The sequence below is a fragment of the Glandiceps talaboti genome, chromosome 22 (assembly GCF_964340395.1).
Source record: "Glandiceps talaboti chromosome 22, keGlaTala1.1, whole genome shotgun sequence".
Classification (NCBI taxonomy): Eukaryota; Metazoa; Hemichordata; class Enteropneusta; family Spengelidae; genus Glandiceps; species Glandiceps talaboti.
The window spans coordinates 5192124-5336302 of NC_135570.1; the positions used below are offsets into that span (position 1 = coordinate 5192124).

The 144179-nt window shown below is 35.5% G+C and overlaps 7 protein-coding genes across 23 annotated transcripts in view; 6 read left to right on the forward strand and 1 right to left on the reverse strand.

Annotated features, from left to right (window-relative positions):
* Nucleotides 1-20147: 20147 nt before the first annotated feature.
* LOC144452443 (uncharacterized) lies at nt 20148-29894 on the forward strand. Its single transcript, XM_078143535.1, has 5 exons — nt 20148-20165; nt 21631-21681; nt 22066-22245; nt 22476-24642; nt 25512-29894. The coding sequence occupies exons 1-5, from the start codon at nt 20148-20150 to the stop codon at nt 26021-26023; spliced, it is 2928 nt and encodes a 975-aa protein (XP_077999661.1). The 3' UTR covers nt 26024-29894.
* Nucleotides 29895-30795: 901 nt separating this feature from the next.
* LOC144452444 (uncharacterized) lies at nt 30796-35963 on the forward strand. Its single transcript, XM_078143537.1, has 7 exons — nt 30796-30857; nt 31450-31843; nt 32391-32666; nt 33318-33362; nt 33754-33856; nt 34432-34547; nt 34872-35963. Exons 2-7 carry the CDS (start codon nt 31475-31477, stop codon nt 35319-35321), a joined length of 1359 nt encoding a protein of 452 aa, XP_077999663.1. The 5' UTR covers nt 30796-30857; nt 31450-31474; the 3' UTR covers nt 35322-35963.
* A 1047-nt stretch (nt 35964-37010) lies between these two features.
* Nucleotides 37011-47217, forward strand: LOC144452110 (zinc finger CCHC domain-containing protein 7-like). The gene is made up of 11 exons (XM_078143127.1): nt 37011-37105; nt 38071-38935; nt 39616-39747; nt 40560-40724; nt 41079-41114; nt 41444-41533; nt 42739-42958; nt 43417-43568; nt 44061-44264; nt 44760-44853; nt 45227-47217. The coding sequence occupies exons 2-11, from the start codon at nt 38222-38224 to the stop codon at nt 45310-45312; spliced, it is 1893 nt and encodes a 630-aa protein (XP_077999253.1). The 5' UTR covers nt 37011-37105; nt 38071-38221; the 3' UTR covers nt 45313-47217.
* A 4708-nt stretch (nt 47218-51925) lies between these two features.
* On the forward strand, nt 51926-103591 carry LOC144451910 (uncharacterized). Of its 2 annotated transcripts, XM_078142812.1 has the most exons (7): nt 51926-52369; nt 52455-52500; nt 81729-81962; nt 84055-84261; nt 84789-84905; nt 88030-89817; nt 96594-103591. In XM_078142812.1, the coding sequence occupies exons 1-7, from the start codon at nt 52310-52312 to the stop codon at nt 97859-97861; spliced, it is 3720 nt and encodes a 1239-aa protein (XP_077998938.1). In that variant the 5' UTR covers nt 51926-52309; the 3' UTR covers nt 97862-103591. The 2 variants fall into 2 exon arrangements, with proteins under 2 accessions (XP_077998938.1, XP_077998939.1); XM_078142813.1 differs by lacking the exon at nt 52455-52500 and having other exon boundaries at nt 52288-52369.
* A 1987-nt stretch (nt 103592-105578) lies between these two features.
* Nucleotides 105579-112473, reverse strand: LOC144452445 (sulfotransferase 1B1-like). The gene is made up of 7 exons (XM_078143538.1): nt 112293-112473; nt 110914-111152; nt 110192-110315; nt 109335-109432; nt 108781-108967; nt 108462-108602; nt 105579-105736 (listed from the first exon to the last, which is right to left on the reverse strand). The coding sequence occupies exons 1-7, from the start codon at nt 112471-112473 to the stop codon at nt 105579-105581; spliced, it is 1128 nt and encodes a 375-aa protein (XP_077999664.1).
* A 2757-nt stretch (nt 112474-115230) lies between these two features.
* Nucleotides 115231-118351, forward strand: LOC144452446 (uncharacterized). Its single transcript, XM_078143539.1, has 3 exons — nt 115231-115243; nt 116261-116400; nt 117486-118351. Exons 2-3 carry the CDS (start codon nt 116283-116285, stop codon nt 118349-118351), a joined length of 984 nt encoding a protein of 327 aa, XP_077999665.1. The 5' UTR covers nt 115231-115243; nt 116261-116282.
* Nucleotides 118352-121736: 3385 nt separating this feature from the next.
* The window catches only part of LOC144451989 (uncharacterized), a 148205-nt gene continuing 125762 nt past the window's right edge, over nt 121737-144179 (forward strand). For 8 of the 16 annotated variants that reach the window (XM_078142935.1, XM_078142937.1, XM_078142938.1 and 5 more), the window contains exon 1: nt 121738-121877. In XM_078142935.1, the coding sequence (XP_077999061.1) occupies nt 121782-121877 (96 nt within the window). In that variant the 5' untranslated portion in view covers nt 121738-121781. Of the gene's footprint in view, nt 121878-142418; nt 142534-144179 lie in introns of those variants that run through there. The other 8 variants (XM_078142949.1, XM_078142950.1, XM_078142951.1 and 5 more) reach the window with 4 other exon arrangements.

Sequence of the window (144179 nt, forward strand, 5' to 3'; positions counted from 1 at the left end):
ACTGCTGTATATCATCATCTGATGAAGACTTGAATCATCCCAAAGGACTGACAGTCTTGTCTTAGAAGAGGATGAAGACAGAGATACATCAGTCAATTCAAAGATAAAGCAAGAACAACGCGGCATACAAAGAAGGACACTTTGAAATGTAGGACACCGAGGCATGACTTGTTTTGAAATAGCTGTAGTAGGTGTCAGAATAAGACTATCTATTGTGCAATAACTTAATTTAAACTGTACGATATGTGGTGTTGCTCCACCCTCACTGAAAGGTGTTCCATCATGGTGGTAAACTTCCATTTTATAATTGTTTATCATAACCATAATTACATGTATATACATGTACATGTATCAGAACAGCATACAAGTACATTGTACATGTAGGTTAGAGAAACTAAACCAGTTTGTTTTATGTTGCAACCTCTGCAAAAGGCTGCACACAGGACTAAAACATTCACATTGCAAACTCTATCCTACCAAGTTCCCAATTACGCTGGGTTGACTCGGGCACAATCATGGTTCAAATCTTACACATCGACGAACTTACTTTAAGCCATTCAGAAACAAACAGCAATAGCAATGCTCGTGCAAAACAACTTGCAGATTCCACGCTTAGCCAGCTATGTAAATGTAATCATTCACCCATCATGACGCCACATTTTATTATGGAAGTCATAATTTCAATAATGAATTTTTTAAAAATTCAATTACAAAAATTAGTTGGGCTGTACATATGTACATGTACAGCATATAAATACATATATAATGCTGCTAGACAAATATTACAGTTTTTATGAGGGATATGCCATTTACATGTAGATTGTTCGGCCATACTAATCAAGCTTGCTCACAGTGGGATAGAAACATAGAAACATGAATGTTTACTTTTATTCAACCAAGCTGAACAGGGAAAAATGAACAAGTTATCAAGTTACAAATTACATTGTAATAAGTATAAATATATCCTATGTAGTCTACTGTACCAGTTAGTTTGATATACAAGTACACGTTATAATTTCACTGCACTCTTGGATTATGACAGTAACTAGATTTTACAGTTCCAGCAGTAGTGTAAAAAGACAACACCAACTCATCAATATTTACATAATGTGAGGACATGAGAACTGATGTCATCTTTTGCAATAAAATGTACATCTGTTGACACAGCACTGAGCAGATAGATCCAGTAAGAATTTATGACCATTTTCTGGCTAACACTTCATCTGAAGTAAAATGTTGCTTGTGTTTTCCTCGGAAGTATATGTTGAAAGAACTCTATTAAAGCTAGTACAGGTACATGTAGTACTCAGACGTTTTGGCACTATACATGTACATGTTATGATGAAGCATAATTGCATGGCCTGGCTGCTATTAGGTCTGGTGATGTGTATGATGTGAAAAAGCTTACATCCTTGTATTGCTGTTTATATAGAAGGTGATACCAAATCATCAATGGTTTATGGTACAACAAGACTGGGAATCAGAACATTCTTGTTGTGTGAGATTAACAAGAAATTTCATTAAAACCAACCAAGCTCTATAGCTGCCCACACAGGTCAACATACCTATCAGTATCACTTTAATAACACTTGCCTTTCAGCACAAAGCGATAACATAAATATCAGGAAAAGTTGATTTAGTAATACAAATGTAACACAACAGGAGACTAGGAGAGTGGATGTGTAAACAAAGAAAAATAACATAATGACAGTATGTCATTCAATAAAAGTATCCAAACCACACACAGTTAAGTAAGATAACTGATAACTGAGTACAAATTTAAAATTTGTACGTTTGGTGGTCAGATTTGGGCTAGCCTCAGTTTTCTGTTGATTTCCATCACTGGTGCAATGTATACTACATTGTGTACACCCTATAAAGTTGATAGTCTATAGGTACAACGTTTATAAAATGTATATACATGTACATGTAACCTGGGCTATTGCTAACAGTTATACTGGACATGTACAGTATACGGAATGACTTATTTCTTGTGATTGTGTAAAGAAATATTTTTCAATAATCGATATGAAGGGGAATGCCATACCAGGAAATACTGTAAAGGTACATACATTTTCATAAATTTGGGTTCTGGAAATATGATTTCACACATTTTATATACTAGTAGATTCCATTATATGATTTAGTGCCAAAATGAACGCGAATCAATATTAACCAATATTACATAAACTATATCATCCTTTTCTTTGGCAAACATCACTGTAAACAGGAAATGTGGAGATTTGGCTATTGATAGTTTATAGCTTTGTGAAAGAATACAGTTGGCAGTTGGTATGCAGTTGGTATGTTGGTACATAACATGTTTATTCCGAACTTGATTGTGAAGGATACATCTGTAGCTTTTACAAGGTGCATTGAATTATACAATGTGCATGTGATTGAGATTAGAGAGATACATAAACATCATTAGTGGCATGATGTTAATGTACTACTGTACAGTAGAACTCGGACCACTATAGAGAAACCATATCAAATACTACAATTAATGCAGCTACTCTGGCCCAAATATCACGTTACTTTACGTGATCAAGCGTAAGTGGTGACTTCGTTCATAAACAACGGCCACTAAATACATGTAGGATCAAAGATTATCACTAAAGTAAATAAGTGACATCTTCACACCAAAGGAAAAGCCGTATTTCTAGTCTGTCCTCTGTTGATTCTCTATACATGTAGTTGTCTGAGAGTAGAAGAAAGCAACTCATTACAAGTTAATCCTAAATTAAAGTAATGAGATACAATTATGAACAGATCACTTGTTTCTTAATCAACTATAGAGAAACATGGGATCACACTAACAAAACACACACTGTACAAACTGCAATTAGATGTTATTGCCCAATATTTTTCTTCGTTCAGCCAAAGAAATTTGTACAAACTAGATATTTCTCTGTGAATTGTAAACTGAAGCTCACACATTTGTATTTTAATATATAAGTGCCACTGAACATACAGACTCGGTCAGTATAGAATGACAAGCAACATTTTTTTCATTTTGTTTCAAAATGTAAGAAATTTCATTATCGGTTTTAAAGAGGTGAAAGCTGTTCTTTGTTTGTGTTCACAACTCAACTTGTGTGCCGGAATACTCATTAAAAGTGTGCCCTCTAGATAATAAAACACACAAAAATGTTGCTGCGTTTTAAAATAATTTCAATGGATTTGGAATGTATTTTCTAGTAAGTCTCCACTTACCACATACCCTACACATGTACCTAGGAGATAAAGAAATACCAAATTTTGATGCATTAGTGCCACAGTGGTGTGTAGAATTGACTTACATGTAGAGGATACTGTTACTGATCACCACATAATGAGATACATGAGATAGGGAACACAGATTTTCAGAGATCAGTATGTCTCAAGATAAACATGTATCAACAGCTCATCAATTGGCTTAGAGGGCATACATGTAGAAATAATCACATAGTAAGATATAGGGGAGCACTGACTTTCATTGCGTCTTATTATAAGATATATCAGTGAGTGGCTCATCAAATTGGCTTAGAAGTTTGAGGGCATAGCCATCATCACATCCGACTTTCAGTGCGTCTCAGGATACATTTGTATCAGCTAGTGGCTCATCAAATTGGCTCTAATAGAGGGCACACTGGTCACCACATACATGTCATATGGGACAGAGTGTGTGTCAAATCAGTTTCATACAAGGACAAACTGCTAACTACATGTACATGTAGTATATTTACTGTTCCTCAGAGTTTTACAGCATGTTGTAGGTTAATGTTCACTCTCTCTGTTTGTACAATGACAAAGAAACCAAAAGAAACTGCACATTCTACACTTTAAGATACATAAGATCACACTTTCTAACTATATTTAGTCTGAATGAAATCAACCAAGCAAACATACTGCATCTAGATGCAGACATGCAGGCACGATGTTTTGACGTCTTCATTTGATGTTTATGGTTGCATTTCACTAAAGACAAAAGGTACATGGTATGTACTATGTAGCAAGAAACTATTCATTCAATCTTGCTACATTGTATCTTAAACATAAAGTGTAGCATGCACACTTTATTATTGGTTTCTGTGTAATTATACACATGTACTATGAAGCAGACAGTGAACAGTAACATGCAACGTGCTGTATGTATGTATCAGTCAATGTGTTAAAAGATCTAGAAAAGGTTTATGAAGCTAAAAAATCTAAATTCATTAAAAGTGAGAAAGCGTCAATATTTGACAACACTGTCAGAAAAGAAGTTAGTTACACAGATCCTTAACACATTTTAAATGCTCAATTTATATACATGTACCCAGTAAATGTACATGAACAATACATAACACGTAAAGGTATTGGAATTGAATGAACATTAAATGCTGTTCTCATTTCACTGAATTACACACACACACACACTGTCTCATCAGTAAGAATTTGAAAGTAAATATACATGTACATGTACTTAATGGTTCAACTTCAAGACTCTACGAAAACTGTTGCACAGATAAGGAATTATTTGGTATATCAGTATGTTACAGTGTTGATTTCTGAGCCAAAACATGCGACAAAAAGTGTGCCTATGACACCTGACCATGAACAGCGAAATTAATGAACAGTGAAATTGTGAATACAAATGAGGTACATACATGTACAATGTACATTGTGTTACATTGAGAACTTTAACCATGACGCAAAACATATGCTCACTTGTAGAAAACATTAGTGACCACATGACTCTAAGACTGCTCACGAACTCACTTAATTCTTTAAAATGATAAAGAAATTCCTCCTATTCAATTAGTACTTACTTTCTTTTCTTCTTCCTCATTAAATCTAAGAATTTGTCCAGTGAGCTGACAATTTGTTCCATATTGTATTCCCCTCAGCTAAGAAAGCTAAAACAGATATACTGTGTGCGGGCAGAATGTAACTGTTGCACTGAAGTCCACGACTTAAATGTAAAGTATGTCAGTGTATAGCAAACAGAGCATTTCCTGGCCTGTAATTAGATACAGCTTCATTTCCACAACCAATAGATCAAATCACACATATGTTCTTTCTCCTCCCTGACACATACGTAGATCCAAAGTGATATCAACATGAACGACGGGAATAATTTGATGTGGGAGGTTCATTCTAAACTTGTTATGACGCCAGACTACTGAATACTATTTTGTGTTATAGCATTATTTTTAAAAGTATTATGTATATTTCGTTTCCTTTATGTGCCAATTAAATTCTTTCCTGCTATGCAGATCAAAAATGACAACACGAACATCGCAAGTAATTTAATGTAGTAAATTGTTTCTAAACTGCTATTACTATTTTGTGTTGCTGCATTATTACTTCAAAAATATTATGCACAATTTTTTTCTTCAAAAGTCAATCAAATTATTTCCTGTTTATATGCAGATCCAAAGTATCATCAACATGAATTTCATGAGATTTAGGAGGCTGTATGTACAGTATCTAAATTTCTAACTACATATATACTATTTTCGTAGCAGGATTTCCATTCTTGAAATACATTGTACATGTATGTAATTTTCTTTTTAAAAAATCAATTACATTTGTAAATTCTTTCCTGTTCTGCACATCAACAATTACGTTGACACGTACATCATGAATAAAATAATATAGGGGTTATTTCTAAAGTTGTTATGACTATTATTTTGTGTAGCTGGATTAAAAGTGATTAAATTCCTTTTCGTTGTGAAGACTAGACTTGTAAATGTAGACAATACATCAATACCTGTATGTTCCATCTCACGCATTTTATGGAGTGTCAGACTATGATGGATTAAACCTTGTTGATTAACTGACACAGCCAGCACAAAACACTCCATAGAGAATGTTTACCTAATCTCCCTGATAATAAAGTATGTCCTTACTGACTTGCAAACCTAAATTATTTCCCAAATGAGATTTCTGAATCACCAATTGTCAGTTACTTTCTGACTGACTCAAAATATAAATTATCTTTTGAAATGAGATTTCTGAATTGGCTATTATTGGCGATAGTGTCTTATCGACTTTCATTTATAATCCAATATTAAATTCCTAAATGGCATGTTTTCAGCTACTTTGATTGAAGTTAGAGGATGACAAACATTACAGCAACATACAACCCATGAAAAAACACTGGTGCATTTACTTGCTTGAGGTAAACAGAAAGCATTCTGGGAATTAAACCATGTTGGGAGCTTTTCCATTGTTCTCATGGCATTGTGTGCCCACTGTTAAAGAGGTGAGAGGTGAGAAGCCCATAATATTATTTCCCAAAATGCCTCCCCCAAACCTTTTCTCAGCTGGACAAACATACACACAAAAAGACCAATGTGAGGGTATTTAAGTGATGTGCGCTTTTTTTTCAGCCTAATGATCACATCAATTTGCTAAGTACAACTATTATTTCAAGATTTAGAATGATGTCATCCCTAGGAAGATATCCTATAAAACATCACTGAAATCTGCCAAGCAATTCCCAAGTTTCAATTTCAGATACTGTCAAACACATTTATTTTCAAGGGAATTACATATAATTGTCACTGAAAAGAGAAATTGTCTACATTTATATTGTCTGGACCACATTTTCACTGATTTAGAAAGGTATGCATGGTATGTATGAATAGAAAGTATTTTCAAGGCATTTTATTTTAGTGGAAAATAATATAGTGAAAACAGCAAAATAGGGTTAGTTACTGGATTCGAATTAGAAGTATAAACGATGATGTGAAATGGGTCACTTCCATGTATGTCAGATTGTATTACCATTTCACAATAAAGTCAATACTAGCTAAGTAATAAAGTGGGTTATTTATTTCAATTCTGAGTGAGTTAAATTTTGTATAAACCAGATTCTAGTTGATAAGCACACAGGTACTATGTACATACATCAAATTGGATATGTACAGCATTTATATCAAGTTGAATGTGTTCAAACAAACAAAAACTGAAATTTATACCCCGGTCAGCTTGTCATGACAACACACTTAGAGCACACATCTACACTCAACGTTGTCATTATCCTTCTAAATTTTTCATAAATCATGGTTATGCAGGTAGTTATAGTATTCAAAAATATTTTCCTTTATTCAGCCGGAAAATACCTGTGGTAATTTACCTCATTTCTCATCTTTAACTCGTAGTGACAAGACCCCTTATGTCACTTGAATTTTCTTTGGCTGAATGAAGAAAGATACTGTGAAATAATATCTAAACTTAACATTTTAGAAAAAAAAAAAACATTCAATATAAGTTCAGTAGAAAGTAGGTAGCTAGTAATTATTTTAAATTCAACATTGCACATGTAAGTGGCTTAAATTTAATACATTGTTAGTATAAAAACTATACTGTATGTGTTGGCTTATTTTCTACAATCTCTCTCTCCACTGTATAGTCAAATGGCTTTCTGTAGCACAACATTCCATTCTTATCACCGACAGTGGTATTTTAATGCTATTGAAGCATTGACTTAAACATGATGACGTTAATGCATTCTCATGACTTACTCTAAGCCTTGAGGTTGAGTTTGTAGTAAAGTGAACAAAGTAATAGATAAATTACTACTGACAGGCACTTATCATCCCTTCCCCGGCAAGAGATTTAGCCACATTGTAGATTTTTGACAGAATTTGTCCATTTGACTACATGGAGAGAGAGAGAGAGAGAGAGAGAGAGAGAGAGAGAGAGAGAGAGAGAGAGAGAGAGAGAGAGAGAGAGAGAGAGAGACAGAGAGAGAGACAGAGAGACAGAGAGAGAGAGAGACAGAGAGAGAGAGAGAGAGAGAGAGAGAGAGAGAGAGAGAGAGAGAGAGAGAGAGAGAGAGAGAGAGAGAGAGAGAGAGAGAGAGAGAGAGAAATATCAAAGAATGTGAGCCCACACATCTAGTTTCTAGACTAGTACATTGTGTAAATGATATTCTAGATATGTATACTCTATGGATAAAATCGACTTCTGATTACATTGTAACATGTACAGTCTAATTATTGGTATTTTAACAATTTTCAGTGAATATATTGCTGGCTGTCTGAAAAATAAATTACACTCCAGTTACAGTTAGTGCAGTTTTTTAACACTTTCTAGCCTAGAGACTAATATCCAAGATTTTGACACTTTGAATAGAAATTTTCATGACTGAATTTAGATTTGAAATGGAACAACTTCAAGTGACAGGGTTTCCGATCACACTGGAACACTGATATTAAACACTACAGTTGGCACCATATACGTTTTGTATGTACATCATTACTGATAATGATATACCTGTACATGTAGGTTAAGACACAGATTCCCCATGAGATTGCTTTGTAGTATCCATCAAAATGAAATGAAATGGCAAATCAGAGAAAGATTGATGGTTGAATTTATATATAACCTTTACAGGACATTGACTATTTGTCATTGTAACACCTAAGCAACAATAGGTAGGTCAAAGTGGCACATACTGAGTTTATAAGATTTTTCACTCCAGACCTGTGAAAATACTTATTACTTATATACAACAAAAATAACCCCCCTCCCCCCATAAAATTATAATCTAACTTTCCTTAAAAGATAGCAAAAAGTGTCTGTCTGTCACATGTGTGTGTGTCTGTGTATGTCTGTTTATATTTATGTGAATGTGCGTGTGTGTGTGTGTGTGTATATGTGAATGTGTGTGTGTGCATGTGCGTGTGCATGTGTGTTGATGCTTTCTATTCACAATGATTCCTCTTTCTCCCTCGGGGTTATTTGTTTGTACACAACTACATGTAAGTACAAGTTGAGAGAAAGACAATTTTAATCTTTGCCTTAGAAAATGACAATCAAGTTCAGATGGATATTATTTTTAGTTTTTTCTTGAATCTAAACACTTAGCCATCATCGTAAACCAAAGCCTCTTTTATGGCACCATCCAAAATACACTGTCAATAGGTGTCGCGGAAGAAATACATCTAACAGCTCTGGTGTACGAGAATGACATTTAACTTGTACAAGTTGAAATGATGCCCAGGTTCTCAAAGTCTTCACAAAGTTTAGAAGAAGGTTTTATCCTATGATTCTTGAAAAATAACACTTATTTAACATCAAAATAAGTATGATAATTCTGTCATGCTAATTTTCCATAACTGCTGAGAACCTTTCCAAGGAATTCACATTGAACCAAAAAACACTGCTGGTTGTCCACTGAAGTCTTAAGTTTAAGTGATGATATTTAATGCAACTTTATCTCCATCCAAGTTTCAAATTGCTATATGATACATTTTATCTCCCTAAAAACAATGATCAAATGTCAGTCACAGTATATGCAATTGTAGGTTATATGCTTTGCAATTCAATATCAAACCAGCACACATGGTTGTCAGCCAGTGAGTACATGTAATTTTGTGTGGTGAATGTTGACATAAATATTTGTTGCTGTTGCAAGAGCAATAAAAGCAATAAATGTACCCACACTCCTCAGGATTACTCGCACCCCCCCCCCCCCCCCTTGAAAAAAACAAAACAGGATGTATAAAAAATGAGAAAGTAGATTTTACCAAATTTCCCCCTTCATACAAATGTACATGTACATGTAGGTTTTGAACTTTAGCAACAACACACACACAAAAAAACATGTTTACACAGCAAATAACTCATACAATAACATATCATGTGGTATGTGAGGCTAAACTTGATTATTCCTTTCTCACATTACTAATAGCTATAGCAATATTGTAAGACTCTGATATTTTATTGCACTGTTGACTGATCTAATTACATTTAAGCTTTGTTGAGAATTCTACATAGTGAATGAAACTATCTGAACATATGATTATTATTACATGTATTATCATTATCAATTTTTGAATACCATATTTAAATTCCTATGAAATCAGCTGTTGTTTTCTTCATCACACAAACTAAGGAAGCTATTTATAAGTGATCTCACTGTCCTACAAGATTTCTTAGTTTAAAAGCCATCTGGATGACCTTTCAGTTAAGTTTAGGTTGTCTACCATATGTTATATACCTTACTCATTATCATTCTTTCTATCATCATGAGATTTCTGGAATTCTTTCACAATGTTTAATAACATAATACAGTTAAAACATTCTCATTTCTATCTCAATACAACTGCATTTATTACCAACTGATAGGTTTGGAAACCTTTATTTATTAATAATTCAAAAATCTAATTAGTATTAAAAAATTGATATTCAGTGTCTGGCACAATATTGTACTAGCATGTGTCAACATGTCAAGACAGACAACAATGTTAGTACTCTAATAGTAAGACATTTGTCGATGACAGATGGTACTAAAACTGTAAAAGAAACAGTGCAAGATTTTGGTAAGACATTTGTCGATGACAGATAATGAAAAGAAACAGTGCAAGATTTTGGAAAGACATTTGTCATTGACAGATGGTAGAAAGAAGCAGTGCAAGATTTTGGTAAGACATTTGTCATTGACAGATGGTAAAAAGAAGTAGTGTAAGATTTCTGTCATGCCAGACAACTATAGCACACAGACATTGTATAACAATGAATATTTTTGTAAGGACAAATGACATTCTCTTGGTTAATTAACTGCTTTCTATTGTAAACTTATTTAAAATTTGTTTTATGAATTACACTTATTATATAGTAAATACCATGATGCCTAAATTTCAAACTGACTTACTAATACAGATTTACTCCACTTTAAATGTTTGTAACTTGTTACATGTGTAGGTAGCATTGTCTTTTTTGAAATCTGCTAGTTAAAAAATTCTATTTTTTAGTACATATTTATTCCTTTTCTTGTTTTCTGTCCATTTACATGTGTAAGTTATGGGATATTGTATCACAGGTCTTGGATCTAAGATCAGGATGTATTGAGTATTGTTGTGTTCTTTCATTTTTTTCCCCAAAAGAATTTTACTGGTAATGAAATCTATTTTAATCAAAATCAGAGTCAATACAGTGTATTGCTCCATTTCCATTTCCCCTGTAAGCAACAAATACTTCAAATGACAAATGGATTGTACGTGTACAATGTATGCCAATACCCTAAATGCAAACAATATACATATAGGCTTTTAGGCCAAGTTATTTAAAGCCATGCAGTACATACAACCTGATGATAAATGGAACAGAGATAACAACTGTAAATGGGAAATAAATAGAATACTGTCTATTTAATATTGGAACTTAGTCATGATTTGTACAAACTGTCACAGTTTAAAGAGAACTTTCAGAGCACTTGGCTATTGATGTTTATGTCTGCATCAGCATTAGAAAAGGACAAACCAAACAGTTTGTCTAATTTTAGATGCTCTAATTGAAATAATGTCCTTGGATAAAAGGATGGCTATTAAAAAGTGCTATCCAAAAACCAATTTTTCATCCATTTTAACAAAAACAAAGCTATAAATGTGTATTTGGTATGCAGATTGATACTTTACTGTAGTTTATTCAGGTAGAGGTGACAGAGTTCCTACTGTTTATATGATTGTTTACATGTATTCAATATCAAGTCATGATTGAAACATGGTTTGAGTAACTGATGTGTGTGTGTATCATGTATATCTGAGGGATGTACAATGACAATGTTGGCTCAGGCCGTGCCACTGGTGTTTGTTTCTGAATGACGAAAGTCATTGAGATTTGAACCATGGTTGTGCCCCAGCCAAGCTGTACATTTAGAGACTTGGTAGCTTGCTATGCCAAGGATTGAATCCTATATGTGTTTAGAGTGGCAGCAGGGATAGTATGCTTTCAAGCAACTTGAATTTGAAGTCAGGCTGCCCGGGCTTGTGTAGCTATAGGTCCATGCCTGGAGTTATTGTAATAATCATAAAGCTCTTTGAGCAGTGTGGGTACACAGCTACTCAAAAACAGAATTTACAAATTAATACATTTTTTAGTAATAAATTACATAACATTATTAGGACTAGTACAGTCTAATAATATAATTTGTATTTCACTATTCCTAGGGGGTGAGTGTGTTGAGTTTACCAGGTTTTTTTTAGCAGTACATGATGTTCAGATCACAGTTTGTCATGGTTTGATACACATCACAACTTTGCTGCTCTGAGGGACCAATATGTGGATGTCAGTGAAAGAGGTCAAATGCAAGAAAAGTTCCAAAACAACTTGTACTTACAAACTGTTCCTGGCTGTCATATTCTCAAACAGTAACAGTGTATGATCGCCTCTTTAAAGACAGTTTTCCCATTCAATGGAATGTCACAATAATAACAATCTCAATGAATATCCTGACCATCTGCCCAATAAAATCATCATTACCTCCATAAGAAGTTGGCACACTCAAGTGTTTATACACGAGGCTTTTTAACTAAAACAGGGTGCTGCTTAAAATCAACAAGCCAGCAGCCATACTGATGGTCCTAAATTGATGAAGTCAATGACTGCAAAAAACGTCAACAAACATTGATCTCAGTAAAAGAACGTCTACTCCAACTCCAGCATATTAGGAAATCGGATGACAGACAAAGTTATAGTTAAGATGTCATGGAGTGTATCCATGAAAAATCAACAGCTGTGGACTGATGGAATCCTTGTCACACACACACAGGTACTAAAAAACTCATACCGGCTCTCTAAGTTGCTGCACCACCACCAGGGGTTTTTAAGTATATAACGATCCCATATAAGTTCTAGAAATTAAACAGCCATGTGTCCCTGATCATATACATAAAACACCAGCATTGGATATCAGACCGGCAACAAGTCTTTACAAGTACACTGAATCAATTGACATAATACGTAACAGAGTTCAGAGACTGCTATGGTAGGAATCCAACCTCAATCTCCAACAGCTATATAAGAGCACAATCATCCTGCTACAAACTATGCGCTAGGCCTTGAAACAAACCAATCAAATTGGTCATTATCATTACCATGGTGATGACCTTTGAAGACTATAAAAACGATATTGTATTTGCCCAGAAGCCTTTTTTGTTGATAATCATTATTTTTTTCCAATTTCCCTTTTGCATTTTTCACAATCAGTCATAACAATGGTGTACTAAAAATAACTATCAGGAGAGTTGTTGCGACAGTCGGCCTATATTTCAGCTGGCCTAACCACTATTTAGTTTATGGTGTTATTTACGATATTGTTGTACGATAATTTTGTACGTGTGCATAGCAATATTACGGTTACCCTAGAATTCATTGTTTACTAGGTGTGTTTCATTTCTTTTCTTGATAGTAGAGGACAATATTATGGGCGCCACATTTACAGAAGGTAAAAAACATACACATGAAACTAAAGATGCAGTTTCAAATTTCATATACTGGTAATTTGGTACATACTGCAAACCTACATATATTTGCTACGAGAAAATTAATTTTGTTATAGTCTTCAGCTAGTTCTTAAAGATTATTTTTTTACTAAATACTAGATTGGTACATTGTGCTCATGTACAAGAAGGCATTTTAGTCACTACTAATTTTCATAATTTTGTTTTCAAGAAGTATGTTAAAATAATCTTTAGTGAAAATTTCCAGGTTTACATGTAAAATGTACCAATTGATCGATACAGAGTATACTTGTCATATTATTTTATCAATAAAGGGTTTTAAAATTCATGACTCATTTCCATAATAAATGATTTTTGGAAATTAGGCACTAAGTTAAAAATGCAAGCTTTAAAATAAATTGGTATATACATTGATGATAACAAAGTGTATAAGTTCTTTACATCTTGTAAATGAAGATGTTTTTGCAAATTTAATGATTCATTTCAATAATTGATGATTTTTGGAAATAAAATGTAAGCGTTATATTATAAATGCAAGACTCAAATTTCATATAATTTGATACACACAGTGATGATAACACATTAAGTATAAGTGTCTTCTATATAACTGGTTGATGAAGTTTTATAAATTTTAATTTGTTATTTGCATATTTAATGGGATGAACAAATTAACTGATATACCATGCATGGTAGCAAAGAATATCAAGGGACTAATTGAAAGGCCTTACAGAAGTCATTATGTGTAAGCTTATATCTGGTTGTTACTTTGTCTCTCATTGTAATACCTCAGAAATGATGGGGTTATTGATTGGTTGGTTGATTGGTTGATTGGTTGGTTGGTTGGTTGGTTGGTTGGTTGGTTGGTTGGTTGGTTGGTTGGTTAAAAATAAGAAAAAAAATAAAGCGTGACACTGTGTCGTTGTCATTTGTTTCTGAATGGCTAAAGTCCCTGGGCAAGATTTGAACCATGATTGTGCCTCAGTCAACCCAGCTGTATAAGTGGGGACCTGGTAGGATAGAGGTTGCAATGTGAATGCTTTAATCATATGCATTTATAGAGGCTGAGAGGCTGCAATGGATTGTATGCTCCCCAGGTTGTTAAGGAAGTATAAAGGGTCGTTGCACTGCTATTGATCCATGCCAGGGGTAATAAATGTGAGCGCCTTGAGCTCTCAGGAGGAAAGGCACGTTATAAATTCACATTATTATTATTATTATTACTATTTATATCATATGTTTCTGTTTGTTGGTGAAATTGCAATCTGAAAGTTCATTCTCCAATTATGCAACCACTCACTGAGTTGGAGCATATAAGTGGAAACCATGACGGGATCTTTTAGGCTACAGAAATTGTCATTAACAAATTTGTATCTGGATGCCTTGGAAATGACAATTGAAGTCAGAAATTTACTATGGACCTTTGATTCATGAAATGTCTTAATTTCAACAGAATTTTTTTTTTCAATCAGATGGTCACGAATTTCAGCAATAAAACATTTTTTTGTCCAGATACTTGCTTTTGATGTCACCATCTTAACATCAGTGATGTCTCTTATTCAACCATAGAGGGCGTCATTTGATCAAATCTATAATAGGTCAGTCAGGTCATGAGAAATAGAGAAATAAATAGGAAATCTGACGGATTTGACGGATTTGTTATGTTAATCATGAAACTAACAACTTCAAATAAAAACAAGAAACAATATAATGAAGGGGGGGGGGTATTACACCCTGACAATGCAGATGAGGCATCATGGGAAAAAAAACATTCCTCTATGAAGAAAAAATGTAATTTAAGAATATTAATTAAGTGATACAAACTAAATTCAAAAGAGACTTTACAATACACAAAACTGAATACCTTACATGTAAATTTGACAAATACAGATTATATGTAACATCCACTGAGCTTTTTTTAAAAAAACAGTGCTTATCCTTAATTTTCTAATTTTCTGCATTGCATGAGATAACACATTTCACATTTAGGATTATTTTGTCTTTATTACAATAGAAATAACATTTTCATTATGAAATGATGAAAAGACATGTTGACCTCTTTAATTATAAGTGATTTTATAGAACAAAGACTAAATGCCATCAATGGCAGAAAGGGATTTTACTGTCAGGAAACAAACCAAAATCCCACAAGACTTGACTCTAGGCATTGACAGTTTCTTCTCCACTGCCTATGCTCTAGTGTACTAAAATCATGGATCAGTTCAATGGCATTGAAAGGGTCCATCCATACTGCTTGATTGAACAAATGCATCTTCACTTTGCTCTTGAAAATGTCTTACCCAGTGATTTGAAAGTTTAAGAGTACAGTTTGAAAAAGTGCAGCCACCATATGCCTTGTTTCTTAATTTTTACAGCTTTTTTGTAATTACTGTAGGAACTACCATTAGTTCAAGTTCTTAAAAAATGTTTTAAAAGTTAATTGCAATTGCTGAGGTGCAGAGATAACTTGCAGTGATTCTTATTTCGAATCATATGCAATAGTTTACAGTAAAATCATATGCAATAGTTTACTGTACGAGTCATGATGTTTAGACATATTGTATATATGCCCTAAAAACATCTCCCTGTGACTCACGTTTTCTTATAGGTCATATGTCTTAGTAAATAATCAAAGCTTGCTTTGTTGTTTTCACTGGTATTTGTCAAATGTCAGGTCACATTGTTAAAGGTCGGTACTTGACATGATCAAAGAAACCAGTGTATAATGATATTAAAGTGCCTGCTTAAAATGGACTGAGAAAGCTTTGTTGTCAAGTGCTTTAAAAGTTGTGTACCAAACTCAGTATATTTCACATATTTCTGCCAGACCTATGAGAATGTGACATGGAATTGATGACCAAACAATCTTTGCTATTGTTTACACATTACATGTGTAAAGTGACTTTATCATTTATGGACTGGGTTCAGTGTTGAAAGACCCTTGAATGCAACAAATTTTGTCACATGCATTTGACAATTAAAAAATAATCATGACATGTTTTGCTTTGTAATCCATGACTGGATAACAAACATGTATCTGGTAGTGACAGATACGATGACATAAGTCAAGAGATTTACACAAAACAAGTCCTGTCTGGACACAATAACACATAACACAATAGAGATAGTAATCACTCCATTGCATAATTGTAAATCTATTGTTATTGTTAGTTATTTACTGTGTTCTCCTTGAACAATGTAATTTACATGTAACAAGGACACAAGTCCTCTAGTGAAAATTATTCTCAAACTCCTCATTTTATACACAAATGACCTCAAAATTGCCACCATACACACTATTGTCTACCCGATCTCCAACCACAGGAGTTACTGGTCTCTTAGTCTTCTAGTGAAAAACTTACAAGTAGACGGAAACACTGTATACAAATTACAAACACACTGTTTGTGCAGTCTTTGCTGAATAATGTACATGTATACAGTTAAAATAGTATGTGTCTCTGATATTGCACAAAAAATAAAAAAATTATTGTGTTAATGTCATTGTACAAATCAAGTTACCTGACTTGTACACTAAATTATGTGTAAATCACTCGTCATTCCTCATTGTATAAGCTACAATAAGAGAGCTTGACCAGTGTAACTACAATTTAATCTATCATCATCATTATTATTATTATTATTATAATACATAAGTCATAACCCTATGTTGCAGTAAACTATGCTATTCACAAGAATACTCACTGCATTATGGTAAACATACACTGCACACAAAAGGTCCTTCAAGATCTGACAATCATGACCTTTCTTCTACTAAGTTCTAGAGTCTAGCCAAACACAATGGGTTATTGTTGTTATGGTTCCTCATTGTGTATGTATACAATGTCTGAAGTCACTCATCCAAAGCTAGACTTTTACATAATTTTGCCACTGTCTATTTGATTGTCTGCTGATTAAAGAATAAAAGCCAGGGTTTCAATCCCAGGTTCTCATATTAGTATATATAAGTATTACGATCATTCTTTTGTTCAGGCACAACTTTTCCTGTAAACTCTGTAAACTGTTTTTCTTATTACCTATTCCCCACCACCACCCCACCCCACTGGTTATTTGAAGGGTGTGCTAATCAAGTAACCCATGTAGAATATTCATTTACTGACAAACAGTGTGGTTTAGACTGTCTATTGGAATGTTTGTATTGTTTAGTTGTTTGTTTGTACTGTTTATACATGGACATCAAACCAATACACATCCAGTTAGTAGAATGTGCCATGTAATACAAATAGTAGCCTCCATAGTAGGCTAGATAGTAATCCTGGCAAGCATTCTCTCTATCATCCAGCCTCATATGGAGCCTAGCTAAGAATAGAACTGTTTCCATGCAAGGTTTGGTACATTTTTCAACAGGAAAAAATCAATGAAATTATACAAGGGTTATGTACAAAATTGTACATATAATATACTGATCAACAGAAAGAGTATGCATCTAGGTAGTCTAGTTCCTATATCATGGTATCATTACGATTTACACCTGCACCTACTGGTTTACTTAGCGACCACGTTGGCATCCAGACTCAGACTAGCATCTAGGTGGATTTTAGCACATCCCTGATATATTTACATTAGTTGGAAATTTTTCATCTGAAACTGACTAGCTGGTGTCAACTTTTCTCCAAACTTTTCAGGAATGGGAGATTTAAAATTCTTACACATAATTCAAGTTTTAGAAATCAGGTAAAGGTTTAGGAAATTCATTATCATTCCCTTCCTGTGAGCAGAAACAATGAAAGGCAGTCTACAAGTGACTGCTCAAAAGGGATTATCAACTGTCATACAAGTTTTTAAAGAAAAATTCATGTGGGCAGCTGTGGTGGGGTGTCACACATTGTAATGTGATCACCAAGGGGGTTTCCCATAAACCCTTGCAGGAAATCTCCAAAATGTCTGAACACATGTCAAGTACGATAGGGCTTCTGTATAAAGTTAATCTTGCTTTTCCCCAATTTAAAGGACAAATACAACCCCCACCCTGGTAGAAAGAGGATGTAAATATAGTGACTGAGGTGCTATTTTATCACCCAAATTCACCTTGTGTTCAAGGTACATAGAGTCATATTGCATTTCAGGTTCTGTGTTTTGTTTCACTTTTATAACAATATGCACAACAGTATGAATGACAATTCATTTTTATAGTTTGTTCCTCTCTTCATTTATGCTGCTAACTTCCTTCTAAGTTCTAAGATATGCAACCCCATGTATATGTCTATCCACTGCTGTGTATGTATACAGGTATGTTAAAGGTAATCAGAAGAGTTGGTATATTTTGTAATTAAGTAAATTTAGGTAAGTGTAATTTCATTCATGAGTGTTTGCTAAATCATGGAGGGATAAGGCACCAATACTTCATGTACTTCATAGTAGAAATGACTAGAATGGCATATGAGTTAAATTCTGCCTTTCCACCTTTGTAATTAAATCAAGAAAATATGCAATATCACTGTGTTACTCTTAGAGTCTTACTGTGACCAGCAATTCACAAAGTACTGTCGAACACTACGGTAGTTACGCTGTACTATTTCTGTAATGTGTGATAAACCCTATTACAGTAATTGTAGATTTCAGTGTCTATATTTCAAAGGAAAATTACACTATGATATATTACACTACTCCGAGTACTCGACCAGCGAGAGGAAATGGGGCATTGTGTAGAGTTCCGAGTAACCAGTCTCAGTGCAAGCAGCCATGTCTATTTCCACCAAGTACTTTGTATTCATATACAGGACACACGAGATAACATTTCTGATACAAAATTGACGAGGCCTTGAGTTCATTTCTACCAGTCTCAACATAGGTGAGCAATAAACAAACACTCCAAGGTTCAAATCTGTGAAGAGCCTTGATTCGATCGTAAACACTGAACGAAAAGCACGACCTGTGTGCACTCTTACATCAAGTTAAAATACACGACTGGTCAAACAATCACCACAAACTTACATTTGTAAATTCAAACTGACCGAGCCTAACAGACAACAAGTTATCTGTCAAGCACTACTGCACTAGTACGGTAAATTTTCTGAGTCAGACTCACAGGCATTTGTTTCCCGAGTTATGGCTCAGAATATTTGTATCAGAATATAATAAAATGACGATAATATCGTTAATATTGACGTATTAAACCAACACTATATGAAAGGGGTAAAATTACACATGTTTCTGTGATCGCGCAGTTTCACTAAATGCGAAGGGTGTCTTCCTTCGCATTTAGTGAAACTGCGCGATCACAGAAACATGTGTAATTTTACCCCTTTCATATAGTGTTGGTTTAATACGTCAATATTAACGATATTATCGTCATTTTATTATATTCTGATACAAATATTCTGAGCCATAACTCGGGAAACAAATGCCTGTGGTCAGACTGGTCGACTACATGTACATGTACTACATTCATGATTCAAACTTTTTGTAAAGTTTACATTCAATAATATTTTCTAACTGGGTTATTAGAATGTAAATTGCAGTCCTGTATATCTTCTGAATTCATCTAAGATGGAAATCTGGTGATTGGCATCTAGTGTTTATAATAAATTTTAAAGTAATTCACTTACCCACCGACAACACTGTCTGTACAGATAGCAAGTTTTTCAAAAAATTTCTTGTGGTAATCATGCAACCAATCAACAAAGAGACTCTCTTCATAGAAAATGGATTATTCGTAGGGGTGGTCGCCTATATTTGTGATGTCAATGCTCATTGGATAAAGTAGATGCAGTTAGGTTGACATCAATTTATTTATTTCCTGATCACTATGCAGTAAATATTATTAAATATATATATTCTGCAAAAGGAAAATACAAGCTGTAACTCAGATAGCTCCGTATGCATCTCCATGTGTTTGTGTCAGCCATCCCTACTAATGAGTGGGATCATACTTCCTCCAAACGGGACTATGGGTAGGCTGAAAAATACAACATGGCGTCTGACGAGGAGGTATGTGTTGTGTTTTTGTAAATGTGTCAAGTAGTTTTTCGTCGTTACTTGAAATGTTGTTGTGAGATATACGTGTCTAGATGTAGTTACATTATTTACGTATTAATTTGGCCCCACATTTTCACCTGAAACCCTCCAACTGACTGACAGAAGTAATCTGAGTGAGTTACGCACATCACATTCAGTTCACAAGCAGTCACTCCATTCTGCATTTTGACAAAAGAAGGGGGGTAATAAGTGTGTTTGGACAGCACATGCAAAGAAAGTGACTGCGTACAAGGGGATAAAAATAAACATGTAAATTCGTTTGAAAGTGTAATGGAGGTTGTGGCTTAGAAACATTTAAGTTGGGCTGAATAGCAACGGAGACTTACGCAGCACTTTTGTCAGAATTGTTGTGTTGCGTGAGTAGTTTAGTTACTCTTCGGATTTGACGTGCAACCAAGATGTTTGTGATGGCGGTAGAATCCCCTCCCATGGTTTGTATAAGCATGGACCATTGGATGTATTAGTGAACTCTCATTAATACAGCCATGGTATAAGCAAATTGATAGTTAACATCAAAATGATTGTGTTCGAAGAAAAAGTCTAACAAAACAAACTTTCAAATTATCAATGTTTTGAAATTTTACTCTTGTCTGAAGGCTTTGGCTTATATATGTGTACTTGTATGGTCTTTGCCATGTCCACATCAAGACATGTCAAATTCACACCACTATAACCAGTGCTATCAGTATGTGTGCAGAGCATGAAAATTGAATATTCTTGTGATGTATGATGTAACATAGTCTGGTTATTGGATATATACAAGATTGCATGGTTCAGCCACTACAATGTAGGTGTGTTTTACAGAAATAGCATTTGTAGGAGACTGGTATTTACATGTATTTGAAAAGTGCAGTAGTTATATTCTAAATAAGTTTCGAATAGTTCTTCTCATTTACTTTCTGGTGACATTTTTAGGACCACATGAAATTGTTTTAGACACATTTAAGGTTCATGACTAGTTTTGTTTACCTTAAGTTAAATTGTGGATGTTTCTGTGTGACACATCCAATACTGACTAGGTGACCTTGAGCTGTAGGGGATATTCCATCTTGGTGTATTTGGTAAGGGTGCTAAGTAGGTAAAATATTTCTGAGTTGCCCAGTCACATTACCAAGGATCCTTGCCACAATAATATTACAAGTTGAAGACATGAAAGTCAATATGTGTTAAGTAGATTGTCACCTTTACCTGACTTTACCTCTGTTACCATGGCAACTTTAATGCTGTTACCACAGTGCTTAACTTCATGTTGTACATGTACTCTTTTGCAAGTAGGGATGATAATAAACAATCAAATTTCATTTGGTATCAGTTTTCTGCTATGTTCATGAAAAAGAGAAAGGAAATAGTAGTCTACCATTTCTTTTCATGTTTTTACATATTCACCTATACTATGTTTTCTTGTGTTGCTACCAAGGATGAAGAGTTGAAGAATTTGAGGTCAGCTGTGCTTGCATCTCTAAAAACAGTAAGTATGAAATGTAGAAAAGTAACTATCGACCTGACAAAGTTCACCTTCCTTCCATGTTTGACTAGTGAACTTTTCCCAGGATTCCCGAATGTACCAATCAAGAAGTTAAAGTCAATTGCAAGACATAGAACCCCCAGGACAAGCAAGTGACAGCTTGGTGTGGAGACTCGGGTATTTTCACAGGTGCTAACACTACCGTGAAAGTGCAACAGAAAACTCTGCAAGCACAAGTGCAAATACACCTTTGTGGTCACCATTTTGTGTGCATAGAACAATCACAAGTTCAGTTACATACAGGTATGCAGTAGTGTTCTCTGAAGAGATTTTAGCAACACTTTAATATTTTAGGATGTAACATCATTATGTGTTTCTATTTCATAGAATACAAACTCCAAATCAGGATGTTCTAATGATGAACAAGAAAGTGGAGATGATGCTGATGACGAAGACTTGGAAGCCCTAAGATTAGCGGCATTAAAAACAAAGAAGAAACAGGCCAGACTAGAGAGACTTCAGGCATCAGAACCTCATAGAAATCGATTCAGGAAGGGTCCACACCAAGTGAGTACACATTGCATGCAGAGTTTCTGCCAATGAAGTAATGATAGAGTTTTAGTAAATTTAGAATTGCTGTGTATCAGTGGTACATCAAATTGGAACACTGATACAAAACAACTTAAACATGTGTATTTTATATTTCATCAAAAATGAGTTTATGATTCTACTCCGGTGTTAGTAAGGACTGTCGTATCTTTACTGCTCTTTAAAGAGGCCTCATTTGTCTTTTTCAGAGAAACCAAAACATTAACCAGAGGCAGAGCAACTCACCTGTGGCGTTTCCAAAAAGAAGCAATTTGATCACCATACCCTTGCAAGACTTTGGTTCTTCAGAAAAAAGGGAACACGAGCAATTGACTTTTGATGGCAAATTTCAATCAACAGCACCACCAAGAAAACAAAATATCATTGTACCACAGAAGGACCTTAATAAAGAACAACGGAATGACAAATTCAGTCGATTTGAATCTGAATCTGATTCCGATTTAGAAGATTGGCTGAATAGTAGTAACAGTGATCAAAGTGACAATGAAAGCAATCATTCTGATATAGCCTTGGATTCAGATGAGGATTTGTCTGGAAAGGAAAATGAAGAATCCGTAGAAGACATTGAGCAAATTGAGGAAGATATATCAGAAGATGATGGTAGTAAAGATGACAATGAAGATGGGGAAATGTCTGATCCCAACGAAGATGAATCCCTGGATAAAGCTCAATCAGGAAGCGATGATGGAAAAGATGAGGCTGACGAGGAAGTAGAACCACTAGAAGAGAAGGACGAGGAAGGAGATGGAAATGATGATGATGAAGTAGAAGAAGAAGAAGAAGAAGGAGTAGAAGAAGAAGACGAAGGAGAAGTAATAGAAGATAATGATGGGGATGATGTTGATGGTGGTGATGGTGGTGGTGATAGTGATGAAGAAAACCAGTCCAGTAAGTCATCAGAAATAGGGGAAATAGAAGAAAAAAGTGATGCCTTGGAAACTGAAGATGATGAAAAGGACAGTGAAACAAATGAACAGTCTTGCAATGAATCATCTGGGGATGAAATTGAAGTAGTTACTTCAGACAGTGATTCTGACCTCATTTCAAGTCCAAGGAAAGTTGAAAGTGATAGTGATGAAAAGGAATATTCTACTGATAACAAAAACATTCTCCCAAATAAGGAATATGAGGATCCAAAACCTTCATATAGAAGACGATTGTCAAGAAGTCATTCCCCCAAACGAGACAGAACATCAAAGACACGTATTGTCAACCAGGATAGGTCACGGTATGCATCAGATACGAGGCTTGTGATGCAAGATGATTTGCTCGTAGACCAAAAAGTTTTAGAAGCACGTCGGCAAAAATTTGAACAGAAGACAACTGTGAATGTTCAGAATGCAAAACGGAGGACGATATCTTTAAAAAACATTTCAACTGCCAAAAGGAATCCGAATAGGGATGAACAAAATACAAGGACGAGTAATGAATCCAGGATAAATATTGAATCAAAAACTTTTGAAAATGAGAGATCTAACTCGCCTTCAGATTCCAACTCAAGTTCAGAAGGAAGCTCTTCTGAGAGTAGTTGCAGTGACTCATATGAAAGTGATAGCGACTCTGAGAAAGATTCAACACATCCTTTAGAAGACAGTGATAGTGAATCTGAGTCGGAAGCATCTAGGTTCCGCCAGACAGGAACAACAGAAAGGAAAGACATTTTCAGGACAAAAATTACTATTGAGAATAGAGACATGAGGCGTGATCGCCGAGGCGCACGTAGACCTAATCTCAGGAATGATCAGGATTTGCGAAGAGAAGTGTTTTATAGAAACCGAGAAAGAGACAGATATAGGCCGAGAAGTCGGAGCCTGGAGAGGAGACGAAATAGTAGTCATAGTCCAAGGAGGGAACGATACCGAAGCAGAAGTCCAGGAAAAGATCGGTATAGGCATCGAGATTCAAGAAAAGTACGAAGGAGTTTGAGTCCAAGGAGACCAAGAGAACGGAGTGTAAGCCCTAAAAGGGAAAGAAGGAGAACTCCACAAAGTGATAGCCACAATAGCCTACAAAAGATTGAATATTCTTCAAGAAAGAAAGATATTATTTCAAATTCAAGGACGCCAAGCCCACCTTTGAGATCCATGGCAAGTAGTATAGTTAAGGTGAATTCCAGGAATAATAGTCCGAGTAAACATACCAAGTCTGAACACTTGCCAGTCACAGACAGGACTCATCAACTAACTACCAATATTGTGGTTAAAAAGAAAATAGACAGTTTTGATTCTGATCAGAGAAAGATTATCAAGTCCTCTGAAAAGGTGAGAGATTCTAAGAGTAAGGTGCATAGGAGCAAAGAGAGGGATGGTTCTAGTGAAAGACACAGTCCTCAGGTACAAGTAACATTTGATGAAGGTGAGTTAATACTGTTTATATTTTACAATTCATTTCAAGGGAGTAACAAGCAAAAATATATACATTATATTGCTAGATTACTAGTATTGGTTTCCAAGTTTGTCTCGAAGTTTGCCTCACTTATTGAAGTGTAGTGGAAACTCGTAGATTGATTTTCTATTATCTATTTCAGCGGGGTACTGATAAACTAACTGTGACCAGAATGTGGGTGGGGAGGGCTTGCAAAGATTTTGATTTGCACCTCAGTAACGAAGTCAAAATCTGGTAAAATGAACAAAAAGTTACATAGATTTCCACACCTTGTTGAACCTAAAGTGTGTTTAACTTAGGGCCTGTATTAGGAATAGGGGAACAGACTCAAACTCAGGTAAAGTTTACCTACCTGCCACCCTGCACTGCGCTAGCATGTGGTCTTGCCATGTACATTGTTATAATGGAGGGAATGTGATAACATCAATGAAAAGTTCACTTACAGTTTTAGTTTACCTTCCTACACCATGTTGTTGCCACAGTTGTTGATTTGGCAGATACATAGCAACAGTTTTTGATTTGGCAGATACATAGCAACTGTTTTTCTGAAGCTATTTGTACACAGACTACACTAAGAACAAGTTCCAGATACAGTCAACCCAAAACAAACATTTACAACTTTGATGACAACTTGGTATTTATTTTGGATTTTTCAGTTATAAAATAACTGTACTACGTTTATCTACTTGAAAAAACAATGAAAAAGCATCAACCAAGTCCCAGTTTGTGCATAAATAAATTGCAGAAAACTAGAAAATGTCTGAAAAGTTTGTTCTCACACTTGGTTACTACATAACTACAAAGTACAAAGTATCATTGGTCAATGTTTTTTTTTTCAGAACTAGAACTTGAAGGTTCATCAAAGCGAGTCTCCGTTTATGATCGCCTTGGAATACCTGGCAAAGAACCGCAAAGAAATAACAATAATTCAAACATTGCATGTTCTGTCAAATTGAGACTTGGGCCAAAAGTTAGCGACAAGAGAACTGTGATGGTTGACACTGACAAACCAGAAAGTACAAGTGGAAGTACAAGTTCAAGTTCAAAGGACAATAGCACAAGTGTAACAGTGAAGAGAACTACCGTCGAGTCTGAACCTGAGGAGGCACCAGAGAATAAAAAGAAAAAAGTACACCGCCCAAATGTGTGGTCTCGCCGAGAACAGGATGTAAGCGTACCTCCAGTCAGAGAAGAGAAAAAAGCCAAGAAAGTGGTGGTAGTGGAAGAGAATGTCGTAAAACCATCAAAAGAAGACGAGCTTGAAGCAAGGATTAAGAAGATTAAAGAGAAAAATGCTGCCATTTTAAAGAGACAGAAAGAAATTGAAGCTGACAAGCAAAAATATGGATGATATTGCAGGGATTTTATTGTTACGTGATACAATTTTTGCTCTGTTATGAAATTGATTCACTGTGTTTAACATCTATGGATATCATTGAGATCGAGAGCAAACTTCTCCCAAGTCAACTCAAACTAGATGTTAGTTCAAACTCTTAGAGAGCAAGATGTGTGTCTACCTCTAGTTCAGTCTAACAATGTGATAGTGAAGTACATGTCTTCAGTGAATATCCAGGAAGTGTGACAAACAAATAATACCATTATCAGTACAACAAGGCTACACATTTGTGTTTGCTAGCGCCCTCTATCATCCCGTTTAAGTCAGTCTCCTTTTGTCATAAATCACCTGCTTCCATATTCCAATAGTCAGCTGGTTGGTGATGTAGGACTCGGAGTTTGTTTATCTCTATTCGTCTGTTCAGTTTAGTGTCTTTGAAAGATAATGTGTAATGATATACCAACTTAGAGGTGATTTGAATCCGTCTAAACTTGATATTCTGTGGTAAATTTCACCTGATATCAACTGTTGTGAGATAGCAGCAATACATTCTTGTACCAAGAAAGTACTAGGTATATCCAGTCTACTTTGCCATCTTTGACTGTACAGTGTTGATAGAGTAACAGCTTCAAATTCAGTGTTTTTGTTGATTTGTTTCAGCAGAGTTCCGTATACAAATTATACAAAGGAAAAGTAAAACAGCAGATCTTTTCTATGAATAACTGTTTTGTTAGTTCACTTTGACAGTCAAAACAATTGTTATCACACCTTGCAGACCAACACTTTAAAATCACTGAAATAATCAATGATAGCTGACTTGCTAGACTTGTACTAGGATGTTTGTTTTGTATATATAACGACAACAAGCTGAGTTGAATTGTATGGTTTAGGAATCTAGAAAATGATCTTATGAGAGGATTTCAATAGACTTGGTATAACGGTAAAGATTACCCTGTGAATTCACTATAAAAAAGTGGATGTAAACAAGATAAAATGTGTTGGTATCACTCACTTTCACTTCTCAGTACAGAGCTGGCATTGATTAGAATCTAGGCAGAAGTGGTGGCTAGGCCTTGATAGGCAACATTCGTTAAACATATCAACTATTTCCATCATTATTGTATAACATTACCAGTAGCCAACAATATGTTTAATGAAATCGAGTTCCCTTGCTAGCAAAACTTGTACACCACTTTCTCCTAAGTTCTCATCAATGCCAACTGTGTACTGATGATAGAAGTGAATAAAACCAACACATTTCATCTTTACTAAAACCCTTTTCAGGTCAATTTCATGTAAAAGACAATGGCTGTGGCAGCATTAGGGACTCGGGCACAAGCTGAGTTTGTACAAATTTCGGTGTAGTTATTGCAGCATATTTCAAAGATACTCGCAGTATTGTACTTACTGAAGCACACTTGAGCACCACTCCCAATTAACTGAACTCAAACAAGGTATTCAGATCCGATGATGAAATTTATCATACGTATCAAAAAATGTTCAGGAAATCCCTTTTTTTCAATCAGCTGTTCTAACAATGGCAGAAGACAATCTTAATGCTATACAAGACATACACTAACATTAACATCATTTAAGTATTTCACTCAAGTAAAAAGAATAATATAAATTCAGCTTGTGCCAATTTAAAATCCAAGTTTTTATCAAAACATAGTGAATTCACAAGGTATCCTGCTTTTCAGTCAAACAGTAGGATGACTACAAGGTAAGCTTTGTCTAACAAATCAATATCAGCTTTATTTCAAAATAATCCATAAAGCCTGACAAATGTCAATGCATGGCTCGAAATTAACAGTAGTCTCGTGTCCACAGACTACTAATTCTTGTCATGGGGCTACCATAATTTGCAGCTGGTAGCCCACTCAGGCTACCACTCATTATGCAAAGATAAAAAAGATGGAAGATTTACTGACAAAGAAGTACTTTAGGAACACACATATTTCCTATAGAAGAACTCATTCATTTCAGGAATATAGGACTATTGGTCACCATTCTTGGGCTACCAATTTCTGAAATTGGTAGCCCACTAGAACTAGCAAAGAAAAAGTTAATTTCAAGCCCTGCTATGGGATGTGAGTTCCAAAGTTGTGGAGCAATATTTGTGAATGAACAACCTCTATATCTCATTTGTATTTGTAAGTTGTTGTTTCAAACAGATTCTTGTTTGTAGTAATTAGAGTTTGATCTGATGTAAATGGCTGAAGAAGATCACAAATTGAATGTATATTGGAGTCAAGTGATGAAAATAATTGTACAGTTTGGTCTTTAATCCTGAAGTGAACCAATGTAGATTTATGAAGACTAAGAGACATTGATACAAATTCAACCCTTTATCAGTGGTCTATCAATGTCCTATACATCACAACTCATATAACTGTTTATGGAGTACTTTGATCTAGAAAGACAACGCACTGAATGAATTGACTTTAATGAGGCAATAAGAAGGATGGAAGTGGAAAGTACTTTAATTTTGGCTATGAGTAGAGGTACATCTCCATTTGTCTAAACCATGTAGATGTTGTTAAAATTGTCTGCCATTGCGAACATAACTGAAATAGACCCTCTAAGGCCTAAAAAAAAAATTGTTTGGTTCCGGTTTACCCGACCCCCACCTAGTTTTGCACTGCCGACCCTGACATCAACTTAAAAAGACAATATAAAACTATTCTTCCAATCTGTAATGGCTGTACATCTGATGAGAAGAAACCAACAACACAGGCCAATTGGAAAACCATGAAAAACCAGAACTGGACACTCGCATAGAAAAAAAATATAATAAAATAAAAAATCTACCTCCCCCACCTAATCAAAAATTGAGCATAATCGGAACCACACAATTTTTTTTTATTAGTCCTAATCCTATAATTATAACAGCAATACTCTGTATATTGTTAGAGATAGTTACAAGTGTTTGAGAACTGTGGTAACATGTTGAACATTTTGTAAGGGAAAGCCCCATCCTCACTACACTGTAATATCCATCCATGGTGAAATTGTTGAAAGGGAGGGGGGGCTCTCACCGAGAAAAGGGTTAGTGAGATGGGGGACCCCAGCCAAGATAAATTGTATTTATCCTAATTATTTGGGGGTGAGGATGGGGGTGGGGCTGTCACCAAGAAATGTACTGTGGTAAGGATGCTTGAAAAAATGTAAATTGTTGTAGAGGGTTATCCAATGTGAGATTAGGATTCCGTTAATCCATGCTTGAACCCTGATGATCAAATTATAGTCACTACATTGTTCAACAACACTCATTTTTGTTGAGTCTGTACTGAACTGCAATTGTAAATAAGATGACATTTATATTGCATATTTTGATAAGTATTTAGTTGTAATTTGCCACTTCTAGTAGCTCTCTGCAGTCATGGAGGAGTGTAATAATATATCGGTAATCCACCTTTATGTAGTAAGACTCCCACCCCCCACCACCCCCCTCAATTGGTCATTGGCTGGTAATAGATGAAACATTGGGCAGCCTATTGAAAAGTTGTGTATGAATTTGGTTGCTGGTATTTCAACTGTGGAAGTTGAGTTTATCTCATGAAACCAGCGGACATAACAACAATGCATGTCAAAGGTGAATGTTCATATACATGCCAGAGGTCAAATGCAGTCTATGTCAAAGATTAATGTGAGTGAGCCATGTCAAAGGTCAAAAATAAGACACTTGTTAACTTACAGACTGCAAAGCTATGAGAAGCAAGAATTCAATATGCAATAGTTAGACTGCAATTTATTTGTAAAGTTTATTGACGTCGTTAGTGATCAGATATTTGTTTTCTTGCAGGCATTTATAATACACTTCATTGTCTACAATATGAGACACTTTATTTATGTCATGGTGTTCTCCAAATTAGTGTTTCAGTTTTTTCCCCTCATTAATAAACAATTTTCAAACCACTTTTGCATTGATGTTGTCATTGTCGGTGTGTGTGTGTGTGTGTGTAAATATTTTAATATTAATGATAAAGAAGTGAAATCACAAAGCCCCAAAATGGTGGGTGTGTATTTGAGTAATGTTTAATATGAACGACCTAAGAGACATGCCATGATTGGAGGGGGAGGGGGGGGGGGGGGGTTGGCTTGAAAGATATCCTAAATCTTTCCATAAATGTGTGTTTAAAGAAATATGGTCAAACTAGAATTATTTTGAATGAAATTAGAATAATGTTGACATTTACAGTGAAAACTGGGTCACCTTGGCATTTCAATTATGAGGCATTACATTTTTAACACAGACAACTTCGTATTCAACATAAACCATTAGTGATATACCATGAACAGGTGGGAATGTAGAAGCAGACATAATATCTGTTGTGTGTCAGTATGTTGTCAACACAGTATGGTAATATGTATGTTTGATTATTTTTGTTCTGTGCTCCCTTTATTAAAGTTAACCATACCGATCAAACAGGCAAAATACTTGATAAGCCCAATGCTCAGCCAGGTGGTTAGTTTATAATTAAAAACAACCTCTATGTTGAAAACAAACTTTTTCATATACGCGTGTTGGGCCAAATACCGCCCTCAAGTGGTGGGTTGATGATAACTGACAGAGAAACACATCAGAAATAAATTACTGCAAGCCGTGAATACTATAATGAATATATTAGGGTAGACACGTCCAATTGCAACTATTGTCACTTCATTTCATTTGGTTTGGTTTGGAAGTGCTCTCAAATCAAGCAGTTTTCCCTTTTTAAAGCCGCCGTGTCAGTTTTGAGGACATTAACAACGAACACACGTACAGGTCAGAGGTTAATCTGCAGTGAAGACGCCAGTGACTGTGGACAGAATCATAAACTGAAAGTTTATCGTGAATATTGTAGAGGTATGTACTCTTGCACTGATTATTTATGAATGCTTAGAGTGGAAACTATTATCTTTTGAGTCAACTCTTCCAAGGCATTTTGGCACAGAGGCTACGGGTAGATCACAGAGGCATGTGTCATAATGAGCTTTGTTTAATGTTGTATCAACAACTATCATGGAAGTATCACCAAGTTGGTGATTGAATTGAAAATTGTCAATGTGGACATTTTAACTTTTAATTTACTATTATTATTACTTGTCCTGCTTGTTGAGTGTATGTGACATTGCAATGTGTATTAATAAAATAAATGTGTGGCAAGTGATTTATACTGAAAATATAACAAATGCAAAGGTTCTGAGAAGAAGGTAGGGTGCTTGGTGAAGGGCACAGCCTACTGTATGTACATCAATTGAAAGGGTCTCTGGCTCTAAACAGCACAAGTACAGGGTGCGCATGTGTGTGTGTGTTGGACATTTATAGCTGGTCACACAGCTGTTATAGCCGGGCGTTGTGACCGGTAACCGGCTTTTATCTACATCACTGAACAAATTATTATTAACACTAAGCACTACCCAACGTTCATTTCATCAATACTGTTTATATTCTATAGGTAAGACCACGTCCTGAAATATAATATGGATCGAGGGTTTTCACACCTTGTACATCAAGACCCTGTCAGTCTGCGTCAACAGTTGTTGGCTAATGAGGCTGACATTCGGATGTTACAAGCTCTGAAACAGGAGGTTGAAACAAGAGAATTGAACCAGCTCATGCATCAAATAGATAGCACACTTGGACATGAAAGAGGTCGGTATGGTGGTCGAGACTATGAGTTAGATGACCCATACTTTGAACCTAGAAGTGCTGCAGCTTTTCACCGAGACAGATCACCACATGACAGATGGTCCAGACATCGGGAAGATGAAATCTATCAGGGCTATGAAGATTACTATAGAGATGATGAGTATTCCAGAAACAGATGGCATCCAAGAGATGATTATCCTGTAAGAGAAAATACTGAACTTTGTTCAAAGTATAATGATAATACCAGAAAACATATAGAAACTTGTTGAATGGGGAGGAATCATGTTCAACACTTGGGGGGGGGGGTCAAATTTGTGAGGGGGAAAGGAAGGGGCGCACATGTAATAAACAAAAGTCACACTGGACACCCATAGCCCATGCTACTACTGATGGTAATTTGTGTGATTCTTAGGAACCATCACCTTCTAAGATAGGGTATTTTCGCCATATCATTATGTAGAGTGTTTATGCAAGTGCTAGTGTTTAGGAACCTTGTAACAGAGGAAGGAAGTCTGGTAAAACTAGACGTATTTGTACTAAGATTTTGGTGGGGACCCCAGTAACAGGGTGAAATCTGGAAAAGTTACATAGATTTGCAGACATTGTACTATTATAGTTTTGGTCTGGTATGGGATTCAGTTAACATTCCTGTGGAACTCTGGTAGATTGTATTTACTTACCTGACCCTTGCTTTCAAAGAGAATAAATAAAGATATCTGAATTGAACATTTGCATTATGTTTGACAGTATGACAGACAGCCAGGATTTTCACCTAGAGGTCGATCCGGGAGAGGGCGAGGTCAAGAAGGTAGGAGATCATTACCAGGCAACCAGAGAGACCGTGGCAGGGGTAGAGATAAAAGATTTAGTGGTAGACCAGATAGCACAGTCACAAGAAGACCTCAGCAAACCAGAGGAGGAGGAAGTGGAGGTGGTGGTGGTGGTGGTGGTGGTGGTGGTGGGGGAGCAGCTAAGGAAGGAGGAGGAGGTGCAAGTGACAGACAACAACGTGATAGTAAGAGGGTAAGTCTGATTAGCATTGCAATAAATCCCCTCTAATACATTTACAGCTGATTATGCACAACCTAAGTTATTGTCTTTAAACAGAAAATATGGATTTTATACCCGAATCATTCTACATCTACACAACATGTGTCCACATCACTGGTTCTGTAGTGCTTGAAGTATGAAAGCATTCCAAACGGACATTATTTTATCCAATTGTTCATAAATTATGTATGAGGAGATATAATTGTGTTATTCTCCAAATTCATCCATTCCTGTCATTCAGATTTTCCTTAGCTGAATAAAGGAAAATATTTGGGAATAATATATAATTATAATTATTATATTATGATTTGATTATAATGTATGTGTAAATAAGTGCACCAAGTTCATATCGGCATATACATAAATCACTGTCATATATGTATGTTAACACACATATGTATGTACATAAGTATCTATCTACCTACAAACCTACATGTACCTACACACATGCATGCATACATACATACATACATACATACATACATACATACATACACACATACATACATACATACATACATACATACATACATACATACATACATACATACATACATACATACATACATACATACATTGTCATTCACATACCTTTTATTGTATGTTTTCACCTTGTTTTTGTAGATGTTTTATTGTAAACCTTGTGACATAGAAAAGATGGGAACACAGGTAAGTTCTTTATTTACATAAAATGCAGCAGACAGATGCACTACCCTAGAAGTAGACAGAGTGGTGCTTGAAGTATGAACAGAAACAATTTACAAGAGGGTTCAGTACCCCTGTTAGCTTGTTCATGGAGAACATAGAAATTGCAAGAGGACCACTATTAACTTCTTCAGGGAGAGCACTGATGGATCAGTGTTGCTGTTACCTTGTTCAGAGAAAACACAGAAATTACAAGTGGGCTCAGTGACCACCATGTTCAGGAAGAACTGGAGCATTATTTCAAAATATTTCTCTCTGTTCAGGCGAGAACAGAGAACTCCACAAATTTTGGTTCAAAGTTCCTAATTTTCTGTGCATGTCTAACGGACAAAAATTACTTTCTTTCTTTTCCTAGTCCTACTTCAGTCATATTCTAACCAGCAGACACAAAAATAAAGTGAAGCTCTTACCCAAACACAAAGAGGAGGACAAGAAGGTCATATCAGAGTACCCAAAAGGTAAATACATATTTGTTTCATGACTGTTTAGCAGGGACGTAGCCAAGTTTAACAGTAGCTGGTAAATTGTAAAAGTAGATGGTAATGTTATAGTTTGAGAGGTCCATCACAGTACTGTCAACTTATGTGTGATTTTCATTCATAGTACATTGTTACATACTAATAAACTACCAAGTCAGCTCCCAATAAGGGATTTTACATGTTGTTTATACAGATCTTGTGAGATATGCAAATATGCCTTGCAACAATGGTTGTCAAACGTGATCATGGTCAAGCTTTTGCCGTGACTATGTGTGATGATGATGAGAACAATAGTGTTGCTAAGCGTTTGACACTTTCTGCTTTCACGTGGTTGCTATGAATGCAATGGCTCACCCGGGATCTTGTGAGATCTGCCGTGAGACGAAAAATGATTTATTATACAGCTGGGTTGACTGGTGTACAATCACAGTTCAAATCTTGCCCATAAAGAAATGGTAGTGATGTGGCTCAAACTGGCAGATTCCGAGTTTTATCACTTTAACAGTCTGACCATAATAACTTTACTAAGTAAGTTGTTATTTGTGTACTTGCAGGACAAGACTACTTGGTGCAGGCCTTCCAGTGTTCAGTCTGTAATTGGGTTGGATACAATCCACACCGGGCATTGAATAGCCATTGTAAATCAAGATCACACTACATAGCAGTCAAGGTAAGACAGAGCCTTGACCTTCATATTTATAATCGATTAGCAATTTACTCCACATTTTGAATTTCTACACATCGTACTCGACTGTGTTAGTGCCCTCACTTGGTCAAGCACCCACTCCCTTTGTTTACAGCAGACTGTTTTGTTCAGCATTACATTCTGGTAATTACAAGTAATTCAACAGTTTTTTACATATGAGCATGCTCAGTGATACCAAAAACAAAGTTGTTAAAACAAAAGTACTGGTCCCTTGCTTGAGTGAGGGCGCTAATAGTATGGTATAAGTTGGCTGTTGCAAACTACATGTTCTTTTGTATAATTTTCCAGAGACATCTTTACAATATGGAGAAAGACAAGAGGGAGAAAAAAGATGACGGTGATGTAGTCATGGATACCGAGAACAATGATAAAAAGGATGAAGAAACAAAAGACAATGATGGAGAAGTGGAAACTGTTGAAATAAAGGAGGAAGATAAAAGTGAAGACATAGAGAAAAGTGAAGACATAGAGAAAAGTGAAGACATAGAGAAAGAAGAGAGTGAGACTGCCGAAGGTGAAAAGACTACTGATGCAGAAACTGAGAAAGATAAAAGTGAAGACATAGTAGATAAATGTGAAGACATAGAGAAACAAGAGAGTGAGACTGTCGAAGGTGAAAAAACTACTGACGCAGAAACTGAGAAAGATGATGAAGAGAAAAAACAAAGTGATGAAAACCAAGCAACAGAAACGGAAGCAGTGACAAAAACGGAACTAATGGAAGCAATGGAAAACTGAAATTAGTACAGAGTACTTTTCACCCAGACTTATTGTGTATTTTGATACAAGTAAATAGCTAAGTACAATGAAATCCCATAAAAAAATGTAGAACTGGTTTCTCAATATTATATGACAATGTGAAACCTGGTCAACAAATGCAGAATGGGATGTGGAAACAGTAGTATTCAGTGAATTCTAGTAATGACAATATACATGTACATTGCATAACATTCTTCTCATTGACACACTCGTGGAAGACAAAAAATACTTTTGTGTACATGCCATAATAACTTCAAAGCACTTGTAATTACAATAAGAATAACCCAAACCAATGGTCTCTGTGTCCAATGTGTATTTGTATCGTAATTTGGACAAGATAATAAGTTATTTCAGCAACGGACCACATTTTGTGTTGGAGCCAAGGACTGCCATGTTTATATAGCGCCCTCTATAGTAGTTTCTTTTGTTTATACCTTATCTTTTTGTCCCTACATGTAAAACCCATTGAGGAAGGTGAGACGATCAGAATGTTTTGTAGAGGATCTCTTCTGTGGTGAATGATGTATGGTAGAGGTTATTCACTGAAATGCCACAATAGTTACAGACTTATTTTGTGTAATTTCTAGTTTAGTTCATTACGAAGCAAGAAATGTTGATGTTCTTTCTGTATCCATTTTAATAAACATTTGATAAAACATTTCCATTTCAAGTGTTTGACTATTGAATTTTAATTGTGTGTCTGGGAGATTGTCAAACTGAATATACACTCAACCATGCACAGACTATATACACTCAACCATGCACAGACTATATACACTCAACCATGCACAGACTATACACTCAACCATGCACAGACTATACACTCAACCATGCACAGACTATACACTCAACCATGCACAGACTATATACTCAACCATGCACAGACTATATACACTCAACCATGCACAGACTATATACACTCAACCATGCACAGACTATATACTCAACCATGCACAGACTATATACACTCAACCATGCACAGACTATATATACTCAACCATGCACAGACTATATACACTCAACCATGCACAGACTATACACTCAACCATGCACAGACTAGTATATAGTCTTACTGTGCATGGTTGAGTGTTTATTCAGTTTGATAATCTCCCAGATAAGAGTTAAAGCAAACTGTTCATGTAATCGATCCCCTGGTAATTACAAGATTAGGGATGGAGAAGAATGGACAATGTGTCTTTATTTACTCAATAAATAGTGTGAATTATATACAGCTGGAAAAGAGAAACCTACCCAGGGAGAGAAGAAATTTTTTTTATATCACCACAAAACAGTCAATTCTTGGTACCAGAAATAGAATATTACTGCCTAGGTGCATCATAAAAATAAAAAATATTCATCTTCTTGGTTGACACTCTTCACATGCACTCCATAACTATCTTTGTTGTGCTGAAGATGTACAGACACCGGTGACCATATTTTCTGAATATTCGTAAATACATAATAACGTGAATGTCTTGTACTAGCTCTGGATATAGTAGTACACGCTGCAGGGTTCCGACTCACTAGGACCATCTTTGAATAGGGTATTGGCCCACAATTTAGCACAAGTGACTGATTGAACAGAGTTATTGAATGTAGTGGTCGGGCAACATTTCTGACATTGGGGGCGCACACATTTGAGGAAATTCCCCTCGAACAAACTGTACCCGGTATTTCACCACGCTTCCGTATTGTGATTGTGAAAGCCTCGTGTGCTCCGTTTTCAGTCCTTCCAGTCAAATCCTATCAACTACACACTACAGGTAAGTAACATTAGATGTACATTTATACAGCAGTAAATTTGATTTGCGATTTGTAAAGTTAAAAGTACAGTTAGAAACTGTACATCACCAACAACAGTCACCTGGTGTTTTCACGCCTGATCATAGCTCCTACACAGTACACGAACGGGTCTGGTTAGATAATATAGCTATTACATTGTCTTGACACGCGTCACCTGGTCTCCAGACCATTTTGAAGCTACTAATTTGTTTAGATTTAATATGCCGGATGACATATTGTTGTTATATGATAACAACAGTATGCATTTAGCCACACACACGCAAAGGACATGTGATGTAATAAAAATCACTTTTGATGAAGTGTATAACAATCTGTTTACAACATACATATAGCCTGTACAAACATGTACTCTAGCGGGTTCCCTATCCCCAGTGTTACTTGTCTTCTTCGTTTTGTTTTGGTTTCAAAGTTTGAAAACAGGCTAGGATAAATAATACATTAGCCCAGAGACTTAGTTATCTGTCAAACCTAGTCAGAATATGAGTCAGATAACCCAGTCTCTGTGCTAACACTGTATAGGGTCGTGATAACTGCTGTCAGTCCAACTACAAATTAGGAGACTTGGACTGAGATTGGTAAAATTTAATTTTGATGAAAGAGGTTGACAAGTCCTTTAGGGGCCTAAGTGGCCTTGTTACTACAAGTTACTAGACGAGTAGTGACAAAATCTCAGGTCATGACAAGTATTTTTCAGCTGAATGAGGACAAATATCGGGGAACAATTATGGATTATACCTCCTCGACATTAATTCATGAAAAATCAGGAAAATAACGACAATTTGGAACATTCTGAACACCACAGAAGCAGTGATGTAGAAAAAGGTTGTTGTGATGTAGAATAACCAGGGTATAAAATTCATATTTTCTGTTTGATGACAATAACTTGGCTTGTTCATGATATCATAATCTTTATTCTATCTTGCAGGTAGTTCCCGTGACTTGGTCTGTTAACGATGAATAAACATCTTGTGTTCTTCTCTTTGTTCATTTGTGCCTGTTTCCCTAAAACTTAACACCTGTGAAGTGTGTAAGAAACAGTGCAAGTGTCACCTTGAGTAAGACAAATAACCAGCATCATGTATGCAGGCTACGACGCAGTTGAAGACTACGAACTGGACATTTACGGTCTGGGCAGTGAAAGTGGAAGTGAATCAGATGACAACATTGAAAATGAACTCTATCAACAAATACATTATGCTCAGGAAGGGCAGACCAGTCAAGATCAAAGCCAAGATCAAGATCATGTAAGAACAGAGTACACTTTCAGTGAGTCAACAACGAAAACAGAAAAGGATTGTAAAGACTTGGCCTTGAAAACTACACAGAATAAAGAGACAAAAGATAGAGAAGACAGCATTGTTGCCTCCAAAACTGCCCCTAAAAAGAGAATTTTGGAGACTATTTCTTTAATTACATCAGATTCAGACTCTGTTACATGTATAGCAGATTTTCCAGCAAAGAAAGTGAAATTAGACAGCCCTCAAGAAGACAAGTCTAAAACAGATGGAATGAAAATTAACACTACGAGTTCAAAAAAGAGGAAGACAGTCGAGGTTACAGAGAACCAATCAGAGGAGGAAACTGACGACATGTCGGTGATATGGCTATCAGATTCCAGCAATGAGAGTGAGCCAGAATGGACGTTGATTGACACCTTGGATAATACTGATGATAAAGATCTACTCACTAATCTTGTTGGTGTACGAAGTCAGAGAGAAAGCCAGGAACATGACACAGAAACTGGAACACCATCGAATGAAGTGTGGAACATCAGTTCTGAAGATTTAGTGGTATGTAGACATTGTAATGTTAGTATTGTTGGGTAGAGTCCTTGGAAGTAGTACAGTGATGACAAGAAATGTGTTGCCATTTGATTGTTATACTACATGTACAGTTTTGTGAGGGTAGAGTCCCTCGACATTCAAGTTGTTGTCCTCTCTTCTGCCAGGTTGCATTTATACAGCTGTGTGTGTGGGGTTACCTATTTACAGTGGTGTGCCCACCGTACAACAAACATTTTGTCTGAGATGTGTATGCAATCAATACTATAACAGAACCCATGCAGCATGAGTGCAAGTTTGGCATACTCAGGGTATTTGCATGAGTGCTTGCAATGTTTTCTACAGCTGTACTTGAAGTTGTACATGAGCATAGTGAATGAAAGTGTAGCAGAAAATATCGCAAGCGTGAGTGCAAATACTCCTGATTACACCACACTTGCACTCGCAAGGTTCAGTTATCAATACATATATTTATCAAAAAAAGCAAATTTCTGCAGATATCATACTGTGTGATCACATTCCTGGTGTGCATACATGTATACATGCAACGATATTTCTGGTATACACTGCAATGGCTTGATGCAAATACCACTAGTATGTGCAATGCAAGTAATCCCTATGTAATCATAGTATATCACGTGTATTATGGAATGACACCTAACACTGATTGTACACTTTTATTATTTCAGAATGACATACAAAACAGTGAAGGCAGAAGTAGACCTATCAGACCAAGACGATACTATGCATCTAAATCATCCATAAGGTGTTTTAATTGTGGCAATAATGGTCACATGTCCAGTAATTGTCCAAACCCAAAGGTAATCCAAATTTTAAAAATTAAAAGATTTCTGTAAAAAGGAATGATAAACATAAAAACCAGCAATTTTATACGTCATTCGTGCCCATTCTTCTGAGACATTTTATTGGTGTTTTTTTCTGTTTTCATAGCTGCTGTATTATTTTTCATTTTTAGCTGTTAGTTTGTTGTACAATGCAGTGAGACATAGTGTAGTGTGTTTCGTTAAGAATTAAAATAGTAATAAATAATAATTAACCATAAACTGAAATTGGATTTTATCCAGTGATATATCAACATCAGTTTTTTTCAGCCACAATGTACTTAAGTTGTTAATATGTTCAATTCAGTTTTCTTTTCTCTGGATGTAACTTTGGATACTTTTGTGTTAATACTGAAGATAAAAATGTGGATAATTATACTAATGAGTCAATTTCAATGAATGAAAAATAATATTTTTATCACATGAAATATTTCCAAAAATATTCAGAACAATCTGTATCGTGTATCGCATGTTTAAGACCATTAATACTATGTTGCCGTTGACAACTGATATCACCTTGCAAGCATAACACCCAAGATGGTTTAAAATAACTCACAACAATAACACTTGTCAGCCACTAATACACCTAATGGACGAAGGCTGTCTGCTATCACAAAAAAACTAGTCTATCTTAAAGGCTGTCATCATCAGCTGTTGTGTTATTAGTACCCAGCATGAATGATCTTGTTCGCAGCACTCACATGCCTCGCTGTTTATCCTTTACTTACGCTCTCCAATTATCACATCAAATATTTCATGTATTTTCAACTGCCATCGATAATTTATTACAGAAAGCTGATATCTGTTATCTGTGTGCAGAGAAGGGTCATCGCGGTACAAGATGTCCAAAACAAGTTTGTTGGCAATGTAGGGAAATAGGTCATCCCAGGAGATTTTGTTGGCAGAAAGGTTCTGTCCGGTGTACGCGGTGTCAACGAGATGGTCACCTGACTAAAGTATGTATTAATATGTAGATTATGCATTCCTTGTTTTACTAACTAAGGTCTAGAAATCCTGGTAACAGAAAGGATGATATCTAGTAAAACTGTCCTCATTTTCATACTAGAATATTGCACCATAATTTTATAAAACCAGCAATTTTATCAGTCATCTGTGTCCTTACTTCTGAGACATTTTATTGGTGGTATTTTCTGTTTTCGCAGCTGTTGTATTATTTTTCACTTTTTAGTAAATTTTTGAAAAAATGAAGACAGAATCATGATATAGTGTTGAGCATTGTAAGTTATAAATTAAAGAGGGGCATTTAAGTAGTTGTTGATTTTATATTTTTTATATTTGTCTCTACACAGGACTGTCCAGATAGATGGAGACAGTTTCATGCCACAGTGAGTATCATAGTGATATTTAGAAAGAAAAAATGTTACACATTCAATAATGACCTTACAGTCCAACCATATTTTAACCTTTTCATTTTTGACCTTTTGACTGAAATTGACATAAAATTAATACGATTAAACTTCTGAATCACATAATTATCTTCATTTACTTCTTTTACACCTCATCAACTGTTACAGAAGTATTGTGACCAACGATTATCTTGTCTTTGGGTCAACAGAATTATAAAAGAATAAAAATTAAAGTAATATAAAATCCTGACCTACCTACCCAATTTTCTGAAGTCATGTTAAACTTTTTTTTTTAAATTTTTTTCCAGACAAATGCCAACATGATCAAAAGTATACTGCTGCCTACTAATAAAAGGGTGTTTTGTTATAATTGTGCTAAAAAGGGACATTTTGGACATGTAAGTATAAATGTGCTAAAAGGGACATTTTGAATATTTGTTTTGAGAAAAATTGTAAAATTTGCACATTTTTGATGTGTAAATGTAATTGTGCTAAAAAGGACATTTTAGACATATAAGGGACGATGATGGTACACAAGCTCAATAAACCAACTTTGTTCTTTTCAGGGGGAGAGTGGGTCTTGAATCAGTGCAGAAAGCAAAGAAATCATAATTATAAAAAGCCCTGAGTACACATACAGACTCTGTGTCATGGGGTTCTGTGGTACTGTGTATTATTACTTATATGTTTATCCAAAACAGCTCATTTTAGGATAAAAAATACTATTATGCAATTGGCCATTGCAGACTGCAAACAGGAAATTGAGAATACAGCGCCCTCGCTCAAATTGGGTGTATCATCACCATTATAATAGTACCATTTCTTAAGAGCTTTGTCCCTTGGTATTCTGTAGAAGTGTAAATCAGGGATGTTTTTCGTATTGTTCAGACAATGAGGAGTGCTCTGAAAGCAGCAGTGCTCTGATTAACTAAGTAACCTATACCATGTATACCCCCAAGGTACACATAGACAGGAAGTAGAGCGCCACCATGGCAAATTTTGGAAAGGCCTATTGCATGATTTCATGTGCATGGGCCAAACACATACTTATTTGCATATCGCAGTACAAATACCATTCATGTGTGTGCACGCACTGATGCAAGGTATCACTGGTAGATATTTAATGATAAATTAGAATGTGTGGACACAACCCAACCTACTTGATGTCATGAACTCTTCAACCACCATCACTCAACAGAATGACAGACACAAAACAGTTATTTGAATTTTAGATACATGTGTGAATATTAGGAGTGAAACAGTAGAATAATTGAAGTATACCACATTACTGTCATTAAGTGAAGCTTTATGACATTAGTTGAACTAACAACATTAGCCGAAAAATTTATGAAAATTTGCAGAGCAAGCTGAAACTTAAAAGGTTGGCTGAAATTTACGACATAGCTGAAACTCGGAGCAGTAGCCAAAATTTACAATATTAGCTGAAATGTACGATATTAGTTAGAAATTACAACTTTAGCTAAAATTTACCACGTTAGCTGAAATTTACAGCATTGGCTGAAACTTACGACATTATCAAAAACTTATAAGATTAGTTGAAATTAATCTGAAATTTTTCATGGAATACATTTATGGATTTCAGGAATGTGTGAAGAACAGAATGGAAAAACAGTTAGTCCCTACCATTCCATTTGTCATTAAATATGATGCCTGGAGAGACATTGAAAATAGATTTGATCAACTCAGGAAACATATGAACTTGGAAAAAAACCAGGAAAGAGATCGACGACGGAATACTCATATTATGTTTCAAGATGATGTAGAAGAGGAAGAAACATACAGAAAGAAAAGGAAAAAAAGTGGTCAGTAATTTTGTTATTGTTACATCGGTCATCTCAGATTATATGTTAGGCATAGAGAAGAGTATTCTTTCATTTTGAACTAGTCTAGAGGTTATCCGTGGCTTCCAATCTCTTCTCACGTCTAGCTCAATGAGGAGCTTGGATGGAAGTTAAAGCAACTTTCATGTGATGTTTCCATGTATGTCTGTCAGTGATTTTATGTTAGTTTGATAAGACCTACAAAGTCAGTTTTAATGGCCCAACATTGATAAAACAATGTTCTGATCACAGTCATATCTAAATGATGGCTGCAGTGGTTGTAATCCTGTATGCTAAGTGGCAAGAAAGAATTGTATGTTTCCCAGAGTGTTTATAGTACAAATTGTATTGTTATAGGCTATACCAGATGTAATAATTTTACATTTATTGATTATTACAAACACAAAATATACAAGTGTATTATTATTTGTGTAATTCAGATTCTGAATTTTATAAGAAAGACAAGAAGAGAAGCAAGTATGACAAAAAATCTCAACTGAAAACAGAGAAAGTCAAGAACAAGGAGAAGAAAAAGAACAGAGATACTCCAACTCCAAAGAAGAACAAGAAGAAGAAGAATAAAAACAATTATGTAAGTTGGTCAGTCAGCATTTCAGATAAATATGTAATAATAAGTGAACCCCATGACCTCCGAGTGTCAGAGTAGGTACTTGTATTTGTGGTGTTTTCTTGAAAAGTATAGTCACAGACAGGAAAGGTTCCTTGTCTGTGGACTGGTATAGCCTACCTGTAGACGTGTAGGACTAACACTACAATATTATTTCTGTTATCCTAACTGACATTTTAACTTTTTCAATTTTCGCTCTGTCCATCCAACAAGTCTACTTTAACTCTTCACTCATACTGGTCTTGAATGGCATTTCATCATATGCCGTGATTGGTTGAATACATAATTAGACATATTTAAATCATGATCACATGATGAATCCATAATTAGGTGTTTTCATGAGTGGTTACATGGGAAACAGATTCTCTTCTATTCTAATTTATGTTAATTTTTTGCACATTTTATGTGTGGCAGGCGTGGCCTAATATCAGTGTAAATGTCTAATTTCCTCTACAGGAACTTCAGAACTATTCAGACAATGATGATGGTACCTACAAGAAGTCATATCGAAAAAAGGGCAGGCAAAAGAACAATTTCCATGACAACAAATTCAAGCATAATCAGATGTCAAAAGAGAAGTTTACAGCACCTCACAAGATAACTGTTCACGTTAAGAATAATTTCTATAACAAAAAACACCACAGTAATGTTAGTTATGAGGTGAGTGTGTGTTCAACTAATATGGAAATATTATTTTCATCCTAGAACAGGTTTTGTACAGCAGAGATTATAATTGTGTTCAATTTCAATAATCAAACATATTTGACAAAGAGCCAGTCAGCAAAAACTTTGATAAATGACCTCTATCTGATAGATTTAGGTGATAAACCACAGTTGGTGGGTACAACCAGAGTCGAGAAAAGCAGTTATTTGAATTAAATTGGAAAGCTATCGATATTTTGATGTAATGTTGGGAAAGAGTTATTATAAAAAGAATGCTGCAGTAATGAATAATTCTGGTGCGCATTTCCAGCCCCCCCCCCCCCAAAAAAAATGAAGAGCGCCCTCACTGGCCAAACTGTGTCACCATTTGTCTTTATAAGTTAACCTATTGAGAGAAGTTTTAGCTGTAAAGTTAAAGTGCATTGAGAGGTTTTTAATAGTTCCAAAGAAGTCTCATTTAAATCGAGAACACTTTTGTTGTACTTTTTTCAGGATGACTATTTTCCACGGAGTAAAATCTCAAAAGTAAATAATTCCCATGGATGGAGAAAGGGTCATGAAAAGGAAGAATATCAGAAATCAAAAGGTGAGAGATTCAAGATGGAGTGAGTGTAGAAAATTACTACCCAGGTATAACAGGACAGTTAGTGGGATAGACTTAGGCAATCTGAATTAAATTAGTATCACCTCTCTCATTCTCTCACATTCTAGAATCTCTTATATATGTACCCCCCTCTCTCTCTCTCTCTCTCCCTCTCTCTCTCTCTCTCTCTCTCTCTCTCTCTCTCTCTCTCTCTCTCTCTCTCTCTCTCTCTCTCTCTCTCTCTCTCTCTCTCTCTCTCTCTCTCTCTCTCTCTCTCTCTCTCTCTCTCTCTCTCTTACTGTACTTATGTTTGCAATAGTTGAAAATAGCAATTAAATTTAAAATTAATCGTTGTCAAATTTTGTATTTGTTCTAGCCAAAAAGATGAAGAAGTGGAAAGGTGGAAATGACACTAAAGTATTTGTGTCCAAGAGAGGCTTCCATAAAAGTGGTTATTACTAAACAAAAGTAATCAATTAGAATGACCAAATGGGGGCGCTGTATATTTTGAATTTTATCACTCTGACACTTGACACCAAAATTCTTAAACCACCCCACATCTACAAAATCCCAGCAGAATTTTATGGATTTGGGAAATCAAGACAATAGTCAGATTATTTTTATTACAGTAAATGAGTGTGAGTTGGTTTGAAACCATAAAAGATTTTAATGCAATCATCACAACTATAGAAATGAAACACAGTGTAAGTCGACAACAAACAGAAACTCCTATAGTGGGCACTAGCATGTATTATCAAAAAAAACATTTCCTAGCTTTGACATAGAGGGCACTAGTTATGTCATCCTCAATACAGCATAAAAAGTTACTTCAGAGGGTGCCAGGAGATATTGCAATATGGCATCAAACCATGAAATTTTTTTCTTGTAATGGTCATTTCTCTTGTCAGTGTTTCTTTCCTGTTTTTGCTGCCTGTAATACTTTAAGATGACTTCACCATTTGCCTGACTCGAGTCCAAGTACAATATGGTCATTGCATGACTTGTCAAATGCTCTCTTTATATTCAAGATCAATTTTCAGCACTTCAAATATATCTTAAATTTGCATATATTATTAGCTCTCTGAAGTCAAATACCTACCTAATATTGGAAATTTGAGCATACATAATTAGTTTTCTAAGTCAAACACACACCTTATATGGGAAATTTTGCATGCATAATTAGCCCTTCGAAGTCAAACACCCACCTCATATGGGAAATTTGTGCACGCATAATTAACTTTTTGAAGTGAAACACCCACCTTATATGGGGAATTTGTGCATACATAATTAGCTCTGAATTCCAGCACCCACCTTATAGGGGAAATTTGTGCATACATAATTAGCTCTGAATTCCAGCACCCGCCTTATATGGGAAATTTGTGCATACATAATTAGCTCTGAATTCCTGCACCCACCTTATAGGGGAAATTTGTGCATACATAATTAGCTCTGAATTCCAGCACCTGCCTTATATGGGAAATGTGTGCATACATAATTAGCTCTGAATTCCAGCACCCACCTTATATGGGAAATGTGTGCATACATAATTAGCTCTGAATTCCAGCACCCGCCTTATATGGGAAATGTGTGCATACATAATTAGCTCTGAATTCCAGCACCCACCTTATATGGGAAATGTGTGCATACATATTAAACACTTGAAACCTCATATTCGCATTGCCAAATGCCTAATTTATTTATAAACTGTCTTTCAAAATTTGGGATTCCACACTTGACGTACCAAACCATGTAAATAGAGTAAAGTCATTGCATAATTTGAATATGATAATATCAAACTGAATACTAATTATTTAATTTGCATAATTTAAATACTGAAAAGTGTTATTTGAGCTAAATTGTACCAATTACCAATCAGAAAGTGCAGTCTTTAGTTTTAACAGTTCAGTGAGAATGGTTGTAAGGTCTATTATTGAGAAGCAGTATACAATTATAGAATCCGTCTATCTGTAAAACTCTATTGCCACAGTTTTTACAGATTATTTAAGGAAGCTGTTATGAGTCATGAATATTCAGTGTGCATCTAATGAATATTAATAATCTCTGCTAAGGCCATATGACCCATGATGCAATGGTGTTTATCTGAAAGAACAATAGAGTTGGAAAAGAGTTTCAATTTGGCGTTTCTTGGTAACTGAGCAAAAATTATGTAATGTGAAATCATGAAATGAAGTTTATGAAAATACCTATATTTCCTTTATTTTCCCCTTAATAAACATCTTTGTAATTCAAATAATGGCCAATGTAGCTGGTACAAAGAGACATTTTCCCATACTTTAAGTTATTTCACATTTGCAATCTACATTGTTATTTTCTTGTATTGAGTTAATGAAATCTTAAACATTAAATGAGAAATACGATATTGCAGTAATTTGTGATGTCTGTTTGTATGTTGATGGAATAACGGATCATGCAGTCAAATCTGAAATATTATCATTTAAAAGGAAAAGAAAGTGTTCAAAAAAAAACAAGAAAAATGTATATTATTGTGTTTGTGCCATATTTTTATGTTTTGTTATTGATATTCAGTTGAAGTCATAATTTGTTCAATGTTATCATCTATTTCAACTGAAATCTCAAAATATGATGTTAATAGTTTGCGTCCTTGTATTTGCCTTGTGATCTTTTCAATATGCTGAAAGCTGGGTACCTACCAAATTTTAGACGCTGTCGTTTTTTGCTTATTTGTTACAGTATCCGACACGAGAGGGCGCACTTCATTATGCGTATGCGATATGCCGTATGGCCTCATTTGAGCGTTTGTACCAGGATCCATAAATTTCTATGTGAATGCTCTGCTCATTTTAATCTTTCTATCACCATGTATATAAATCATTTACTTATTTTTTTCCGTTTCTTCGTATTTTTTTAAGCATTAAAGAAATCAGTCAGAAAAAAAGTCACATACTTGACAAAGGTAGAACTCGCAACCCGTCTTACTGGAGCCAATGATTCATATCCCGGATCGATTCTCGCATTAGTGTTATCTTATCAATGAAGCCATAATGATTACATGAGGTCATTCTTTTGTTAACGACTATACTTTCCTATAGCTCAGCCAGACAACTGTCTTTCACACATTTTTTTTTATAACTGAGCTTTTTCCAAATAAAATCATTTGTAAGACGAAGTTTGCTTCAGGACGATTGTGCTGAAACGATGGTAAACTTTTCAGCATCAGTATCACCATAACAGTTTTACGATGCTATCAGAGTTTTAACATCAGTTGTGTTCTCAGAACAGAATGATTGCCATCAAGGTGTGAAAGAGACTGACCCGCATCTACAAGACATGATAAAAAATAGGTCAGGGTCAAATCCTGGACCTTCGAGGGGGACATCCAGTAAGATTCCCACACTACATCTATACGATCCATACATGCATGGCTGTTTTGTGAAATCACTCAACGTGGCAAAGGTGTAAACAAATGCATTTTTAAAAGGGTGAGGGCGTGTCAGGGAGGAGGGTTGATCTGACAGTTTCTTGTTGTGTATGGTAATACCTTTGGGAAACCATCCCAGCATAAAGACACGTGTCTGTGATGTCTACGTTTTACATTTCATCACAACAATACCGTTATCTATAGTCTAGTCCTTATACGTTATCTATTGAGAAATCACTTGTTTATTTTTTACGATATCTGTTTAATTTGGCAGTCTATGTCACGGTACAGCACGATCATTGTCATTCTACCTTACCGAATGATATATAGCAGTATAGAGGGATCACGCGTTCGACTCCAAAATACGGCGGTCCGTGAGCTCGGGGTCATCGAAGTTAGAATCCCCAGGATTGCCATGCCGTGGGCTGGGTCGAATATACAGAAGGTTGATTGTATAAAAAAGATAAGCGTAAAACGATTGACTAGTTTACACACAAATGGATTTTTCGTTGCACGATGTAGTCGTGTTACTATGTAGTTATACGCCTTTATGATTGTTTGATAGTGTGTCTTGTAAAATTGCTTCACCGGACAGTTATTTTGACGACAACGTTAACGATGTCACCCACAGAGATAAGAGAGCGGTTAACGAAAACAAACCGGTAGAATTTGAGAATGGTAAACTTATGAGCAAAACAAGTTGACAGTGTTACGTAATAACGACTTGTTATCTTGTTGAGAAATATTATTTTGTATTTGAACGCCAAGTATTACATATATTAAGATTGGGCTAACTTTCGGCGCATTTATACTATCAGTGCAGGCTGACGCAAAACGATGCCCCAAGAATCCTTCCAAGGACCTCGCACGCGCTAATAGAAGTGTGTTATAACTTTAAATGCATAAATAAACAATCTTACAGCAAGTAAAGAATATTGGTATTAAAACTAAAGTGTTTTTCTTTATACATAAAGTTTTGCGTCCTTCGCTAGTACGCCCGGGGAGACGATGGAATTTATCTATGCTGGTCCGCCCACTATAAATTACACCCTGCTTTCCCACGGTTGCTGATGAGTCTATTTACCTGGATACAAAAACACATTCCCCGCAATCGCTTGCGGTATGCCAGCATAGTTTGTGCGTGACGACATCCCCTGAGCAACGATGTGGGAAATACTTTTTTTAGAAGAGGAGGGGGGCTGGAGGTTTAGAAAATTAATACAAAATGGAACCCTACAACCACCTGTTGATACGGACGCTCAACCATGTTCATATTTGAATTGTTCGTTCCATTAGGAGATAACGGGTATTCAAAGGGGGATATGATTTTTTTCTCAAATAAACAGTATTTTTCAATAATTGCCTTTTCATTCAAACATTTCAAAAAAATACGAGCTTCTTGGCAACGCTATGATCTATCAGCCATAGCCACCCGGTCGATCTCGTGTAATTCTCGCCTAACCCTGACGAGATCTCGTTTGTTCCGTTCTATTCATGAATGTCAACACAAGATTTTAAGTACGAGATTTCGAATTGTAGGACCGTCCTAATATGTCGATATAGCAACTTCAACGACATTTTGACAACTCTATTAAATTTTCTCCTTGCCAAACGAGCATTTTTGTGTCCAAATATCTTTAGACATAACATACATAAACCTGTCAACTTTCTACATAAGCCTCGGTGGATCCGGATTACGTGACCTTAGTCTTAGCTCGCCATTTGTAGCACTGATTTTTTCGCAATAAAAGCTTACTTAGTTTTCATTTTTTTTACGATGTACTTTTGCTCTTTTTAAATAATTGTTCTTTTTTCTTAATGGCGAAAAATTAAAACTGGGGTCTATCAATTTAGTAGAAAACGGAGCGAAACCCGGTATAATTACTGTCGCAGATTTGAACACGTACACGTGAATCACCAAAGCTTTACATGAATCACCAAAGCTTTATAAAGTGTTTGATTTATTCCATTTGAATACATATACGGTTTATTTCGTTTGTTTTGCCCATTTTTGAAAGTTGATGGTATTTTTCTTAGTCATCATATTGTTGTTCATTGTTTGCAACCCAACTCTCTCTTCTTCATGCTCACGTTCTGTTTACGTACAATGGAAGTCTTTAGAATGGATATACGCTGTGAAAACTTGCACTAGAAATGAAAATTTGATACCATTAATACAACGTCGTTAGCTACACCAATAATCGGCGATGTCTGACACTGCCTCATTGTTTACACCAAGGTGTGAAAATCACAGTCGTCAGTCGTACCTAACTCGCCCTGCAGGTACAAGACATGGCGACAACAAGGAATACACGGCGTAACACTCTGTCTGTTTTTTGACAGCTACCGTGAAATGGCGGGATGGTCATAGTTGATTTTTTATTTGAAAGTCCATGCTAACAATGTGTGTTGTGGGGGGAGGGAGAGAGAGAGAGAGAGAGAGAGAGAGAGAGAGAGAGAGAGAGAGAGAGAGAGAGAGAGAGAGAGAGAGAGAGAGAGAGAGAGAGAGAGAGAGAGAGAGAGAGAGAGAGAGAGAGAGAGAGAGAGAGAGAGAGAGAGAGAGAGAGAGAGAGAGAGAGAGAGAGACTCTTGTACAGCTAATGGCACTCTCCAGTTGCAGATTGATTTGAGCCGCCATGTCGTATTTTAATGCGCACAAAACGGCGGAAAATAGAAACACAACAACTTTGAGAGGGTTGCGAGTCAGTATTCGAGTCTTTTCAAAAGTGTAGAGTGTGTGTGTGTGTGTGTGTGTGTGTGTGTGTGTGTGTGTGTGTGTGCGCGCGCGCGCGCGCGCGAAGGAGAGAAAGGGAGACGGAGATTCAAGACAAAAAATGCGATTAATATTGTCGATGGTGATCTTTGTATTTCAGCAACGTGCATGTTACGACCCCTTGATCGGGTTGTAAGTATTTGCACGACCAATTGACTTTATCAATATACCCGCAATATCCTTTCTAGCAGAACAAAATGGTTGAAGGAGATTGTTGTGACGTCAAGAAAATTGACGGCGGTGACGTCAAAAATAATTTGAACAATGATTCACAGGGATGAAAGTTTTTCTTTATGTCTTTTACATTATTAAAAAAGCCTTGAAGGATTTAGATAAATGTGTCATGTCTTGCAGTCCATCATTTCAGTCCTTTGTTTTTTGTTGAGCTCTCCAATTTCATTGACGTTCTGTTTTGCACGTTTCACTTTCCACAGTTCGTAACGAACAAAGAGAATTGTTGGTCGAAAATGAACGAATGCAAAAGCTTTGTAGTTGATATAGGCATTTCCACGTTTCTTTTTCGAATTGTCTGGTTTCTCAAAAGATATACCTAAGCACGGATCTCTTTGACAGAAAAAAAATGTGAGATTGCTATCTCGTGAAATTTACCCGATGAAAAAAACGCGAGGAAATAAAATGAAAATACCTTCAAGGTCACGACGATAGAGTTCAAGCCGTGTCATCATGTCGTCAAATTTGGAAACGTGCGCTTTAACATTTGTTTATTTGCGGCATGTCGCCAACCTCATCAGTTTTCAACTTTCGAAAAACCTTTTTCGTTGTTGTCAGGATTTTCCCCATCGATCGTTCCGCCCACTGTAGACTTCGCTGTTTCTCCTCCCACTGACTTTCGTTTGAAACAGTTCAGATTGGTCGCGAGGAAAAATTTGAAACGACTAATATTCAACGACACATATTCAAAACAGTCGCCAAGTCTTCATAAACAAGGCTGCATGTCTTTGTTCATCAGTTTGTCGCACCGCACTAAAAACGGCGGGTTTGTTTACCCCATGACGTCATGTGGTTGCTACAAACTCGTTTCTCCGTAAAGGTTAATTTCTCTTCTCGTTCAGTAATCGCAGAGCTTTCATTTATATTCATTATAAACCGACATTTGTCTTCCTTGTTGGCACGCAGTTGCGAAACGGGAAATGAATTTAACGAAATGCGAGCCAACTTTTTGGGAAAAACAACTCAATTACGTCGATGAGAGCGCCCTCTCGGCGCCGACCTGTCTGGAAAAGTTCGCTCAATCCATGAATGATGGGAAACTTTGAAGTGACAAAATGGCGGACCATCCAAATATACTCATGCAAGGTTTCGTCAAATATCGCGATGGCAAGAAGGTAGGATACGTTAAAAATCTTCATTTATTTGCTAATTTGAAAAACGGGAAGTACTTTTGCTGACTGTATCGTTCTTTTTCCACAGTGGAAAACGAGATGGTGCGTTTTGGAGAAGTCAAGTCCCGTCGCAGGTAAAGTGCACTGTAGTGTAGTATGCGGCACGGTGTGTGTGGGTCGAGTGTGTGTGAGTTTTCATTCACATGCATTCTTGGCTTTGTTGTGCTTTTGTGTCATGGTATTCACACGCTCACATTTTCGTTTGAGTACTATTGTCTCAGAATTACACTCAGACAGCGCTTGTTTTCTTGATTTTCTCTCGACTTCGATAATCCGTAAGGACTTCTTACAAATTCAAGTCGCCAAAATTAGACAGATTGACCAGGTGTGCTATACGTTGTTTACTTAAAATACCTGACCGATTATGAACGAATGTAACTGACATCCGGTCGGTCTCTGCGTACCAAAATTTGTAGTAAACACCGCATTCGAGGAAGAGGCGTGTGCCAGACACGTTAATCACCTCCAACGTGAAAGCCGTGCCCTATTTACCAACGAATACTTGTTCAGTTTTACCCTGAAGTCTCCACCCCGAAAGAGTAGCAATACTAAATAATGTTTAATGTTAGCTACATTTTGTTATTCTGTGACTGACGGTTATCGCAAGTGTAGAAAGGCCACGCTCGGCATTGAAAATTGACAATGTTAACTTGTTTTGATGTCTGGGGATGTGTTTTTAGGAAGATTTACTGGCATCAGCACCCATGTTTACATATGTAAACATTGAGCAACATATAAATTTGTGAAAAACAGATTGCCGTCAAATTTTACGACTGATGTTTCATTCTAGTGCCCATGCAAAATGCGGAAAAAAAACCTGAATATTTCTTAATGTATGCATACAACTGGTTGATTATATGCTGCTGTCAGGAGCTTCCATGCTTCTATTCAGTAATAACACTGCACCTCTTTTCAATCACAGTAAACAACATTGTGATTGTGTACGCTTAGCATGGCTGGCCTGCTACCATGTAAATTACACACACTTCCAATCTATCACAGGATAAAGGCCGCCTCAGATTAACACACCCCATTCCAGTAACGGCCAGATATCAGGACCTCGAACTTGATGTTTTCAAAGCGAAAGTAAACACTTGAGAAAAATGCACAAATAGTGGCAACGAACTGCACACAATAGCCATTAACTTAAGACAGCCAAGGTGTGTTGAAACTAAAAACTTCTTGAATTTTAATGTGCTTGTCAAAGGCATTGAGATAGTGGCTAACCACATCCTGCTGCAAATGCTCAGGGAAGAATAATGCTGTTGTTTTTTATTTTTCCTGATGCAGGAAAAAATAAAACGATAAGAGTAGATAAATTGTCACTGTCAAAACATTTACTCACTCAGAAGGAAATGTAATTAAGATCCATCTGATTAAAAAAATGACAACAGAAATGAAAAATGAGCAGGAACTCAAATTTCGTGTTCATATTTAGACAACATAGTATGAACAAAGGAAAAATTGGCTAGGGACAGCTGAAAGTGGTAGATTCACAATCACCTGCTTAGAAACACGATATTCATAAGTTTGAAAGTTCAGCTTTTCTTGTAGGTTGTAAAATCTGTAACATTTTTTTTTATTAAAAAAAGAAATGTCATCAAGGTACTCCTTAAGCAAAATTAGTTTTTTTTTCTCCAAGATTGATAAGAGCATTCATCACATGACGGACAATGTCATTTATTAGCCCTCTTGTCAGTTTATCCCAGGACAATACAATTCACAATGTTTGATTTATAGCAACAGCATTGAAATTTAATGTTTCTCAGCAAGATTAATTTTGTAGATTTGGCAGGAAAGCTTTGCTAGTGTCTGTTCTCTTGTAACACATCTCCCTGTTGTGCTGACCTCAAGTACTTAATTTTTAGGGTTATTTTGAAATAAATTAGTCTTTGTTGATATAAAAAGAAACAAAAACACTACAAAATGTTAAATCCAGTTCCTGTCATTGTAATAACCAATTATCCCCCAAAAGGCAAGGTACATTTAATGCATTCAAAAATGAGATGAGAAAGAACACAACCAAATAAAAACCTGAAATGTATGAGAGAATTAGATATTATTCCCTGATATTTTTTGCTTGTCAGGACTATGAAATATGAGTGACTTAAGGAGTCTTATTGCTACAAGTCGAAGAGTAGTGATAAAACTGTGATGTCACCCACTAAATTAAGAGCAATTTTGGAAAAACGATTCAATCATGTATGAAAAATCAGAAAAAATAATGATTCTGTTGAATGATTTAATTCATATTTTGAGTATGGCAGAACTGATGACGTAGATATGCATTGTCGTCAGTTAACCCAGAGATTTGGCTTTAAAATGTTATTCACCAGAACATATGCTGTCAAGCCAGTATGTCAAGTTAGGTAGCCAAATCTCTGAGCTATCATAACGCATAAAGACAGTGCATAAATTGTGTATTATTTGTTCAAATACGTTCATGTTGTCTTGCACATTGTGATCCTGAATGGAATTGTAGAACTAGTAGATTGCTTTAACTACATTGATAAAGAGATATGATATTAGAGTACTGTAGTGGAAGTATAAATGGTGAAAAGATATTACTATGTCAAAATAAAAAAACCTTGGTAGAAAATCAAGGCTAAATATATTGAAGTTACTGTATCACTTTTTCTCCAGTTATAAAAGTACAACACCTGAAAAGAAAAGATAGACACATTGAGTTATATTAAACCTATAATAGTACGCCCAGACACTTCATACATTCAATATTTTCTTGGGGAAGTTGCAGAGCTATAAGAGTGTAAAAAATGTTATCAACTTAATATCTTTGGATGGTGCCTACTGTGACAATGTGTGTATATGTTTGTTAGTTGATCAAAGGCGGCTTGAACTCATACAGATTAAGTGAGGACACCAAGGGGGAATAAAAAAGCCACCCTGTGAGATCCAATAACAATGAAGACATCGAGGTTATAGAGTAAGAATTGATTTATCTGTAAACTCAAGCCTTTGTCGGAGCCTTTTCATTGGGAGATGAAATCCCGAAACAATAGGTATTAACACAAGTAGTATCTGTAGTAATGTTGCTACAAGAATGATATGGTTCAAGCTGTATGCCACTTTCATCTAATTTGACCGTAACAGAGTAATCTGGCTCTTCTGTCTGTCTGTCTGTCTGTTTGTCTGTCTGTCTGACTGACTATGTTGGTATGTAAGCACTTGGTTCAAAGCCAATAACCAAACACTTCGTTGTAGCATGCATGCCTGCACACCTTGTCTCATGGTGTGTCTTCATCTACATAAATAAGGCAGTGACAGGAACAACTCTCACCTTTGTAAACAACCTGACTAACCAAGGTTACACCCTCATCATGCTGCTACACCTATCCCTAAAATTTCAAAATATGATTTTAATATGACAGGGTGTGATGAAAGCAAAGTGATTACTTCTCAGAGGTTAAAGTCCTAAAGATGTAAACATGCAAATTACCTGCATTATGGATCCAGTGACCTTTAATACAAAACCAGTAAACAAGTTACTCCCCGGCCCACCTTATACCAGGTATTCCCCTATCACAGAATTGCCATTGATTAAGGAAGTTGGGGCTAAAATTTTGGAAATTTTAGTTGTCAAGTTTATAATGATAAAGGAATAGGGATATTTCTATCGGGTAGAGAGAGAGGTCAGTTCAGTCTGAAGTACAGAGAGAGAGAGCTGTTTTTTGTGCCATTTAAATTTTACTGTAGGAGTAATTTCCATAAAATATCATAGTAATATTGTTGAATGTTTTTTTTTTCTAGTAATAATATTGTTAATCCAACGTACCAGTACCTGCTTTGACCACACGTATTCTAATGATTTGAATTTGCATAACTCATGTTTTCTGATGATTTTTTCGAATACTGGTAAAAACCCCTTTCCTGTACTCCAATGGCATGTTATTTTGCTGAACAATAGAGTTTGTGAAATATATATATTAACTTGACGAAATATGAAAATTTGGATTTTTATATGGGAAAGGGAGGAAGGGAGGGAAGGGGCGGAATAGGCTAGAATCCAAGCGAATGGGGATTTTGATGAGGAAATAGCGACTTCAAAACCCCCATGGTTCGGGGGGGGGGGGGGGGGTTAATGTTGCAAGTAGGCAAGTCTATAATTGCTTTTTAGCCATTTTGTCAAACAAGCAGTGACACTTTAAAATATGTGGTGGATATTTTATTTATTTGGTATTAGCATGATGGCTAACAAGGTTTGTTTTCTGGTTGGGTGTTTAGATGTTGCAAGTATGTTAATGATTACGATTTTCTGTTTCAATGACTATTAACTTAAGGATTACGTGACATTGGAAGTAGGCGTGTTATTGTAAAAATAAAAATTTAATTGATATTTAACTCCAGGATCGATCATGCGGATTTCGTTGTCACGATGCTTGTTTTGATGTTGGTAGGTGTGTGTGTAAATTGAATATTTTAAGAAGTTGTGTTAGTTTTCAGATTGATAATGCAGATTTTTTTTTTATCAGGGTGGTTGTTTTGCTGTTGGTAGGCGTATGATTGTTTTTCTGTTTGGATAAAAAGTTGTGAAATGAGAGAGAATAAAAACTAGGTGTCCATTAGTTTCAGGTATAAAAGATTTCTACAGATGTGTGACCAGGGGCGACTGTTAGATTGTTTTACATTAGACTTGTTTGTAGCAGTACTCATTAAGGCTGCCACTTAGAGTTAACATACTTGAACGTTTGCCAGAAAATACAAATAATACTGGATAGACTAGTCTGATGGTACTGGGCATATATAGTGTTGAAAATAGAAATTTCTGAAAACACACCATCGTGATATCGTTGATGTAAATTGTGAGTTTTTTTAACCATGTTTGAATTGAAGCTAAACAGAAGAGTTATTGATTTAATGGACTCGGTAAATTTATTGCTATGGAAAGAGTATTTTTAATTTTTGTGTATGATCTAGCATACTTTGCCATTGTTTTGAATAGGTAGCACCACATCTTGAAAAAAAAAAGAATTTGTAAAAAAAAGAGGCTAAATCGATTATCCATAGGTGAACAAGTATCGTGTTTTTTAGTGTTTGAAGACTGGTCAGTGTTTATGTACACAGCCTGAGGAACTGTTATGAGAATTTTACCTGCTTACAACCCTGAACAAGCCAGTTAGGAGTATATAACTTGCTTCTGTGTATGTCTGCGGGTAGTGAGTTAAGGACATATTGAGAGAAGGCCAGACTGATAATCCAGGGCAGCTAAGCCGGCTAGCAGTGCAATACATTATAGTTTTATTTATGTTGTTAGCAAGATGTGGCCTACCTTCACAGAGTGTTGTTACCTTGCCGGCTTGGAGTTTGGAAATCAGCCAAATTAAGATTGTTGACAAAAGTCAAGAATGCTTAGTATTGTCTGCGACTTAAATAAAAAGTGGGCCACACGCCAAGTATGCTCTGTAGATTTTCAATTTTCCCACACTTTTGATGATTATTTCGGTCTTCATAATGATGTCATGACGTGGGTATCAAATCTACATTCACAGAAGGCCTCACCAAAGACATGTAAACAAGATGGGGGAGATGTGAGTCATTCGGCACTGTGCATGTATATGATACACCATCCCACTACTACGCTGGTAGCAACTACCATAACATGTATGACTCAGTCACACATGATATTGCAATAACAAGTCACGGTTTTCATAATATATGATATAGTAATATCAAGTCATGGTTTTCATAATACATGTATATAATATTGCAATAACAAGTCATGGTTTTCATAATATATGATATTGCAATAACAAGTCATGATTTTCATAATATAAACATTTTCATCTAGTAAAATAGACAATAATCACACCAGTAATACAAATATAAAAAATTGAAATTTATTTTCAAAATATATAATATATAAAAAAAGATGAAATTTAATAAATATTCTATTTCAATAACAGACTTTCCAAAAAAAAACTATGTTTCATGTATATTTTCCACCTGGTACACAAAATATGTTATCGTAAATATAGATTTCATTGCACATATAACTCTCTTCATATTTGTGAAGCCTAGGGGCAAGAAATTCCAGAACTGTTTATAAAAGCAAAATGTATGGACACAATTACAGTATATCATAATTTGATGAATGTGCTTTGGTAAATACATTTAAATCAGACAGTTGTGGTGAGCAAAGCCCTTTGTCTAGAGATGTTATTGAAAAATAACAATTGCATAACAAGGCTTGTTACAGCCATATATAGATGAACATGCGTCAATTAAGCCTGTGTAGAATTTATTTAGAACAACAGCTCACCAAAATAAGTTTCGCGATCATAGTTTAACCATTACCTTTGTACACACACTAAAATAAGGATACTAATCTCCAATGTGATAGCAAGATTAGGGTTATTATGAATGTTGCTAGTAGATAGCATAGTAAAGTTTACTAATACTTAATGAGATTAGTAGTGATATAAAGCTGTGAACCTAGGACAAGTTTATTAATTAAACATACAGTAGGACATACTAACTGGTTTACATATACGGTTTGGATAGCTTAGAAGTTAGACGGTTTGGATAGCTTAGAAGTTAGACGGTTTGGATAGCTTAGAAGTTAGACAGTCTGGATAGGATAGCTTAGAAGTTACAACTAGTTTATACATACAGTTTGGATAGCTTAGAAGTTAGACAGTTTGGATAGCTTAGAAATTACAACTGGTTTACATATACGGTCTGGATAGCTTAGAAGTTAGACAGTCAGGATAGCTTAGAAGTTAGACAGTTTGGATAGCTTAGAAGTTAGACGGTTTGGATAGCTGAGAAGTTAGATGGTTTGGATAGCTTAGAAGTTAGATGGTTTGGATAGCTTAGAAGTTAGACGGTTTGGATAGCTTAGAAGTTAGACGGTTTGGATAGCTTAGAAGTTAGACGGTTTGGATAGCTTAGAAGTTATAACTGGTTTACATACAGTCTGGATAGCTTAGAAGTTAGTTTAGTGCGATCCTTCATGAATCTCAAGAACTGTCTTTAAGTAGAGGTTAGACATATGGCCAGGTTAAGTCTGACATACACCTTCCTTGTTAACGTACTGCTCTTAACATAAACAACATCTGTTATTCTCTTACATGTAGTGAGTAAAAGACCGCTCAGTATGTGCAGAAAGTGAAAAGACTCGCACAAAATCCACTAGTCTAAGCAATGCTGTGAACTTAACCTGGTATTTGAACCAATCAACCATGAAACAGTCATAGGATACCCCAATATGAAGAACCCTTTAGGCATGACTCCATTTTAAAGGCCAGGGTTTCAATCCCAGGTTGTTGTAATAGCGCTATTTAGAGATAAGAATTACATAGGATTATTCTTTCGTTGTGGATTAACTTTTTTCAAGCTTTATCTGAACAGAATGTATAAATGAGTAAAATATACGTAACAACAATTTATAAATTATATTGAATAAATCAAACTATAATGGCTATTTTATTGTATCTCATCATTACATTATTTTGTGCACATCATCCCAAAGATCCAGACATTTGATTTGTTTAGCAGGTGGTCGTTTGATAAAAGCCGCTGCCCGCCTCTGTATTGTTCTACAAGATATACATTACAAAAAACACTGTCATAGATACATATTTAACCTAGAACCTGTTTGTCATTTAAGTTTAAGGAACAGCCATTAATAACAACCTTGGAAATGTGGTACTACCGTGAAGGTCTCCATTTGTTCAATGAGAACAGTTTTGTAATGTGTATATGTGAGATTTTGGAAACCTTGGGTGAAGGTCATTTTTGGGGCTGTTTGGTGTACACAACATTATCAAGTTCATGTGTTCTTCTTCAGTGGCTTAGGCACTGAATTTTTCAAATTTACGTATGTTTGAAGTTTTGCATGCACTTTAATGTATATGAATTAGTCTGGTAAACTTTGATATACACTAAATTTGTATATAGTTTTAGCCTTGCAATTATACTTATCCTGGAACCCAGACTCAGTTTTCCAGTAAGCTGCTCACCAGATCATAGGGATAACTCCAAGAGATCACCTGTCTGGCATTATGTATGCACTATCAGACCTATGATGGGACTGGGTTGTCTTCAAACCTCGTAACTTTCATTCATGAGTATACAAAGAATTTTAATATATTTTGTACTTGCAATACAGAAATTATTTTCTTCTGCAATACAGAAAGCTAAAAACTTTTGCTATGAAGTTAAACTTCAGAATATTTATACATGTGTGCTCTTTCTAAATTGCATACTGTTAATATACAACCCAAGTTACTTTATTTCATGTGTATGTTTCGGTACTGTGACTGCTGCCTTCCCCAGGACAAACTGATGATGATTACTGTGGTTGATTACCACTAGTAGGTAGATTGATAATTGGTGCTATTTGTGTATTATGTGTCATAGTGAAATGGTACTACTGTCATTGTATTTATTACTGTGTGGTCCTTAGTTTACATACATACTGTCAAATTATCATCACATCATTGTCCAATATTGTAGTTATAAATATATCAGGCTATGTTTTTGGAAAATAGTCTCGTCCACAATGAAAAGTATCACCTTATAGCTAACTATTTAGAGTTGAACTCAAATTTGGCAAGTTGCCAAATTACTTGCCCTGGTTCTGGTACTACATATCTAGTGTTGACCTGGTAAGGATAACACCATTTTGTTTTGTTATAGTAGAAAGGTGGCAAAATCTATGTTAGATTCCATGCCCTAATTCCTGGTGTTCCTCAGGGCTATAAAGAAAATTCTCAGGGTCTTTGCGACTCTTTATCAATATGTCTTCCTGTATCTGTTTTTGAGATCCAAATTATGATATCTATAGAACTGAGAAAATTCAACCAGATTTCACCTTGTTTGTTATCAATGTTGTAAAATTCTTACCTGGTGAAAATGATAACAGTGTACATACCATACGCAGTACGCATCACAAGCAGTTAATCAACTTAATGTGAATGCATTATTAGGAATACTAAATGCTTTCTTCAAATATCTGTATGATTTAGAATATGAAACTGAAAAATATATGTATAATCTGATGTGCTACAACTACTATTTGATTATTATATATACATGTAGTAAAAGTATTATAGGAGGAGCCAGAGATGTAAATAAGGGCCAGTAGCTGGCTAATTTAACCACCTACTTGAAATATTTTGCCGGCTACATTTTCACTAATTTGCTTTGAGATTCTTTGCATTATTGGACAGATTTGTGAGTTTCAGTCATAGATATCACTACCTACTTTTACTGTTAAAATTAGCTACATCACTCAGGAGAAAGAAGGCTTAAATGGTGTAGTAAATTGTAAAATAAATAGGATACATAATACTAGGTAGAACATGTATGTATTTCTCACCACCAGTTTGAGATTTTAATAGTGTTTTCTGAATCTTAGTACAACCAGTGACAGATAAGCAGTTACTAAGGAAACTTGTTACAACCAGGGAAATGAATTGGCTTCATAACACTTAGCATGTTGGATGTGCAGAGACTTATATTACAATTCATGGTTTGATAAGAATACTTTTACATGTATGGCCGCTTTACCTGAAAGCTCACATTCACAAACAATTTTAAGTTCTCCTGGCATTTCATGTACACAAAAAGAAGCCATTAAACTGTCTTTAGCTATCTCTGAAATCCTGACACAGATCTCTTTAGTTACAACATGCTGTGCTAAGTGTGATTAATCCATTTCATATGTACTTTCCTTGACTGTGACAAGTTCTTGTAAATGCTTACATATCGCTGGTTGTATTGATGTGCATGTTTGAAATTATAGTGGATTTACTAAGAGGAGGCCAGAAAGCTGATACAAATTATATTAACAGTCAGTGGTGCCCTCTAGTGATAGCCAAATTTTGTTGTTATGAGTCAAAATGATAAAAAACTGGCATTTCTTGTGAGTCACCACATAGTAAGAGATAGGGGAACACCAAATTTTTGTGCGTCGCTATAAATCGTGTACGTCAGTGGCACATCAAATTGGCACACAGTATTTGGAAAGAAGGGAAACCGTCGTAGGAAAATACATGTACAACACAGTTAAATAGAGAAATACTATGCAAAAATACCGGCAGCCAGTATATTGATGTAAAATAGAGAGTGTAGGTGGTTGTGTTTACTATTTGGTGACAGTTATCTAAAAAAAAAAAGTAAAAATGGGCCAGTACGCCAGACAACAACAAAAAAATTTCTGACTTCCTCCTTTGCATATAGAAACTTATGCAATGCAGGAATATATTGTTTGAGTTTTTCATAACACTATGTAAATGAACGATTAAATTTTTGGTAAACAAGTCTTTATGTTGGTGGCAGTCGCGGTTCATGTCTGAACTGAATCATGTAACAAAATAGGATGTTAATGATGTGTATATTATCATATAGCCGATGGGGCTTAGTGTTATGTATTTGTGCAAGCGTTAGCTTCAGGCTATTCAACACCAAAATACTCCATGAGATGCAAAAAAAGTGGTACCTAAAGTTTTTGCTATGTGTGTGGTTACTCAGTATAATAGTAAACATTATTATTTGAAACCTACTTTTTGCATGTAAATTTTTTATACTTTTGTAATAGCATCCATTTCTGACAAGATGTCTGCAAAGTGTTCATGTTTCAGGGAACGTAACAAATATCCAAATATAATTAAAATTAAAAGTATTTTACAATGTTCATACTTATGCAGGAAAGCGCAACAAAATAGAATTTTGGGAGTCGCTTCTCGTACTCTTATTTCTGCTGATTCATTCATTGTTTTCACATTTCTGACTGTTCAACTTTTGGCGACGTGACAGCATAATACTTGACCGAGGAGGTGAAATGGAATTGACAATATCTCAGAATTCATGTTGGAAGATCCATCTTTGACTTTCTTAAAACTGTTATCATCTCATGAGTAGAAAATAGTGAGAAAACAGTGACATATTTCCTACTGGACAACAAAGACGTGTGACCCTTGACCTGTGACCATTGACCTTTAAGACACCTGGTACATTGTGTTATGGGTGCAGACTTCCGGGGTTGACTTGTGTGACCTCAGTGACTATTGCTAATACATAAACAACTAGGCATCGAACTATTAGCTAGGCCAGGTAAAAAAATCACTATTTGACAATCTACTTAACCCGATTCTGGTTTTTTCTCAGAAAAAAAAAATCTTTCAAAACAGCTTTGATGAGAGGTTACTTGTCACTCCAATACCTCATGATCGTGATGATAAGTTTACCCTTTGTAAGTACTCGGCAAACTGTAGGTTTGCAGGCGTGGCCAAAAAACCACCAAAAACAGTGTTCTGCTTAATTTAAATTGTAGCAAATTCATCTTTATTATCTGTAATTGAAATGTTTAGAATTTAGTCAAAATCATATTTTTCAAACGTTTTTCTATTTAATTATAAACGTGTGAATTTTTCAAAAATAGTCCTTTTTCTATTATTTTACTCAAGCTTACAAGAAAACTGTGTTTAACGAGGAGATTAGGTATTCAAGTTTTGCAATCTGCATTTTGGAAATGTTTTTGTCATAAAGGTTACCTTTTAAAAGCTGTTTTACATGCATCACACATGAACATTCCACTGTTTGGTATCAACACTGGAATGAAAACACTTGCTATTCGATGTTTTCATGAGATAGTAACATCACCCCTCACAATTGAATACCTATATCGTGCAAAGAATGCGGAAAACACAAATAAAAGATCAACACCTCTCAATCCACTTCCGACAGCATGAAAAGCCAACTTGCAACTCAACCCAACTATTCTATTCCAAAGGTAGACAACTCTAAATTCCAGTAAAAACATCCTTTGGTCTATTAAAGGAAAACAAACAGTGCTGGAGCATAGCTGTGATGCTGTGTTTGCATTCCATCGGTGTAACCAATACTTTGTAACTGATCTTAGCTATGTAACAAATTGGCATGCTGACTGGCTGCGTTTTGTTGACAGCATGCATGCAACTGTTCATTTACATGTATCCTGTAGGTGGCCTGAATCTCACACATGGATAACACTGTGATAGCTCCAGCTTTCAGCCACTATGAAAACATCCTAGCTATACATTTCTCAAAGAATAGGTTTTATGTAGACCTTTTCCCACAGGAACCCACTATAAAGCAATTATACAGGATACAATTGCATAAGATATGATATTGTCAAAGTTGAACTTAATTAAAATAAATCTTGAAAAATACAGAAGCAAACCTTTCATATTTGATATATAGATACCCATGGGATAAAACCTAGTTCAGTAACAACAAGTTGCAACAATTATGCATATTAGCTTAATATTATGAAAAAATTAATAAGCTATCCACACTCCACACTCCCCTGAAATGACTAGGTGAATCACTGCAAGTAGGCATATGTCTCATTTGCGTAGCATGAGAAAACTGTCTCGGAGGGCATATTTATATAGTCCCCAATTTTTTTTGTTCGTTCAGCTAAGAAAAATTTTCAGCTAAAGAAAATGTGAATGACCTCAGTTGCCTTGCTACTTTGCATCAAAAGGCAAGTAGAAACATATCCTCACCCTCGGGTCACAAATACTTTCTGGATGAATGAAGAAAAATATTAACGATTAATATAATTGTACCTGTACAAGTATAATTTATGAAAATTTAGAAGAATAGTGGTGAGTACTAAAACTACTGACATGGTATTTTGAAGTAGAATGATCTGGGTATAAATCCTTTTTTTTTCTGAATGTGTTCAACTTGGCTTGCGATCTGTAGTGTGCCATGTGCAAGATCCTTTACAGAGAGGTAATTGCCATGCAACTGATAAAAGAAGAAACAATTCACATAGGTTGTAATATGTAGAGAATGAAAGGTAGAGAAAGCTTCAAAGTTTGACCCTAGTATGCTTACATACCTGAGAAGAAAGGGTAGGGTGTTCAGACGAACAAAATACTGTGGTGTTTTATTACAACCTACTAGTGAAAGAAGTTGAGACAGGGGTCAAAAGACATGGGGAAGGAGAAGGAAGGGTGTCACATTATCAACTATACCACTGTCTTCGTTTGCTCAACTCCAAATCTTTAGTTTCTAAAATTAAGGAAGAAGGGAGAGGGAGAGAACTATTGGAATAGGAAGGAGGGATGGGTGGGTTTGACACTGGTTTGTCTCAGGTTTGACACTTTCTGAACTGGAGGAGACAGAAATTTTGAGAGGCAGTTCTTTGACTTGTTTTTTTTTTCAATTTTCTTTTTCAATTTTAGATGTGTATTGCATGAGAGTAATAATGTTGTTTTATTACCAATATCCTATCTAATATTGATATATCTGCAATAATTTATTGCATTTGTTCAAATAAATGATCATCCATTCACACACACACACACACACACACACACACACACACACACACACACACACACACACACACACACACACACACATTTGGAGTGTTTGTTGGACTGTACCATATTGCTAGTCTAGTTTCTAGTCAATTATGATACCAGTTACGATTACTACGACCATCTCCACTCACTATGTCTATTCAAAGTTGAACATTTTACCATTAATCTGGCTAAACCCCATACTGGGTGAAGGGTAAACGGAGCATCTCAGTAGCAATTCATAACAAATTGACTGGCAGTTGTGCCTTTAGACAATTGCTCATTAATATTCAATTAGTATAGTTTTGACTAAAATTGTGTGGGACCCGATAACGTCATCACATTTATATGAACATTGTCAAGGGTAGAGCAACAACTTTGACTAGACGTAGTGATTGGAGATGATCGTAGTAATTGTAACTCGTATCGTAGAGGAACTAGTCTAGTCCGAATACGATATCGTTACGATTTACACCTCTAGAGTAGAGACCACATTGACATCCAGACTACCATATTGTATATAACATATTGAATTTCTACATTTATAAAGTACGATGCCACTACTTAAATGAAGTAGCTATAATTCACCTGGTATCCAAGGTTTATCTGTAGGGCTTCTTTGCCACATTATTTGTAATATTTATAATATACTTCCTCCAAGTCTTCAGAGTGAAAATGATGGATAAACCACAAATAAAATTTATAAAATGATACATGAATGATGAACATTGGTATAACTGGTATAATGCTACTCGAGTGATAAATGCAAATAAAGTTGAAAGAATGATGGGGAAAAATGCAAGTAAAATTGATAAATAGATACACAAGAGAAAAATGCGAGTGTCGTTGATGTCACAGTATAAAAAATGCAGGTAAAAGCTAATAGAACAATGCAAATAGTGCAAGTATAGATATTAAAATGATTAGTAAAAATTTTTTTTTTTTTTAAAGGGGGGGGGGGGGGGGGGTTGGGGTTGAAAAAACAACAATTTTTACCCGGGTTCATAAATACAGAATATATCTTTAGAAATGCCAGTACAAGATACACTCGTTCAAGAGCAAAGTTCAAAGTTACGATAGTTCTTACATTTCTTAAGTTCTCATTTTGGATGAGGTAGTGGCCCTTAAAAAGAGCCATTTGGTAAATATCGCTGGCAAAACAACATCAAACCACACTGCTAGAATTGTGAAGAGAGAATTCAGCAAGGAAGAAGAGAATTAATCTCTTCCTGTATTATCATTACGAGTGAGGGCGTACACAAAGCAATACAGTTTTACATGTATCCATTTCTATGCAGAATTAAAGCGAAAAATATCACTGTTGAATTTCCAGGTTTAATGTGATTCATGATATGCAGTGAATATCTAATAACAGTGTTATTGAATGTTATGTGGTAGTTATCACTAACAAGTATATTGGATTGTGTAGGGTTTCGTGAATGTGTGGTACCTCTCAAACAATATGCATATCGGAACTAACATTTCACTTGATGTATTGGAACTAGCATTTCACTTGATGTATTGGATATGAGGTTCTTTAGAAATATCTGTACATTGATCACTTATGAATGATCTCAGACTGATGCAATACAAATACTAGATTTCACAATGTACCGATGAGGTCATCAAAACATGCAACTCAGCGTTCTCACTTGAATGTTTTCACAAGGCAGCTCAGTGATGTGTAAAGGTTTCTGTACTAGCTAGTTAGAAACCAGGAAGAGGGAGAATCTTTGGTTTTGTGATCTAATTCAATACAAATACTAGATTTCACAATGTACCGATGAGGTCATCAAAACATGCAACTCGGCGTTCTCCCTTGAATGTTTTCACAAGGCAGCTCAGTGATAAGTAATGTTTTGTGTACTTCTTGTTAGAAACCAGGAAGAGAGAATCTTCGGTTTTGTGAGTGATTGGATGCAATATAAATACTAGATTTCACAATGCATCGATGAGGTCATCAAAACATGCAATTTAGCGTTCTCTCCAGAAAGTTTCTACAAGAGTGCCCGGCAATCAATAACATTCTATACTTGCCTGTTAGTGATCAAGAAAAAAAATTGTAAAAAGTTTGTCATTGTACGTACATTAACGAACATTTGAAACATTTTCATAATGTTTTGCAATTTATTGAGTTACAAACATGGACTTGGTATATGTTATTTCACATTACATTTTCAAGTAGGTGGACATCTATTTTAGTGAAGTTGCTTAAATAATTAAAAATCCAAAATAAATACCGAATTCTCGTCCACATTGCCACTTTAAACAAGGTACATTGGATTATTGAGATGAATTCACCAGTTGGGGAAAGTGTGCGTGTGATGTAATCGCAATTTAAGAAATGTGGCCGGGGAAATGGTGACGCTGAACGTGGGGCTATGTGATAGTACTTGGGGAGTGTCTGATTTCAAGGTCAAACCAAGACAAACAAGTTGGTTATGAAGGTCAGACAGGAAGGTAGCCTAAATGGAATATAATTAGCAAGTCACCATAAGGAGAATTTAATGAGAAAGGGAAGAACTGAGGCAGGGAATTATGTATATGCTTTCATGTCTCGGAATTGTCTGCGTGCTCAAGGCCGACTGGAAAGAGGCTGATTTCCGATAAGCAGGTGGCTGGAAGATATTTATTAGGTTTTGTGTTAGTATTAAAACTTAATGGTGAGGTGTCCTCATCGTAGATGAAAATAAACAGTATTAGAAGCATGCTAATATTTCCTTTATGCATAATAAAGGGAGAAAACCGGCTGCATCGATGCAATAAATTTGTACAATAACCTTGAGTTAGATGGGTAATTTTTCATCATTGTATCCTAGCTAGCAATAATGAATAGATTAATGAGAAGTCTCACACTGAACGTGATGCTTTCTCCTACAATAAGGAGCAATGAAACAGTAATTTCCTGGTTACAGATCATGTTTTTTTCATTCTTTTTAAAGTCATTATTTTCAGTCAGGCGTAGCTATTTTTTTAAGTGAAACAGCATTTTGTGTTTAGTACATATATAAAGGACAATCATAGCTCGTGGCTGATATTCAATTAATGCATCTGAGCTAAAGATGACTTCACAGTGTATAAGATAAGGAAGTAGGTATTCAATAAACTCTACCTGAGTTCCTTATATACATTTTGCAGGAGTTTCTCAGTAGGGAGGTGGGGTAGGATAGGATGGGGTGGGGTTTAGAGGTGATTTGATACCATTGATGGCATCCAAACTAGTGTCCAAAAGATGTACATAGAAATGAAATTTGGACAGTTGGCTCTGAAATCCACATTCAAACACTATGGTATTACTTTCAGATGAATGTATTTTCTACCTAACCAGGCTATGATATCACGTTTACACTGTCAATGCCACTGGAAATATGAAGGTATTCATAAAATAAAATGCTAGTATGTGTAATAAAAATATTTTATTTTAAAAATTGACCTTTAAAACATATGTACCAATAGCATCTTTTACAGGGCTTTTGCTAAAGATAGCAAACACATAAAAATCTACCTTTGACATTTACACAGGAATGGGTTAGCCAAATAACATACTATACAGGTGCAGGCTGTGAAACTTCAGAAGTGCAAAATGGCATACCCCTGGTACAGAACAGTATGTAATGATTATAGTTACTGCGCCATGTGTAGCAGTGTATGCACCAAATTCACAATCCAAAATTGTACAGTGAAAACCTTGGAATTGTTTTTGTAACTGAAGGCCATTAAATCAACAACAGAGTCATAAATATAAATCATCGTAAAAAATTAGAATAATAATATTTAAAAATAAAACAATATATGTTGGAAATTTCAGCCAAATTAAATAACCATGTTTGGCATTTGGACATAAATTGCGATATTATTAGTATAGTATGTTAGAATATGATATGGAGAAAATTATCTCATGCTAAGGCCAAATTAAAAAAAGTTGTTTGTTCCGGTTACCTGACCCCACCTAGTTTTTCACGCCGACCCTAAACTTTTTTTTTACATATTGGAGAGAAAAAATAAGAAAACTGCGAAAATTGTATTGTGAAGTCTCGCAAGAAATAGTGGATGCGGAAACTGACATCAACTGAAAAAGACATTATAAAACTGTTCTTCCAATCTGTAATGGCTGTACATCTGATGAGAAGAAACCAATAACACAGAGACCATATGGAAAACAACAGAAAAACATAACCAGCAGAACTAGACACTCACATAAGAAAAAAAATAAAATAAAAAATCCACCGATTCTAAAATTGAGTTATCGGAACCACACGGTTTTTTTTTACGCCTAATGGCTGTCCTTTTCCATTGCATCACTTATGTAAGACATCCATGTTGTATGATGCTTTAAATGACCCAAAATTGTACACTGTTATTGCAACATCGTCCCATACCAAACTGTCACAATTTGCTTCTAATTCTGAGACTAGTATTTTTCATAAACCAGAGACTATGGTGGCTGTCTGGTTTGACTGTCAGTCAACCCAGTATTGTGGAGAATAACTTTATTTAGCCATATGATATAGCCAAGTCTTTGACTAATCCAGACTGCAAGATTCGTGGTTGCCACCTGTGTGACATAGCAAAGCATTGAACCTTAAAAGTGAAAGTGCTTGTACTGTTGTTCATAGCACCAGACACCCCAGAGACATGGCTCTTTGGCTTGCCAAAGTCATTTACCTGAATATTTGGGAGAAGAACGTTGTTTAGCTAGATAGCTAAGTCTCTGGGCTAAAACCAGACACAGCAAAGCGTTGAACCTCAAAGTGAAAGTGCTTGTATTGTTGGTCATAGCACAAAGTATATCTTTGTTGATAATGAATACCACCCTATGGTAAGATGACAGAAATAGAAACACAACACTTAGAATCACAGTCTCAAATATGTACCCTCGGGTCTCCTTCTTTTCTGTCATGATCCTCAGTGATGTAACACCCTCTTACACTTTGTTTATATTTATTTCAAAACAAGACTTAAGAGTGTGATCAATAGCGTGGCATTGATACAAAAAAATCAGCCAGCCATACAAACCAGACATGCAGCCAGAAAGAAAAAAAGGACGAAGAAAAATAGGTAAAAAATGATCAAGTAGGAGACAGAATTGACAGGGACTTCGGTTGACAAGTCAGTGAATACTCAAGTAGATGTCGATTCTTATTATTAGATAATGCAAGGAATGTGTGGGAAAATGCCTTGAAAACAAACAAAGGCGTTGGAGGTGTAGGTGTTTTGTTGAATTGGCTCCGACAAAAACACAAAAAAGTGGACTTCTACTAGCGTGCATTTAAACTCTTGCATATTAGTAAGTTGATGATAAGTCATCAGGTGTAACAATAGATGAAATGACATCATCACTTGGCAATTGTTGAATCTCCATAGTTTGAATAGACACTGAAGAATTCCTAATAAATTAGGAATACACCTGAGAAGGCATTTGTTACCAGGCTCATTAGTTAAGTATCCTAGAGAGAAAGCAGAAACTTGATGCTACAGTTTCATGATTCTTAATGTTGAAATTCTTCAATATCTGATCCACAACTTTCTGCATCATGTATTTCTGTCTGCGCTACCAGTCATGCCAGACTTCAAACATTTTAAGGATCTTTTAGTGTTAGTTGCAAAATTATTGAAACTTTTAAAATGAAGTAAAAGTACAATAGATTGCATTTTAAAAGACAGATTCAAGTTGAGTCTCGTTTTTGTAGACAGCCTTGGCTGTGACTGGTTTTCGTCCTTCACACAGACAAGAATATGTTACTGTATAATTAGCATTACCGCTACATTTAGATACTAGCTGTCTACCTGTACAGGTACAGACATGTGATGTAAACAGTCTTTGGTAAATACACTGGTTGCTGTAGTTTCTTGTCAATATATTATCAGACGTTACTTCAACATAAATACATTTTGGAGATTTATATACAAATTAGGGAAACCCAGGCAAGCATGTGAGTAGCCCAGCCAGAACATGTGACACAATCACTCCAGGGAACTATAGTCGTAGTTAGCTGTTTTTCTAAAGACCTCGGAGTGGGTGGCCCAGTTAATATTAATGAGCAAAGTTGTAAACAAGTTGAAAGGAAAGTGGTAGCGCTGTCGTTGAGACATGCATAGGTTGCCAACCCAACAAATGACCTCTCACCATGGCCTGCTTCTTTCCTTCTCTCTAGTATGTATCTTGTACTGCAAAACTGACCAGAGGAATGTTCAAATGACACATACTCGTGAATGCTTGTCAAATCCAAGTGTTTCTATCAAATCTAACACCACATGTTATTTTAGCCAGTAGTGAGAATAGAGTAAGATTGATTTGGAAGTGTTTTAATAACGTCACGTTAAGTATTTTTGTAGAGCTCTGAGGCTCAGTAGAGTTTTACTGTTAAATGAGAAATGAGGTATCTTGTCCATTTGTTCTGTAAATACACTGGAAGAGAGAAGTTTTGGCATCTCTTAACGTAGACTAATAGGCCCATAGGGCTACTACACTGCTCCCTGATACTGCTTATTTTCAACATCCTTACATCATCGCAGATAAAGTTGATGAGGATGAGACTGTTTTTCTCATCAGCCTTCTGTTGCTGATCAAGTAGGAGTTGATTTTATGAAGGCATGCTAGATGGATACAAGATGTGTTTTCAGAGAAGTAGCAAATTGAACATTGTGTTTGAAGTAAGAATGGCTATAGTTAATTTGTTCATATTTCTTTGGAGTCTTTTTCAGTGGTCCACCAAGGAACACCCAAGTCCTAAGCTAAGGTCAAAGGTCATTCTCCCACTAGAATGTCACAGAACGATACATGTAGATGTACAATCAGTACATTGTTTTTATAGTTAAGGTGATGATTGTTGGACTTGCAATGGAAAGTGTCATTGGATGGTGGTGATATGTTGACTAGGATGGTGGTGATGATGACGGTGGTGGTGGTGGTGGTGGTGGTGGTGGTGGTGGTGGTGGTGGTGGTGGTGGTGATGATGATGATGATGATGATGATGATGATGATGATGATGATGATGATGATGATGATGATGATATTTAGTATGATGAAGATGATCGATATCATGTCATGATATTGTCTTGTGTGGGAAGATGCCTTTAAATAGTTTCCTATTGGCATTCAACCAGGTATTGTGGTTGGAGCTATCTATATGATTCTTACAAAGTTGTTGTTTACTGCTTTAACGCAGTTGAAGATTCTGGCTAAACCATCCACTGAAGAAGCCACTTAGATTGCATGACGTAACAGGTGTTGAAGTTTACTTAAGCAATTTCCTTAGTTTCAATGAAAGTGGAATTAATGAGTTCTGAGGTATTGTACAGTGATTGTCTTAATAACCAATTACTGAAGTACTTGCAGGTGTTGCCAAATATGTTTTGAAATATACGTGGAATCAGAACTCATTTTGGCATTGTGATTTTTCATGATGCAAGGTGCTGTTTTTGTCAAAACCGAAGCGTTATTTGTTTGCTTTCATGATTATTGGCCTCTGAGGCTCTATTTATAGCCAAGAATGCCTTGTGATAAGGAACTAGAAAAACAAGCCCATCTTAATAATGAATAGAAGCAGTCACATGTACCCTCAGTATACTTGTCTAACACTAGGACATTAGCATGAGAAAAGAATAAGGACTTTTCAGTGTTGACCACAGCTATGTGTGGAACGTTACCATAAACAAATGGTTCCCACACCAACCCTGGTTGATTCACTTTCCACTCAGTACATTTGGAGTGCAAAAATGAAATAGATGGAATATTTACCAGATGACTTTTCCCCAATAATTGACTGAGAAAGTACCGGAATTTGGTGTGCGTTTTGTAATTCTTTCTTTGATGGGATATTGTATAACCAATGCACAGTTAATTACGCGTCAAAAGCAGTCAATTCGAACAGTATTCAAGCGTTGTGTGTGTCAAAACATCACAAGACTGCCCCCATTTTGCAGCATCCTTCATGCAGTCATTGAGTGTCTGTAAAAGCCGTAGGTTTCTGTGTGTATGGTACAATGAGAAGTGTATGGTGGCATTAATTAATAAGTAGATATTTGTTATTGTTGCATTATGTGCCATGGGATATTTAAGTACGCTTTGAGGTCGTACAATTGTATAATGAGTACACTGATTTCACATCATGTTGGTACATGCTAGAGGAGTGATGTTTGTCCAGGAAACTTCACTACTTCAAAAAACACTCCTTGAAGATCAACCACACCCATTCTCAGCCTCATCACTGTCTGTTGTTTATCCTCCCAAATCAAAATCAATCCTTAAAGTACCTGTCATGATTACCATCAATTAATCATTAGCGGTGAATTTAAGACTTTTGATTTAAATAGCCACATTGATTAAGATTGGGTATTTACGTTGGATTTTTAATTTATAAAACAATTTTATACGGCTTCCTACTTGAAAAATAAATAACTCAATAAATTACAAAAGATTGATAAAAATATGTAAAATGTTTGTTAATGTATGTACAATAATTAATTTTTTACACACCTTTTAGTGTTTTGCAGTGTATTGACTACAAACAAAAACACATTGATTTTTCAAGTAGGAAGCCATGATTAAATTGTTTTATAAATTAAAAAAATGCAAAATAAATACCCAATCTTCATCCATATGGCCACTTTAAGACAAAATGTATGAAGCCATGTCTTGTTTACTTACAGGTGTTTTTTTTATGACATAAATTAAGTGATTATGTGCCATTTTTCACATCTTTCTCTAGAAAAAAGAGAACATACATAGTCAGGGAAAGGAAACATAGATTCATAGGCTCTACTAGAAAAACAGCAAAAAATATTTCACAAGAAATTTCCACAATGTATGATATAAATTTGAAGAAAGTAATTTTTGTAAGACTAATTGTTTGATTGATTGCTCTTTGCAACACACGCCAGCCGACGAGAGATTCTCCTTGCTAGTATATGCAGTAATCTAGATACTAACATGGTATTGAAACATCTTGAGATTAATGCATGGATAGCACTAGACCATGTATGCAGTGACTCTTGCATAACATGTAGTGGGTAAATGCAATGAATGACTGTTTCTTTGACCATGTTTTGCCATTAATTATTACTCGTACATGGTAATCTTTTTAATTCAGACAAATTTGTGAAGTCTCAATAGTGAGAATGTGCCCTAGGTGCGGATATACAAATAGTGTGTGATAATTAAGACTTGCACATCATTCAAAATGAACAGGCACCCCCATCCATCCAATGGCATCACCCATCCATAACTTAAATAACAGGAATTGGGTAAAATATTTTAAAAGCTGAAATGTGAAAATTAACTGAAAACCTGACAAGAATTATGAGATTGTTAACATACTTTCTACATGTCATGGTTTCTCTGAGTTTATACTTACATAAATTACTAAACTATTTGCTTGGTCTACGATACAGGAGTTCTTTCCTCCATCTACGTGCAAGTATTTTGTAAATGTTTCATCATGCCCAGTGTTTGGCAATGATTTAGATTTGTTCATAGCTTAACTTATGTATTGTGGACTTCATACTGTCCTGTTGTGTACAGATCAAAGAACAGGACAGGACAGCATGTATTCCAAGCTCACAAAAGTCATTTGCTTAACATTTATAATGACTTTTTCGTTTTCGTACTAGTTTTTTGTTGTTGTTGTTTTTGTTTTTTTGTTTTTTTGTTAATTAACATCACATCTTCAGTAGAGTTTTCTTTACCTATAAGCAGAATTTTTACAAATTTATTTTTTGAATATATTATTTTTTCTGTTAACTGATATGACATTTCATCAGAAACTTGTTTACATGAACTGAATCAAAAAAAGTTATTTCAAATTTTTACACATTTTTCTAATTTACTTTTTTTTTTGTAAATTTAAATTTCAAATTTTGGAATAGTGTGTTTGGCCTACCAGTAGTTATTTCAGAATCTATGAATATCAGTAAATGGATATGTATGTGCATGGTACGTGTAATTCCAGCAATATGGGATTCTCTTAAATGAATATCCTAACACAATATCCAATTATTGTCAATACCTTTATTTATTTATTTATTTTATTTTTTTTTCACATACATATTTATTTGCCAGAAGTCAAAAATGAAATAAAATTGACATATCAACTTGACAAGTGAGGAAACGGATTTAGTCAAGTAAATACATCGACAATGAAAAGTAAATAAAAAATAACTTTAAACTCCAGGCTGCAGCACAAAAATAGTTTGTTCAAATTAGTTGAGTTTATGGACGAAGAAAACCAGCTTTATATACACCAGTGTTGTCAATAAATGTGATAAGTACAATATTTTCAATCTCTTAAAGTATGCCGGGTTTATGACCGAGATTCACCTAGTAATCTATTTCCCATTGTACAGGAAGTTTTGTCAATTATAATTATAAATAGGATTTCCTGTCTCTATTATATTATTAAAAAGATTTACATCTCGGCAAAACAAATATTAGAAAATACTGTGTATGATAGTGTAGTGAATGCCGCTATTGTGCTATACTTACTTTGATGTTATTCCCCAATATTTTTTTTCTCGTTCAGCCAAGGAAACTACGAGTGACGTAAGAGGCCTTTGTCACAACGAGTCGCTAGACAACGTAGACATTGACATAGATACGCATTGTCATAAGGTTCGAACGACCAGAGTATATATTCCATATTTTTGGTTCAAATTGGCTCGTACATGGTATTATTTTATGATTGTCTGTTTTCATGGTGTGGAACAGAACAATATGGTGTCCAAGCTTCAGGCCATTTATTACTGATATCCAGTAACTATGACAATTATGAGGAATGAGAGAATATCAAATTCCATTTTCAAGCATTGTAATTTTACGAATAAATCTTGAGGTGCAGAAATCACCATTGATTCCGAAGTTTTGATTAATAACCATATCAACCAGACATGCTGAACTGCTGGTAACCAGGTGTTATTATGATAACAACTAGCCAGTCATACAAACTACTCTTGCTGCACTTTTTGTCCTCAGAAAGTACCGTACATGTACTTCTGTTGTGTCTGAAACCTAAGGGAAAAAATGTTTGTTAACTGTCCTCTTCTTGGGTATTAATTTAATTAAACCCCAAAGTTTGAACTGCTTGTGTGTTATAACCTATGTAAATAATTTCACCTACCAAACTGATGAACATTTTTGGTCACGTTAATGTGTTTGCTCTAGGTGAGAAGTAGTTTGTTGTGTATCAGAATTATTATAAGTTGTCCATTTAAAAAAAAGTAATATAATATTATGTTAACAATTCTTTTACCTCTGAATTGTAAAACTACAAAAAAAAAAAGTAAAAATAATATAAATTCATTTTAGAGTGGTTATATCCAGAGCTGGGCTAAGAGTTAATGTAAATGTTAACCCATTCATTGATCCCTTGAGGATTTATTTAATTATACACAGTGAAGTATGTTTGACAAGCACAATTTAATTTCTTTGTATACCCATTTTACTGTACACATATAGTCTAATACTGAGACATGGTCCAACCTATTTATTACTTTCTTTACTAGTTTACATGTATTTCACGATACATACATGTACATTGAGACATAGTTCACAATTGATTTCTTGACAAATTTAGATGTATATTTCATTGTACACTTCCTGAAACTTAGTTCAATATATTTTTTATTTTTCAATTTCTTTACAAGTTTAGATATATATTTCACTGTGCACATAGTGAAGTATACTTTATTTCATTCATCTATTAAATAATTTTACTTTTTTTTACATGTATATTTCACTGTACACCAAAAGTATACCTATAAGTTTATTTACATGTATATTTCACTTTACATATACTTAGTAAAATTCATTTTCATATATTGATTAATATAGCCACAATATTTTCATCCCAAGGTAAATAGGAGCTATTGACCAAATTGTGTTTCTATTTACAACCTTTTCAGTGAAAGGTCATGAAGAGATAGTGTTTAAAATAAAAAAAAAATACATGTGTATTGTTACAGTTGAACGGAGGTGTGATATTCAACAAATGTATACAGAGTATGCAGGGAGTTGTTGTTACCAATTGGGTATAGTAGAGTTGTTTGTTTGACCTGTACCTGTCATACCAACCCTCAAATTTTTTTTCACTCGACCTATTTCAAGTGGTGGAGTCATCTATTTATAGGCTGCTAAACAAACAAACTAGCTTGTTTTTGCCGTTCCAAAACAGAAAAACAAGGCTATTAAGCAGTGTCTAGACATCGACATGTGACATTGCATTACAGCTCCAAAAATGATTGGAGGACATTCAGCCAATCACAAGTAAGAGTTGTATGTATTCCTGTCACTCAAGGACTCCATACCAATTTAACACCATATTTAATCAAAAGTATAATTACAGGAAAAGATCATGCTGTAAATATATTTGATTAAAAAAAATTAACTTCTGAGTTTATTTGATCCTGAGCAATGTAAACACAGAACCAAAACTGACTTTGAAGGTATAGCCTTGAATCCATGCATTAGGTTTTCATACAGTGAGTATATATGTGTATAACCTCTTCCTCCTTAGCTCTGAGCTCTCCCAACCTCCCCCTCTACCCTCTCTCACCCTTGGTAGCAAATGACTGACATATGTTTATTATAATTCAGGCCGACACAAGAGGACAACTTCACCATTTTCTGTAAAAGTGAAACTTGTAGTTGAATAAGTTATTTAATGACAATTTTTACATAACAGAAATGTTATGTAATTCAAGTATTAATCCCATTTACAGAAGTAAACACATTGAGTAATTGTCATTGCCACTAAGTATGTAAACTGTGGAATGAAGCTAAGGGATGTATGTGTGTATGCCATACATGTAACATAAACAAGATCTCAGAATAAATTAGAAAGTCATATGTATGTAGCCATAACGCCCATAAATTTAACAAAATGAGTAATAATGTTGAACTATATGATGATGACAACAATGACGATGACAACAACAACAACTACGACGACGACGACGACGACGACAGGATGGCGATGGCGACGACGACAATGATAGTTGCAAAAAATTGTAGTGGTGTTGGGTGGTAATGATGGCAACAACAACAATTACAGTCTGTGATAATTATAGTTGACTGTTCCGTGCTAGCATCTCTATTAGTATTAATTTTCATGATACTGTAGTCGTCTCTTCAGGAGTGTTATGCAGCTATCTGGCTTGACATACTGTGGACAAATACTTGGCTATCTGGGCTTGTGGCCATTGATATCTTGGCTTGACAGAAACTTGGCTTTTCGACTTGATATATGGGACAAATACTTGGCTATCTGGCTTGGCATGCTGCGGACAGATACTTGGCTATCTGGCTTGACAACCTGGCTCTAGAGACTTGGCTATCTGGCTCAATATCCTGGCTTGACAGAAACTTGGCTATCAGACGTGGCATGCTGTGGACAGATACTTGGCTATCTGGCTTGACATCCTGGCTCTAGAGACTTGGCTATCTGGCTCAATATCCTCGCTTGACAGATACTTGGCTATCTGGCTCGACATTTTGGCTTGACAGATACTTGACTATATGGCTTGACATCCTCGCTTGACAGAAACTTAGCTATCTGGCTCAACATCCTGGCTCAACAGATGTTGTGGCTAAAAGACATTGTCAAGTTAGACAATCATGTCACTGGACTAGATTGTATGTGACATGAGTCACTGAAGTACATTTCCGTTCTGTTCAGTTCAGTTTAATATGCATTAGTCTAGTTCCTATATGCGTGTTATGATTACTATGATCATCTCCCCTCACATATAGGGACAGTTGTTATTTTAGCACAAAACTCTGTGCTACCCCCAGTGGGCAAAGGGTAAACAATGCATGACAGTAGTAATCCATCACAAATTGACAGACAGTTGTAATAGGGAACTTGCAATCCAGACTGAGCATGCTCAGTTGCTAAGGACTATGGGATTATCTGTGGTTATCGTAATATCTAATCTGGAGCTACTGATAAAATAAACCTTCCACAATGGTCAGGGTGACTATGACTTGATTATTTGTGGTTACAAACTATGTTTACAAACTATGTTTACAATGCTAATTTATTAATTTATCACATTTCCCATGATGCAACATTCAACATGGCGGGTTTGCAAGTTCCCTATTCTCTAATTGGTTAGTTCCTTTAGACAATTGCTCATTATCTGAACACCACCTCTCCAGTCTGAAACTTAAATCATGTGGGGACGTGATAACATCATCATGTTTATATGAATGAAGTTGGGAGTAGCACAGATTTCTGTGCTAGAGTAACGACTTTGGCTATACGAGAGTAGAAATGATCGTAGTAATCGTAACGCATCGTATAGGAACTAGAAGTATACATGTACAGTACAAAAGAACTCCCAAAACTCTTCAATTTATTGTGCTTGTAAGGTACAAAAGAATTCAACAAGATTGTACTATTGATGGGGCAATGTACTTTATATGATTGTGACTGCTTTAGCATCGACTGTTTTCAATTCTATGTTCGCAACAAACAAAAAGTACAATCATCTGAACAGCCGGCTTGTTTGATTGAGAAAGCTTAACACTCAGTATCTAGAATGAGGACTATGAACACCATCTAATGTGTGTTATGTTGTAAATGTTTTCATTCAGCTAAGAAAAGTACGAATGACATCAGCGGTCATGTCACTATGAGTTGAAAAATATGAAACTTGCCTTTGTTATAATATTCTAGATTCGATGTATCCTACATGTAATACACAAACATTGTTGAAGACAATAGTTTATATTAGGTGACAAGTTAGGGCTGTTCATACTCTAAAAGAAATTGTGCATATTTTCTATTTAAAAAAAGTTATGTAACAACTTACATGTCTGGCATAATATTAAGAATGGAATTTCAATATTACTAAAATATATATTTAATTTACATTTTGTAAATTCCATATGTGGAAGATAAATTCAGAGTTTAATTTAGGAAACGAGACACTGTTGACCATTGGATGAACTTATCAAAAATAGACCATGTTGTACAGCTGCTGGTTATACAGTCCTAATATAAATAGAAAATTATCAGTTATGGTTTGCATAATGATTGGTGTTAGTCTGTACCAGTACTAGAAAGGATGCTTCTATATACTAACAGGGTGGCAAATGGCACAGAGGTTATAAAAACATTTGTATTTGATGTAGTTTGATAAAATTCCTGTGAAAAGTTGACTGAAGTTTTAGTCCCTCATATGATAGTGTGATGAACTTATAATGTTCTTCTGTGTTTTGATAACGTGAGAGCCAACAATAATGAAAATATGAAAAAAGGGTGTCAGTTTGTTGAAAAAATAGGCTGACCTGTGTACATTTACTGTTAGCATGGAATCCATGCTGTCGTCGCCTAGATTCAAGTTATATACAGATTTTTGCTCTTGTATTCCCTTATCCGACTAGGGTGAGAGCAAAAAAACCCCACACGATAGGATTCTAGGATTCAAGGGTTAATGCAGACATAGCTCAGAGTTGAAAGACCTACTTAATGTAGGCTGTTGGAATAGACATGGTACCAGCATTGTAACCAGCAGTTTTCAAAAGTGTGCTATGTTACATCATATCAAGTTCAATGTCCGAGTTTGAGGTAACTTGAAATTCCGGGTATTATGATTTGAAAATTGACTGTACACAAATCAAGACAGATTAATCATAGTCTAGTCTCAAGTTGACATATGTACCTTTAACGAATATATTCCATAGTCCTGTGAATCAGTCAAGATAGATACGTACAAGCAACCCACCTGAATTCAGTGTATTCAATAAAAATCAAATTCTAATGAAAATACATGACACTAAGTAATGAAAATTTCTACTCACAGAGTCAAACTAATTCTTGGAAGTGAAACCCAAATTTTCGCTGACATCTCGTCAGCGTTATCAGGGTGTACTACACTGGGTTATTGTATCAACCTGGAGGCCATGAACATTCATTAACACACATTACAATAAAGTTGGATATGGTTCATTTCTAAACGTTTTGTTTTTTTGTTTTTTATTATAGATCAGATTGGACTATCACTTTATAACAATATTAACACCATGGAAGAACCCACTGCAAGAGAAACCGTCATACTGTCACATAATAATTACTGTGGGATGGAATGTAGTCTCACCATTCAACGTCTTCCAAATGTTTTATCAATAATTTGTCTACAAAGAATTATCCTGTTGGGTTTTGACCGACAAGATAGAATGACAGAGTGGGAGAACAGAATACGAGCTGGGCTAGGTTATGGTAAGTATGACATTTGTTTGTCAAAATCTCTTACTGAGTATTTGTTACATACCAGTTAACAGACGTCTCAAAAAAAATAATCTTATACATGTATTTTTATTGCTATCATTCCATGTTCAGGGTAGGGTTCAAGTATCAAGCCAGATAGCTAAGTCTCTTGACTAGTTTTTGACTATTAAATATGAACATTTAGAAAAAAAAGACAATAGGGTATTATACATATGGTTAAGTTTTATTACCCTTCTTTAAAAAAAATACAGAAATTATTTGTAGCTATTTTTGTAAAGCTACTACACTTGGACTTTTATGATTGTAGAACATGGTTCACATACTGGTTAAATTTAGATTTGGTGTCATAAAGAACTAAAAAGTCTATTGACGTGTTGAGTGTTAAGATTGTTGGATGACTAGTGATATAAATGTGTTTGCTAAGGCCTGGATACCTCGGTAACAGAAAGTTAAAAAAAGAAAGAAAAAAAAGTAAAAGTAACGTCTGGTAAAACTGGCATAGTTTCAGTTTCCATATATTAACCATAGTTTTGGTAGGGATATACGAACCCCGGTAAAATGACGGAGGAACTCAGGTAGATTTTACCTACCTACCGCCCTTATCAAAAACACAATGTACTAGCCTATAGACTTGTCTTTGTCTTACTGTAGCCTAGAATCCAGTTTGTGTGGGTATTTTTGGCTCTTACCTTTCCTCCTACCCGCCTAGCATTTTGCTAATGGTCATGCATTCAAACCCAAAATTAGATTGCAATACTTGCCTGCAGTGAAGTTCAACCCCACTCAAATACATCTATGTCCATGAAATCTATGCAAAGACAGTAAGCACCTAGGAGTCATGAATATTCAGTATTCATTTAATACATATCCATGTCTTGTAAGTCCCATGATGCAACAGTGTATCATTGCTAGAACAATGAAGAGATTTGGTTTGATGTTAATTATGCAAAATGTATGCAAATCATGAAATAACTGTCCAGAATGTAAAGTCTATGAAAATATCTTTATTTCCTGGAGTAGTGAACCCCTTTTTTACAAGCATTATTGAGACCTTGAAATGTTAGCCTGGAATTCATGCTATCTCGTGGAAGATTTATGGTATCAGTAAGTTGGTATGGGTTGATATTATCATAAGTATGATGGCTTTATACATAAATCTAGTCATCTTGCCTGGGGTTATGTCTCATTCATTGGTGGCCTCACACATTGAGGTCTTCCAGGTAGCTGGACAGCAAAGGTTTAGTGTAGTCCTGAAATATGATAGTCTTCCATTTCAACATTGCCATTTCATTGCTTTATATATTATATTCAGTTGTATGTTTATTCAGTATACATATTCTGTTCTTATCTTGCTGAAATTTAGTCGCTGGGTCTGTTCAAGCTAGCCCCTGGTCTAAAAAATTCATGTCCTTGTTTCATCTAGTATGGTGTGGTTACATACGCAGACCAACAACTTGTTCTTCCTTGCCCCCATATGAAATGTATAGGGGGCAACCAGGATATGTCACCCCATTTTCAGGAATAGTACAGAGCCCATGCTGGACTGTTCTACCCATAGGAATGAAACAATGATCACATGTTCAATTAATAATTGCTTAGCTCCTTTTTGTATAGTAGTAGTAGTAGTAGTAGTAGTAGGTAGTAGTAGTAGTAGTAGTAGTAGTAGTAGTAGCAGTAGCAGTAGCAGTAGCAGTAGCAGTAGTAGTAGTAAAGTTACCTTATTGGAATCTAGTGTTTGAAACGACTATGTAGTTTTTGTCCAAGTCACTCAAACATCATCAGCGTAATGATGAGATGACCTGACCTGACCGAACCATGTAGCATAACATCATTACACTGATGGCGTCAGAGTGATCCGAACAAAAGCTACGTTGTCGCTTCAAAATCTAGATTTCAATAACATAACTTTACTACTACTACTACGACCACATGTTCATTTGTATACAAGTATACCATAATGTTTTTAGTATTGCACTGATGCAAGTAAACACTAATGCACAATTACAAATATAACAGGCATTGGCTCAGAAAGTATAATTAGATAATTTCTTAATTCAAAACAAATATCTGTTGTGTATTTCAGCTGCAGACCATAAATTTACACTAAGTATACCAAATCGGGGGAAACTACCTCCAGGACCAGCTACCCTGTATTTCTCTTATGACCATTTTGCCATCACTACGTCAGTACCACTCAAACTTCTAGGAGCCTGGCAACTGAAGGATGTTCTAAAATTTGGTCATATAGATGAAGGTTTTGCCTTTGAAGCAAATAAAAGTTGTATATCAAGTAAGTGGATCTTTTATTCCTAACACTAAACTAGACTGTAAGATACTTAGATGTTATTCCTCAATATTTGTCCTCGTTCAGTCAAGGAAATTATGAGTAACCTAAGGGGCTTTGTCACTACAAGTTGCTAGACGAGTAGTGGCAATCCTTAGGTCATGAGTATTTTCCAGCTGAATAAAGAAAAATATTGGAGATTAATATAAGTATACCAGAGCCAGTGATATCAAAGAAAAATCAGGGAAAGTAATGATAATTTAGAACGTTTTGACTCATATTTCGAACACAGCAGAACCAGTGATGTAGACGTGTTGTCGTGACATAGACGTGTGTGCAGCCATTTTGGGATTTCCTTCAAGGGTTTATTTGAAAATCTCAGGTGATGATGTCACATTTACCAGTCTCATTACAAGTTTATAGATTGTACAAATTTATAAACACTTTAATATTGCTAACTGCAAATAATGATGATCCTGTTTTGATTTCTTATTCCAACCATTAACAATTGTCACTTTTTTCCAATATTACAGATTGTGGAATTTTTGTGCTCTTAACAGACAGAGGAGAATCTATTCAAAATGTATTTGACTCTGTAACTAAGAAAGAGTGTTCTACTGTCAACACAATCAGACAGTCTTTTGAATCAGGTAATGTAGAAAACATATACTTGTACTATTATACACTTACTGCATGGCTATGAGGGCACTAGTAGATGTCTATTAGCTTGAGGACTGTTATGTAGCAATTACTTCCTGAGGCTGAAAGCAGAGGGTAGTATAACATCTACTAGTGCCCAAATAAGGCCAGGCAATAAGTGTTTTATTACACAGCACATTCTAAGGCATATATTCTTTCCATAGTCAAGACAAATCCATGTTAAGATTCTGTGCTACATGAATATTACCCTAGGGAAATTAGAATGCGAATAGTGTGCCTGTATGCAAATGAGGTCACTATGGGTCAATATATCATGATACCATGTGATATGGTCTAAGCTAATCACTGAAGGCTATATGAACATGATGTGTTATAATAGAATATAACAGAATTTCATGAGTGAGTACCCCAGCAGTATGGTGTACTTAGGGTATATTCATGCATGTGCATGGTGTTCTTCACAGCTATCGTGAGTGACAGATAGTACAGCAGAAAACTCTGCCACCACAAACAGGATTCACATTTTTAAACATAGCCTCTTACTAAGCACTGTCTTGGATTGGTACTCATCCGTAAACCTAAACAGTGTATAAGGTACAATACATCGTGCTGCCCTATCAATACCTAATCAGACAGCACTATAGGTCATATCTTAGAGATTACCTTAAACCTGCCGTAACATTATGTAGCCGATCTTGACAATGTCCTCTCAATCCAGAAAACAATTATCAGGTTGTAAGCTACCAATCTAAACTATGACTTGGTTTGGGCATTCACATGAAGTATAATAACTTAGGCTCTGAATCAGTGGTTATAATTCCAAAAACTTTAGCTAGTTTTCAATTCTTAGTGGACCAAGAACATTTCATCGTACCAAGATTTTTTCCTACACCAAGCCTGTAAAAATTTCATAGGCGTACAATTCATGGTACTCATTCAGTATTCATATGAAATAACTGTTAAAGACATACGCATGGAAATAGAATACTAATTCAATACCTGCAGATACATAAAAAATATATAATATTATATACCCATATTGGTAATTAATTTTATCCTCTGAACATAGCTACCAACTTATTACAATTCTGACTAAATATTGATTGTATGTGATTGATAAAATTCAAGGTCTAATGTTTTTTGTTTTGAACTGGTTTGTTAGAGAATAGAAGAACTGTTTGTACAGCTGCCCTTTGGAGGTGTTCATCTGATAATAAAATGTGCTGTTGGTGTAATATAAATCAAGGCAATATTGGTTGACTGATTGTGTTATAGTAATTGTAGTTAAATTACAGTATTGTATTACTTGTAATAAGACCTTTTGATTGATTAACAGTCTCTAAGGTTGAAGGGTGACATATTTTTCTTGGTTCATTGAATATATGCCTGGAGTCCAATATTTAATCGCACGGAATCCATGCTGGTTTAGACTCGACTTCATGCCGTCCTTATTCAAAAGTTTTGAACAAAACTTTTATTTCAATGAGTATGAGTGTCAGGTTAGTATAGTGTCCGTGTCCTAAAAAATAGACTTAAAGGCCAGGGTTTCAGTCCCAGGTTCTCGCATTAGTGTTATCTTATCAGTGACGCCATAAGGAATACATAGGATCATTTTATTGCCCTGAACTAACATTTTTTCTATAGCTCTGCCAGACAACTTTATTTCTCACTTAGATTTTAATCCTAATCTGAACAGATGTCGTCTTTAATATGACTTGAAATTTGTATTAGATGCTATTAAGAAGTTATTCTTGTATCTGAACACATCAAATTTGATAGTTGAGGTGCTTGTCATCACTCCTCACAGCAGATGTTTTGTGATCATAAATTTTGTACAGTGTTGTTGCTAAGGGTAGTAACCAGGTGAAATTTAACTGAGTTCCTCAGTCATTTTACTAGGGTTCCCTACCAGCATTTTTTGTTAAGGGTGGTAAGTAGGTAAAATCTACCTGTCGTGTGTTTTCCAGTAAGTTTACCTATGGAAATGTGTTTTAACAAGTTTCACCTTCTTACCGGAATTCCCAAACCCTAGAAAACACACACGGTTGTGTGTATAGACTCTCTCACAGGCCTCGGAGCATCACATAGCTAAAAGAGCTGTTTTGTATGTACCGATATCTACTGCATAATTGTACTGTGGACCCTCGTCAACTACACAGGGCCCTTAGGCATTGCAATAACACGGAGTCGCAGTAACATGTCAACAAATTAATAGCCCTATGTAGTTGATGAGGGCCCACAGTACAAGGATATTCTAGTACAATTATTCAGTAGATATTGGTACATACAAAACAGCTAATAGCGATGCTCCCGAGACGGGTGAGAGAGTCTATTGTGTGTAGTGAACATGTACAGTCACTATTTTAAGTACTGGGTTTCCATCCAATTACTGCTTATCATTCTGTAGTAAATTCATGTGTAAACCAACAGATAACATACTTGGTCAAAGTTGAACACAGTCTAATTTGAGTAGAAAGGTAAACTATAATCACACATCGATGTAAGGGAAGGTACAGCAGTGTGTTTGTTTGTGTGCCCTCAAGATTACAACATAGTGGCATATATAGAATATTGTAAACCACATCTTTCCGTATGGTGGAATTGGAAAATGGAAATGCATAATAGAAAAACAGATGTCTCTTTTGATGTTGTAATTCTGGGTATTTTCATTCCTAAGATAGTTAGGTGATTGATTGCTATAATTAATCAATTTTAGACTTTCACAATAAAATCTATGTATATTCTAGATATGATTACCGGAATCAATATGTTCATGCAGTTGGATGTTCATTATGGTTATGGTTAGACATTTCTCAGTATATGCTCATAGAGAAAATTTCATAAATTTAACTTCATTTTGCACCGATATCTTTGCCAGGTATCCACCATGGCCTCCTCAGTGTTTTCTGAAGTCATGACACAGCATAAACTGAATGTTAGCACAGATGAGATTTTATCATTCTATATTTTCATTATGTGCAATAATAACATAAGATGTGATTCTTTCAGTTAAACAAAAATAACACAGAAAAATGTTCAGAATCTGAGCCATGCCCCTTGAAGTCAGAATCTCTATAATCAGTTGGTCTGCTTTTGTCGTTCTTTTTGATACAGATACTACAAACCTGGAAAATAAACCACTCCTTGCATACACAAATAAATGTGTGATTTCTGTGGAAAGCACTACCACGGACGTATTTGAACAACAGGAACTCACAAAACGGGATATAATCCATAGTGAAAGGACTTCTGTCATCAGCACAAAAAGTACTGATGAGGCAAGTTCAAAACGTCGCAGTGATCAAACAGTGGATATTAAAGATGTGTTTTCTGATCGCAAATCGGGTAGCGATTATTGTGATTCCCGTAGGACATCACAAGATGAGACTAGGAGTCGTCTCATGGGTGAGGAATATGAATTAAAACAGGTCCGTAAACTGTCTGTGCCGAGTAACTGTGTGTCATCGTATACCAGTCCAAAGGAAAGGTTTTCTGGTGGACACTTGGAGGATTATGGAGTTGTGTCAGAGATACATAAGACAGCTGATTACATCAGTGTGACAAGGAAAATGCAAAATATGAACATCAATGATGTCATACCAAGCGCTAATTTTAGAACAGCTGTCACTTCAAAAGATCACCAGGATGCCTTCAGGACAGCTAGTGATCCCTGCCAAAGGAATTTTAAACCTGGAGGGAATTACTTAGAGAATCTGAAAAACAGTAACAACGTTGTTTCATCTGTGAGGAACACAAATAACAGAAACAACTCATCAAGTGTGTCTACTGCAATACGAGATGAGGAGTATGAACTCATGGCTCCATTGGCACAAAGACATCAACAACAACATTTCAACTCAAATCAGAAAACTGAAAACGTGCATTCAGCTCAAACTGATACTCTGATTCGTGAAGTCGAATATGAACTTATGGCCCCACAAAAATTTAACAACTCAAACAGGACTTCAAGCCATTTACCAAATCAGGGAAACGCCATGTCACCAACACATCATCAACATTTACAGGGTAAAAACACTGCCAGTTGGGGTAATCAAACAAACCAATTACATGTCTCAAATCCCAATAGTAGGGCACACATACAGGACATAGACTATCAGCTCATGGGTCCAGCAGCTGCCAAACAGAGTCAACTAGAACCAACTAGTCTACCTATCAGAGAAATTGATTATGAACTCATGTTACCACTTTCTAAAAGACACAATACTAATGTTACTCAGACTGGATTACCCAAGACAGATCCGCCAAATCCTTACAGAAATCTTCCGTCTAACAGTAAGATTATCCAAGCAAGAGACCTTGGTTTTCAAGCAAGAAATGTTGTGTCACAAACACACCATAGTCAACACAACACGGAGACCATTACAAACTCTGGTCCAATACGAGAAACCGATTACGAAATCATGTCACCAGGAAAGTCAAGGCCTACCTCACCTCAAATACAATTAAATGAAAACACTCAACCAAATTATCGTGTACCTCGAAGTACAAATAACTTTGTTGATTTCAGACGACATATGTATAATGACTACAACTCGCCCAGGGATAACAAGGATATATTTACAGTAATTGAGTTCCCAGGAAGTCAATCATACCACAATCAACAAGTGCAGCCACTGCTGCCTAACAGGACAGACAGCAGTGTAATTCCACGACCAAGGCCAGTCAGTTGTAAACTACTGGATGAATCCATACCCAGACCGTTACCTGTCACCTGTAAGTTACATATTGAGAAGAAGAAGGAGGAGACCAAAGTCGATGTTGTGCCAGTTCCTTTTGAACATAGTCAACTAGTGTTGCCAAAAACCAAACGAGTGGAATTACCAAGCTCTCCAAAGTCTGAAGATAGTAATGGAAGTTCCAATACTAATACGCTGACAAGAGGTAAGAAACTAGATTCTATTCATAATGCTATAATCAAAGTAGAAAGTATGTGTGGATAGAAGCCTTTTGATTTATAGTAAAACAAAGTGTTTTGTTCCGGTTAAACCCGACCCAACCTAGTTGTTTTCACAGCTGACCCTGAACTTGGGTATTTATTTTGGATTTTGGATTTACAAAACAACTTCTCTATGTTATCCAATGTGAACAATTAATATGAAACTGCATAGACCAAGTTTTTTTTTTTACATCAATAATTTGCAAAAAGCTATATGTGCTGCCTTTTGGGGTGGGGGTTTCCGCCCTTTGGTCTAAATTGGGTACTGTATTTTTAGAGATAAGGAGTCTAAAATGAGGTCCATTTCATACAATTTTCAATTTTGTTTAGTCTAAAATGGGGTCCTTGAAGGAACCACATAATACATTCTCAACTAGTTCGGAATTTTCAAGAATTTCCTCTAGCTAATTCACTGGCTGATATTTTCATATCGGTGATGTATATTTTAGTCTAAAATGGGGTCTTCTGAAAACTTGAATGGTCTAAAATAGGTATTGGTTTTTGGTCGAAATGGGTATAAAATGGGGTCTGGGGTTGGCAGCATTGGCCTCGATCACACGCCTACCAGACCTGGCCAGTGGTGAATGTGTATGTGGTGTACAACGTAGTAAAAAAAAGACTGGATGAAATTTACCTTTGTACTTGATAACAAGTTAAACTGTGACGTCACAAAGTATATTGTTCGATTGGAAGGAAGCCAAGTCAGAACACCTGACCTAAAGTGAACAGATTCAAATCCATAATCTGAAGTAAAACCAACAAAGAGAAAGAAATTTTGAACCGATTTCAAACTAATTCACCTTCCTTGTAAACATTTCTCAATTGGATTCAGAAGGGATTGGGCTTATGTAAGAGTATTAAGGTGTGGTGTGGGAACATGTCTGTCTGATAAGCTTGGAGCAAACTTGAGCAATTAATGACATGTCTGTGCAAGTTGACATAGGATATAAGCTAACAATTTTATAGTGACCATACACAATAGATGTGCTATAGAAACCAGTTAAGACCTACAAAGGAAAGGAAGTTTTCTGTTCAGTGTGTTGAGGACAGGTAATAGTTCTTCCTGTCCTTCAGGCAACAAAGCCATTATTTAGCGCCGCTTTGGCAGTGAAACAAGAGACGCGTCCCCATTTCACTTGTGACAAACTGCCAGCTGTTGACACTAATCACTAGGTGTCACATATGTTTACAGGGTAGTTGTTTACTTGTTGTGTACAGTGACATCAGACATGAATGACTTGCAGTTTTCAGTAAAAACTACTAATAGTTGATTTAAGAAAAAAGCAATATTTAGGATATTGAAATATTTTAGTTATTTTTGTGTGTACAAGGTGTTGTTTACTTGTTTTGTACAGGTATATGAGGCATACATGACTTGCAATATTCTAACATACTGGTATGTATTTAATTTCAAGTAGAACATACGTGAAGCAGCTTGCAATATTTGTGTACGATGCTGTTAAGTTCATCAGGCACATCTAGGTAGAAAAAAATTATGTAGAGTTTCTGTCTTAAAATGAAAGGCTAGTACACAACTCAGACTTATCTTGAAGCTATCCAAAAATATCATTTCCTACACTACCATGGCCACTTAAACCAGTATTTCATGCATAATTTTATCGTATGCAGTGATGTTTTTATTTTGTTTATGCGTGGTTATATTTATGATCAGAAAGTAAAATACTATTATCTTGATTATAATATTTTCATATTAGTATTATAAATGTATTAGCCCCTCTAGAGTGTCCATCATATTTCAATTTTAGTCATAATGGCTATTAGGCCTAATAAAAAACATTGTGTGGTTCCGATTACGGTCAATTTTAAATAGGTGGGGGAAGGAGATATTTTATTTTACTTTATTATTTCTTTCATGTGTTAGTGTCTAGTTCAGATTTTCCATTGTTTTCCAAATGGTCTCTGTGTTATTTATTTCCTCCTATCAGATGTACAGCCATTACAGATTGGAAGAACAGTTTTACTAGTATTGTCTTTTCAAGTTGATGTCAGTTTCCGCATCCACTATTTCTTGTGAGACTTCACAATTTTTGCAATTTTATTATTTATTTCTCAAATATGTAAAAAAAAAAAAAAAAAAATTAAAATTTTTTTTTTAAAAAGTTTCGGGTCGGCAAGGAAAAAGTAGGTGGGGTTGGGTAACTGGAACCAAACAGTTATTTTAGGCCTTAGGATGTGATAATCAAATTTTCTTGTCAGTACACTGGCAACATCAGATGGGGATTTTGTCTGTATATCCTACCTAGGGTTATGTGTACTGTTAGTTTTAAATACTAATACATGATGAGTATCGTGACGGCTGTATGCATATAATGTGCTAGTTAGACCGACTTACAAAGGTTTATTCTGTGTTAAGCAACAAAAGAAGTTAGGTCAGTGGCCAGCGATGTAGATGTATGTTTAATATTTGTGAATAGTGGTTGATCAGATACAAATGCAGCTGTGTAGTATACAAGTATACAAGTAAAAGGTTGACCTCAGTATTGATATTTGTGCAATGTTTGTTTGACAGAATGCATAAGATGTAGGGATGGAGGAGAGCATAACGTAAACTCCCGTCAATGCCAAGTTTTCACATTAGTGGTATTTTATCAGTGAAGCCATGTATGTGACTATATAGGATCATTCGTTTCCCTTCCACTGTCTGTGATTAGAGCAACAATGCCAGACAACTGTTTTTCATGCCTAAATGTTAATCCTAGACTGACCTGGGCCTTTAAAAAACTAAAATTGTCAGGGTTTCCCTAAAGATGACTGGTTGCTGCCAACATCCACTCTTCGTGATTAGGGGTAACTAAGCATTCTAAGAATGAACTAACATGAGATAACAAGTGATGCACTGTTGTGATGTCTTTGAGAGGATATATCGTCAGCTGCAGGACCAAGCCAGTGCTGCCATATTAAGCACATATAATTTCACAGTACCCACAGGGTCACCATGATAAAATTCCTAATGTGAACATAACTGAAAAGTATGCAGGGAACAGTCAGTCTCTGTAGATAACAATATAATAGTAAGAAATGAAGGCAATGAATGAATGAGTAAAGTGTGTCAATATTGACACTGTAATGTAGAACTGTAGTAAAGTCCATCTCAGTTCAGTCAATGAATTCCTCTGTTTAGTTGTACCTCAGTTCATGGTCCAATGAACTGAAATTAACCAGCCTTGTAGGGATAGTTATCATTGTGTTATAAAGTTCTCACCCGCAATTATTCCACTGAGAAGTGTTTAGGATTTGTATCAGCGTTTGGGGATAAGGCTGGAATGCACAAAAATGTGACCTGCCCCGCCCTAACGTGTAACCAGGTCTGGGGGTACTTCATTGTTGCCCAGCCTCCTACAACTTTCCCACCATGTTCTTTTCAACAGCCCCAAGTTCTGTTAATCGTAAGCAACCTCAACCCAGTTAGTAGCACGTTAATGACTGGTAACTGGGGTACATAGGGATCATTTCTGAATCAACGTTAATCCAGAACACGCCTAGCATTAAATAGCTCCAGTTTCATAGCATCCAGTGGACATCCAAAACTTATTGATTTAAGTTTTACTAAGAAAACAACAACCTGTGATAGTGAACATGGCAAGTCTGTGGACGAGGCAGATAATGGAAGTGTGAAGTCTAAAAATATCTGTTCATCAGTAATTGAGAATACATACATTTTAGATTCATTCTGTTGTTTCTAACTGCTGACTATATCACTGGCAATATTGCCTGTGGCAATTTTGGAATGATTTTAGAATGTATAAAAATGCTAGGTTACATCTTTCGTTTTCAGCCTAAAGAATGCTTGGACAGCATTAGTCTGAAATTTTCCACTCTAAATCTTCAAGAAAGCTATTATTTATTACGAAGCACTGATACCAGACATGCCTGAATGATTATTATATGAATTTTAATGAAAGATCAGATTTAAACCGGATAAAATCTAAGGAGTTTAAGTCAGGTCAACATGTTGACGATGTTTTGTATGGTAGTACATCATTAACATGAGAACAATTGTTAACATTTCTTGCAATCAGTTGTGTCAAACTTTGGACTGTTGATAAAAAATTAAAATATTTCTACTGACATCAGTCACGTTCCGTCAACACCAAACTTGCTTCAAAACTTTACCTGAGTGAAAAGTTTAAGAATGCATAGCCTAGTAGGTATGTGTAGTATGGGTCACATGCTCTCTCTCAAAAAAAACATAGCAAAACAAGCCCTGCTTTCAGATGGAGTAACTGCTACTTGATTCTGACAGTTTTCCCTCTGTTTTCTCTCCTGCAAACACACCACACAATAGCTGTACAAACATTTTTTTAGGCACGGGCTGAAATTCTAGAAATGACACGTCCACCACTCAGATGTTGGCATTGATCTACTATCCTACAAATACTACAACATTTGAAGTCAAATCAAACCAGATGGAGGGCTAAATAACAACAAATGGCAATATTTCTACCACCTGGTTACCATCTTGAGTATTACACAGAGGGATATCTTCAAAAGATATTCCAATTAGCCCTCTTCATCTGGTATCTTTTAACTTCAAATGATGTAGTACTTTCAGATTGATGCCAGTATTTGAATGGAGTTGACTTTTCATGTATTTCACCTGCACCAACAAAATGCTTGCATGGATACTTATATGCATACATTCACAAGATGAAAAACAGAGAAACAACAGTCATTACACCACATGTTAGCCAATTGCTGTGTGTGTTTAAACAGGCGACATAGAATTCATACTCTTGTTATTCTACATCCTACGATAACATGTCTACTTGGTTCTGTGGTGCTTGAAAATGTTCAAAGTCGATGTTATTTTTCCATATTTTTTTTTATTTGAAAGCTGGCGTGCACAGGTATTATAATCGTATTATTCTCTGGACAGTATTTTTCTTCATTCAGCCAGAAAATACTTGTGACCTAAGGTTTATCTCAATTCTCATCTTCATTTGAAAGGAACAAAGCCTCTTCACTGAGTCATTCTTATTTTCCTTTTCGCAAATGAAGACAAATTTTGGGGAATAATATCTAACAGTCAAGTCTTATATACTACAATGTATAATCAAAGTCATGCTGTCTGTATACAAGACTGTGTGACGAGATATGAACGGTAACTAGATGGGGCATGTGAATCAGTCTCCCGTGTTACCCATTGGCATTGATTAGTTTACATGTACAGTATAGTCACCTGAATACATATTTTATGCTGTCAGTACATTGTGTGTGTGGTGTGGGGGCGTGCAGACAGCTGTCTCTTTTTGTCTTTGTTAAGCATGGAAAGAAGAAGAACTCTGATCACATCTGTTGCATGTCATTTCATCCATAGGTCATTAACCTGATATGTACATGTACGTGTAGTTCTCATCTTAACATACATTACATGCATTTTGTCGGACTGCTTGACCTAACAAAGCATTGTGTAGTCCCTACCCGCTCTACCGTCTAGTTTATTACTATTGATTTCTAAGTATATCATGCAGATTTGAATTATTATGCTATTACCCCCGCATCATAGTGTAGAAGATGAGGGTATTTGAAATTTACACAGGGCCGTTGAACCTACTATGTATGCCATTCATGCTAAATGTCAAGGACATGAAATAGTCATTTCCTGTTGGCTTTGACCGTTTCAAAAAGTATTCCATCCCCAAGTCTGTCATAATCACCCATAATAATCATAATCAGGTGTGGGTGTTATTGTCGTTGTCGTGGTGGGGGGGGGGGTGTCCTCTGAAAAGCTTTGCTTTAAATTTCTAGAATCTCACGATTTCCATCTTTTGATGCAGAACTCAAGAATTTTTTCCATGTTCCTGTGACATCACTTTGGATAAAACATTACTTTTGCATACTACTTATGGAAAGACATCTATTGAACTAAATTTGAAGTAAAAAACGATAAATTAATGATGTGATACTCAAGATTACAAACCTTTACACCTAGATACACCTAGATGTTGAGGTGTGTGTTGTAAGTTACTAATGTTTGTACACGACATTAAATTATGTTGTTACGCACCTCAGAAATAAATCTTTAACTTTCACTATAACTTTGTTCAAGTATAAAGTAAATGCAATTTTCAGTTCAAATCAAGAAGTAAAATAGAGGGTCACTGGTAGTTTTCTTGAAGAGAGAATAAACTCAGGGCTCGAAATTAACTTTTTTCTTTGATACTATGATAGTCCTAGTTGGCTACCACTTTCAGACAGTGGAAGTCCAAGGATGGTGACGAGTAGTCCCATATTCCTGAACTGAAAACAGAATTCCTCTATTGGATAATATGAGTGATATTAAAATACTTTTATGTGTGTAAATCTTCCATACTTTAAATCATTGCATAATCAGTGATAGCCTGAGTGGGCTACTGGCTGCAAATTATGGTAGTCTCATAACCAGAATTGGTAGTCTGTGGATATGGGACTACCGTTAATTTCAAGTCCTGTAACTGATTTAAAAGTGCATTTTTACTGTATAACTCAAAAACGTAATAAGTCACCCAGTAGTACTTCAGGGGTGTGTCATGGAGGAAGACTTGTTTTCACAGTGATCAACTCTTTAGTGACTTGGTTTATGAAACTCTCCGTATTTACACCCTAAATATAGGGTGTCAGGCTTTAAAGGGTTAATCTTTCAGTGTAGGTTTATTGCAGTACATAAAAATGTGAAAAAGAAAGACGTTAATGACAATCTAAATTGTTTTTCTATCTCTAGGGGAGAGTAGCAGAAGTTCTAAGAAATCATTCCTATCACATAAAAGGAAAAGATGTACCACTGAACCATCTAGAGCGGGATCACCCAACACCATGGAAAATATTTCCTCGGAAGCTGAGGTATTAGATCCTAAGGATAACAACAAAAAGAACGGAGACAACAAAGGAGGATACCAAAGGAAACGCAGCCTGACTGATCCGGAAAGTGTGAAACATCGGGATAAGTCAAAAACCAAGGGATCTCTCCGGAAATCAAAAAAGAAAGGAAATGGCGACAAAGGATCCGATAAGTCTGCGAGCGAACAAAATCAAGCATTGAATGCAAAGGATAAGGAGTCGTCATCAACGTCTGACGAATCAAGCTGTAAGTCCTCTGGATTTAAAGGATTTAAAAAAGTCAGAAGGGGTTCTGCAGCTAGAGACAAGGTACCAATAGGTTCCTTGAGACTTCCTAGGAAATACAGCTTGTCTGAAACGTCAGAGTCCTATGGTATGGTCGGTATAGGATTTCCCAGGAGTCCAATGCATGTATCCAGATTTGAAAAACGTGCGCAGAGCTTTCTTGATTGGCCAATTAATGACGCCAGAAGACAACAATACAGACAGGGAAGGGCAGCTACATTTCAGAGGCCAAGAACAGGAAGTGAATATGAAATTGTTCACAGAAATAGTGAAAGCCCGAACAGTGAGGGCAATTCAAACAGTGAGGAATTATTAGGTGCAGTCGGTGGGATAGGTGTGCCCAAAGCCGATGACAATACGAGTGGATTACAACTTACTTCATTGCCTACATTGGCTGAAAGACAATCTCAGTCTTCCATTGGTTCACTGGACAACTTAGAGCAGGTGTTGTCATCAATTTCACCAGGTGTGCAACAGGATACACCAGATAGGAAGTCACAAGCTTCATCAACAGGTGATGCGTTGGAACAAGTCTTGCTAGGAACAGATTCCCTAGTAGAGCAATGTACATCAGGGTCAACTCAAGAACGACGGAGAAAGATCTCACACAGTAGGACATTATCGATGCCTGACTGTAGTGCTAGTCCATGGAGTGTACACGAAAGTGCAGTTCTTTTACAAGACCCAAACAGTGCAACCATAGATAATCATCCCAATGGCAAGACCATTGAAATGAACACCATTAATAGCAAAAATGGTGTGAGGGTAAACCATATCAAAGACAATGCTGATGATGATGACGATGACGACGTCAGCTATGCAGAAATAGACTTTCAAGCAACACAGAACATGGCAAAGAAAAATTAAGAACCATTGTCAGGAGCTCTGAGAAATACCACAGCAGGCAAAATATCAACTAATGACAACTATTACTTGTTGATTGTTTTGTCCAATTTTGAGTAATCTTTCGGTATTTTTATTTTTTATATATTTTTTTCATGAATTCAACAAAATGACAAAACCACCAATCAGATCATAGCAATGTTTTGTACCAATGGAATCCATATCATAGAGACTACCAAACTGCCAATGAAGGTCTTCATGAAATTATGCAAATTAAACTCTGTCAAAGCTCAGAGGTTACCCACAGACTTTTTTTTGAATGTACAATTTGAAAAATAAATGTTGGTCATTTTTTTTTCGATAACTGCTGTGATATTTGTCAAGGTCAACTTAAAGAATGGCATTAATGTGTACATGAATTTAGTGTATATTTTAGCAATGTTTTGGTAGTTACAATGTTTAACATAGACAGTGGAGACTGTCTATGATATAAACATGCTTTGGTGTCATTTGTGTGTTTTTTTTCTACAAATGCACCGCCTTATTATATTATTGCCCAAGCTGCTCAGTTTTAACAGTAACTTAAATAATAATACCTCTAGCTACCTCCAGTACGGTTCTTTTCTGTTCAACTGTACACAGTATGTAAATATCAGCAGCTGAATGTCAGTGTTAAAAGTGTGCTTTTTTTATATATATATTTCTCAAATCTTATCTCTGTTCCTCGTCATTCTAATGCTGCACATCAGAAATAGTTTGGCAGATAGTGTCAGTCTTTCATAGTTTGGCAGACAGTGTTATTCAATTCAACATGGGGATGGGGACGGCAGTATTTCTTGCCTGGACAACCACTTTACAATCTCCACATGAATAAAAAAGTAAAATTCAAGTACTGCAACTTAAGTATTACACTCTTAAAAAGTAAATCCACAAGTAAAGATAATGATACTTTTTGCACAAATTATTATTCAAAAGTTTTGTAAAGAAAAGATGAGTCAAAAAGTTATGACATACAAGAATTCAACCTAGTTGATAAAGTATTATCAAGATTTTCATCTGTTCTCAAAATGGTCCTCTTCAAAATGAATGTCAGTTAAAGCGGGCAGTGTGAAGCGTTTTTTGCTATGGGTTTATAGAACCCTGGTGAAGTACCTGGTGAACTCGGGTAGATTTTACCAACTTGCTGCCCTTCACAAAACAATGATAGGGAACCCTGTTGAAATACCTGGCGAACTCAGGTAGATTTTACTGACTTTAATACCACCCTTAAAAAAACAACAATAGGAAATTCTGGCAAAATATCTGTATAACTCGGGTATATTTTACCAACTCAGTTGCCACCCTTAACAAAAACAATAGTAGGGAAACCTGGTAAAATGACTAGGAAACTCAGATAGATTTTACCTATCTACTGTCCATAACCCAAATACTGATCTTGTGTTTCATAACTTAATAACTTAAGATTACCATCTACGGAATGATTTGATGTTGAAAAATAATGTTTTAAATGTAAATATCCTTACTTGTAGGTTTATCTTGTTATCAATGTCCAGGGCTCAAATGGGGATATCGTCTGTGTAATAAGCAGACAATCACATGTTGTATAGAGTTTGTGCTGGACACATGTCATTGTCAAGTACAAGATATTGATTAAAAATCACTTCCTTGATAGCCATTACATAATGTGCCATTATGTAACTTGATGCGGCTGCCTGGTAAAAAAACACAACTAGCTTGTTCTTCCTAGTGTTAAACTAGATCACCTCTCCACTGATTGTAACTTTGGTTTTAGTAACTATTGTTTAACTGTTTATTACATCTATCAATTATTAATCATTAAATACACAATTATTTTGGTCATGTGGAAAAGAAAAGGAAGTGACTATCAAATATTCCCGGTTGACTACCATTTTCAAAAGTGGTAGTCAAAGTGACTACCAACAAAAAAAAAGTTAATTTCAAGCCCCGATATCTTGAAATATTTTGCTTTCAAGAGAATTAACTTTTGCTGAAACAACATTGGGTTTTATTTGTATTGATCAAAGACTCAACTCATCACAAATTTGGTCAAGAAATGTCAATTTAGATGCAATTTTAGCAGAAAATAAAAGGAAAAAACTGAGAACAGTAATCCAGAATGGTTTTATTTGATATTTTCGTCTCTATACGTTAGCTGAAAGATGTAATAAACTACTGTGCAGATTATGTCAAACAATATTATTTATACTGTACATATATTTTTAGTTTATGGAAATCCACATAAACATATTAGCTGGTAAATAGACAATAAATTAAATTAACAATAAGTTTATTGTAGCCTTTAAATGACAGTTTAGGTTTAATGAATTAAACACACAGCTTGTACAGTTTGACTCTTTTTAATGTTTTTATTTTGCAAAGCCTACATTGTATTTATGCATGTAGCTAACTTTATTGTATCGATCTTCCATATTGCAAATTATATGCGTCTCAACTCATGAGTTATTTTTGAACATCTGTAAAAAATACTGGGCATTTGGTCATAGATATACACAATAGAACCTGCTTACTAACCTTCGCTGTTAGACTACTCGTACTTACTTATTTAATTGAAACATCAGACTTTTCAATGCCTTACTAAAAAAGTACTTGAGCTTTACCATATTCCAAATTTCAGATGCAATTCAAAACATGACATGTAGAAATTGAGAACTGTGTTAATTCATTGGTGCAGTCACTGAGTATGAAATTGTACATGCAGTATTATTTTCACCATTGCTTTTTTTTTCTGCATATACAACAACACTCATCACCACAGCCTGCAAAGTAGAACGAACCAAACATGCTACATTCTGCATATCACAAATGCTATATACAACCTATACTATGAAAATCATAAGTTTTGCAGTGCAAATTTAGCCAAAAACCACTATGCAGAATCTTTACTCTACTTACTAGTTCACAACTCTTTGATATATTATGACCAAAAATACTAATATTCTGTATTCTTTGTGTTTCACTGGTTGGGGTAGGGATAGGGAACCTGAAGTATTGTACCGTATCTCCCAAAAAATGATTTTGACCACCAACAAGCCATTTCTTCCTCTACAGTTAAAAATAGTATTGTTTCCATTTTTTACTCAAATTGTGCAACACATCATGATGTTAGTTTATAGAAAAACTCCAGACAAGATTGGAAGCATACTTCACCGCAATAATTGAACACTTCTCTTCAAAAGAAATGAAACAGCTCAGTTCAAAATTCACATCAGCAATACTTCAACATATGATAGATGTCAGAACATGTGTGTGTGGAACTCAAAAACTTTATACAAACTTCAGTAAGTTAACTTCTTACTTTGTTTTGTTCTCAGAATACTTTTCAGTTGGTGAAAGAAAGAAAACATATTTAAGCATTTGTAAATAATGAAAATGTGTAGCGTGGAGTAGTAGGTCGAGTCTGAATGATAGCCTTGAAAACTTGCAATGACTATTTGGCTTGTCAGTGTCTTTCACCAGGTGAAGCCAAAAAGTCAGGTCTCTGACTGTCTAAATTAATGTTGTTTTATTTATGATCGCCGGCTTAAGAGCTTTACTGTTTGCTTTCTTAATAAGAAGCACAGTCATCTAGTTGTGTAACTATGTTGCTAGTAGTAGTTTGTATTGGCTAGAGAGAAAGAGAGAGTTAACTGAAAAATTTCAGTTTTTCAAGTATTGTGTTGTTTGTGAAGTAAACGATTTGTACAATTTCTGTTTGTGTTTCCTTGTAAACTGAAAGTGACTTTTACAAATACATGCATTTTCCAAGGTTTTATAACATGGGTGCCTTGCTAAAACTTTGCTGATATGTGTATGAAATTAAATCTTTGTGAATTTTACCTGATTCTTATTAGCTGTTGAAATGCTAGTCTTTAAGGAGTGACATGTCATGCCCACCTTATGAGCATAGAAATGGGAAGGGTGTATTATGAAACAGCATGACTTACAACGTGCTAAAACTCTAGATAAAAAACACTGCTGTGTGAATTCATGATTTTGAAGTCACTGATCAGTAAAGGGCTTAAATGAATACACCTTTTTTTCAAATACATGTATGGCATTCACTCTTTCAACTTACAAAAAGTTGCTCTCAGAAAAGGGTACAACTTTTTTGGCCAACTTTATACACTGATCTACCAATAGTACACAACTCAATGGATCTGGGAGGGGGGTTCATTCCAACATATGAGAGTAAATGAAATGTTTTGGGGGGGCCAGGGGAGAGGGCACTTTATACAGGGAAGGGAAATGGTGGGGTATTTGCCTCTTAAAGTTTGCTGTTTATAGCATAGACCCGATGGTGGAGGGTCTGTGTTTATAGTGATGTTTGTTTCAATAAGTTTACTTTGCTACTGTAGATTTTAAAATGCCACTCAAATTGAGACATATAAATCCTAACTTTATCTGTTACTGTATTCATGAAAACTAAACCTCATTCTCCATTAAAATCAAGAAAAAAAATTGAGTGTCACCCAACAAATTTTTGAAACGGAGGTCAAAATGATCCCTATACCTTTATATCCTAACATTAATCTTCTGGATTGCAGGCATAATATTTCACCATACTTTTTTTATGGCAGCCTTTGTTAACCAGAGGATAAGGTTCTAAAAAACATAGACATTTATGTTGATAACACTGGGCATATAAACTAAATTATTAAGATTTAAATGAAGTATACAAGACTGTGACACAGTGTACCTCATAAGCCAATGTGGTGTGCCACTAATGCATGTAGCATTTCTTGTGATGCACCAAACTTTGGTATTCCCTGATCCTTTCCTGTTATGGTGACTCACAAGAAAATAACATTTTTATCATTCTGACCCATAATAGAGGGGCATACTGTTGTTAGAATTGATAAGAGTACATGGCCAAAGATAATAATGTTGTTTTCCTTGCCTTCTCCAAGAATTCATTGTTGCTGGGCAGGTGGCAGCCAGTGTCCTCTAGATGCACTCAGTATTTACTCAGAAAAAGAATTCAGTTTACTTGTAGTTCCTATTTCCTGTCTAAGATTGTTCTTTCATAACAACTCAAGAATACAGAAAATCAAAAACCTTCCAAGTCTCCCAAATATTTCTTTCAACTCTCCTCTCTTTTTACGTGTATAATGTGTAAATAAATAAAGTTGAAGCCAGTATCGCAGAATATGTATTCATTCAAAAAAGCCCCCAAAGCCTAATGGAGATGTTCAGAAATGTTAGAATAAATCAGACAAGAGTAAATACTTGTCTGAAAATCCTTCCCAGTTGAGGGATGTGTCTGGAGGGAAATCATCACACCTCATTTTGGGCCGAGTTTGTTCGTCTTTAAAATAAATGAATTTTGTATTATAGCTCTTGATAAAATTAGTTTATCGTAATGAAAGTATTTTGATAAGCAATGTACTCAGCTTCAGGTGCTAAATTCAGTTCAGCATCACTCACTTCTTGTTGTTGATGCAACACGTAGAGACAAATACATACATCTTCGCAACAGGTGGACAATTATTACTCAATACGAGTTCTTTTTTTTTGAAAACTGTATTTTGCTGGTATAACAGCAATGATTATGCAAATTATGATATTAATATGGTTCAGTCTCTTTTGTATATTTGGCTCATCTACTTCTAGTTTTTATTTTATTTTATTTTATTTTAATACGTCAGGAACATTTTTATATGAACATGACTGTGCCATTCTCTTATATACACAGTATGTGTGTTATTGTAATGTTTCAGTTGTACTGAAGCAGGATGCAGTCAACAAATAAAACAAATACCATTTTGAATTTGAATTCAAGAAATGTCTCAATGTATCTGTTCATGTGTGTGTGTGTCCTGTCCCAGTATATCTTTTTACTTGGATGTGTGAGTTTGTGTCTATTTACAAGGTGTTATGTTATGATAAAGTCCAGGCTAATGTCTAAATATTAAAATGAAAATGATTATAAAATAATTTTACAGTATGACCCAGCAAAAAATGTCATCAAACGACATTTGTTTGCATATTGTATGTTTTATTAATGTGTATGCATTGTTACATTTGTAATTCACTACACTTCTTAAACATTTGATGTATTTGTAATTACATGTACATAATAACTGTCACTCTTCAGAGATATGCAAATGAGCTCATTATTCATGCAAAGTTCAATAGATATACATAATGCTGATAAACACCCTGGGATAATGTTTACAGCTTTGGGTCAGACAGTCGACTGGATTTCTGCTCAAACCTTGAATTCTTGATGCGGGTATGGTTTCTTTATCCCTGTGACATATTTTCTATTTTGGTCGAGATTGATGTGTTTACAAAAAAAATTGGCATTTCGTCAGGTGTTGGCTTGCCATGAGTAGTCCCACATTTTTGAAAACACAACCGTGTGGTTTCATAATAAAATATACGTGTAAAGGTTCATCTAGATATATTTTATCATTCGCATTTAGTTTAAAAACCATCTAGATTGATAATGTACACTAGTAATTCCACAATTTGGTACTGTCAGACACCATGTGCATATGAAATATCAAAACAACCTGGTCGATTTTATTACCGGTAGTATCACATCACCCAAATGTAAAACTTGTTACGCTGGAAAATGTGAATAATATTCAATAGTTGTGATGGACAAACAAGGTATGTCCGCGATTTTCACGCGGGAAAAATATGTGTTGCGCGGGAAAAAATACATGTCGTGTGGTCTGATGAATGAAATGTATCATTCTCATCATGCCAGTGTGGTGACGTCATGTCTAGTCTCGCCTCTGTAGTGCAGGTTATTCAACTCGAAGGCATTGTCCTCCGCTAAACTGCACATACTTGGTAGAACTGGTGGGAGGGCGATACAATAATTGCACCTGACGTACGGCGTATTTTTTTTTTAACTGAATGCTGTCTGTTGTTTACGGGAGAATGAAAACTTTATCCCAGAGGTTATGGCGTCAAACACTCCGTTCATCGAATAAATGCGGAACTTCTGTTGAATTCGCAGTTAAATTTACTGCAAGGCAACATTGGAAATTAAACAAGTGTGATAGTTTTGAATTTCTGTTTCAAAAGCTTTGATAGTTTAGCCTACCTGTAGATTTAAGAACGGCTATCGCTACACTATTCCGCTATTCTATGACTGACATTTTGAATTGTTTGCCGTACCATGGATGGTTTTGAATTTTCTTAAATTTCAAAAGCCCAGACATTGTATTTTGTCTGACTTAGAAACTGTTGGGTTGGACTTGATAACTTGTCTGTCAATAATACCTTTCCTGGACTGAAATAAATGAATGTTATACCGTGTTATATGCAACGATTATTCGTGGAATTGCACGGTGAAAATTACTGATATTTAGAAAGAAAAATGAGCACAACTTGATCATAACGGAATAATCTCCTTTTTCATTTCGTTATAAACAATATACAAAGTGCCGTTGTAAATGTTGTTGTTGTTGTTGTTGTTGTTGTTGTTGTTGGTGGTGGTGGTGGTGGTGGTGGTGGTGGTGGTGGTGGTGGTGGTGGTGGTGTTGGTGTTGGCGGCGGCGGCGGCGGCGGCGGCGGCTGCGGCAATAGCTATGAGGAGGGGGAGTTACAAAGGGGGGGGGGCATTGAATCATAACGACAAGGTAACAGGAACCCTTGTTTTCCTGCCGAAAATTTATGAAATATCATATTTTATACAAAAATTAATATCCGTATCACGATATCACAATAATTCTGTGACTTTTCTTTTCCTCGTCTGCGTTTTAACCTAAACATCAAGTTGTATCTTTCCCTCATCCTGTCCTTTAGCGTCATTTTCATCTACTTTTACTCTTTCTTTTTCCGTTCTCGGTATCCGGTTGTTGGCGGTATATGGCCGGACAATATCATTGCCTTGACGACGGTCATCATCAACAAAAAGTAACTCTTTGTAACAAACAAGTTGGCCATCATGGTTCATAAAAGGAAAAAATTGCTCCAGACAATAACAAGTTGGCTATTGTCATCCTGAGGTTAATGAACTTGTTATTGCTAATTAAAAGGGTAATTTACATAGTGCATAGACAAACAATTTCAGAATAACAATCCAAGGCCTATTACGTTTCATTCAAATGTATCGAAATTAATTCATTGTTATGCAAATTTTGTGAAGTTTCGTTGACCCCCCGAAGACATTAGTATGGTAAACAAGGTCAGTATGTCTTAACAATATGAAATGTTGTGAGCTCTATCGGTGATTTTGTAACAATGGTCACGAATTGTCCCTGTGGTCAAGTGTACAGCATTTTGAAAGTTTTGAAATACACAAAATATTTACATCGTCACCAATCTAATTTGTCAAGGTCGGATAAAACAATAATTATTAGCACATTGTTGTGGATACATTTTTGATAATCCTTTTCAATATAAAATACCCTCGTGTTAAAGGACAAAAATTCGTTATCTTTTTGTTATGCCAGCGTTGCCTTGAGATTTATACGAAGTACATCTCTCTCTCTCTCTCTCTCTCTCTCTCTCTCTCTCTCTCTCTCTCTCTCTCTCTCTCTCTCTCTCTCTCTCTCTCTCTCTCTCTCTCTCATTCTCTCACGAATAAGTTTCGCCAATGTGTCATAACTCTGCCTCTAAATTTTAAGATTTATTTATTTATTTGTATATTTATTTACAACATATACCATAGTCGTCATCTTTTAATACGTTATTACACTTCATTGTGGCATGGTACACTGAATTATCAAAGTCCTCTTACGATCATAGAGAGTCGTTGCTAACTAATTAGTATTTCCACTGTAGTGATGTTTATACCATGTTTGTGAACTGGAAGATGATCCCTTTGTATACGACACCAGAGTACTGCAATTAACTTATGACCTAATATACAGTTATTATTTTCACCAGAAGGATCGTCGGGTGAAACATGGTCCGTAGTGTAAATCCATAATGTCATATCATACTCGTCTTCTTTCATTTTATGTATGATATGCTCTCCAAGGTGATTGAGAACTCTACTTGGCGAAAGAAGAACGAAACTCTATGTGTGTATATATATATATATATATATATATATATATATATATATATATATATATATATATATATATATATATATATATATATATATATATATATATATATATATATATATATATATATATGACTTTACACTGAGGTTCTGTCTATAAATAATACCGTTAACCATACACTTCTAACCCAGATATTTCGAGGATATCACATTGGATTTAGCACCCTTAAAGACAAAAAAAAGTATCATGCATCTAATTATTTCTCAAACTGCTTAAAACGACATTCGAGTGATATAACATTATGAACTATTGAGGTATTTTGTACCAAAACTACATTGATAAGTGCGAGGCTGGTGGCGGCAGTACTATAGTTCAAAATCTATTTTCGGTATTGGTAATTGCACATCGGTCCACCTTTATTGGAAAGAATGTTCATGTCAGTTTAAACTTTAAACCAATATATTTATTGACTAAAATGTCTATCGTGCACGTATTCGAAAACAAAAGAATGAAGTAAAATTATTATAGAGGGCGTCCTACTATCCCAAGGTGCGAGACGGTTCCGGCGATGTGCCTTTTACTAGTAAGCTTTTAATAGAGGTTACAGATTCGGAAATGCAGAGTAATTAATATCTTTAAGTAAGACTTACATCTAATAAACATAATTCAATCCATATGTGAAAGATTTATAAATTATCCATTGAACTTTTTAAATATTAAAGTTCGAGGCCAACCTTTACACAAATATAACTTAATTTTGAACAATTTTGAAGTCACAAGTATACCGTGACCAAATACAGGGTGTGTGTGGGGGGGGGGGGGGCAAATAACAGCGTGAATGAGGTAGGGCGCCCTCTATTATCGATAGTTTGTAAATAAACTATGAATAAATTAAAACCTATGTATCAATCAGAGTATCAATACCAACAAACGTACACACATGGGCATCACAGCACACAACATGGCGGCCGACAGGTTTGTGTGTACACAACAGGACAACTATCATAAATTCAATATTAACACCAACCGTCACTAGAACAATTAAATAATTGCTTTAATATCATAAAACGGCGGAAAAGTGAGATAATATTAACCATTGACCCAAGTCACATTGGCTTGGACCCTAAATACACCTTTCTTTATTTCCACACCAGAAATATATTAAAATATACAATAATTCTTAGAAGGAATGTAACTTGGTATTTTCTAATCATAAATAAATAACGACACACTTTTCTTTATCATTGTGTCTTCAGCCAAATATTGAGATCAAAATAGGTCGACGCCATTACTACAGAAGGAAAACTGATAAATTGGTCAAGACCGGTAACTATAGATTTTCACTATTTTTAACGAATGTTTACCCCTGAGAATTACTCCAACCCTTTCCTGAAATCTGTTAAATTCTTCTACATTTCTGTAAACTGAATTGCCTGACTCCTTCTCAATGGTAGTACTCTATACACTGACTTGTTTTCTGTGAGTAAACAATACAAACAAACTAACCAAGACTAGCTTCAAATTTCATATAATCTGGTATAATAATGTTTCAATTAGGGAGTACATCATGTATAAAAACTATAGCTCAGAATTCTGGCATTCAGTTTACATGTAGTTTTATTATTCCTCACGTTCGGTATTTGCAGACACTTCATGTGATGGCAGTGTAAATTCCATCTCCAAACCACTGTCGCCAATCCATCTCTTGTAGACTCCATCAAATTCTTCATTCTGAGCAACAGTGAAGAAATCTTTCCAACCTCCAACTTTACCTGTAAATGAAATGTAACCAATCATGTAAATGACACGTATGGAAGAGGAAAATGTCTCATTCCAAAATGTCTCATTCCAAACAGCTGACGTGCTGCTTGCCATGCTCGCGAGCTCAAACGCATTCCTTGCTTAAACTAGTAATATGGGTAGGACAGGGCATAACATTGCTGGACCTACCTTTGCGTACAAATGGCGATTTCGATGTGCCAATATTCCAGCCCTGACAAATGCTTATGTATGCAGGGTCGGGGCTGTTCTTCATGCTGTCAAAAGTGCACAGTTTGGTTATTTCATTCAGTTGTTCTTCTGTCAGGTGGTATTGTTCAAGAATGGATGCCAAGCTTTTAACCACGTTACCGAGATCCTACAAGTAAATTGAAGCATGGTCTGACATCGCAATGACAGTACAGGGGTCTCCTGTCTGACTGTAATGTTCGTTATGAAAAAAAGCAAGAAAAAATACTTTAATACACTTTCTATTCCCAGACTTTTCACGCCCAGATTCTTGGGGGCGCTGTTTAAAAAAAGAAAAAAATCTTTCAGGAATAATTGTTCATGGCTACAGTATATCCGTCATAGAGTGGTTATTCTGATCACCCTGCTGCAACTGGAGTATTTTTCTCATCAAGCAATTCGGCAACCAAAGATATATTGAATTATTTATAATAAGGCACTGTACCTGTTAATTATTGGTCGAGCAGTCGTATCAGTTTATTTTATGATTTACTTACCGTAATCATGTCTTCATACTTCACAAAGAACACATTCTTTTCATTTCTCCTCTCCCACCATGGTATAACATGATTTCCCCATTCACCAAAGAGAGTCCCTTTAAAGTGAAAATTCCATAGAAATTCCAGTAAATTACAGTACAGTGCAGTGTAGTACAGTACAGTACAGTACAGTACAGTACAGTACAGAACTGTAAATTACAGTACAGTATAGGACAGTGCAGTGCAATGCAGTGCAGTACTGTAAATTACAGTACAGTATAGTATAGTGCAGTACAATATACTACAGTGTAGTCCAGTACAACATAGCACAGCCCATTGCAGTAAAATGAATGTAAATGAGTTGATGATGGCCAGTACGTGTTTACTCCCACAATCGATATGGTAGCAGTAATCAATACAAGTATAGTACATGAAAAAATAAGCCTGGTTGGACTTTTCTGGTTTAAACATGTATGTTCAATTTGGTTTCACATTTTTGGAGATGTTCTTTGTATTCAATTTGCCAGAACATGTTGAATCGAGTCTATCAATGCTTTAGAACTGTCAGTGGGTAATCGAATATAAAAAAGTTATCACTCTATTGTCTCTTAGTTTTTTCGAATAAGGCAGTGTGTTATGTCTGTGCATGCACTTTGTGCATTAACTTTGGGGCTGACATGCGCATGATAATTACAGTATGTTGATAAGTCATCACATGATGCTCTGTTCATTGTGTCAAGCTACCCGGATGTGGGATGTGAGTATGACGGTATAATAACCTTTGTACAAATAACCACGAACGTCAACAAGTACATGTAATTGGTCAAGAACATCCCAGGTGTGTGCGGGCATATCAATGTCTATTTGATATCTACCTTTTCCTTGCATGTAATTGGTCAAAAAAACATCCCAGGTGTATGAAGGCATATCAATGTCTTGAAGAGAGTGGTGATACAGAGACACAGCTACATCTTTAGGATTTCGAGCGACATAGATTACCTGAATGATTAGAATATAACAATTGAGTACTGCATGCACGGGGTGGGGGTGGGGGTGGGGGGTTGGGGGTGATTCAAAACCAATTAGTATCAATCAATCAATCAATCAATCAATCAATCAATCAATCAGTCAGTTAGTCAGTTAGTCAGTCACTCACTCACTCACTCACTCACTCACTCACTCACTCACTCACTCACTCACTCACTCACTCACTCACTCAATCAATCAATCAATCAATCAATCAATCAATCAATCAATCAATCAATCAATCAATCAATCAATCAATCAACTAATCAATCAATGTTTGCTGTCCCCTGTGGTGATACCAACAACCGACTAAGAAAATAAAAGTCATGAAAACAGGGACAATTGTCACTCACTTCATATCATTTTCTCTCGGTTTTGTGTTTGAATCTTTCATGTTTCATCTGACAGTAATGTTGATTTGTGTTCACAGTGAGATAAAATGAATCATTTTATATGCTTGAGCATTGTCAGTGTCTGTATTTGTAACTAAACAACCTTGTGTGAGGCATTAAAAACATCATGCTGAATTGAATCTCTATCCCTATAGTCACTCTGATTTTGTAGTAAGTACCTTTGGGTTTTTTTCGAATACTTGTGGTGGTAAAAGATCGGGTGATAGGTGGGTGGGGATAAATCTCCGACCTTCCATCTGGGCATATTTCTTAAAATTTGGTACGGTCTGATGGTCGTTATGATGGAATTCTGGATAACGTGCTTGTGGCGAGAACGGAGAATTGAATTGCGGGCCCATGGCTTCTTTATTCGCGTCGTTCATAATCAGTGACAAGATTCTTTTAACCCATGTTGTACCTAGCAATGAGATAACAGTATCACAAAACATCAGAAGAGAAAAGTTTCCGAAGTGTTGGAGTGGCCATATGATGCATGGATGAGTTTTGGATTTTTTCATCAATGAAATTAAAAAATTTTGCCGTGCGTGGCTTTATATTTTGAAAAAAAAGTATGAAATAACGTAGAATAAGTCCGTATTTGTAACTGAACTTGATAAATTACAAAACATTAGTGTGTAAAAATTAGTTTTGTTTCTGTTCATACAGGAAGTTATTTGTAAATAAAGTGGGTAAACAAAGCTATGCTAAATCTGCGCTGCATCCTTGGGGAACTGGAGGCACATATGCAAAGATCCCGGGCAAAGATTTACGTATGTTTTTGGCTACTTTTATCCGTAAATCGAGCAGTAACAGATAGAAAGCGTAATTGCCGTTGAGGGCGTACCAAAACTCAGCGCCCTCGACGGCAATCACCCTTTCAATCTTTTACTGCTCTATTTAGGGATAAAATCGGCCACTCATTAGCATGCAAAAGTCTAATTATTGATATTTCAACAATTTCAATGAATAAATTATGGTTGTCTGATCGAAAAATGATAGTACAACTAGTTCAAAAATAGTGCCGTTTTAAAGTGGCGACGGATTCAAAACGAGCTTTCGCTCAAGATAAACTTGTCACTACACCACCTACGGATAATATTGACCACTAATTAACATATACATTGCCTTTTTATACGTAACTGGCCAATTTTTGTGATTATATATCTGGTTACTTGATGAAAAAATACATCCCAGTTGCAGCCAGGGCAGGTTTAACACCATAGTCGTAAAACACAATCTCTTTTACGGCACCGTCCAAAACGCACTTCAACAGAAATAAGTGTCTGGCTTGCGAGATTGGTTTAATACTAGGTTTGTATTCAGTCAGTCGAAATGATGACTTATGTGTGCTTCAGTAAGTAGAATAGTTCAAATATCTTCAAAATATGCAGCAACAAATTAAGTATGTCCCAAAACGTATCAAATAAGCCTATATCCCATTAATATTGTACTTCATCAATCTATTTGCGGTTTTACGAAATTTTTCGTAAACCATAAAAGTAAAAAAAAAAAACCCTGATGCGCTTAAAGTTGGCTTGATCCATTAGAGATGACATACCTGATTTCGCAGTTGTTATCAGGAAGACATCACTCGTTCTCACTTCAAATGTTAACATAGCATCCAAACACTGTGCACCAACGTACCATGGCATCTCATCTCCAGTTCTTTTATATATATATGTATCAGTGCATCCCTTTTTCTGATTCCTGTTTATGTATGCTTTGTCTGCCGTTGACATTTTACGTGTTCTATGGAATCAATGACTACATACGAGTAAATCACTAAAAATGCAAAACTCAAACGGTCTCCAAAATTACATAATGTCGTCAGGAGCTAGACCGCTCTATCATTAACTCTCTCTTTACATTATACTGAACAAATTACAACGTTCTATTTTTGACGATACCATTTCTGGTGAATTTTGTGGCCTTCGATCGGCTAATTCATTGGTGGAGGATATGTCACTTATTAAATAGCATATTTTACAATATTCCAGGATAGTGAACATCAGGTTGACTACGGCTTTATTCATATATTCGTGTTCAAACTTGTCTATATGATACATTTTGCAATTTATATCCTTGACTTGGTACCAGTAATAGCATTTGTGCTAGAGGGTCAAATTAGAACAAGCTTAAACCTGCAACTGGGACATTTATTTCATCAAATAACTACAATAGATATATTCACTAACAATTGGTCAGTTGCTTATAAAAATATATGATAATTAGTGGTCAATATTATCTGTAGGTAGTGTAGTGGCAAATTTGAATCTTGAGTGAAAGCTTGGTTTTGAATCTATCACCATGTTAAAATTGTACTGGTTATACCTGATCATGAAGTGTCATTTTTCGATAAGACAACCATAATATATTCAGTGAAAATTATTAAGGTACCAATAAGTAGACAGTGTACATGTTAATCAGTGGTCAATATTATCCATAAGTAGTACAGAAACAGGTTGAAATAATGATCGCCGTTGAGGGCGCTGATTTTTGGGTGCGGACTCCAAATCAATTTTATGTGATTTATCGTGTTTAAAGCTACAAAAAAATTGTTTATCCACAGGTGATTCAATACTTCCAACCTAGCAAAACAATTTCAAAGTTCCAGTTTAGCATTCTCGCAAACCAGAGCTATTATTTCTTCGAAATAAAATAGTAGGGACCGGCTCGTTAAAAACGGTACCGTAAAACGGTCGTGGTTTGCGACGATGTGTAGCATGTGGTGTGGAAGTCATGAAATCGACTAAGAATTTTGAATGGTTGTTATTTTTAAGGCTCACCTAGGTGGTTATCTGTGTTTAAGGTACACCTAGGCTATTTAAAGGCACACCTAGGTGGTAATATTTTAGAATTTCTCCTATAAAATAATGATAAAAGTGCTTTGGCTATATTGATTTTTTTTAAATCATCCTGTAGTTTATTTTTCTTTCGTAGTGATCAATTATCTACTCGATATCACCAAGTTTCATGAGAATATGCGGATATAAAACAATTATAAACGTTTGACGTACTTCACTTTTTGGACATCCAAGTCATTTTCGCTGTCAGAAAAGTGTTGTTTTTTTAAATTTATATATTTTGCTCAACGTTGAATCGGAATGTCCGTTATTCATTTGTCGTCTGAAAGGGGGTATGTATGTTGCTATTAATTGTTCGTGTTTGGAAAGGTGTGGGTATTTGTTCATACTAACCACACTCCCACGCCAACCACTACTTTCCTAAGTGATTACCCCACCCCCACCCCACCCCTCCTGGGAGGGGTGACTCACCGTGATGACAATTTCTATCAGCATATAAGCAATGTACACATACAAAACTCTGTATAAAAGAGTACTTACCGAGAGATGATGTTCACTTCACCGTAGTCTGCTTCTATATTTATCTGTCCAACAGTTCAGTATGATCAGCAAAGAACACGAACTGTCGTGTTGTTATGGAATCCATGCTAATTTATTCAATTTGCTATACAGGGGATGCGGACAGTTCAGTTATAATCTGGGTAATAATCTGGGTGTTCCAGCAAAGCTTTAGTCGTGGAATACTAACCTCAACATTTCAAACACATGTACTGTAAAATTGTCATGGAAACCTAAACCCGATCACTGCCTTTTTGCAGATCTTTGAGAGTAGAAAGCATACATACCTGTGAATTCCACGTGTTTCAGTTGCATATACCAAAGCGTGCAAGGGTTATTTATTCCAATCGGGATACAAAGAATTATAGCGATCGGTAGTAAGTGTTTACCCCAACCAGGATACAATATTCATATTATGGGTTATGGTTATTGTTAGTCTGGTTTATTATAGAGTTTATTAATAAAGCATCGTGACTTACGAGTGCAAAAAAATACACCAACTCTATATCTCCTGTACTGTAAATCTCTCGCAAGCAACTCAGACTAAAACTTACTTGTGTACGCCTCTAATATTAAAGAATTCATGGAAGAAACAGGGATAAGAAAAAATATTTACATGTACCATATTTCAGACAAGGCTTTATATGCCATCGTAGATAAAGGATTTTTTTTCTTCCATCACAATCCAAAACACAATGACCCCCCCCCCATCCACAATTTTGAAAACAGCATGACCCCCCCCCCCCTGCCAATTTCAAAAACAGAATGACCCCTTACAAATACAAATCCACACCCCACCCCAGGCCGACGAAACTGACCGGTCCCTAAAACAGTAGCATTATTACAACTTGTCCCTGAATGAAAGGTTGTCGGTGGTCGAGATAACGTCGATGACGAACTGTGCCAGCCTTCGATTACATAAGCATTGTGATTCGTGTATGTGGTGTCAGGGTGTCACAGAACGTGATATACGCTTATTCAACACGATACAATAGTTACGTCATCAGGTGTACGTACGTCCTTGTTTACAATCACATGGTATCGCATGTGATTATAAATGTGTTCCACCATAGACCTGACACGAAACCGTCTGACACTAGATACAGCCCCTGAAAGGAACCGTCGACTGTCTCACCTATAGTAAGCAGTGAGTGTATATATGTGTTATATTTTTTGATAATCATTTAAACTTGTAAGTTGTAGCAGTTTTCAGTAGAATTCGAAGCATCCACGAAATATTGATAACATATGGAGTTGTCTTGCATGCACCTATATATCTCAGTGCCTTGTTCAACGTCTTTAATAGGCCTAGCATCATCATAGTACATTGCAATTGTATGTCGGTGGAGGGATATGTGGATCACTTAATGTCAATGTGTACGCCAAACATTCCCTTCTACCATCATGTAATATCGAATAAGCACTTATTAAATGTGTCTATGACATGTTGATCTAGCTATGTGTATACAATTATAATAACTGTCACAGGTACTCGAATCAATATGTATGATTTAAAAAAAAATATGTATGTAAATAAGACTTATTTATATACAATACATTTTTTTTCTACACATTGATTCGAGTACCTGTGCTAACTGTCATACGCGGCCAGCCATAGAATAAACTGGCATTAATCCATCATTTTCACTGGAATATAACATTTTAATACGTCAAATCATTTGCTCCAATTTGTCAGAACATGTAATTATTTTTAAATCTCTAAACGCCGAGAACGGTATCTGTTCAACCTTGGAGTAATTATACTGTCAGTATAATTACTCCAAGGTTCAACCTAGTCCTGCTTGCATACGGAGGAATTCGGGACTCGATTCTGACAATTGTCCCTCCCCCTCAAGAGTCAAGTCAGTAATACAGACTCGTGCACCGTCATGGAAGCAGGACTGGGTTCAACCTAGCTTTCAAAGTCTGCAGTCTTCATATGTTCACGTGTGTGACTGTAGTGTGTATACAATACACACCGGTGGAAAGATAAACAATAAGGCGGACCGCGTTGTTTATCTTTCCGCCGGTTTTACATTGTAAATATACTTGTAACACTTCAACGCTACATTGCACAATTCATATTTCACGAATTCAGTCGCATCATGATGTATTCTGTATGTTTCATGCCCTCAAAACCCAGCTACATCTGTGTATATTTCAGGTCGTCGTCAGTACAACTGAAAATGATTGACAGAATAAAACACCAGCCATGGTTGGCATATCTAATTTTCATTGATACTGTTATGATGGTTTTGGTTATATTCTTTAACATCATGGCCATGGGACCAGGAACGGATATCGGTGAGTATAGATACGTCATGACTTCACTTTTTGTTTTGCAGTCGTCACTGACTTAACGTTTAAAGTGAAAGCAAGATCACCATGTGAGGGCGCAGTTACAATCAAATCTGACGATGTCGCGTACAAATTAAGTGTTCCTCTCGCGCTCCATTGTACGTGACATGACTGCCATGCCATGCCCGGCATGAGTTTGAAAGTGGTAGAAATATGTGGGCTACTGTATTGGTAAATTGTTACATGTAAAACTAAATAGCGCTGATATGTTGTTTGTCTGCATGTGTTTTGTTTTCATAAAGTTTTGGTGGCCCAGTTATTCAGTAGTGCTAATGGGGAAATATGTATGTATGTATGTATGTATGTATGTATGTATGTATGTATGTATGTATGTATGTATGTATGTATGTATGTATGTATGTATGTATGTATGTATGTATGTATGTATGTATGTATGTATGTATGTATGTATGTATGTATGTATGTATGTATGTATGTATGTATGTATGTATGTATGTATGTATGTATGTATGTATGTATGTATGTATGTTTGTGTGTGTGTGTGTGTATGTGTAGTTCTCTGTGTGACCACGCCCATAGCAACAGCCAAATGATGGGGGATATTGCAAAACAATAGGGATAGGCAAGTGGGTAAACATTTTTAAAAAATGAAGTGAGTATATATCTAACAAGACCACACCCATAGCATTACTACAATACACCTTATATTTTTCTTCATTCAACTAAGGAAAATACGAGTGACCTAAGGGACCTTGTCACTACAAGTCGCTATACAAGTAGTGATGAACCATTAGGTCACGAATATTTATGGCTGAATGAAGACAAATATTGGGGAATAATATAATCATCCCCTCTCAAGCATAATTTATGAAAAATTTGAAAAATTAATAGCGATTTGGAATGTCTTGACTCATATTTCGAGCACAGCAGAACCAGTGACGTAGACACAGGTTGCCTTGACATAGAACGACCAGGGTATATAATCCATATTTTCTGTTCAAAGACAATAACTTGGCTTGTGCATGGCATAATTAACAATGAAATGATGTCTCTGTCTTCTATTTCATTAGGTATGTTTAAGAACAGTACTAGAGAAGTAAATGAAGCATACACCTTGGATATCTCTCTCCCACCATGGACAAACTTAGTTATTTCAATTCTGGTGTTTGTATGGAATGGTTTTCTGATCCTCTATGCCTTGTCAACTTTATGGCGAAGGAATTTTGGTCTCTACGTCTACGTTTCCATCTCGGATGTCCTAACTCCTTCATTTTATTTATTCTTCTTGATTTCCATGGCGATGAACATTGGATGGGTATTTTCATGGTGTTATGAAGTCATCCCATTGGCGTTTGTATTCAATGTTGTCCAGGAAATGCTCTTGTGCATCACCTTACTTATTGTGCATCGAAGGCTGAGTATAAACTTGGCTAGAATGACCCAGTCTCAGATGACTGAAGTTTGGTTTATACGAGTTTTCGTCAACAATGGAATTGCAATGTGGACTCAGTGGGTTTTTATCCTCACTTTGATAAATCTCGCCCACGTTGTCACGTATAGTGGCAACGGTGATCAAGAAATTGCCTCTACTGTGTCCCTTTGTTTGTTCGCACTGGACTGCATAGGATGGTTCATTGCAGAAAACACTGTACTTGACAAATATGTCCGTTACACTACAACTCAATATGTTGTCGACATCATTGCTATGGCGGGAATATTTTCCCAAAATACGAATCTCAATTCTCGTAATTCAATATTAAGTCTTGTCGTTTTAGTAATGTGTTCAATTATGTTATTGTTACATGTTTTAATTTCTATACGGAGACATATTTTATCAGAGAGACATCAAAGTGAATTTCAAAGTTTATCCAAAGATGCAAAAATTGCAGACAAAACCTTAAGCACTAGCGATGTTGAACAACTGAGCCATCCATAATCACATTTACATTTAACAAATTTGTTTATTTGTTTATTTGTAAAAATTTATGAGAGAAGTGGGAGTAAATTTATACCAAAAATTATATCACAGTCAAGTCACCAAAACGAGGCTCTAACCTCTGACCTCTATGATGTGTGTTTAATGTTACTGCAAAAACACCATGTGCAGAGGTTGGGCTGTAGGCAGCACCGTTGAGATAAAAACATTTCCTTCCTATCTCCATGGTAACACTTAGATGTAGTATTTTGTAGGATTGTGGTATTTCACCATGTCTTTGAATGTTTTAACAATTTGGAACAAATATTATCAAATGAAGATGGCACAAATTTATTATTAAGCTTATACCATGCACAAGCCAAGTTGTACACATTTTAACAGAAAATATGTAATTTATACCCTGGTTGTTGTCGATCAAGACAACATATATTTTTGTCATTGATTCAATTTTAGTAAAAAACGTTCAAAATGTTGTAGGTGTAATTACTCTTCATAATCTTCATTCAGCTAGAAAATACTCCAGATTAAAGAGTTATGTCACTACTTACATCAACTCGTATTTTCCTTGCCTGCAAAATGTTTGGCAATAATAGTATCTCTTAAAAATGTAGTCTCGGTTATCCAGCCTTCTGCCGTTGAGGGCAGCCTACCTGCTGCAAGAAGCTGGGTTCAACCGTGACCAATAACAATGTCATTATGACATGGTGCTGAGGTGGTGAATTCATGGATCATCAGATATCATCGGGTCACAGAATGTTATTCTCCAAATGCCTTCCATCATAATAAATTTTATTTACTTTATCTTTACATCATAAGCAATGACCAATGTGTGTTTCTTTCCCACCCACCCCATAGTGGACTTCTTCCACTAGAAAGTAGTTTGATATATCCAGAATAAGTAATGCATGATAGCTAGGGCAATATCACAATAGATCTATTAGTTTTATTAGATAAATTAATCTTGAACATACAGGGATTTAGTCATATTGATTCCAAGTGGATACCATGATGTTCGGGGGGGGGGGGGGGTTATACACGGATGGCCATGGTTGGTTGGTTGGTAAACAGACACACCCCTTACCTTGCATATTTGGTCAGGGTGTGAATTCTTACGCGACCACAGTCTAACATTTCGTGTGGATAAAAGTTCATGACTGGTTTGATCCCCGGGTTTGATCACACTATCACGAGCTGTAAAACGTTAACGTTACATCCCTCAATGTGATCGCTGAGGGCAGCATTCACGATCGCGGTTTTGCAACTTCCGACTAGCTCAACTTTAATAGCAAGACTTTCGACCAACCAAAACTGAGCTCGAGAAATGCCTGCTGTGGTTACAAACGGAAGAGGTTTAGCAACTTGATATCATTCACGATTCCTTTCATTGAAGATCACATTCCATGTGCATAACTGAAGTCACGTGTCATATGTACTTACGGTTTAGCGGCTTCAATAAATCATCAATATAATTAATATTATTTAATGGTTGAACATCAGAGACGTGTGCACTCGCTATGAACATCTGAGTGATGCTAAAAACGTATGTTACAACGTTCATAGTTGACGTACAAACTGGCAATTTAAAAGGTTGTCTATGAATTAAAATTACTTTGATCATACGGTTATACAAGGGCATCGGTGTGTTATTAATGCACCGTGGTGCTACTTTCTGGCAGGGCCGCCGAGATGAGGCTAGATTCTATGCCTGTCGATTTGGACTGTACGTACTCCGCACTTGAAATATAAGTCTTGATCTAAATTGGCACGTTCTCGCAAACCAGAGAGCTGTTCTAATTTCTTCCGAGGGTGGGGTTTACGACGATGTATTGACACAGTTTTTCACGTTGAAGACGAATTTAAACTATTTTTTAGCACAACTGAAAACTTAGGCGCATGGTGAAATATGTCTGTCTGTCTGTCTGTCTGTCTGTCTGTCTGTCTGTCTGTCTGTCTGTCTGTCTGTCTGTCTGTATGTATGTATGTATGTATGTATGTATGTATGTATGTATGTATGTATGTATGTATGTATGTATGTATGTATGTATGTATGTATGTATGTATGTATGTATGTATGTATTATCGTCTAATGTCTGTCTGACTTCTTCTTTTCCACGTACTCACAAGCACATGTCACTTCGATTCCGTTCTCCCTTGTTACATTGGATTGAACACAGTTATGTTTGGGTTCAACAAAGGTCTTTAATTTAAGCAACCCTTTAGCAGCTGAAAGAGATGGAAAGTGGAGAGAGAGAAAACAGATGATGTACAGTATACAAACAAAACATTGTTTTAAAGTCGTGTGAAAAGTACAGAAATACTATAGACATAGACATAGACACTAATAAATCGCAAAAGTAAATGGAAAGGAAAGTAATAACCTATGGATGTTTGATGAGGATTAATTTGAAAATGCCAAGTGCCCTGTGCCCTTCGTAAGAAAGCCGAGAAGGGACTTCAGACTTCAGACTTCAGACTTTGATTTTCGGAACTTCTCTGGACGGTTAGATATAACGACTTAATCATTATGTCATACACCATGTACAGTATTGCCGTGGGTAAAGGTATTTGTGTGTAGCAGTTCACATATTATGATGCAATGTGTCCAATAAAATTGATTTTTGGGTCCGTACCCGAAATGTAGCGCCCCGAAGAACATCGATTTCTACGTTATACAACGTATATATGAATTAGACCCCCACTTGACATGTGCAATGTGTAAGGCATTTTAACATTTTACAGTTAAAATATTGTCAGTTGGTGGGTCGAAAAATAATAATACCTCAGTGAGTGTGTAGCTTTCAAGTGAGGTAGCGTTGCGAGAGAGAGAGAGAGAGAGAGAGAGAGAGAGAGAGAGAGAGAGAGAGAGAGAGAGAGAGAGAGAGAGAGAGAGAGAGAGAGAGAGAGAGAGAGAGAGAGAGAGAGAGTACTGTATAATAGATTCACCAAGAATTAGTATATACAACGTAGACATTCGGGACATCGTTCACATTCGTATACAGAATAGGAAACCTCTTTATAAAATTAAGGAGATTACGTGTCCCTGTGCTCGTTAAAACGTCACTTCTATTACTAACGACTTGTGAGTTACATTTGTCACTGTGAGGAGACAAGTGAATGTGTGTCCTCAATCAGTCAAGCAGCACGACCACATCACTCAAACGGCGGAAGAAAATATTACCTTCGAGTGACAAAAATGCAATATAATATTGATACACTTAATACAGAAATTCTTATTTAGGTGAAATAATTTAAATTCACAGAATATGCTATCCAATGTTGTCGCAACTATATAGTCACCATAACTGTTCCCAAAGTTCGTCAGGTGGCGGATGGATACAGTACGCAGATTGAGTGCAATACGTTCACTATTGAATGGCGGAGAGTTTGAGGTGCACCTGATGCACAGCCAGCTAGCTTACTACAGTCCGTGATGATGGCGTTTATAGTGTTACTGCAGGGTGGCTCGCCCTGGGGATTTCGTCTTACGGGTGGAAAGGAATACGATGAACCTCTGCGAATCGCTAAGGTAAGCATCATGGCGTATATTCGCAAAAATTGCCAACTTTCGATCGAGAGACTTGGCACTCTTTACGAACGTAATGTTTTTATGTCACTTCACCCGGCATATTAACGCACCGACACCATAACAGGTATTGTGTTATTATGAAGGACAGCCCCACCTCCTCTATTGGTATTCAATACGGGGGCAGCGTCGTCTTTCTGATCTCTGACCCCGGTGGTATAAATATTTGACTCTGTCAAAGGGGAAATTGTTCACAATAATCAGTACAATAATTATGTGGTCTGGTCGTGTGCACATGTAAACAAGATCCGAGTATGCAGTTGTTCATTTCGCTAGATCTAGAGCTCAGTATCTCCAACATAGTAAACTATTGCTTGGTTTGAGGAATTTCCGACATGGTATAAATTGACTTCAATGAAATATAATTTAGAAGGCTCGTAATTTATCTAGTAAAATAATTTTATGTTTGGAATTGTTTGAACGGGAACCGGTGCAGTGTATGCAGTCTTTCTACGGTTAGGGTTGAGGTCCGGATATAGGGTGTCAGACGTAAAAGTTGCACCGTGTTGTTCAATAAAGGTGTCAGACGAGTTGAATACGTAACGGTAGTATTAACCTGTAGAACGTTAAAAGTCATTTTTTTTATGACGCTTGACGTCGAAAACAGACGTACTGGGCGACCAGTGACGCATGTAAACAGCAGTATGTATTGCAAATCATACCGTATAAACAGACATACAAAAAAGTCAGACGACACTCAATATAACTGTACGTACGAAGCTCGGTTTACTTTTGTGGTTGAATGAAATTTATCACGTATAACATTTATGTGTTATATATGCATTCATGGACATTTTGTTAGATTTTCCCCAGTACTGTATATTAACTTTTTTTTTGTTTTGGACCCAGTAAGAGCTAATAATAATATTGTGATATTACAAATTGAAAATAACACAGCGTGGAACACCTATATTTCTCTCTAACTTTATCTGTTTGAAACACACAAAGAAATAATACCAGTCATATTTAGTAATTGTATACATTTTCTTCACAAGCCTGTAGTTCTTAAATTACCCTGATGTTTTGTTTAAGATAAGTAAGAAGTAAGTGATTTGATATGGACCTTGTAATGGCAGTAAGGTGAATGTCTTAGCATTACACTCACAGTCACACCATAGGAAAAACAGCTGTTCAAAATACCATACTGTACAGTCTGCATATAGAGTGCTCAAAGCAATATAACGACTACCACAAAAGGGAAATGCCTTTAAAGTGAGGAAATAACGCTCAATTAAAATATGTGTAGCTACACACCATACCTCAAGGCTCCCAGTATATTAATTTAAAGTTTCTGGCATGAACTCTGTACTTCTATAGGTACACAGATGTTTCCAATCTCCGTCTAGTGTCAACTCAATATTAGGAAATGCCACAAACATCATTTTTCGTGAATGGATGCAATGTTATTACAACTACTATTTTTAACTCTTAAAGCCCATTGTTTGAATCCCATGGTCTTTGATTACGACCATCTCATCAGCAGAGGGTTGGGAGTCGGGACTGAGCCATTCTGTTATTCAGGACCAACTTTTATAGCTCAGCGCAGACATTATATTGTCACACCCGAATATTAATCCTAATCTGACATTGGCCTTGATACATGTTGACTTTCTAGAAGTACAAAAATTACAATATTAAAAATCATATTTCAAATATGTATCACTTGCTTGGTGTCAAACCCAACCTATCCTTGTTAACGACAAAGGTGTATTGTGTCTTTAAATGGAGTATGGTCCCTGACTAACAAATATATTCATGAATACGAACTTTATAAATTGATGATAGATGAGCCAAAAATTATAACTAAATAAGTACATAAAATTACTGATATTTGTTTTTCCTGGTATGTTTACTAATAGCAGTTATTAATACTTAAGATATTATCGTATCTCACCTGGTTATCTCTTATCCAGGTTGATTTTACTCTAGTCATATTTGCTTGCCACTTTGAAAGTTTAAAGTGAGGGCAACTCAATACCAGTGTGTAAGCCATGCACTGAGTATTTCTCTCTGCTATGTTTGGAATGTATGATCACTAACCAGCTTATCTCTGGTAAACATCAAACTCACGTTACAGCTGGGTGGTGTAAAAACCCAGGCAAACAACTATTTGTTGAGAAGATTTTTGTGTAGCATTAAACTGTAAAGTAAACAGTTTTAGATAACTTCCAACCTTGTCACAATTATTTGTTTTAGAATTGTAACTCAGTGAAAACTTCAGACTAAAGTTGAAGGAAATCTAAGTTTGTATATCCTCTTGTTATAATTGTAAAGTAATTTCTGAATATTTGTTTTTCTCAGGTAAATATTTGCAAAGTATTAAAATAAATCTAAAATAAATAATATCAACCATGTGGCTAAGGCAAAAATATAAACAAATATTTGTTTCCAATAACATGACATCCGAAAATAATGTAGGTAGGTCAGAATTTTATTTTATTTTATTTTACTTTTAAAAAAATTACTTCGACCCAAAGACAAGATAATCGTTAGTCACAATTACTGGGATAGTTTGATGAGGTGTAAAAGAAGTAAATGAAGATAATTATGTGATTCAGAAGTAGACAAACACAATATACATATTGTGCTGTTATAGGCTAAAATGACATCGTTTCTTTCTGGAATGTGATTTAGGAAAAATGTAACCAAAGATACTTTGGCAAGAAAATCTAACTGGGAGTATTTGTCATAATTTTACCTTTTTGTACGTGAAAGATTTTTAGGGTCACCAGCTTAATAGTTATCGGAAACATACTATTATTTGTATTTGGCCTAATGGCATGTGAGCATAGCACCCTCTCCAAGTTATTCAACTGTAATATATACTTGAATGTATCATGTGCATAAGGCAACCATAATGGTAGTGAACTTGGACACACTTGGCACTGTTGTGTTTGATCAATGATGATAAGTACAGGCTAACTACATTTAAGATCCCAACTTTGGATTTAGGTATGAAATTCAGTTGTTTGGCAGAGACATAGAAATAGTATGATCCCCATGTAATCTCTATAATGATATCAGTAACCATTATGAACCAGGATAGAAAGATAGCCTTTAAAGTGACCACATGAGGATTTGCTATTTATTTTGGATTTTTAATTTATGAATATGACCACAGGGTTAGTTTGAAATATGGAGATGTTATTCTACACATAGAAGCTTTGTCCACATATACCTTGGAAGTGAGAGACTGTGTGGTTTTGTATGAAATGTTGTTACCTTTCTATATATCCCCTAAGAATTCAGTAAAAGCTGTACTATAAGTTGATAGGTATGATATCAGCTGTCTAAATAACTACATGTAGCCAGTAACTAGGGAGTTAGTTTACTAACAGCAGTCTTTTTATCCCCAAAACAAAACCACCCAGAATGTTTTTATAAACTCAAGTAAAGAAAATAAAGTAAGGAGTGGTTGGACTCTGTATCATGTGGCGTTAAAACATTCTGTACTCCCTTTTGGAAACAAACTATTGTCATTGTTCAAATATCAACTCATAGCTGTTCAGTTTCAATTTGCGGTAATATTAATAAAGTCACAGTGTATAAATACAATGCGCCTGTCCTCCAGAGAGCTCCAGGTACCAACAGTTATTACCCCTTAAATTTAAAGCGGAACAGTTCCCCTTTATACTTCCTCAACTCCCTGAGGAGCATACAATCCTTTGCAGCCTTTATAAGTGCATAGGATTAAAGCATTCACATTGCAACCTCTATCCTACCAGATACTCAATTATACTATACAGCTGGGTTGACTGGGGCACAGTTGTGGTTCAGATCTTGCTCGAGGACTTTAGCCAGGGATGAGGCTCAAACCTGCAACCTGCAGATTCCAAGCTGACCACTGTAACCATCATTCAACCATTAATGACTCAGCCATTACTGTGTTAGTATTATTTTGTAATAAATGATGTCTACATGTCTATTATACATGCAAGTCTCAGTTTTGTTAGTAGTGAATTCCTACAGTTCGAGCACAGAGACTTGGTTAGCTGATGTTTACCTGATGTATACATGTACTGGCACCAACAAGTCTCTTGACTACTACTACATTCCTGTTTGAGTTTGACATTTGTTCAGAATAAAGAAATGTAATGTCCTGAGGTGGACCCTTGTTTTGCAGGTTGGAGTTATCTAATTTGCATAACAAGTATTTTTGATTTGCCAGTTATTATTACAGTATTGTGATAGTTCATTATACAAAAATTCATTCATTATGTAATGTTTATTAGTGTATGTTGTCTAAGGTCAAAGGTGACTGTCAGTGTCAATGTCATGTGGGAAATCATTAGTTGTATTACTACAAGTTCAACTCAAACTATTCATGATTTCATATCTTGTCCCATTGCTTGGTCACATCTTGCATATTTGACTAGTGTGCTAACAGGAGGTTGGTGGTGTGAGTGTGTGTGTGGGTGGGGATGGGGGTCAGGGGTGGTTTGGTATACATGCATGCATGTAACTCCACAATTAGTTATCAAATAACTGCGAAACAAATTTTCTCCTTAAAAAATTATTTGTTCCTCTAACTTTTATTCTTTCAATTATTAAAATAACATGTGTTTTCTTTGTTGAATCATAAAAATGTTATTTGAAATGTAATGAAGTAATATTAAAAGCATAAAAATGCTCTCAGAGCCAATGTTTACATTTATATTGCATCTAGGATTGTGAACAGCAATGATAAACAACTGTCAATTATTGACATTTCAATTATCATTACTAATGCATGTACTATGCTATATAGTGAAGTGAGTGTGGCATTCTTAAATTCATGGCCCTTGTAAGTTGTGGTTATTAGCAAGGACCCCATCACCCAAGACTTAGCAAGGATTTACACTTGTTCATCACACGATCTATACTAATACATGAGAAGGTTTCGATTTCAAAACAGGAATGTAAAATATTAAAATGATGGTGGCTGTGTATCTGTTTTTACTATCACTATCAGAGAGAGATATGAGAAGATAGTGAGGTATTACTTTAGATTTCTGGAATGATCTTGCAAAGATATCTAGTTACTCCAATGGTTCTTGCATCAATTCAAAGTATGAAATCTGACTAGATGTGAATTTACAACAACAACAACAACAACAACAACAACAACAACAACAACAACAACAGCAGCAGCAACAACAACAACACCAACAACACCAACAAGATCAACATCAAGAATAGCTACAATAATAATTAATGACAAATTATTAAAGCAAATGCATCATTAATATTCCTAATACATTTACCTAAACCTAATCAGTTTTAGCCAATATCCATTACCCAAAACTACAAAAATGTTTGTACCAAATTTTGTTTGAAATGGGTAGGCTGTTTTTGAGAAAATTATGACACAGACAGACAGACAGACAGACACAACAGACAGATATCAAAACTTAACCTTCCCTCACAGATAATGTAAAACTGTTTGGAATTACATTTGTATCATTGCCAAAAAGACTCTGCATTACATTGTAGGTAATACATTGTATACACAGCATAGGCCTAATACGGTATGATGTTGTTACAAGCTCTCTTTCCCACCATGATGTAGGAAAGGTGATTGCCATCTGAGTCAGTTCATACAGACATGATACATTGCACAGATCACGCAAATAACTTCAAATTTTCTCTACTCTGCCAGCATTTTGTAGTTATTTTTCAGAGTTACTCACAGTCTATCAAATTTTCCATCAAATTATGCATCTCTCAATTTCATTAGGAGTTTCCTCGCCTATCCTGGGTCTATCCTGAAGGGTTCATAGATACACATTTACATGTGCATTTAACAGTTTTGCGTTCATAGCATGGACTTTTATGAAGCTGTTTAAATATGACACCATAAGGATTAGAAAAAACATATTTTCAGGATTTAGAAAATTCCAAGCTGTCAACCTAAATCACTTCTGCCATAACCTTGCCTGTATATAGACAAGACATGTACAGTGATAAAGTATCTATTTACCAGCTGCCATGTCTTATTCTGTACCACTGTGTACTTTCAAGTCTTCAAGAACCTGAAATTGTTGGATATTCTTCCTCAATATGTTCTTTAGTCAGTTAAAGAAAATATGAATACCATAAAGGGACTTGTCTATACGAGTTGATGACAGTGACAAAACCCATCGGTATCTGATGAAAAGTTGGTAAATATTGCAATTTTTAAAATGTTAATAACGATATAAGAACAAAATAAATGTATTGAGAATAATTTGGAATATGAGTTTTTAGAATTCTTTAACCGATTGTAAATATCAAATTAGTCAGCATACACCAGACAATCTGTTTTCTTATAATAACAATTACATGTAGTTTGTAATAATGTATACTTTGAGGTCATCCCCACTTGTGGCATGTTAATTTGGCATGCCTGTCCACCACCAAGGACATTTCAGTATGCTAAGTAAATAGTATAGGGTACAGAATCAATTACTACTAAGCCAAAGTAAATATTCATATGAATAAAAACTTTTGGGATATTTTCTTTTTGACAGCATTACACAGTGACATACATGTACATGTAAGTTAATAACATATGATGTGTACAAAGTGGCCATATGGATGAGGATTGGGTATTTATATTGGATTTTGGATTTATAAAACAATTTTATGATGGCTTCCTACTTGAAAAATCAATGTGAAACAACATAGACCAAGTCCCTGTTTTTGATTCAGTGTATTGCAAACAGCTAAAAAATGTGTAAAAAAGTTTGTTATTGTACATACACTAATAAGCATTTTACACATTTATCAATCTTTTACAAATGAGGACAAAATGATATCAAAATTTAGTTATTTTAGAATCCAATATGGCTGCCAAATAAGGAAAATAAAATGTTGTTGATTTCCTTGAAAATAAGATGGTGGACCCCAATTTTTTTATTTATTTAAAAGACTAGAAACTAGCAAAATTTAGGGACTCCGGAGCTGTTAAGAACTTTAATTTTCAGTGAATTTTTTCCCGCGAGGTTCATCCTACCTTAATTTAGTACTACAGTGGTAATGTATGGGATAAATTTTGTGCAACCCCTACTCACAAAACCAGACAAAAAACATTTACCGGTAGTCTGTAAGTTTGACAGTTGCCAGGATATCCTTGTCTACCAATTGTGTCAAGGTTGGTATGTTTTATAGAGCTCTGCACAGTTAGGTTTTTAGTACAACTGTTATTATGGCACTGTGCAATGATTGTGGTTATTTCCTGTCCTCAAGGATAAATACTAGATTCCAATGTGTACATGTAGAAGTGATTAAAGTGTGTCAGAAAAGGGCCATGTTTTATGGGAGTGTGAAGTTGTAAAATAAAACAATGGTTGTTGAAAGAATTTGTTTTGTTGTGATGTGAACAATGGATATTGGATTCTGTAGTGATGTCTGAGGAATTTGATTTTGCAGTTTTAGGAGTTCAGAGTCATCGTTCTGATCATGGTCACTTAGAACCTGAATAGTTACATTATCACTGCCTACTATATTAAATAATGTGAGTTGACATGAATGGAATGATATGTGTGCTAGCCTTGTGGTGTAAGGCCTAGCTCAGATGATAAACAGTTTCCTGGCATAGCTTTATAAAAAGTTTGTCTGTAACAAAAGAATGATCCCATTGTAATCTTCTGTCGGTAGGGGATGGGGATGGGGTATCCACAAATTTTCAGACTGGGATAGGAGGAGGAGGGAGGGGGGAGGGGGGGGGGAGATGTATGCATGTGGCCTATAGTTCAAAACATCTACTCATACATAATCCAGAAACAGGCCCAGTAGTTAAAGCAAAAATAGAATTCCAATTCATGAGAACGTTGAAAACTAAATATAAATTTGAATACAATATAGCTAAAACAAATATCAATTACAAAAAGTTTTGTGTTGAGTGACAGAAAAATGAAAACAAAGTGAAGCTTCATTCTTAATGTTGTTGTTTCTGCTTTGTCAGTCTTTTTATTCAATTGTATATATATCATTTGTGATTGTTAGAAAATTAATAAAAAAAGAACAACGAACCCCCCCCCCAAAAAAAAAAAACAAAACAAAAAACAAAAAAAAAACCCAAAAAAAACCAAACCCAGGCCCATTGTTAGTCACTATCATATGGTCAGTTACCGTTCTAAAGCATTATGACTTTTGCTGTGCTGAATGTCAACCCATTATTAGAGAATTTTCAGATGAAAAGTTGACAAATGTTTCAGGATTTTTTGTGTTAAAAAGTGACACATTTGGCCATGTACCTTTCTATAAGAGTACCCCTCCCCACATGAGTTCAATTCTGAACTTACATTACATGATGCAAGGTATGGAAATCTGTGCAAATTGCAAGTTTAAGTTGCAATTAATTTCCTTCCTTGTTTACCCTGTTTTCCTTAGTTTGGAGTCTAATAATAAACTTTTAGTCTAACCTTCACACTTATTTTATTCTTCCTCCCCAAATTATATTTACAGCTAGGACACTGGATAACATATACACATGTATGTAACTTATATAGCCTAGAGTCTACTTCTGTGTGGATTTTTGGTTTTCACCTACACGGAAAGGTTAGAGCCAAAAATCTACACCACTGGATTCTCAGTATGTTGTCCATTCAATGGCTACATACCACTAGCCTACATGTTCCTGGAGTGAAAATTCAAAAATTCAGTTCAAAATGTCAGTTAGGATAGCAGAATAATGTAGTGATAGCCGTTCTCAAGTCTACAGATAGGCTAACATAGCACTGTACACATCAAAACTTAGTAATGCCTTAATTAAGATCATTTGATAAGATAGTTAGTTTTATCAGTCCAACACCTGACAAGAGATTTGCTCATATCTGTAAATTCCATAATGCTGAGATTAATATTTGACATCCATGATCTCTTTGTGTACAGTTATCTTGTATAAGTACAAGGTCATGGCTTTAATAGGGTGACACTTTTGAATTTTATTTGTCTTGTTGATGTTAAACATGGTGGATAGGTTAGTCAGTTGGTTAAAGAAATGAATCATAGAAAATATATGTAATTGTGTGTGTGTGTGTGTGTGTGTGTGTGTGTGTGTGTGTGTGTGTGTGTGTGTGTGTGTGTGTGTATATGTGTGTGTATGCATATATGTCTGTGTATTTGTGTGTGTATTTGTGTGTGTATGTATGTATGTGTGTGTGTGTATGTGTATGTGTGTGTGTATGTGTGTGTGTATGTGTGTATGTCTGTGTATTTGTGTGTGTGTGTATGTATGTATGTGTGTGTATGTGTATGTGTGTGTGTGTATATATGTCATAATAATTCATAATAATTGGACACCCAAAAATTTTCTCTCAATGGTAATCATAATTTCAACCTGTTTCTGTCTTAATATGGATAGTATCAATCACTCGTTAACATTTTTCAGTCAATATATTGTGGTTGTCTGATTGAAAAATGATACATCAGTTACAAACAAGTGCAGTTTTAACATATTGACTGATTCAAAACCAAGCTTTTTCTTAACTTGCCACTACTTCACCTACAGTTAATATTGACCACTAATTATCACTAACAGATACAATAGCTTTTAATTGGGAATTGACCAATTTACAAAAAAAAATTTTATTTGATGAAAAAATGTTACAGTTGCAGTGAGTGCAGGTTGAATTAATCTACCTTGTTTTTTAAAACAACACTGACAAAATAGTGATTAATTAATACTACAAATTAACTAAGTGTATAGTCATTTTTTACTCAAAAGTGGAAGGATAATATGTTAATGTAGAATTTTTATAACTTGCAGGGTGGTGACACAGATTTTCATTTGAAAAAAAAATTGTTTAATTTTTGTAGTAAAGGTATATTAACAAATTGATGATGTTTATTTTTCTAGAATTTCTTCTTTGAAGTGTAGCCTACTTTTAAAGAGAGGTTCTTACAAGTAATGTATGCTTATAGTTGACTTGAAGTATCTTTATGTTCTCATTTCCGTCATCTGAGTTATGTGTTATGTCCGAGATTGGACACTTCCATACTACTCAGGGTTTTCAACAAGTTTCTGGTGTTAGCCTAAGGGCTGAAAACAACACTAAAAACTAAACATGAAGTACATACTTGAGATCAGGTCGAGCGGTATTATGATCATTTACTGTTGGAGAAATTTACTGTTGGAGAAATTTATTCTCATTCTCTTCACATTTACATACGGTGGTCATGTTAAGTCAGTGTGTGGCTCTTTTACTTCCCATATTATTAAGTCATACTTCTCATAATATATATATTTTCAACTAGTTGTTGGTGTTAACCCACATGTACAGGAAAAAATAGGAGTCAAACTCAAAATGAAATGTATATACTTTCACACCCTGAGAAAGAGGTAATGATCATTTGAAGGATTTTTTTGAAATGTTTCATTTAACTGTACTTTTAAGGTGGTCTCTATATCATATCCAATCAATGCATTCATATGTTACTTCCCAGTGTATTGAAACATCACTATGCATAGATAGAAGCTTATTAATTTTGTACTTTAAATGGATTACTTATAAACTTACCTAGTTTTGTGACTAATCACTTCCTCTGCATATACAATAAGGAACTCGTTACACACTTGTTAGTTTTTGCAGTTTATGTAATGCAAACATAGATTTGGCCTGTGTTATTTCATATTGTTTTTTCGAGTCAAAAATATAATAAATTTGTTTTATTAATTATAAATCTAAAATAGATACCCAATTCACAACCATATTTAATTAAGAAAAAAGCAACAGTAAAACTAAAAAACAATCTACATATTTGCACATCTTGAGACGTCCATGTCGTGATCTTTTGCCATTGGAAGAATTTTCACTAAATTCGCATTTAAGGAGAATAGACCTCAAGCAAAGTTTGTAATTTTTAATGACTTAGAAAGGTCGTAGATTACATCGTTCTGGTCTTGTTGTTGGGAGCTGCAAGGTAAAGTTGAAGAAAGGTCATGTTTTGGAAATTGTGTTAACAGCAGTTCAGGATCCAATTTCTAAATCTAAGAATTTCAATATGCTACTGGGTCACTTGAATCACTGAAATCATTGGTTTTGTACATTATTTTGATAGTTTCTGCTTGACTTGTAATCATTCAATTGAATGGTGCGAGAATGCTGAAGGTGATGATTATGGAAAGGAAAGGACAGGAAAGGACAAAAGGAATGGAAGTGGAGGGGAAGGGAGCGTAGGGGAAGGGAAGGAGAGGAAAGGAGAGAAGCGGAAAAGAGAAGGGATGGGTGGGAGAGGAGAGGAGAGGAGAGGAGAGGAGAGGAGATATCCATTCTTACGATTGGCACCAGCCAGGAAATTCTATATTGTTTGATGTAGAACAGAGCCCAGAGAGTTAGCTTGATTTACAGTGTCATTTACAAGAACAGCCTGTACATACATGTATGTGTTGCACCAGTATGTCAAGCCAGATAACCAAGTCTCTTGGTCAAGCCTGTATATTGAACCACATACATATACATGTAGCCAAGTCTCTGGGCTACAGTATAGCACATGACTGCATGTATTCATAATTTTATCTATCTATTTATTTATCTGTGTTGTTTGCAACTTTTCTTAATACACATGTGTTGTGTTTTTCATGAAAAAATATTTTTAAAATGATAACGGTTAGTACTTAACCAGAAAGGAAAAGTCAGTGACGCTTATTTCTGTTGTTAGTACACTTGAAGTTGTACATGTAAATGGTTACTGCTATCAACTTATGTTTGATTTTGGGTAGTAAAATAGCATCTCTGTAACTTTAACTCCTCTTTGAAATCTTGTAAAGATGCTCTACTGTACTTGACATGTGTTCAGTCATTTGGGATATTTCCTGCAAGGGTTTATGGGAAAACCGCATGTGATGACATCACAAATATCATGATCTCCTTATCTCCTTATCTAGAAACTTTGTATTTGTCAAGACCTGGATTATGGCAACATGTTACTCACAGGTTACTAGAACTCTGGGTCGTGTAACAAAAGATTTATCATAGTACAATGTGACAGACCAAAACTAGAAATGTTGATACCACACCCCATTTCTTATTTAATACCATGTGTGTACAATTACAATTTTCAAGCCACCTTAAATTACTTCCGCAGCAAAATGATACCTTCATTTTCACTGGAATGACTTCAACATGTTCCAATTACTTGATGGCAACGCCTAGTACATAGATAGTATTACTGTATAAAATTTAAAAAATGAAAATAGAAAAAAAATTGGTTTCCAGAGTATCAACTAGATAGCTGTATCATATATGATAGTCTATATAGTGGTCTTGGTTGTTTGTAAACAAAGATACTCCCTCTCAGAGGATTTATGGTATATGCACTCAGTGACACTTACAGGGTTTTTGTGTATGACTACGGAGTTGAGAAGAACTCAAAACTGATAGATGTATGGAAAATGTCACTGTAAATATTAGTGATATGTTAGATGTAGGGACAAATTGCTGAGGGTCAGTTCCTTGATAATACCATCACTGCTGACTGTAAAATGATAAGGCAGAGTTACGTCTCTTAGTCAATTCTTTTAGTAGTTTGTAAGATAGGACATTCATTCCAAGCTATCAATTACTAGAAGTCTGACAGGGCTGAACAACATGATGAATCTTATTGTCTATTCATTTTGGTGAGGTTTTGGAACCATGGTAACAAAGAAGGGAAATATGATAAGATGTACACAGTCACTATCTATATGATTTTGAGGCGAACTCTAATAGTATAGGCCTATGAGTTCTCACCTAAACTTTCATGACAAAAATTTTCTGAAAGATGAACAATTACAATATTTATATTGGCTTGCAAGAATAAGGGATGATATCGCATTGATTAACATGTGTAACAATAATCCTATTGCAAATATTTGCAGACAGAGTAAGTTGGGACTAGACCCTGTCTCTCACCTTTTTCTATGAAGAAATTTTAATGGGACAATGACAGAATTGAATCCCAAATTACTCCTGTGCAAGCAGGAACTATAATGACACAAGGAAGTCAATTTGTACGTGTAGAAGTACCTTTTTGACAGCTTTGGAAAGCCAGGTCCTCTAGTTCCAAAAAGAATGTGAAAAATGACAAGATTATTATGGTTCATGTACACTGTATATAAGTGGAATCAGGGTCAGTAAAGATGTCGTTTGAAATCAGACATTCAAGACTTCCATTCAACAAAATGTCACCAATCACCTAAGGATATATTTACGTTTTCAGTATCTCAGTACAAATGTAGGTCAATATCAAATAATTAGGTTACAGTGTTGAAGGTTAGAAATAAAACTTTAACGATTCTCTTCTCTTTCCCTCCTTTACAAACAATTTATCAGCAAATAAATTTTGAAGTTGAAGGTCAGAACATGTTGGCACCAAATGTGTAAACAACCGTCAAAGCAGGGTGTGTGTGTGTAATCATATAGCGACAACCTGTTATGAAGTAATTTGTTAGGCAGTTTGTAATATCTTTTGATTGATTATTTGGGTGGGAAAGTTTAAGCCTATGTTGACTATTGGATCAATCACTTCATACAAGCGTTCACACGTACATTGCAACCTACATGTAGTTGCTTGGAACCATGTCCATTTCAAATTTCAAGACATTTCCATTGTTTTATTTGCTGACAACCACATACATGGATACCATTACCAAGCCAATAACTTTTTATTGTGTAAATTGTTCATACAAATGTATATATGTTGACAATAATGTTGACAATATTTACACTTTGGATTTTATCTTTCTGTGTCATGCTTGATGTCTGTACTTTCCATGATGCACAGAATTGAAATGTAATATTATTTACAGTAAAGTGTTCAAACCGGGAACCATTTGAAAACAGAAGTTCAAACTATGTGTGTCTTTACATAGTTAGATACCAAGCTAGTGCAGTGTGAATTCCAGGGTAGGCAGGTTCCTAGAAAAGTCATTCACGCTGAAAAGTCAAATATATCTTTAGAATCTGTAGTGAAACTGTTCTCAGTGGATTGTATTTAGCTAGAATCTAAGCATACATGTACATCTATTGACTTCAATGATTTTAAATTGAAGTTGATACGCTTTAGTCTAGTTCCTATACAGTATTGTTACATTTACACCTCCACTCACAGTCTAGTTCCTATACAGTATTGTTACATTTACACCTCCACTCACACTTCATTAGAATTTAGAGACCACATTGGCATCCAGACTAATATGCTGAGATTCTATATTAGATTGTATGTTCTCCTGGGAGTTTAGAAAGTGCTATTGTGCCATTATAGGTCCATGCCGGGGCAATAATTGTAAGGCACTTTAAGCACAGTGTTGGTAAGGACTATATAAACTAACATTACTATTATTGTTATTATAACTGATTTGTAGTGTTAATAACATGTTTACTAATAATTAATACAAACCAATAATATGCATATCAATGACTTTAAATTTTAACTGTAACCAAGATTCATCAAATAATATTGTAGCTCTAAGTAACTTGGACTATGGCAAGATATTGTTGCCTAGCATCAGTTTGTATTTTGTATTTTCTGTTGTTCAGTTTTATATAACTTTAATTCCAATTTTCTTTGAGTTATACATGTAGCTAGCGGTGGAGTAAGTATGTAATATGCGTTGTTGGGAATTAGTATTTGGTACTTGTAGTGAGTCCAAGGATGCATGAAGGTTACGTCGTTTGTCGGAACCAATATTTAAATATTACAAACTTGGGTACATGTATCTTAGTTGAAGTAGAGTAACCTTAACCTATATATGTGACCCACTTTTGTAGCAGGTTTTGTTTGTATTTTAACTTACAAGATTTCTAAATCAAACTATCTAGTGTCATCTGTGAATAAATTTACAAGTTTAGTTTATCCAGAAAGGTCTAATGTCACCAAAGTTGTTTATAAACCCCAATGTTATCTTGACAATGATGGTGACAGATATGTTCAGTGGTAACCCAGTGATGAACAATAGTAAAGTGATCCGCTGTAACTTAAAGTCTTCTTTCTACCAAGGAGTATTTGTTTGTACACAAACGGTTGAACAAGAGGGGATTTTAATACCTGATTCAGATTTTCCATTTAGAGCAGTCAATGTACTTAGATTTGTAGGTCTACAATTTACCATCATTATTTACAGTATGATGTACATAGCTTGATTTATAAGTAAACATCAAATAACAGAAGAGAAAAGTGCTTCTGACCTTCTACAAGATGTGTGTTGCTATCACAAACTGATTTAAAGAGTTCAGAATTGGGTGTCCGTAAATGTACATCATGACACACAGAAGTGGAAGCAGCCCAAAGTCCTTGTTGCAAGATGTACAATGTAGAAGAAGGAAAACCTAAAGAAAAAACATTCGATCTTTACTACAGTGTATTTTCTTTTGATGCAATGGCATGAATTAACCACATCTTTTGTATTTTGACAAATGACGGACCAACTGTGATTGTTTTTTGGGGGACTTTAGAGAAGTTGTGTTCAACTCTTGTAATTGCAACTTTGGGAAAAATATCACCAGGGTAACCTTCAGTTGATGTATTTCTTTTGATGGGAAAGTGAGAAAAAGTCGTTGATTGGCACTAAGTGGGTGATTTCTCAATCAGAAGGTCAGGTCGGAATCCTTACTATTGCAAAGCTTACTGTTGATTCATTGAGAAGAAACAGATTAAGACATTGAATGAAATCTTCAAAGGAGCTATTGTTGGCACAATAATGTCATTAGAACAATGAAACAATACACTGAATCTAATTTAATAGGAACAGCTATGAAAGGCAAAAACCAGGAATACATGAACCATTGATTGGACATATTGAAGTTGTACACGAGGGAGCTAGCACTTCCCCACCTACTGCCAATTTAGAAATTCACTTCAAGGCGTTCTTTCTCAGAACTTTTACCACTGTTAAGTAACTTGTCAATGGTTTGTATGTTTTCAAGGATCCTACAACCTTGCTTCGCGTTGGAATGCGTAAGAAGATTAAATAAAAAAATCGGTGTTACATTCAAAATTTCACATCATGCACTGGAAGGTCTTATTATACATGTACTCTAGATTTTTGTGAAAATCCAACACGTGTCAGTTTCCCTTGATAACAAAGAAGAAGAATTCTTGTAAAACTGACATTGGTTCCCAGTATGTTATGTAAAGTATGTTTATATCATACTTTATTTTCCTGTATGTAACTTATCACCGTGAAAACAAAATCTCTACGGTACCCAAATCAGTACAGTAGAAAATCTGTCATGTGTTGTGTAACACCTTGTTCATATTAAGGTCCAACCAACCATGTATTTCTGTCTGTGTTTCTTATTTCACTAAGGGTCCCACTGGCATTCCTTTAGGCTGGTTTCTATTGTAGCTTACTTCGTGTTAGGTTTCTGAGCCGTAACAACTGTTTGTGTATACTTAAATGCGGTTATACAGCCACGGATTAGACACGTACATGTAAATAGTATTCCCCAAGATTTTTCTTCATTAGCCAAGGAAAATATGAGTGAACCTAAGTGGCCTTGTCACTACGAGTAGCTAGACAGAAAACCCTTTTCCTTGCAAAAAGTGCAATGTATTTGTATTGATATAAATACATTACCTTTTGAAAGAAGAGACATGTTTACTAACGGAAAGCCCCATGACATGTCCCTAGTGACGCATACATTCAAAACATTGCATCCCCAGTGTCAAATATGCACACAAGTAATGCGTTAATGTGACCTCTGATAAAGCAAAATGAGGAATTAATCTACAAATTGAAACGTTAATCATTATATGAAATAGAGAATAAAAGTATACACATTTTGATACGCGGGTTTGACTTAGGTTTGACTTGTATGTGGCAGTTTTCATTCTGGTAGGCATAAAAAAAAAGGAGAAAATATTTGTGTTAATTGTCACTTTTTTGTCTGATTTACCCCCTATATTGATATCTTCATTTGCCAAAATAAGAATATGTTTGTTTGCCTGTCTGCGTGAAAATGTGAAAGTTCTGAAAAATTGACATCCTGCCACAAGGGGGCGCTGTTCCATGCTCGTCGTTCATACCTCAGTGAGTGCAAATGGTATGTGAGGGTCACTAGTTTGAAGGAATTTATAGATGAAGGGAGAGAGTATTTGGTTTAGTGTAAGAGTTCAAGCCTTTTAGACTGGAAAGGTCAAATGAACACAGGGAATGAGTAGAATTACTTTATGTAGCCAGGTCTGTGAGGATTTGTCCAATATTGTGTAACTTGTGGTTGACATCTGTGTCATTTCTGCTGACATGGTATGAAATGGATTGCCTAGCTGTCAGATTGTGTTGACTTTAACATTATCAGGTATTAGGTCACAGCGGGTTTACCGTCTATAAATAAATGCCAGCATATTTGATGTAGTGGGCCATTCAGTTTATCGGTTGTTGAACTACACAAGTGTGGTCAACTTCCTAATATTCAACTCACTGACCCGATTTTTACCACAACTTTCTTGATCTTTTGTTTTGGGGTTTTGATTAGTTTAGCGTCTGAAAATAAATACCAACTTATTTGATGAGAAGGAGAATGTCATTGATTTATCAGTTGCTAAACTACAAGAGTTGTTAACTTCCTTATTTGCCTGATTTTATGGAAAATTTGAATTGATGTTTTGTGTTTGATATTGGATGGTTTGATCACCCCAAACCTTACCTAAACTGTATGAACATTTTTACTGAAAGGAATCAAAATAATTTTGAAATGAATCCTGAATGTTTATTGACATCTTGTCACCATCATCAGGGACAATTTTGGATTATTTCCAAAACATGTTTGACTCGCAGTAAAAAAAATTCATTTGTAATTAACTTTGGACCAAGAAGAGGCCACAAACATTCATTCTAAATCTTGCAAGAGATGAAATATTCTGCTTTGTGGTATGTTGAATTTTTTTTGTCGTGATTTTATTGGCAGTCCTAATTTTCTTTGTGCTCCTCTATTAATATCGTTTTATAAGATTTATTTAACCACAAATGAAGAAAACAAAATGTTTCAACATTGATAATAATGTACAAAATTACTGTAAACTTCTGAGGGCATGACCTAGATTATTCATTTAGAGTGAAGGTCAAAGGTCAGGGGTCAAGTGTCTTACCTAAAATACACATGAAGTATGTAAATTACAACAAAGCAGGCAAAAAAAATCCAAAGGGGTATGAACTGTGGTTCTGTTTTTAGTATTTCTGTTGTCCCAAGTACAAAATATAAATGAGAAAGTTGCATGTATTGCAATTATTGTTACAGGTAGGATCATACTATGTCTTTATTTACTTTAACTATTTAGATATTATCCCCCTCAATATTTTTCTTCTTTCAGCCAAGGAAAATACAAGTAACCTAAGGGGCCTTGTCAATACGAGTCACAAGACCTGTAGTGATTAACCCCTTGGTCATAAGTATTTTACCACGTGAAGGAAAGAAAAATATTGAATAATAGTATGTAATTACATCTTCTCAAGCTTAATCTATGAAAAATCTAGAAAATAATGGTGATTAGAAAAATTTTTACTCATATTTTGAGTATTGCAAAAGTAGTGATGTAGATATTTACAAGTACTGTAACATAGAACGACCAGGGTATACCGGTATAATCCATGTTTTCTCTCCAAAGACAATAATTAGATATTATTCCCCAATATTTTTCTTCTTTTAGCAAAGGAAAATACGAGTGACCTAAGGGGCTTTGTCACTACAAGTTGCTAGATGAGGTTCTGAAAACAGAACCATAGTTCATACCCTTTGGGATTTTTTTTGCCTGTTGTAATAGAGTAATGACAACCCTTAGGTCATGAGTGTTTTCGGCTGAATAAAGAAAAATATTGGAGAATAACATAACTATACCAGCACCAGTAATATAAAAAAAATATTGGGGAAAGTAACAGCTATTTTGAATGTTTTGACTCATATTTCGAACACAGCAGAACCAGTGATGTAGATGCACATTGTGGTGACATACATGTAGATGCGTATTGTTGTGACCAGAGTATATATTCCATATTTTTTGTTGAACCTGGCTCATGCATGGTATACATAGTAGAATCAGTGTTATTGTTGTCAAAAAGTACAGAAGAGATTTGTGTAGTAATGAAGTCTGATAAATACATAAAATATATACATGTACTGGAAGTATATGAAACAGTCTCATTATCATAAACCTCCATATTTTCATGTGTTGATGTACAGACTTATTTTCTTACAATGGTATGTCAATGGCGGTGTCAATCAAATTGGGTGGATGCTAATTATTGTTAATGCATCATTAAAGGTAGATAAAACTGAGAATTTGATCAATAAACTACTGTGAGAGAAAAGAGGATTATGTGAATAGAGTCAAGTCACTAATGACTAATAATGGATAAAGTCATTAGCATGCACTCTCTTTCTCATTAATCACAGATTTGACAGTGTCAGTTTTAAGAGGTTCTTGACTACTGAGAGTGTATAGCTATGTGGAGACTTCATATACAAATACATGTGTATGACAAGTCTGAGTAGAACAATGCTATATTTACTCAAATTACTGAAAACCAACCAAGCTTGTGACAAGCTTGCAGGACTGAGAAACCTTCTAGATTTCATAACTGCAGAGGCTTGCAAGCTTGCTGGGGATCACAAGTACATGATGTGACAAGCTTGTAGGGTAGACATTGAAACTCCACTGGCTGGCTTGCAAACTTGTTGCAATCTTCAACTCGACTAAGCTGTCTGCAAGCTTGTTGCCAGCTTGTGCAACTTGCAAGTTTGCAGCAATTGTGCAACTTTCATATGGAAATATACCTGAAAAAAACCCACCATAATATGACAGAACCCCATGACATGTGAGTGCAAGTGCAGCATACTCAGGGTATTTGTATGAGTGCTTACAGTGTTTTCTTTAGCATCACTTTCACAAGTGTAGCAAGTGAAAGTGCAGCAGAAAACACTGCAAGCATGCATGCAAATACTCCCTGAGTACCCAGACTAGCACTCATGTGGCATGGGGTTCTGTTATTATTACATAGGCTTAATATCCAAAACAGCAAATTTCAGTGAAAATGGCACTATGCTATCACATGCTTTTATCTATTAAGAATGATCGCATCCTCATTTGCATATCATTTGCATGCAGGTATGCAATAAATAATGTTTTCGATATTGCACTGCAGTGCAAATACAACTAGTGTGCATGCGCACTGGTGCAAGTAATCGCGGATACATATGTAATAATAACCACAACACACATGATTATCGATATTGCTGTATTCAGTATGGTTGCTAAGAAAACTGTAACAGATGAGAAAAATGCAAGTAGTCAGTTTCCATGGAAACATGATGAGTGGCAAGTAATTCATTTCCTGTTTTCAACACCATTCAATAAAGTGTTTTAAAATATAAGAGTCGAATGAATAGGGAGTGATTTGATCTGTATGATGATCGTCCTCTGTGGTACAGTTTTCAGTTTATAGCAATTATTTACATTAAATGATAACATAACCCAATGTCACCTCCGCTCATTCATCAATAGCACGTTTTTCTGACCGAATTGAGGATACCATTTTGTGTCATATTATCAGTAGCTTAGGGAGGCAGCCAAGGGAAGGTTGTGGATTTGTTGCTATCTGGTGTGTGGATGTGAATAATCCTGGATTCTGGAATTTAATGTGCGTGAAGTACCGTTAAATCAGGTATTTGTGCCACCCTCATGTTTATTTCACAACGCTATTCCCTAGTCTGGTCATGAAATGTACATTTGGAAATGATTTTATTGGAATGGCTAGAGTAAGACCCTTGGGTTGCCATACTGGCAGACTCAAATTTCACTCGTGCTATTTGTAGAGTTTAGACAGTACATTATTAGTTATTCATTGCGTTGGCATTTGCCACTGTTTGGGGCTCACCAGGCAAAGGGTAAGTTTTATTATTACAGTAAAAATTTGTGAAATATATAAATAACAAAATTCAATGGGTACATACACATACAGACAGCAGCCGAGAATTGTGTAACACAGTAGCAAATATAAACAATGTGTCCGGAAACATTATAAAATTCAATTGGGGTCAAATTCCCTCAATTTCTGAACCAGTGCATTTTTTTCATCAGTTCGAAATTTTTGAATGTTGTAACTAACTAAATGTTGTTGTTAAATGGTAGTAATCTTAGCTCAGTAGGAATTGTGAAAGCTGAATGGAGGCATAGAGATTTTGACATAGCATTAATTCTTAGTGCTTCGGTTTTTTGAATGAAAGGCAGTCTTAACTAAATACTTTTGTGTAATTCGTACACTGGAATGTGTACACAGGCTGCATTGGATTAAGGGCACTGTGTAGGACTTCCAACATGTACCATGAAGTCTTGAGGGCATTTATATCAGAATGGTATGAAATATGTACTGAACTAAGTTTAGGTAGTAAATTTATGTTATGACTTGACCAAGGTCAATTGCTTTTTTGTTATCAGATGATTGTATGACTTTTGAGTTAAGTGGGTGTCATGGTTACGGGTTGGTGGCGATGACAATGATATGGAATGTCATTGACATTGATAGGCAGTTATATGCACTCATTGTCAAACGGTGTCATCTATTTCAACACCTAAGTTAGTGTATAGTCAACTTTTACAGTTAACATGTGTTTCATTGTTCATATTTGGTCTGATTGTTCAATGTGACCGTGAAATATATACATGTAATATAACATAGATGTTGACATTCATATACAGTTATTGTCGAACCCTTGTCATCAATTTCAACACCAACACACAGCATATAGTCAATTTTTAATGAAACGTTTATTTCAGTTCATATATGGTTTAATTTATTCATAATGGCAATACAACCTATAAATGGAATGCTATTAATGGCATTGACATTGATATACATGTATATGTACAGTTCTTATGTCATGTCAAACAGTGTTTGTCATCTATTTCAACACCAACTCACAGCATATAATGTATAGTTAACTTTTAAGGTTTAGTGCCAGTGTAATGAACGTTCTTTATAAAGACGTATGGGAATGACAATACATGTAAATGGAATGCCATTGATGGCATTAACATTGATAATATACATGTGCAGGTCTTGTCTAACAGTGTCATCGGTTTCAATACCAACTTACAGTTAACTTTGAAATGTTTATTTCTGTTCATGAATCATGTATGGTTTGATTATTCATAATGACAATAAATGGAATGCTATTAATGACATTGAAATTGATATACATGTAGAGGTCTTGTCTAACAGTCTAACACTGTAGTAACAGTGTCATCGATTTCAACACCATCTTAGTCAACTTTTCATGAAACGTTTATTTCTGTTCATATATAGTCCAA

What these genes read in the sequence shown, in the direction of transcription:
- LOC144452443 (XM_078143535.1), top strand. An exon ending in TGCTTGCATCTCTAAAAACA is followed by an intron (nt 21,682 to 22,065) that starts GTAAGTATGAAA and finishes TCTATTTCATAG; the next exon opens with AATACAAACTCCAAATCAGG. An exon ending in TCAGGAAGGGTCCACACCAA is followed by an intron (nt 22,246 to 22,475) that starts GTGAGTACACAT and finishes TGTCTTTTTCAG; the next exon opens with AGAAACCAAAACATTAACCA.
- LOC144452444 (XM_078143537.1), top strand. Translation starts at nt 31,475, where the DNA reads ATGGATCGAGGGTTTTCACACCTTGTACATCAAGACCCTGTCAGTCTG. An exon ending in AACAACGTGATAGTAAGAGG is followed by an intron (nt 32,667 to 33,317) that starts GTAAGTCTGATT and finishes TTGTTTTTGTAG; the next exon opens with ATGTTTTATTGTAAACCTTG. An exon ending in CACACTACATAGCAGTCAAG is followed by an intron (nt 34,548 to 34,871) that starts GTAAGACAGAGC and finishes ATAATTTTCCAG; the next exon opens with AGACATCTTTACAATATGGA.
- LOC144452110 (XM_078143127.1), top strand. Translation starts at nt 38,222, where the DNA reads ATGTATGCAGGCTACGACGCAGTTGAAGACTACGAACTGGACATTTAC. An exon ending in GAGATGGTCACCTGACTAAA is followed by an intron (nt 40,725 to 41,078) that starts GTATGTATTAAT and finishes GTCTCTACACAG; the next exon opens with GACTGTCCAGATAGATGGAG. An exon ending in AAAGAAAAGGAAAAAAAGTG is followed by an intron (nt 42,959 to 43,416) that starts GTCAGTAATTTT and finishes TGTGTAATTCAG; the next exon opens with ATTCTGAATTTTATAAGAAA.
- LOC144451910 (XM_078142812.1), top strand. Translation starts at nt 52,310, where the DNA reads ATGGCGGACCATCCAAATATACTCATGCAAGGTTTCGTCAAATATCGC. An exon ending in ACGAGCTGGGCTAGGTTATG is followed by an intron (nt 81,963 to 84,054) that starts GTAAGTATGACA and finishes TGTGTATTTCAG; the next exon opens with CTGCAGACCATAAATTTACA. An exon ending in AAATAAAAGTTGTATATCAA is followed by an intron (nt 84,262 to 84,788) that starts GTAAGTGGATCT and finishes CCAATATTACAG; the next exon opens with ATTGTGGAATTTTTGTGCTC.
- LOC144452445 (XM_078143538.1), bottom strand. Translation starts at nt 112,473, where the DNA reads ATGTCAACGGCAGACAAAGCATACATAAACAGGAATCAGAAAAAGGGA. An exon ending in CAATTACATGCAAGGAAAAG is followed by an intron (nt 109,433 to 110,191) that starts GTAGATATCAAA and finishes TTCACTTTAAAG; the next exon opens with GGACTCTCTTTGGTGAATGG. An exon ending in AGTGTCTGCAAATACCGAAC is followed by an intron (nt 105,737 to 108,461) that starts GTGAGGAATAAT and finishes TTTGTTACAAAG; the next exon opens with AGTTACTTTTTGTTGATGAT.
- LOC144452446 (XM_078143539.1), top strand. Translation starts at nt 116,283, where the DNA reads ATGATTGACAGAATAAAACACCAGCCATGGTTGGCATATCTAATTTTC. An exon ending in GGGACCAGGAACGGATATCG is followed by an intron (nt 116,401 to 117,485) that starts GTGAGTATAGAT and finishes CTATTTCATTAG; the next exon opens with GTATGTTTAAGAACAGTACT.